Source organism: Paralichthys olivaceus, chromosome 20 (assembly GCF_024713975.1).
Source record: "Paralichthys olivaceus isolate ysfri-2021 chromosome 20, ASM2471397v2, whole genome shotgun sequence".
NCBI lineage: Eukaryota > Metazoa > Chordata > Actinopteri > Pleuronectiformes > Paralichthyidae > Paralichthys > Paralichthys olivaceus.
In genome coordinates this window covers 5,720,923-5,854,492 of record NC_091112.1, presented here as the reverse complement: position 1 = coordinate 5,854,492, position 133,570 = coordinate 5,720,923, and the positions used below count along the sequence as shown (strand labels likewise).

General features: G+C 42.4%; 4 protein-coding genes across 19 annotated transcripts in view; 2 read left to right on the top strand and 2 right to left on the bottom strand.

Moving 5' to 3' along the window:
• The first annotated feature begins 25,400 nt into the window (after nt 1-25,400).
• LOC109639116 (homocysteine-responsive endoplasmic reticulum-resident ubiquitin-like domain member 2 protein) lies at nt 25,401-31,074 on the top strand. Of its 2 annotated transcripts, none has more exons than XM_020102405.2 (9): nt 25,401-25,539; nt 25,807-26,074; nt 27,609-27,686; nt 28,214-28,324; nt 28,472-28,602; nt 28,960-29,049; nt 29,140-29,436; nt 29,556-29,670; nt 30,083-31,074. In XM_020102405.2, exons 2-9 carry the CDS (start codon nt 25,928-25,930, stop codon nt 30,248-30,250), a joined length of 1,137 nt encoding a protein of 378 aa, XP_019957964.1. In that variant the 5' UTR covers nt 25,401-25,539; nt 25,807-25,927; the 3' UTR covers nt 30,251-31,074. The 2 variants fall into 2 exon arrangements, with proteins under 2 accessions (XP_019957964.1, XP_019957963.1); XM_020102404.2 differs by having other exon boundaries at nt 28,211-28,324.
• A 727-nt stretch (nt 31,075-31,801) lies between these two features.
• LOC109639156 (sodium bicarbonate cotransporter 3-like) lies at nt 31,802-65,888 on the bottom strand. Of its 13 annotated transcripts, none has more exons than XM_069515948.1 (26): nt 65,704-65,885; nt 54,303-54,384; nt 53,398-53,547; nt 52,162-52,303; nt 51,578-51,738; nt 51,269-51,457; nt 49,908-50,291; nt 46,089-46,204; nt 45,174-45,331; nt 44,629-44,716; nt 44,347-44,493; nt 43,924-44,030; nt 42,258-42,432; nt 41,192-41,325; nt 40,805-41,050; nt 40,431-40,536; nt 40,088-40,249; nt 39,548-39,661; nt 39,159-39,320; nt 38,046-38,297; nt 37,409-37,477; nt 36,957-37,130; nt 36,191-36,328; nt 35,575-35,672; nt 35,263-35,311; nt 33,098-34,092 (listed from the first exon to the last, which is right to left on the bottom strand). In XM_069515948.1, the coding sequence occupies exons 1-26, from the start codon at nt 65,743-65,745 to the stop codon at nt 34,069-34,071; spliced, it is 3,669 nt and encodes a 1,222-aa protein (XP_069372049.1). In that variant the 5' UTR covers nt 65,746-65,885; the 3' UTR covers nt 33,098-34,068. The 13 variants fall into 13 exon arrangements, with proteins under 13 accessions (XP_019958023.1, XP_019958025.1, XP_019958026.1 ...); XM_069515951.1 differs by having other exon boundaries at nt 46,125-46,204; XM_020102464.2 differs by lacking the exon at nt 35,263-35,311 and having other exon boundaries at nt 31,802-34,092; nt 65,704-65,888.
• A 6,889-nt stretch (nt 65,889-72,777) lies between these two features.
• On the bottom strand, nt 72,778-77,251 carry eomesa (eomesodermin homolog a). 3 transcript variants are annotated; one of them, XM_020102517.2, is made up of 7 exons: nt 75,874-76,785; nt 75,354-75,508; nt 74,585-74,706; nt 74,237-74,395; nt 74,016-74,077; nt 73,186-73,904; nt 72,778-73,063 (listed from the first exon to the last, which is right to left on the bottom strand). In XM_020102517.2, the coding sequence occupies exons 1-7, from the start codon at nt 76,575-76,577 to the stop codon at nt 73,050-73,052; spliced, it is 1,935 nt and encodes a 644-aa protein (XP_019958076.2). In that variant the 5' UTR covers nt 76,578-76,785; the 3' UTR covers nt 72,778-73,049. The 3 variants fall into 3 exon arrangements, with proteins under 3 accessions (XP_019958076.2, XP_019958079.1, XP_019958075.1); XM_020102520.2 differs by adding an exon at nt 77,126-77,251 and having other exon boundaries at nt 73,016-73,904; nt 75,874-76,500; XM_020102516.2 differs by having other exon boundaries at nt 73,016-73,904; nt 75,874-76,724.
• Nucleotides 77,252-125,789: 48,538 nt separating this feature from the next.
• Nucleotides 125,790-133,570, top strand: part of rbms3 (RNA binding motif, single stranded interacting protein) — a 239,469-nt gene continuing 231,688 nt past the window's right edge. The window contains exons 1-2 of the mRNA XM_069516825.1: nt 125,790-126,008; nt 127,505-127,693. Coding sequence (XP_069372926.1) covers nt 127,520-127,693 — 174 coding nt within the window. The 5' untranslated portion in view covers nt 125,790-126,008; nt 127,505-127,519. The remainder of the gene's footprint in view (nt 126,009-127,504; nt 127,694-133,570) is intronic.

The following is a 133,570-nucleotide window of genomic DNA, read 5'->3' as shown; positions in this document are numbered from 1 at the left end:
GGTCGTAGAAGCTCGGGGGTGGTACCAATGGATCGGGCATAGCCACATTAGTGGAGATGGAACCGACTTCCAAGTCTCTATGACCTTCAGAAAAAAAGTTATTGAAGAATATCTGGATCTCCAATGGGTTTTCAGCCCTAACCCTAACCCTAATCACAACCCAAAAAACAAACACTCATCACAACCCTAACCCTAACCCTTCCAAAGGTCGCAGAAGCTCGGGGGTGGTACCAATGGATCGGGCATAGCCACATTAGTGGAGATGGAACCAACTTCCAAGTCTCTATGACCTTCAGAAAGAAAGTTATGGAAGAATATCTTGATCTCCAATGGGTATTCATCCCTAACCCTAATCACAACCCTAACCCTAACCCTAATCACAACCCTAACCCTAACCCTAATCACAACCCTAACCCTAACCCTAGTCACAACCCTAACCCTAACCCTCATTGCAACCCTAACCCTAATTCACATTAGGGTGAATAACTCTGCGCTGCTTGCTCGAAACGTGCTGAAATTCGGTGTGGTTGCGTGGCAGGTTGCCCTTTAATAACGCCGAAATGCCCAAGTCTCTATGACTTTCAGAAAAAAAGTTATTCAAAAATATCTTGTACTTTTTTTTTTAGATTTGGTGGTTTCACCATTTCCGAAGGTCGTAGAAGCTCGGGGGTGGTACCAATGGATCGGGCATAGCCACATTAGTGGAGATGGAACCGACTTCCAAGTCTCTATGACCTTCAGAAAAAAAGTTATTGAAGAATATCTGGATCTCCAATGGGTTTTCAGCCCTAACCCTAATCACAACCCTAACCCTAACCCTAACCCTAGTCACAACCCTAACCCTAACCCTCATTGCAACCCTAACCCTAATTCACATTAGGGTGAATAACTCTGCGCTGCTTGCTCGAAACGTGCTGAAATTCGGTGTGGTTGCGTGGCAGGTTGCCCTCTCTTAACCCCGAAATGCCCAAGTCTCTATGACTTTCAGAAAAAAAGTTATTCAAAAATATCTTGTACTTTTTTTTTTAGATTTGGTGGTTTCACCATTTCCGAAGGTCGTAGAAGCTCGGGGGTGGTACCAATGGATCGGGCATAGCCACATTAGTGGAGATGGAACTGACTTCCAAGTCTCTATGACCTTCAGAAAAAAAGTTATTGAAGAATATCTGGATCTCCAATGGGTTTTCAGCCCTAACCCTAACCCTAATCACAACCCAAAAAACAAACACTCATCACAACCCTAACCCTAACCCTTCCAAAGGTCGCAGAAGCTCGGGGGTGGTACCAATGGATCGGGCATAGCCACATTAGTGGAGATGGAACCAACTTCCAAGTCTCTATGACCTTCAGAAAGAAAGTTATGGAAGAATATCTTGATCTCCAATGGGTATTCATCCCTAACCCTAATCACAACCCTAACCCTAACCCTAACCCTAATCACAACCCTAACCCTAGTCACAACCCTAACCCTAACCCTCATTGCAACCCTAACCCTAATTCACATTAGGGTGAATAAGTCCGCGCTGCTTACTCGAAACGTGCTGAAATTCGGTGTGGTTGCGTGGCAGGTTGCCCTTTATTTACCCCGAAATGCCCAAGTTTCTATGACTTTCCGAAAAAAAGTTATTCAAAAATATCTTGTACTTTTTTTTTTAGATTTGGTGGTTTCACCATTTCCGAAGGTCGTAGAAGCTCGGGGGTGGTACCAATGGATCGGGCATAGCCACATTAGTGGAGATGGAACCGACTTCCAAGTCTCTATGACCTTCAGAAAAAAAGTTATTGAAGAATATCTGGATCTCCAATGGGTTTTCAGCCCTAACCCTAACCCTAATCACAACCCAAAAAACAAACACTCATCACAACCCTAACCCTAACCCTTCCAAAGGTCGCAGAAGCTCGGGGGTGGTACCAATGGATCGGGCATAGCCACATTAGTGGAGATGGAACCAACTTCCAAGTCTCTATGACCTTCAGAAAGAAAGTTATGGAAGAATATCTTGATCTCCAATGGGTATTCATCCCTAACCCTAATCACAACCCTAACCCTAACCCTAATCACAACCCTAACCCTAACCCTAATCACAACCCTAACCCTAACCCTAGTCACAACCCTAACCCTAACCCTCATTGCAACCCTAACCCTAATTCACATTAGGGTGAATAACTCTGCGCTGCTTGCTCGAAACGTGCTGAAATTCGGTGTGGTTGCGTGGCAGGTTGCCCTTTAATAACCCCGAAATGCCCAAGTCTCTATGACTTTCAGAAAAAAAGTTATTCAAAAATATCTTGTACTTTTTTTTTTAGATTTGGTGGTTTCACCATTTCCGAAGGTCGTAGAAGCTCGGGGGTGGTACCAATGGATCGGGCATAGCCACATTAGTGGAGATGGAACCGACTTCCAAGTCTCTATGACCTTCAGAAAAAAAGTTATTGAAGAATATCTGGATCTCCAATGGGTTTTCAGCCCTAACCCTAACCCTAATCACAACCCAAAAAACAAACACTCATCACAACCCTAACCCTAACCCTTCCAAAGGTCGCAGAAGCTCGGGGGTGGTACCGATGGATCGGGCATACCCACATTAGTGGAGATGGAACCAACTTCCAAGTCTCTATGACCTTCAGAAAGAAAGTTATGGAAGAATATCTTGATCTCCAATGGGTATTCATCCCTAACCCTAATCACAACCCTAACCCTAACCCTAACCCTAATCACAACCCTAACCCTAGTCACAACCCTAACCCTAACCCTCATTGCAACCCTAACCCTAATTCACATTAGGGTGAATAAGTCCGCGCTGCTTACTCGAAACGTGCTGAAATTCGGTGTGGTTGCGTGGCAGGTTGCCCTTTATTTACCCCGAAATGCCCAAGTTTCTATGACTTTCCGAAAAAAAGTTATTCAAAAATATCTTGTACTTTTTTTTTTAGATTTGGTGGTTTCACCATTTCCGAAGGTCGTAGAAGCTCGGGGGTGGTACCAATGGATCGGGCATAGCCACATTAGTGGAGATGGAACTGACTTCCAAGTCTCTATGACCTTCAGAAAAAAAGTTATTGAAGAATATCTGGATCTCCAATGGGTTTTCAGCCCTAACCCTAACCCTAATCACAACCCAAAAAACAAACACTCATCACAACCCTAACCCTAACCCTTCCAAAGGTCGCAGAAGCTCGGGGGTGGTACCAATGGATCGGGCATAGCCACATTAGTGGAGATGGAACCGACTTCCAAGTCTCTATGACCTTCAGAAAAAAAGTTATTGAAGAATATCTGGATCTCCAATGGGTTTTCAGCCCTAACCCTAACCCTAATCACAACCCAAAAAACAAACACTCATCACAACCCTAACCCTAACCCTTCCAAAGGTCGCAGAAGCTCGGGGGTGGTACCAATGGATCGGGCATAGCCACATTAGTGGAGATGGAACCAACTTCCAAGTCTCTATGACCTTCAGAAAGAAAGTTATGGAAGAATATCTTGATCTCCAATGGGTATTCATCCCTAACCCTAATCACAACCCTAACCCTAACCCTAATCACAACCCTAACCCTAACCCTAATCACAACCCTAACCCTAACCCTAGTCACAACCCTAACCCTAACCCTCATTGCAACCCTAACCCTAATTCACATTAGGGTGAATAACTCTGCGCTGCTTGCTCGAAACGTGCTGAAATTTGGTGTGGTTGCGTGGCAGGTTGCCCTTTATTAACCCCGAAATGCCCAAGTCTCTATGACTTTCAGAAAAAAAGTTATTCAAAAATATCTTGTACTTTTTTTTTTAGATTTGGTGGTTTCACCATTTCCGAAGGTCGTAGAAGCTCGGGGGTGGTACCAATGGATCGGGCATAGCCACATTAGTGGAGATGGAACTGACTTCCAAGTCTCTATGACCTTCAGAAAAAAAGTTATTGAAGAATATCTGGATCTCCAATGGGTTTTCAGCCCTAACCCTAACCCTAATCACAACCCAAAAAACAAACACTCATCACAACCCTAACCCTAACCCTTCCAAAGGTCGCAGAAGCTCGGGGGTGGTACCAATGGATCGGGCATAGCCACATTAGTGGAGATGGAACCAACTTCCAAGTCTCTATGACCTTCAGAAAGAAAGTTATGGAAGAATATCTTGATCTCCAATGGGTATTCATCCCTAACCCTAATCACAACCCTAACCCTAACCCTAATCACAACCCTAACCCTAACCCTAATCACAACCCTAACCCTAACCCTAGTCACAACCCTAACCCTAACCCTCATTGCAACCCTAACCCTAATTCACATTAGGGTGAATAACTCTGCGCTGCTTGCTCGAAACGTGCTGAAATTCGGTGTGGTTGCGTGGCAGGTTGCCCTTTAATAACCCCGAAATGCCCAAGTCTCTATGACTTTCAGAAAAAAAGTTATTCAAAAATATCTTGTACTTTTTTTTTTAGATTTGGTGGTTTCACCATTTCCGAAGGTCGTAGAAGCTCGGGGGTGGTACCAATGGATCGGGCATAGCCACATTAGTGGAGATGGAACCGACTTCCAAGTCTCTATGACCTTCAGAAAAAAAGTTATTGAAGAATATCTGGATCTCCAATGGGTTTTCAGCCCTAACCCTAACCCTAATCACAACCCAAAAAACAAACACTCATCACAACCCTAACCCTAACCCTTCCAAAGGTCGCAGAAGCTCGGGGGTGGTACCGATGGATCGGGCATACCCACATTAGTGGAGATGGAACCAACTTCCAAGTCTCTATGACCTTCAGAAAGAAAGTTATGGAAGAATATCTTGATCTCCAATGGGTATTCATCCCTAACCCTAATCACAACCCTAACCCTAACCCTAACCCTAATCACAACCCTAACCCTAGTCACAACCCTAACCCTAACCCTCATTGCAACCCTAACCCTAATTCACATTAGGGTGAATAAGTCCGCGCTGCTTACTCGAAACGTGCTGAAATTCGGTGTGGTTGCGTGGCAGGTTGCCCTTTATTTACCCCGAAATGCCCAAGTTTCTATGACTTTCCGAAAAAAAGTTATTCAAAAATATCTTGTACTTTTTTTTTTAGATTTGGTGGTTTCACCATTTCCGAAGGTCGTAGAAGCTCGGGGGTGGTACCAATGGATCGGGCATAGCCACATTAGTGGAGATGGAACTGACTTCCAAGTCTCTATGACCTTCAGAAAAAAAGTTATTGAAGAATATCTGGATCTCCAATGGGTTTTCAGCCCTAACCCTAACCCTAATCACAACCCAAAAAACAAACACTCATCACAACCCTAACCCTAACCCTTCCAAAGGTCGCAGAAGCTCGGGGGTGGTACCAATGGATCGGGCATAGCCACATTAGTGGAGATGGAACCGACTTCCAAGTCTCTATGACCTTCAGAAAAAAAGTTATTGAAGAATATCTGGATCTCCAATGGGTTTTCAGCCCTAACCCTAACCCTAATCACAACCCAAAAAACAAACACTCATCACAACCCTAACCCTAACCCTTCCAAAGGTCGCAGAAGCTCGGGGGTGGTACCAATGGATCGGGCATAGCCACATTAGTGGAGATGGAACCAACTTCCAAGTCTCTATGACCTTCAGAAAGAAAGTTATGGAAGAATATCTTGATCTCCAATGGGTATTCATCCCTAACCCTAATCACAACCCTAACCCTAACCCTAATCACAACCCTAACCCTAACCCTAATCACAACCCTAACCCTAACCCTAGTCACAACCCTAACCCTAACCCTCATTGCAACCCTAACCCTAATTCACATTAGGGTGAATAACTCTGCGCTGCTTGCTCGAAACGTGCTGAAATTTGGTGTGGTTGCGTGGCAGGTTGCCCTTTATTAACCCCGAAATGCCCAAGTCTCTATGACTTTCAGAAAAAAAGTTATTCAAAAATATCTTGTACTTTTTTTTTTAGATTTGGTGGTTTCACCATTTCCGAAGGTCGTAGAAGCTCGGGGGTGGTACCAATGGATCGGGCATAGCCACATTAGTGGAGATGGAACTGACTTCCAAGTCTCTATGACCTTCAGAAAAAAAGTTATTGAAGAATATCTGGATCTCCAATGGGTTTTCAGCCCTAACCCTAACCCTAATCACAACCCAAAAAACAAACACTCATCACAACCCTAACCCTAACCCTTCCAAAGGTCGCAGAAGCTCGGGGGTGGTACCAATGGATCGGGCATAGCCACATTAGTGGAGATGGAACCAACTTCCAAGTCTCTATGACCTTCAGAAAGAAAGTTATGGAAGAATATCTTGATCTCCAATGGGTATTCATCCCTAACCCTAATCACAACCCTAACCCTAACCCTAATCACAACCCTAACCCTAACCCTAATCACAACCCTAACCCTAACCCTAGTCACAACCCTAACCCTAACCCTCATTGCAACCCTAACCCTAATTCACATTAGGGTGAATAACTCTGCGCTGCTTGCTCGAAACGTGCTGAAATTTGGTGTGGTTGCGTGGCAGGTTGCCCTTTATTAACCCCGAAATGCCCAAGTCTCTATGACTTTCAGAAAAAAAGTTATTCAAAAATATCTTGTACTTTTTTTTTTAGATTTGGTGGTTTCACCATTTCCGAAGGTCGTAGAAGCTCGGGGGTGGTACCAATGGATCGGGCATAGCCACATTAGTGGAGATGGAACTGACTTCCAAGTCTCTATGACCTTCAGAAAAAAAGTTATTGAAGAATATCTGGATCTCCAATGGGTTTTCAGCCCTAACCCTAACCCTAATCACAACCCAAAAAACAAACACTCATCACAACCCTAACCCTAACCCTTCCAAAGGTCGCAGAAGCTCGGGGGTGGTACCAATGGATCGGGCATAGCCACATTAGTGGAGATGGAACCAACTTCCAAGTCTCTATGACCTTCAGAAAGAAAGTTATGGAAGAATATCTTGATCTCCAATGGGTATTCATCCCTAACCCTAATCACAACCCTAACCCTAACCCTAATCACAACCCTAACCCTAACCCTAATCACAACCCTAACCCTAACCCTAGTCACAACCCTAACCCTAACCCTCATTGCAACCCTAACCCTAATTCACATTAGGGTGAATAACTCTGCGCTGCTTGCTCGAAACGTGCTGAAATTTGGTGTGGTTGCGTGGCAGGTTGCCCTTTATTAACCCCGAAATGCCCAAGTCTCTATGACTTTCAGAAAAAAAGTTATTCAAAAATATCTTGTACTTTTTTTTTTAGATTTGGTGGTTTCACCATTTCCGAAGGTCGTAGAAGCTCGGGGGTGGTACCAATGGATCGGGCATAGCCACATTAGTGGAGATGGAACCGACTTCCAAGTCTCTATGACCTTCAGAAAAAAAGTTATTGAAGAATATCTGGATCTCCAATGGGTTTTCAGCCCTAACCCTAACCCTAATCACAACCCAAAAAACAAACACTCATCACAACCCTAACCCTAACCCTTCCAAAGGTCGCAGAAGCTCGGGGGTGGTACCAATGGATCGGGCATAGCCACATTAGTGGAGATGGAACCAACTTCCAAGTCTCTATGACCTTCAGAAAGAAAGTTATGGAAGAATATCTTGATCTCCAATGGGTATTCATCCCTAACCCTAATCACAACCCTAACCCTAACCCTAATCACAACCCTAACCCTAACCCTAGTCACAACCCTAACCCTAACCCTCATTGCAACCCTAACCCTAATTCACATTAGGGTGAATAACTCTGCGCTGCTTGCTCGAAACGTGCTGAAATTCGGTGTGGTTGCGTGGCAGGTTGCCCTTTAATAACCCCGAAATGCCCAAGTCTCTATGACTTTCAGAAAAAAAGTTATTCAAAAATATCTTGTACTTTTTTTTTTAGATTTGGTGGTTTCACCATTTCTGAAGGTCGTAGAAGCTCAGGGGTGGTACCAATGGATCGGGCATAGCCACATTAGTGGAGATGGAACCGACTTCCAAGTCTCTATGACCTTCAGAAAAAAAGTTATTGAAGAATATCTGGATCTCCAATGGGTTTTCAGCCCTAACCCTAATCACAACCCTAACCCTAACCCTAACCCTAGTCACAACCCTAACCCTAACCCTCATTGCAACCCTAACCCTAATTCACATTAGGGTGAATAACTCTGCGCTGCTTGCTCGAAACGTGCTGAAATTCGGTGTGGTTGCGTGGCAGGTTGCCCTCTCTTAACCCCGAAATGCCCAAGTCTCTATGACTTTCAGAAAAAAAGTTATTCAAAAATATCTTGTACTTTTTTTTTTAGATTTGGTGGTTTCACCATTTCCGAAGGTCGTAGAAGCTCGGGGGTGGTACCAATGGATCGGGCATAGCCACATTAGTGGAGATGGAACTGACTTCCAAGTCTCTATGACCTTCAGAAAAAAAGTTATTGAAGAATATCTGGATCTCCAATGGGTTTTCAGCCCTAACCCTAACCCTAATCACAACCCAAAAAACAAACACTCATCACAACCCTAACCCTAACCCTTCCAAAGGTCGCAGAAGCTCGGGGGTGGTACCAATGGATCGGGCATAGCCACATTAGTGGAGATGGAACCAACTTCCAAGTCTCTATGACCTTCAGAAAGAAAGTTATGGAAGAATATCTTGATCTCCAATGGGTATTCATCCCTAACCCTAATCACAACCCTAACCCTAACCCTAACCCTAGTCACAACCCTAACCCTAACCCTCATTGCAACCCTAACCCTAATTCACATTAGGGTGAATAACTCTGCGCTGCTTGCTCGAAACGTGCTGAAATTCGGTGTGGTTGCGTGGCAGGTTGCCCTCTCTTAACCCCGAAATGCCCAAGTCTCTATGACTTTCAGAAAAAAAGTTATTCAAAAATATCTTGTACTTTTTTTTTTAGATTTGGTGGTTTCACCATTTCCGAAGGTCGTAGAAGCTCGGGGGTGGTACCAATGGATCGGGCATAGCCACATTAGTGGAGATGGAACCGACTTCCAAGTCTCTATGACCTTCAGAAAAAAAGTTATTGAAGAATATTTGGATCTCCAATGGGTTTTCAGCCCTAACCCTAACCCTAATCACAACCCAAAAAACAAACACTCATCACAATCCTAACCCTAACCCTTCCAAAGGTCGCAGAAGCTCGGGGGTGGTACCAATGGATCGGGCATAGCCACATTAGTGGAGATGGAACCAACTTCCAAGTCTCTATGACCTTCAGAAAGAAAGTTATGGAAGAATATCTTGATCTCCAATGGGTATTCATCCCTAACCCTAATCACAACCCTAACCCTAACCCTAATCACAACCCTAACCCTAACCCTAATCACAACCCTAACCCTAACCCTAGTCACAACCCTAACCCTAACCCTCATTGCAACCCTAACCCTAATTCACATTAGGGTGAATAACTCTGCGCTGCTTGCTCGAAACGTGCTGAAATTTGGTGTGGTTGCGTGGCAGGTTGCCCTTTATTAACCCCGAAATGCCCAAGTCTCTATGACTTTCAGAAAAAAAGTTATTCAAAAATATCTTGTACTTTTTTTTTTAGATTTGGTGGTTTCACCATTTCCGAAGGTCGTAGAAGCTCGGGGGTGGTACCAATGGATCGGGCATAGCCACATTAGTGGAGATGGAACTGACTTCCAAGTCTCTATGACCTTCAGAAAAAAAGTTATTGAAGAATATCTGGATCTCCAATGGGTTTTCAGCCCTAACCCTAACCCTAATCACAACCCAAAAAACAAACACTCATCACAACCCTAACCCTAACCCTTCCAAAGGTCGCAGAAGCTCGGGGGTGGTACCAATGGATCGGGCATAGCCACATTAGTGGAGATGGAACCAACTTCCAAGTCTCTATGACCTTCAGAAAGAAAGTTATGGAAGAATATCTTGATCTCCAATGGGTATTCATCCCTAACCCTAATCACAACCCTAACCCTAACCCTAACCCTAATCACAACCCTAACCCTAACCCTTCCAAAGGTCGCAGTCTCATCAATCATCTTTGAGGTTCTGATCCTACAGTTTTAGTCACTAGGGATTTAATTGACTTGTTAAAATGTGGTTGAGACCCACTTCAGCAGGCTAAGTAAAGTGTCATCATTATGATTTTAAATAGTTTAACTTAACATGGTATTAACTGAAACTTCCTATAACCACCTCAGCACTGACAAGGCATGATCAGCACCCTGGAGAGCTCCACCTCAGAAATGTAATGGATTCAAATAAAAGATCGATCGAGTGTTTTATCATTTATCCAAACTGTCTGTGAAAGTCAAATAGATTAGATGGTAGTTCCTTCTCTTTTTCACCTTGATAGTCTATTGCATAATTATTAAAAACAGGTAAAAATACAAAATTAAATAATAAATAAATATCATATTAACTCAGATATAATGACCTATAGGGAGCTGTTTATTATGACACTGAGACGGCAATTTAGATCCAGTATGAGGCAGTGCTTCATGATCCAGTACAATGAGAATAAATATATCTTATTAATTAGTTTTGTTTTTGCTTGTGGTAACTTCCATTGATATAAAATGAGTCAGTATGTGTGTGTATGTGTTTGTGTGTATACAGCCATCAAGTGGGTGGTAGTGTCGCTGATCCAAACTGTACACAGCAAGTGGTTGCAACCTCACAAGTCCTCATTTTAACCCAAACAGAATGATGAAGATAATGACGCACAGGCCTTCCCCAGCACCACCTCCTCCATATTCATTCCTGGGTCCTAGTGATGCTTAATAACAGTTTTAATTAGTGCACACAAGGAGGCGAGCAGATTCATATTAACATGCAAATACAAAGCTGTCAGGTAGAATATCAAAATGGGTTTCCAGGTCCCCGGAGAAATTCTCCAGCATAAAGTGTAAAGGAACAGTTCAGTGTTGTTGGTGTAGTGTTTATTTGCTTCTTCCAAAAGAAAATTAAAATTAATAACATCCTGCCCCCCCACTGCAGTCAGGCCTCTGCTCAACAGGGATTTTGAACAGAGGGCCTCTGTCCTCCATCCTTCTGAAAACCTCAAATGTAACAGAGTTGTATGCTGTTCACAGTTCGAGCCAAGTAGAGTCTCAGATATTGTGAGCACAGATAAAATCTTTACGTCTTTCCTCTGTGCTATTTGGCTTGACCAAAGCGAGGCAGTAACTGAGTCAAGGTGAGTAACAGTTTGTTATTATTATTATAACTGGAGAATCATTAGTTTTCATTGTTACGAACAGGCCCATTTTACACCAAAATATGTGGGTATGTACAAGTTTTTAAAACATGAATAAACTTGCTAAAAAAGACAAATGACTCATTTCCCATTACCAGTAGGGGAGTTTTCATTTCTGTATTTCTTCCTGGTGTGTCATGTTCGACATCATGAAAGCACAGAACGTATATATATATGAAACTCAGGCGCTCACTAACCTCAATGTCTCACTGTCGATCAGAGCCAGAGGTGATAAAAGTCAGGAGGAGTCATTTTAACCGGGAGTGAATGCCGATTGTATCCATTCCCATTGCAGATAAAAGATGTTGAGGCTGTCAACTGTTTCTTTGACCAGCAGAAAACGGGCTTTTATCTTGTACAAGCTGCCACAGCTACAGAGCACTGGTCACCTGTTTATTCAAAGTTTATTAATATTGAACGTATCTCGCGCCAACGTCCTTGGGCCCTAATACAAAATAAAAAGGGCAAATGTGAAGCCGCTCAAATGATTTTCTATAAGGGAACGTACCAGATACAGACAGACAGAGATTTCTTTCTTTGTCAGGAAATCTGTATTTTAGCCGAGCAGCTTGTGCTACGTTTCAGTCACTTTTTCATACTCTGACATCAGAAACATGTAAAGGAGAATATCTTTACTCTGACTTCAGCTTTGTTGAAACAGTATATATGTGAGCACAGACAGTAGGAGTTGATACAGGGTTGAAACATGGTGACACAAGTCAGAGAAGCAAATACAATGTGATGACGTCGGTTGTTTACCCTGGTTCCAAAGCTAGGTCCTTAGTTTCACAATTTGAGCTGTAAGTTCTGACCTTGTCACGTTTCACAGGATGTGAGGGCAGACAGCGAAGGCAACGACTGGCAGTGATTCCAGACAGTCACTAAAACAACACACAATTCCACTAACAGTGCTGACGTCAGTGTCCGTGTTCAGACGGCAGATGTTTGAATCCGAGGTGTTGTTGTAAAATGAACCTGTGATATAGTAGGTCTGTTTAACTCTCTTGTTGTAATGACCCGCTTCAGTTCTCTGACACAGAGTTATTGAGAATTTGAATGAATCAAGCTGAGCGAGGAGTGATGGACATGTCCTCACAGCGAGACGTCCATTTGCTTTGGGATAACAGGAAACATGTGAGGAAATTTAACGACATTTTTAGATTAGATTAGATTCAACTTTAATTTCATTGCACATTTCACAAGTACACAGCAACGAAATGCAGTTTCAATTTGCCAGGAAATAACAATTTGAACCTGAGTAAATAACTGAGCTTCTTTGCATTGTGAGTTTTTTTATATTTTACAGGGACATTACTGTGTTAATGCAACATTTACTGAAACCAGCTACTGTTGATGTACATTTATATTTTCATGGGAGTTGAATTTGAGTAAATAATAACTGTGATTAGAACTTTGACTTCTGAAATGCAAATGCTGATAAAGATGCTGCACCAGTGTCCTCAACAGTGTTTTGTTGATTGATTTTTGCAGTGGTGGAGAAGCGGTTAGCACTCACAGCACAAAGGTCATCAGTTCAATTCCCAGTCCGATGTTTGCATGTTCTCTTCATGCCTGCAGGGCTTCTCTATGTTAATTGTCCTCTGGGGGATAATCCCTGACTTTTTAGTAACTTTCTTTTGCAACTCTATCTCCTGACATTCTTTTATTCTTATTTTTAATTTGTCCAAAATCTGTATTTATGAGCAAAAACATGCAAAACTAATGACACCAGCCCCAGGACCTTGCTCCGATCTCTCTATTACATTGTGCCATTGTCTCTGTTGTATTTGTTCACCACAAATCCAAGATAAAGGCAATTTGAAAATGTATTCTTTTAATGAAGCAATAAACATGTTCAATTTAGCTCAATGTTATTAGCACACAATAAAATTAATCTGTAAAATTACCTTTGAGATGGTGCAATTTAAAAAAAAAAAAAACAAGACTGGAAAAAAAGATGACGTCTCATTTGAATGAAAATATCAATGTTAAACTTAAATACTGACTTTACACAGTGGGAAATTGCTCAGGGCCGTTCTGCCAACAGGTTGATGCTTCACAGTTTGAAAGATTCAGTTGCTCATTGTGATTAATGTACAATCAGGTTTCCTTGATCTCTCCTCACCCTTCTGTTTGTGTAACAGACAGGAAGTGGCTGATGCTTTTAAACAGCGCGTCTGACTGAGCAGCTCCCCTGAACCTCTAATGGTCACTTCCGCTGAGGAGAACTGCCTTTGCATGATGATCAGCATGTGTCGCTGCTCTCACCTGGTGATAATGTCTCTGCCCATCAGAGACAGAAATCTATTAACCTCACATTTTTTCCTTCAAAGGTTGAGGCTTCAAAGTAATTACAGGCGGCATTAGAAAAAAGAATCTGGATTTTTGTGTTTGCCTGGTCTTCTAAAAAAGATATATAAAAGAAATCAATGGGCCTAAATGCAGCTTTTATTTTCCTATGAAGCCCGAGGCTCTCGCTTTTCAGCAACTGTGAAAAATTAGAATCATTCTGAGCCAAAAAAACAAGATGAATGACACATCTTCAATTCAGAGAAAAGCTCTGCCCATTTAGAAAACTGTAAAGCACATCAATGTTTATCTTGAAAACTATGCACAGGATGTACGTTCACACACTGTTTATTTATTTATTTTGAGAATTTAATGACGTTATCTTTGACAGAAAAAAAAAGTGAAGGAGGGACCAGAATCAGGGTTAGAGAGCAGTCGAGAGAGGCTCTCAGACATGAACTGACAACCTGCTGCTCAAGGTGTGTGCGCCCATTAAATATGAACTTGTACGTTTGGTCACTGGGTCACTATTATGGTGCAATTATCTGATTTCCACGAACATGCAACTGCAAGGTTTTTCCCTCATTTCCAATCTGCCCTGACCTTCATACCTGAGTTTCCTTTGTGTTTTTCTACATCTCGTAATCATTTCCTTTTTTCCGATATGAATTACTTTCAATGTGATAGGGAGCCCGGCTCAAGTGTCATGAGCCCACATGAGGTGAGCAGCTGTTAAAATGAGCAGGAGCAGGAATCTCAGTGGTGAAACAGCAGAAGGGAGAAAGAAACACTGGAGGACGTGTTTGTCAACTGTTGGGTTTCTCTATAATGTTAGAAGGTCTCAACCTTACTATGTAAATTGCCTTGATATTAATTCATGTTATGATTTAGCTCTTTTCATGAAAACATATCCTAGTTTTGATGTTTTACATTTTAATATACTGTAATAAGATTAAGTAGTTGCCTTTCTGGATTCAATTTCACCAGCACATCAGCCTCACAGTTTCCTGCTCACTGTCCTGCAGACTTTGGAGCTGAATTAAATTCCAATTGTTGCTGTTTTACATTAAAACTCTAGTCCATTGCCCGTTCTAAAACTGCCTGTTTGCTTTAGTGCTCTGAAGCTTTATTCCTTGTCATTAGCGAGTCCTCCTCAATATAAGTGTTTCACTTTTAAGTGTTGGCGAGCTGGACGCTGTGTGCAGAGCTTTTTATGAACGGTCTATGGTGCAGAGTGAAGTAAGAAAACGTTTTGTTCATCCTACCTGGTTTATCTGCACAAAATTCATAAAACTAAACTGAATGTGTGACTCAACTGACGGACGTCTGTGCAATTAGAGTGTAGATACAGGAAATGCAATGTATTTGTAGCCAAGGAAGGTACTGCTTAACGCCTATTGTTTTTTTGTTTTTTTAAATTATAAAGGGGTTATGAAATGCGAAGTGAGGAATGGAACAAGAGGAAGCTGACACTGTGAGGGAAGGTTATTAAATGCATTTGAACAAAACAGGAAGGAGTGAACAACAAGGCTCAGAAAGCAGAAAAGTCGGTCAAATGCTCGTCTCATAAAGCTGCATCACCGGATGTCTACAGGGAGCGACACCCTGCAGACACAAAGTCCTTTCTCGCCACTGGCAAATACATCAGGGGACGTTTCTGATGTCTGAAAAATCCCTCTGACAATTAAGGAAAATAAAAAAATGAAAAAAATATTTTTTTTCCACGAGTCCTGGCTGAGCACTCAGCACTCTAACTGCCTAAGAGTTGGTGCTTCCAAGTTAGTGATTGCTGTTGGTGTTAATTTTCTGTAGCTGCTGCCTCTCTTAAAATGTCATTGACGTCACCGGAGTAGCAGGAAAGAAGAAAACGGCTATCCTCAACAATTTCTCACAGACCTTGTTCACTCCATGTCAGACACAAATTAAACGGTCACACATGTGTGGCGCACGGAGAGAGAGAAAAAGATGGCAAAGTGAGGGGGCTGATTGCAGTTATTGAACACAATGACAATATGAATGGCAGCATCTCAACAGCTGAAAGACGTCATTGAGCGAAGATGGTGAAAAGAGCCAGAGAGCAAAAGATGAAGACGGTAAATCCAAGTGGAAAGATGAGAATTCAGGGTTAATTTAAAAACCACTGTAACAAACTCACACGGAGATGATCAACCAAACACTCAAAAAGACAGACTTCATTCATCTGAAGGAAACGTGCATCAAAAGCAAAGAAATGTATAATTTTTCTTCTTTAGTCTCCGTCTGTGATTTGATTTGATTTGCTCTTCAAAATAATTCACCTGAATTCAAAGAGCACACCAAAGAGGTCAAGTGTGTAAATTTTTGTTCGATGCCTCATTCTCACAATAAGTATATGTTTTAATATCTTTTAATACTTTCCAGTCTGGAAAACAAACAAAGAGTTGCTGTTTCACCTTCACCACAATACCACCGAGTACCCATCTTTGTCTCTGCAGTAAACTTCTGGTGGAGTTTTATTGACTTTCGAAAGACAACCTGGCAAAGAAAATTGTGTTTACACAGTGAGTTGGTCGGTGGAGATGAGGGAGAAAGTCTCCGGAGTGCGAGGATGTGTGTGCGTGCTTGGCCGGGTTGCGTAATGACCACATGGTTCAGGTCGATAGATTTTTCACTTTTCAGCTACAGGTATGGTACCTTTGCAAATAGTCACAATTTGGCTTCTGAGCATCGAGGAGGTTTATCCTCTCTGTGAAATCACCGTCATCACCCATTTTTTGAAATTGGGTTCAGAGCAACTGTTTCTGTGTGAAGAGTTTATACCTTAACCCACAAGAAAAGTAGAAACACAAACATGGCTGGAGTAGTTCAGGTTCATTATGTAGTAAACTATTACAAAAGGATCCATTTATTATCTACATCACTTATCTCCTTAAGTGCTGGAGCCAATCCCAGCTGACATAGAGCGAGAGGTGGGGTCCACCCTAGACAGGTGGTTAGTCCCTTCGCCCTTCAGTCAGTTTAGAGTGTCCAGTCAACCCTTAATCTGCATGTCTTTGGCCTGAGACGTCATGTTTCTGGTGACCTGATGAAATCCACTCGTTCTTATAAGTTTTTGTGATAAGCTTCATTAACATTTTTTTCTAACTCTCCAACATCTCTTGCACAAGCATATGTTTCCTCTTTGTGTTCTGTAAATAAGTTTATGCTGTGACAGATCCCTCTTACCACGGGAATACTTGAGCAGGTTGTAAGAGGAGACTGTTCTCACACAACCCAAACTCACCACACAGATGCTGCCCTCAACAGGAAAAAAACAGATATTATCCTCTTTGCTTATTGCTGTTCAAGTGGTAAATAAGATCATCAGTCATCTTTATTACTTTGATATATAAATGATCATTTGTTAAAACAAACATCCCTCACCTGTACATCGATATATTGCACATCACTCTGACTCAGTCATAAGAACCTGATGATTCTCCCTGACAGAGGCAAAGATGTAGCTGCAGAGAAATTTGCCTCACGCAGGTCAATGACGCACATCAACCATAAAAAAAAGAAAAAGAAGAAGGATACTCGATGAGGCAGGAACATGAAATCTATAATATGCAGGATCAGGGAAATTTAATTCATGTTTTTCTGCATGCAGGAGCACAGAGCTTGTTCTAGAAGCAGAATGGTGAATGGTATTTACAGATTTGTGATGCAGCAGATTTCTCCTACAAATATTCTTTGTGTGGCACAGCACAGGTATAAAAAGAAGTTTCTTAATGCTTCATAAAAACCCATTAAGGAAAAGGTCAAGAATAAACACAGGCTGCAAAGGATCATCTGTGTCCCTCAGGGGGCACCAAGACATTTTTTGAATGACCTCATAAACATGTGCTCATGCAAACACACGCTTTGCATGAGCAGGTGCATGCTGGGAGTGATACAGCAGGTCCCACCGGAAGTAAACACCAAACTTAGAATACAGTTTTTTTTTCTCTCACAAAAGATACAACTGCACTTTTATTTTAATTTTAATTTTCATGAATATTCTACATCAAGACGCAGGGAGCTCCTCTGTGCTGGAACTTCACCATGAATCATGTTGTCACGGTAACTAAACCCTTTCATATGGAGGAACCCTGAGCTTGTGATAGCCTTGTTGCTGTGGTGATGTCTTTTCTCCGAATACATTAATTGGAAGAGGAGAGTGTGAACCGTGACGGCAGCAGGACGTGCAAATGAACAACTACAGAATAAATTGCACAAATGCATAATGTCACTGCAAACAGGTTTATTAATGAGAGGTAAACAGAAATCAGAGAAGGAATAGAGTGAACTTGAAAATGATCGGATTTCACATTTCAGATGATATAGATGTGTCCTGCTGCACACACTGAATATTTCCTTGAGTGACAGCATTTTGCAAACATTCATTTTGTAGGAAGGATTTCTTTATGAGTGAGGACAAAGCTCAGAATGAAATAGGAAAAAGGAGCCGTGCACCCTTTGAAGAGAGAAGATTGGATAAGAGGTGGAGAAAACAAACTGAGCATCGTCAAAACAAAAGTTGCATGGGTGAAACTCAGACAAAGGTCGCACAGAGGGTCTGGTGTGGTTTTGTAATCACAACGGCTTGTACTGGCCATCGGTGTCTGGTGGAGGCTCAGCTTCCGGAAGCGGCTCAATGCAGAATACTAATGTTGCAATTAGTGTAACCCAGCAACACGAAGTTGGCTGCCCTTGAAGAGAGGCGAGAGAACGGGGCTGAATACATCGCTCTGATACTGGCAGGCTCTAGTGGCTGCTGTCATACTCTCTGCACAGACCCTGAGAGGGAAGCTGGATCAGTAGTGCACCACCGAGGGCCGCACCGACCCACACCAAAGCGGGAGGGGAGGTTACGAGGTCAAGTGGTGCAGGTCAGATAGCCACTTCCGAATGTTCCCATCTCTTTAGAAATGGCGCCCCAAGCAGGTTGTGACCCTGACGTTGATTTCAGAATATGTTATCTAGCAGGAAAAGTTGTGGAACGAGGCTGAGATGTTTTCTTTTGTTCAGCTGCATATGACAACGGTAAAAAAAAAAAAACTGCCACTGCTCCACATTAATATAGTGAAGCATTAGCTGAGGAGTCAGAATTTCCCTCAGGTGCTGCAAGAGACTGAGAGCAGAGCAAAAAGATCAAATTGAAAATCTATAAGAAAAACTAAAACTCTAAACTCTTTTTCAACTTTAAACAAATGAGTGTTTTTCAGTGAGTGCAGAATGTGTAACTAAAGCAACTGTTGGCTAAAACTTTTTCAATGTGAACTTGATTTTGTTTAAAACTTGTTTCTAATGACCTCAAGTGGCATCAAGTGGTTGTTGCACCCATGTTTTATTTCCTTTAGTATTTTATGGGTTTGGAACATTATAAACAAATTCATTTAACAATGTTTTGTTTTCTGAAACAGGCCTTCCCTGCTAAATCGACTGATTGAGACATGAGGAACCAAGCAACCCTCCAGGTATTAAACTACAGGTATGTGAGTTATAACCCACAGTCCTGAGGTATAAAACACCGTCAGGATCAAATCCACCCAACAGACGGAAGTTATCGGACAGACGTCTGCTAATTGAACTAAATGGCCCCATTTGAGACTCTGCGGAGTGCATCAATCCCACCTGCCTGTCCCCCTCTCTCACATCTCAAGTGGAGACATTTTGCACGTGTCCTGCATTCTGATGAACCCGTAGCTATGGAAACCCGTCCTCGAGCTCTCACTTGTTCAATACAACAGACTTGGAACGTTGCACAGCACTTTTACATAAGTGCAGTTTTCCCTTTGACTCACTTCTTACACAGGCCTTGTAAACCATCATCCCAATACTGATTGATAGACAGAGTCCATTTTCAACAGATTGCATATACAGGCGGGGAGATCTTCTTTTTTCTTTTTACTGAATGAGAAGTCAAACACATTGACAGTGCTGACATGCCTCAGTCTCTGCCTCCATTCAGGTTTTTGTTGTTTTGAATTGGGGACGAGAGGAGGACCGAGAAATGGGAGGTTTACTTGTTGTCATGTTTCATACTACCAACGCACAACAAGCTTTATGTTTACTTTTCAGTGGGATGACATTTATGCAGTATATTAATTATTAAATCAAACTGTAGGAGGGAGATAACACGAATGTCACAGAACAAGGTCGTTATAGAACTGGAACCCCGTGGTCTTGGAAAATCACATTTTTTTACACCTTTACATTCTGTCACTGGTCTTGTGATTTAATTTCATCTAAAAGTTTTAAATCCATTCTGAAGAAAGTTTGAATTTAATCAAAAAGTGAAAAAAAAAATAGAAACAGGTCTCAAGAAGATGTCTGGTTATGAGATCCATATCCATTTCCACCTTGTGCTTCCTGCTGAGGAGTGACGAGGACTGAGGAGAACCAGCTGTTACATACATACATATATGTAAAATGTATTAACTTAATAAATGCTCTACATCATAAACTAATATTTAAAGTTTTTACCAGTTACTTACACTTTGCTCTTCAGATAAAGCAAAGTTTTGTGTCATCATTAAATCTGTCTAAACTGGAGCTCTGCTGCTGGTTTTGTGCTAAAGTGGGTGGTAAACCAAAGGTGGGAAGACTTCAAATAGAACAGAACATTGTAGTTCAGTGGGCTGAGCTGTCGAACATTCCTCCTGTCAATATCTTTAAAATTGTGTCACCGATAATTATTTTGTGCTTAATTTTGGAAGGCCATCAAACCCATTCTTTAAATCCAAGCCTACAAAGCTCTTCACGACACGTTTATAGAAAATATATTAAAAAAGAGAATCAGTGATGATGAGCGAGGGAATAGATGCTTCGACAGGCAAACTTTCTCACAACAATAAAGAATAAGAAAAAAAAAATCTCCGTAAAGACATTTGGTCAGCAACAGCAAAAAGCTCAGCTGCTCTCCCATGTTGGGGCCAAGTCCTAAAGAATAATCAAAAAACAACACTGGATTAATACGACGTGTGCAGTCTTAGGTAATAATCGAGCTGTAGAATTTGTGGATTCTAAATATGGGATGACTCCATCTGTGAAAGTTAAAAACAGCTCAAACTAATAATTCTGAGCTGGAAGATCGTGGAAGAGCGACTGAATGAGGTTATTTTAAAAGGTTATCTTTGCCTACTTTCTAAGTATAAACTAAACTGTATGGTTTTTTCTTACAAAACGTCTTGTGAGGCTTCTTTTATTAACTGGCTTGATTTCAGGAAGTACTATTTCCATCTATAGCGGGCTCCTTTTTGGATGCCAATGTCCTATAAATACATGTCTTGACGATGAGCTATTGGTTACACATCACGAGTAATTATCTTTAATGCCTAAGAGTGAGTTCCGGGGACTATTTTGAGGTGGTGTAACGGATCATTACCTGGCATGGGGACCCATTTATGATCACAATGCCAAAAGAAGTCCCTGTCTGAACAGTGCACGCCCAACATCTGCTGATGCTCCAGGCCCCTTGTGGAGACATGGCACATGCAAACCCCCTCCCACGATACGGGTGACAAATACCACTAATGTGAATGAAACCGTGCGAGCACTTTACCCTCCAATCTTCTTCATTTATTGCAGCCATTTTCAGCCGCAGTGGGGAGGGGGGGGATCTCTTTGGCCAAATAGCAGGGAATTGACCTTGCCTAATTTGTACATCTTTCCTTCCTGCGGCAGAAATGGTTGAGTCACTCGCATTGTCTGATGGCTTCATTCATTCATTCTCTTTCAACTGGTGCTCAAGGAGAACTTAAGGCTAATGGTGTGAGCACAGAAAATACCTCAGTTGCGTCAAGGTAACAGGTGAGTCATGAGCACTTAAAGAAACACGGCCGGAACAAACTGATCTCTCCTCAAATGCAGATACTGTATTTCCTGCAGTAATCTGCCCTCAGACACCTGAAGTGCACTGTATGGATTTTGCAGAAGTCAGATATTGAGTATGTCCCCCTCTCTCTCTCTCTCTCTCTTTCCCTCCCTCTCTTTTCTTCTTGCAGGAAATCTGTTTATGGAGCTCCTGCAGACTGAAAACTTGTTTCCATGGGGACGCTGTCTTTTTAACTCACCAGATGTATGTGCATGTGAGACAGCCGTGCACTTTTAAAAGTTTTTGCTTCAATATACTCGTTGACGTACTATGAATCCCAAGAGCAATCGATTTCTCTCCAGCTAATCAATTTGGCCAATTTGAGCATGATAGCGTCATTTACCAGTAGAGCTGGTTACAAGAGGCTGCAAAGTGGACTCTAAGTGCACAAAGACAATAATCACTACCCCCCCCCCCCCCCCCATATATATATATATATAAATATATATGTATGCAGTTTTGGTTCTTGTGTACAAAGTGAGTAGACAACTTGTCACTTGTTTCTGAGTCTGCATGAAGCGTTACAGCAGTTTTCTCACTAACTTGTGATTACATTGCACATGCTGTTATCATGCAAACAGACGTGTTTACATTTTCAGATAGTCAAATCGAAGGTTTGGGTGCAGGAAATAAAGGGATGCTGCTCCTCACAGGTTTATCAGCCTCTTTGCTTTAGTGTAGAAAGTGAATGCATACTGCCACCCAGTGTGGACGACACGTCTGTGGAAAGGTGTCGACAGTAACTTGTTGAAGCTGCAGCAGCAACAACACTTAAAATCAAACAAATGTCAGTAAGATACCTGCCTGCCTACCTCTCTCTCTCTCTATATATATATATATATATATACATTTCCATATGTTTATCTCAATATCTCATACATAATGCAAAAGTACAGTTTACATCATCCTGTGCCACTGCACTTTACTGAAGGATGTTTTCTTTACAAATATTGTTTCTGACTATCTTGAATATATTTTCTCTGTATTTTTATTTAATTTATGTTTTTATTTTCAACTTTGTTGTCTATTTCATTCTTGTGCATGGGAACTTTATCTTTTCTTATCTTATACTATCTTATACTTATAGACCTATAACAATATGTGCAGCATGCAGATACAATATACAGTATATGTAAAACTTTAAATGACACACTGATTCATTCAGGCTGCAGAATATTGTGTAAATGAGCTCAAACAGTAGAATGAAGTCTACTTATTATTGTGGCACGCTGGTAATTTGGGCTGAAACTAACTTGACATGGCCTTTAACACAGTCAGACCTCGGTGCTCAGACATGCAGTTAAAACCTCCTCCTTCCTCAGCTTCTGACGTTCTCCACACCAGTGACTCACTAATTGTAGGCAACCGTCATGAATTAAACTGAGGGGGCACAAGGGCTTCATAATCCATTCAACAAGTGCTGTCTTTTGTTTGTTGTAATGGTGTTTTAAAATGTCAGGAAAGCAACAGCAACACTGTCTTCATAAGAAAAGGGTTTGTTTCCCAGAAGGTCACGGGTGGATGGATAAATAAATTAAACTCAGCTCATAAATCTTCATTAATAAAATCAACCACATGAACTTCACAGTCACACATTTGACAGTTTCATCTCGGATTCTCAGATGAGCTTTATCAGTCTTTGCACACACAGAAAACCTCCATGGCATTGTCTCCGTGCACTGACCTTTAAACACATATTGCAGATGTTAACTCTTTCTACACGTATTTGTAATTTAACAAAGAGGCTGACCCATGTGGGTTTTTGGGAGCTAATGCCGATATTAGGGAGTCAAACATTACAAATACATCTGTATAAACATCTATAAAACAACTGCAATGGTTCTCTTAGAAGTTTAAGCAAATGTTGGATCCTGAACAAAAGAGTTTAGTTGTAATTGCGTTATTATTCATCGTGTGGATCTGCTGGACAAACTATGACAAACATTTCCAACAGCCAAACGGTTTCTCTGCATGTTTATTCTGTAAAATAAAAGTTCTCATACTGGCAAAGATAAATGCTGACAGCACTATGTCCACAAAAGGCTCATATTGGCTGATTTTATTGGCCAACAAATGAATCAATACATTAACCATGTAGAATATTATGACGTATGTTATTTCAGATGCCTGAACTTAAATCATCTCACACCATGAAGCCCCTCAGGGCCAAAACCAGGATATTAGAAATACTGAGATCATAATATCAAGTCTCTTTGCTCTCAGCTTGTTTTGTTTGTTTGAATAAGTTAAGTGTTAAAGACAAGTCATAATAAAACAATTGAATTAATCTGTGATCCTCATCCCAGGCTAGTTGCAGAGACAGAAAGACAGAAAGACAGAGGGACATAGAAAGAAAGAAAGAAAGATAGATAGATAGATAGATAAATAGATAGATAGATAGATGTTTATTCCATTCACTCTCTTATGATTTCACCCATCCTGTTAGTGTGGCACTGAAATGATTCCATGCACAAGTCACTGCAGCTCCAAAGAGTGTTATCCTCCAGCAGCGGGAGAGGCCACAGGAAGCTCTCTGAGGGCTCTGAGAGCAGGGTGACATTTAACTGGATGCCAGAAATAGAAGAAAAAGATAAAGGAAAGGAGCTTTCATGTGAAGTTTGTGGCCGGGTCAAGAAAATGTGAAAAGCTAGAATCTCCACCTCGCTGAAATCAAAGCGAAGATACTGCCTCAACACTTGAATACGCAGGTGTTGCAGTTAACTTGATTTTTCTACTATTTTATCAATATGTGACGGAAGAATGAGATTAGATGTTTCAGTTTCAATTGTATGTTCATACTATAATAAAAACAAATATAGAAATACCATACTGTGGTTGTATGCCTCTGCCAACCAGTGTGACCAGTCTAAATAAAAAGTTATTTCCAGACTTACATCAGCTCATTGTGAACTTTGACCTTTGACCACTAAAATCTAATCAGTTGTAACAACGGTAAAACATAATGTCTCCTCATGCTGGCTGTTGCCGGCACAGAGACGAAAAAGAGAATGAATCCAATCAGTGGAGACAGAGTATAAACACGGTAACAACAGAAACACAATCAACAGCAGGAAGAAAATCTTTAAAACCACCTCAAAAAAACCCTCCTCATAGCTCAAAGGATGGACAATAGCTTTTTGATACCTATGTTATATAAATATCAAATATCATGTAGGGGATGTAAAAATACATCATGAATTTCGTTAATGGCGTCTTCATTTCAACCGCCGCCCGGTTCATAACCTCTCAAACTGTGAGGTCAGAGATGTATAATAACACAACCTCACCCGCTGCTAAAATGGGGCAGGGTGTGAAAAACAGTCCTTTTAGAAGTTGGGTAATAGACGGATAGACGCACAGGGAGCGGGGAATGAAAGAGAGGGGATATCTCTAATGCATTAAAGAGCCATGCAGTCCGCTGCTGAACTGTAAATCATCGGTGCTACAAACACAATGGACGTCACATTGAAAGTGCTTCTCCCTCCTTCTGAGAGCTTTTTTATTTTACTGCAGGAAATCCTTGTATGGATGAGTAAACCATCCAGTGGGAAATGATTCAATGAGTTTAATTTGAAAAACCAATCTGACATAACAGGCATTCAGGGTCATTTAATAAAGCTCGAGGTAATCACAGCACACAGCGGGCGAGACTACACACCAGAGAAGTTAGACGATCACATGACTGATACTGACTCACATTCATTGATTTTCCAGAGCAGGAAATACACAATTTAAATTAGTTTTTGTATGAAGGTCATGATTAATTTTTTCATGTAGCTCCTCATCTTATTCTAGGGCTTTATAATTTCATTGCATCCTATTTTCTGGGTGCACTGCATTGCAGCAAAGGTTTTTGTGGTCATCCGTCCATTTTCCAAACTACAAACCTATTTCAGCAGGCGTTTCAAACCTGCAAAGTATTTAATACATGTTTTTAATTCACTTTGGTTTTTAACATGTTTTTTTTTTTTTTTTTTACTAATGTCTCCACTGTCATGTTCACTTTCTCCAGTAGGTGGCGGTAGCAAACGGTAATGCAGCATGTAGACAACCACAGAACATCCAGCGAGGAAGTGCTCCACCCTGGTCCAGGGTTGTAGTTCGATCCCCAGACGTAAACAACGCAGACAAACCCGCCGAACCAGACCCACCGTGGGACCATCATCTTTACAAAACCAGGTCAGTGGTCCACTCGGTTCCGTTAGCATCCGAGCTAACGTTGTCTGCCGGACTCAACGCACAGCAGAGGCAGGAATCTGCAGAAGCTAACGTTAGCTTAGCCAGCTGTTAAATACCCCTGAGCAGCCAGTGAACGATTCACCACGTTATATTGTGAAGTTATCACTGATGCCAGATCAGTTTTTTTTAGTCACACAACATTCCTCCGTCACGGTTGAAGCTGTGCAGCTACAGGGCTCATGCTAACCTCATGTTGTGCGTCCTCAGCTGGAGATGATCAGAGCTGGAGCTGTGCACCGGTGGTTCCGGGAGAAGATCTAGAAAACGAGGACCTTCCAGATCCCCTCCCCCCCACCACCACCACCTTTATGTCCGATGCTCCTGAGTCATGGATCGAGCTGCTGTGGACGGTCCCGTCACCCTCGTCATCAGGGCTCCGAACCAGAACTACGACGACCAGACCATCAACTGCTGCCAGAACTGGACTGTGGAGAGACTGAAGGCTCACCTGTCTGACGTGTACCCGAGTAAACCCGTGAGTACTTATACTACTGACACTACCCGAGTAAACCCGTGAGTACTTATACTACTGACACTGCCCGAGTAAACCCGTGAGTACTTATACTACTGACACTACCCGAGTAAACCAGTGAGTACTTATACTACTGACACTACCCGAGTAAACCCGTGAGTACTTATACTACTGACACTACCCGAGTAGACCAGTGAGTACTTATACTACTGACACTACCCGAGTAGACCAGTGAGTACTTATACTACTGAAACTACCCGAGTAAACCAGTGAGTACTTATACTACTGACACTACCCAATAAAACAAGTGAGTACTTATACTACTGACACTATCCGAGTAAACCCGTGAGTACTTATACTACTGACACTACCCGAGTAAACCAGTGAGTACTTATACTACTGAAACTACCCGAGTAAACCCGTGAGTACTTATACTACTGACACTACCCGAGTAAACCCGTGAGTACTTATACTACTGACACTACCCGAGTAAACCCGTGAGTACTTATACTACTGACACTACCCGAGTAAACCAGTGAGTACTTATACTACTGAAACTACCCGAGTAAACCCTTGAGTACTTATACTACTAACACTACCCGAGTAAACCCGTGAGTACTTATACTACTAACACTACCCGAGTAAACCTGTGAGTACTTACTTGTGTGTGTGTGTGTGTGTGTGTGTGTGTGTGTGTGTGTGAGAACTGGGCAGTTTGCCAGTGCATTGCGACAGGAAACCATGTTCCCAGACTACATGCAGTCAGTCATTCAGTCAGTCGTCTGACACGTGTACGTGCATCTGACGTTTGAACTCATAGAAGTGTTGATGATAAGATCAGGTCAGATGTCATGTTTACATTTCCACACATGAAGAAGCGTGGAAGACCATTAACCTTGATCTGTTCTTTGAAGACACAGTGAGTCACAGCAGCTGAAGGAGCCTCAGAGTCTGGAGATTTGACGTCGCAGTAAAAGGAAGCTTTTCAGAATCCTGCTGTTTGGTGCTGCTGATCTAATCCCTCCTGATCGACCACTTGTTCTGATGCAATCATTGTAAACACACAGGGACAAACTGCTCCCTTGTAACGCTGCAGTGAATTCTCTGTGAAGGCTGCACTACTGTTTGGATTCTACTCATATCCAGCCCAGAATAATACATTCTCAGTTGGAAGTTGCCAAGATTTAAAATTGGCACTTTAAATTCCCAAACGGCGGCAGGCAGTGAATGTAGGCCTTAAGAGGACAGACTGTGACCTTGTTGTACCGCCAATTTAATCCACTGTTAAGACCTACTTATCCCAATTGAGGTTACAATGACTTCATCCTCATTACTTACTCACACAAAGTCTCCGCCTTTTGATGTTGTGACCTACATTAGTAAGTTAGCCATTATACTGATTTGAGTTTGACGTTAAATAAAAATCTAATCAAAGGTCAAAAACAAACGAAGCAAGCTGCATTTCATTTCCCTGAGTTGTTGCTAAGAAACAGATCCTCTCCTCTGACACTGCTATCATTGTCGTGAACACTTTCAGAGCTCCAAAGACCAGAGGCTGGTGTATTCTGGGAAACTGCTTTTGGATCACTTCACCTTAAAAGATGTGCTCAGAAAGGTAGGTTCCCTCTGTTGTTACAGGCCAGTTTAATTACTAGAAGGCCGATGGTCAGGGTTCAAAGGGGTAATCGGTTTTTCCTGTCAAAAAACAAAACAAAAATGTAATAAAATATGAAAACAGGCACATTTTCAGTTTTAAAAATGTCTTTAAACATTAAAAACTGTGGTTTGTGTTTTGTATGTGGACAGAAAGTTATTCTGTTCTTCATTCTCGTGCTCGGATTTAATTTGCTGCTTCTTTTGAACACAGCTAAATGAGCGTTCTTGAGAGGCTCAGAATTGTAAAACATAAACGTCCTTGTGATTGGGTGAAATTTTTACTGAGAAATTAAATGTGGATGATATAATACAACATGACACAGGTAATATGAATCTAATAGTTATTTGTAATGACCTTTAGAAGCAGTTTTCTGTGTTGGTTTAATGATGCAGCGTTCGCTCATAACAGTCAGAGGTTTATTTTAGTTTTCTTTGAACCTGTAGTCATTTGACTCTTGTAATGAGCTGTATTGGTTTCTGCAGCAGGACGAGTACCATATGCTCCATCTGGTGTGCGCCTCACGGACCCCTCCCAGCTCCCCAAAGCCCCCCCGAAGCCACAGTAACAAGCCTCAGGGGAACTTGGCCAGTCCCACGGTGGGTCAGCCACACACGCGTCACACCTTTCCATTCATTTCATCATCCCGCTCACTGCTGTGACCTGCACCTCCATGAGGACATGTTTTGCTCATCTTTGAACCATGAAGTGTTTTGCATATTCAGAACTTATTGTTCTACTTACAGCCCTTTACAAACTCAAACAGCCCCCCCGCTGGTCCACAACCCCAGTCATCTACAGGGGGGAGCAGCGATGGAGTCAGACAGAGAGCTGGACCGTTCCCTTACCACCAGATGTATTCACAGTTCATGCACAGGTGAGATTCTGAAAACAAACATCGGAGCAGAGTCAAGAGAATGACTCACTACAGCAGATTACAGACTTTTACTAGAAATACAGTTTTACCTTGAGGACGCATCACACAGATCAATATTATCTAAATAAACATCTCAGTAATTTTAAGTAAGTCTGGATTCTAATCTTGATTGGATCTCGTAATTTGTCCGTATCGCTTTTAGCTCGACGCGGCTGAATCCAATGTCATCAGATAAACGCAGCAGCGACACAAGTCAAAACATACGGATCTGTGCGAAACTAACCTATGAAACCCTGACCTGGAATCATGGGACAGGTGAAATGTTACGTCTCTGTAACGCAGTGTCTCTTGTTCCAGCTGGAATCAACACGACCCACAATCTTATTACAACCCCATGACACTAATGTGGTGGCAGCAGCTCTACGCCAGACAATACTTCATGCATTAGTAAGTTCCTTCCTGTTTGGTTTTTCTAATATTGGTCAAACCACACAGGCGGCTAAGCTCACATCCTGCCCCCCCCCTCTCCCCTTCCAGTCAGTTACTAGCCGCAGCCGCCGCCTCCTCTCAGACCCTGAGGCCCGACCAGCCCCCGCCTCAGTCCCACCAGCCCGACCCTCTGAGCCAGCGGCCGCAAGCAGACCGCCGAGGCAACCCAGAGATCCAGATGAACGCTCAGGGAGGAGAGATCCTGAATGAGGAGGATCTGAACTGGGACTGGCTGGACTGGGTGTACACATTCTTACGTGCTGCGATCCTACTCAGCATAGTCTACTTCTACTCCTCCTTCAGCCGCTTCGTCATGGTGATGATGGCCATGCTGGTGCTTTACCTGTGAGAGAGCCTTTTACTTGACATTTATCAAATGAGTTTTTTAAAACACATGGTTCAATGTTTTCTTTGGCATCTTGTTGTGAGAGCTTCATTCTGTGTGTGTGCGTGTGTGTGCGTAGGCACCAGGCCGGCTGGTTCCCTTTCAACCTGGAGAACGAACTGCTGCTCCCTGGAGACCGAGCCAATCAGGACGACATGGAGGGAGAGCTACAAAACCACGAGCTACAAGAGATGGTCAGTGCCTCTCTCAGCTTTACTGCAATCATTACCCCCGGGGCTGATGGGTATCTGTAATGACGACTATCTGTGGTACAAGGTTTTCACTTAAGTGCCAGGTTCAGGATCATTCAGTGATTTTCATAGATGGAAACAAAGAAGCGGTCGATTTAAACCTTTTAGACTCAAAAATAAAAAAATTAAAGCACAACCGACTTCTCAGTTTACAGGGAAACTTCATCAGTGACCAAAAGGACTTTGACTCCTTTAGAACTAGTTTCTTTGATATGACACATTTGAAATTCTTGAAGAAATAGAAATAACTTTGCACGAAGGGTCAATTGCTGAAGTTTTCTCAGTCAAACATGTTCAACCTGTGGTAGAGACACTGCAGGTTACTGTTCTTATATCATCACTTCATCCCGTATAGGAAGGACTGATGGATGACGGCTCGGACGATGACGGGGAAAGCGGCGAGGAAGGAGCGGATGACCCAAACAGCGGCCCCAACACGGGCTTCCTGGCCTCCACGTGGTCGTTCATCATCACCTTCTTCATGTCGCTCATCCCAGAGGGGCCGCCAAACGCTGCTAACTGAAAACACGGACGCCGAAACCTTTGCAATGCAGTGTTACGAGTTTCCCAGTGAAACAATTTACTCTGGAGCTTAAGACTTTAAGCAGAAACACAAATGACTGAAAACCAGTCACGTTATTCTGACTTTTTTTGTTTGTCTGCACAAAGACGAACATGTGAAACTGTCACATGACAAGAACATTAGTTAAACTTCCACAAAGGTTTGCTAGTGAGGCCTTGCAAATGTAGTAAAAATTGCAATGTTTCTGTGATTTATAAAATAGGACATCAGGCACCTTTATAAAGAAAACTAATCCCAACACTACTTGTGTTTAACAACTTAAATTGTTTTTTTTCTTTGTAAGAAGCTACAATATCTGTTGAAATAGTTTTGTTTGAATTGCAATGATTTTTTCAAATGTAATGGTGGGATTTCTCTGGGCCACAATCGTGCAAAAGCTGAACCACAGCAGGAAACCCTGACTCATGTAGCACTTGTGATAAATAACGAGTGATTTTTGACCTGAGAGTTCCTAAAATGTGTCTGAACACATTGTGCAGTGTGTGAAGTGTAACAGAGTGATGTCGGCTACTGAAAAGTGAATCAATGCGTCGTTCATTCTCTCAAACAGCCTGAGAGAACCGAGGGAGATGGAGGAATCGATCCTCCGCCGCTGACAGACCATGAGGAGGGTTCGGGTTCTGAGCGGTCAAATGTTCCTACTGTTCAAGAACTGCCACCATGCAGAGTCCACGTAGGACAAAGCACCAAACTTCTCCAGTTTGTGGAAATGCTGCTGTTACTTATGTTCTGTAAAATAATAATAATCGTGATTATTAAACCTACAGTCGAGTGTTTATCTTTTCTTCCAGAGTCTCACAGGACAAAAGCAACACACAATCAAAGTACAGATGTCCCGAGTCACAGAAAGACGAGTCGTTATTTTAGAAGCTGACTCTTCCCTTTACGTTAATAAGTGGGGTTTTAAGATGATGTCTGAAAGTACGATTTTGACCATGTAGAATATCCTCAGTGTTTTGGTGGAGACCTGGTCATCAGTGAGCAGAGGATGCAGAGATGATGTAGTTGTGCTGCTGAGCAGATGTTTTTAAAACAGATCTCTGCTGCCCCCAATCGTCTGCAACATAAAAAACAGCCCAGGCTTCTAATAAAGGGAACAGAACCTGTGCATCACTGTGGATCTGTTCCCTGATCTAGCTACATTTCCCTCTTTTATCCTCGAGGGGCCGTTTAGTTTAGACTTAAGCTCAACTGGACATTTATGAACAATACTGATATGAATATTTAAGATTTTTCAATAAGAATATATAGATGGAGTGTTCTCTTCATGGAAATTTGACTGTTGGGCCTTGGTAGTGGTTCTAGTTTTTTCTTTTACATCCTTTAAATGTAATTTGGAAATAACTGCCTCAAATTCAGGGTGCGGGAATTTAACAGTTAAACTTTGAATATAACGTATATATATATATATAGGAATTGGACATTTATATGAACAATAATGCGATTACAGTGAATTGAGGATGAACCAGAAGAAGACTCAGCGGCAAGTCACCATGTTTACACTTTTATTGCTTTGCATCAAACGGCCATGACACAAAAGTCATCATTCAAGCAAACAACATGTTGCAGTGTGCTTCACTGATGTTACGTCTGTTCATGTGCATTGAAGTTGTGATGATGGTTTGTTGCTGATATCGTTTGTCCACCTCTTTAAGTTGATAAATCTTAATGAGGTGGATGATGTAATAATTGGGCCTTTTAAAAATCTAAATAATGAATATTATTAAGAAATAATAAGTTAGTAGTCGGTGGACAAATTACATTTTTATGTAGAGAGCTATAACCAGGATTTCAAAGCATGATTGGACAAAACATCATGTCTGATGTTGCCAGTAAAGTAATTTGACATTCACTGATAATTAAAACAAAACAAAACACAGTACCTCAATACTGATTACAGATCGTTTGTGCTGTGGCAGTAGAAACACTGTGCACAGTTAGAGTTACATTTGTAAATGGAAGATAGCACAAGTCACATGGTGCGAGTCGGTGGCTCAGGCTACGACCTTCACACAGACGTGGAATCACATTTAGGCAAACATAACACTGAGCCACGTAAAGTGAAGATGGTCTGTCTTTGGCGTTTGTGTGCCACCTTGTTTTTGTGTGTGTGTGTGTGTGTGTGTTCTGAACACTTATATTAGACTTGTACATTAAGATCTCCAACAAGGCACGTAGATAAGCTATTGTTCGTATAGTCACTGTAGCTACACACAGACAGAGCGGATGAAACGCACACGAAAATCGTTTCACTAATTATCCTTTGCCTGAACATGAGCTCAGAGTCACGAGTCCATACGTTGCACGGTATGGAACACTTATTGCTAAAACAGGACTGCACTTAGCAAAATAAGAACAACTTCATAGAATAGAATATTTTTACACTTACTGTAGACTTGCATAAAATGATTTGCAACGCTAGACGTTTACTAGTCTTTACACCACACGTACACTATCACTAACATTATTACAGACAGTATAAAAACAGGTGCAACTAACCAGGGTCACAAATATACTGTTGTTTTTCTCCTGCACCTCACTAGATTTAATGATTTACAGCATTTATGAAAATAGTCGTGGTACCAGCGATGACAGGAATACAGTGGACAGTTAATTATCGCCGCCTTGTGAGAAAAATATCAAGTGACTACGGTCAGAAATCCTTCGAGATTCCTGAGTTGTTTGACATTTGAACAACAGCTCTGTAGATACTGTGGGAGAAGAATCCTTTTCATTAAACACACTATATAATCCATTTTTAGGTAAGAAACTATACTGGGAAAGTGCTTACTGTACAGTACAGACTTTATATGGCCTCAGAAGTAGGTTTTCTATAATGTTACAAATGAAAAGAACACAGTTTACATACATACATACATATAATGATATTTCTTTAACAGCACATATCATATAAACAGTGAGGTTTACAGTGAAAATAAACTGACCGACTTTTAAAGCAGCATTATCAACACTGAGTGCTCCCCCTGGAGGAAGGGGAAGGTATTTGTAAGTAAGTCTATAAAGACGTATGCAGTAGTCGTGTGGCGTCTGACTGAACGTACCTTGGTTTTGGTTTGTGTTGTTTACTGTAATGCGCCAGGCCAATTCTGAAATTAAATCCTCCGTCACTGACGGGGCCTGGCCTCATAATCGAACGAGTGTTAGAAGCTGGTGTCGTTTAGCGAAAGGTCTTAATCCGACCTGAAACACACAGAGACAAACGGGACAGGACCACTCACAGACATCTACAGTACTGCGACCAGCTAAAACAATGACAGTAAAGTTAAAATTAAAATACACAAGGGGTTAGAAATAAAATCAAATTCATACAGTCCAACAATCTCCACTAGGTAGGCCCCTTACTTTGGCATCTGTGGTTTGAACAGGTGATTTGCTAGAGAGAGTTCCTAAACAGTGAGCGTCGGTGGGCAGTTGACAGCAGAATTCCTCCGTTCCTCTGAGACGTGTGCTCTACAGTACATCATGGCAGCTATTTGTACATTATGTGCTGCACCCTTCAAGACTTGAGTGGAGAAGGACTCACAGCCCTGGGGTGTAGGGGAGGGAGCTCGTCCGCCGCCCTGGAGGTGGCAGCTCTGCAGGCAGGTTGTGCTGCTTCAGTTTTACGCCCCTCTTTCCCACTAAGATGGAGTGTTGGTGTGCGAGAAGGTAGCAGGAGGGAAGGAGGGCCTCCCTTTTATCACAGGAAGGTCTCTGCAGTGGAACCTCCTCCAGGCGATTCGGGGCTGACGTCCACTCTAACGCAGGCCACCTTCTCCTGGCTGAGACGGAGATTCAGAGACAAGATTAATGCTTCGGACGTTGCTGTGAGTGGAGAGCAGCCGAAAATGTCAGATTCTGTTAAGATGCAAACTCCTTTGATTTTACAACCCAAACTATGCCCGAGGGATGAGAGGGCGAGTGTGAGGACTGTGCTCTTCACTGCGATGAACATCGATCAAATACACGTTAAAATGTTTTCCTTATAAAATTATTTAAACACATTGAGAAATTTTAACTTTTGAGGGCTATACCAAATTTTTTTTTTAATATTCCTATAATAGGAAAAAGCCTTGGCGGACATATGCACAGTACTGGATGCCTTCTAGATCTATTTGTTTGTTTGTTAGTTAGCAGGTAATAAACAACTACTGGACAGGTTTCCATGAAACGAGAAGGAAAAAAGAACCTGTTAAAGTCTGGATTTTTTTTTTTTACTTTCTTTAACACTGACATTTTCATTTATTCTCAAGATTTGCAGATCTTGAAAAAAATAGACATGATTAGGGGACAGATATTTATTTGTGCAGTTTGGTGCAGATCCAAATAAAAATCCAGATCTTGTGAATTTAAATGTATTTTCATAAGTCGACTGTTGGTCGTTTGGTTTGTGCCATTCTAGTTTATGTTATCATATTAAAGTCGTGCAGCTGAGAGCAAGAAAACTTCTGATAGCCCTGACACCTTCCGCTGCACGTCTCTGGTCGGGCACACGAATTGAGTTCACATCTGTATTTGTGGATATTTTGTCCATTTCATCAGAGATGTTTAAAACCAAGAGGTCAGAATCAGGACTACATGCTAAAATGCAAACACAAAAATAAGGAGACAGGCATCTAGACATCAAATCAACAGACACAAACATGCAAAGGAATTACAAATGAATGCAAATTAAAAATCAGAGCTGACAAGACAGATAACACAGAAATGTCCCTTTGCATTAGAAGCACCAGGTATTAGTTGATTGTGTGAACTTCACTAGTTAATCACACAAGAATCAAATCGCTTAAACATTTCATCACAGGTCATTCATCCACAAAACAAAAAAAGCACACAACAACAAGAACACACAAAGCAGTGTGTTTTCCTCAGTTGTGGCCATGCGCTAAGTGTCTGAGTATCAGTGAGCGAGGTTAGAGAGCAGCCATGTGGGTCAGACACAGCCCTGCTACCTCTTCTTCCATTGGAAGGCTGTGGGTCACTAGTCCTATTCTGTATGATCTGTTCAAGATGGACATAACAACACACAGCTGACGACCACAGTCAGAGAAACCATTTCAGCTTGTATAAGACATGAAGCATCTGAAAATGCGTTCACAGCTTTAGATTCTGGACTGGTTTTCTGGATCAGACATGCAGAAAAGATTAAATTGCCTTACGCTACAAATAGAAATAGGATACTCTTAGTGAGTCATGAAGTATTTGAGCTGCTTTTCATTCTAGAATTGGGTGTCAGTGTGTGGTTTCTGTGCTGCACTGCTCACCTCCCTGAGAGTGATTTCACTGGGATGCTGAGGTGGTTCGAGCCTTCAAAGCCGACCTTCAGTCCCATCCCCTCCTCCTGCAGCCTGGACTCCGCCTCCTGGGTGAAAACAGCAGCGGAAGCATACATTTAAAAAACAGCTGTTACTGCGTCGAGGCTCGTGCATCGCCGTCTTTTTGGCTGGATATTATGACATAACACTGGTTTATGATCACACAGGGTCGAAAGTTGGATGTAAATAGAGTAATATGAGTTAATGGAATGTTTCACAATGTTTTGTTTGAAGCTTTGAATATTGAATGCTATGTTATGCTATGTTTAAGTTTGGACTTTAAGCTTCTTTAGTTCTGTGACTGAGGGCGAAGTCTGAATACGTTCAGTTTAGAATGTTCTAGATGGAGTCGAGGGTTGAAGCGGTGTCACTGTGATAACTGATAAGAAATTACCTCAAGCAGTTTTGAGATATCAAATCTCAAGAGGACAAAAACACGTTTTGAAGCCGCCGTTGACTTTGGCCACCAAATTCTATTCAGGTCATCTTTGAGTCTCTGTGACGTACAGCCTGAAAACATAATGTCTCCGGACACTGGCGTGAAGACATAAATATGAGTGTTTACCAGTTTTTCTCGAGCTTTCTTTTTCTTGTCATCCTCTTTCTTCTTCTTGCTTTCTGGCATCAAGTCGTCCAGCCAGCTCAGCTCTCTCTTGGTGAAGAAAAAGTCCAGAAGCTTTCGGATAAAGACCAGCGCCAGAACCTGGAGACACAGACAAGAGAACTATTATCACAGGCTTCATATCAAAAATATGATAAAACATATGTCTACTGATACTGGGAAAGTGTTTAAGGATTAAATGGTTAGTTTCTCATTTTAAACAAGTAAAAACCTAATTTCAAGTAAAACCGTCCTCAGACTAAACTTCCTGTTGTGAATTCACAGGTATCTGTTTAGACCCAGCTCTACTGAACACATCAAAGGAGTAGAAGTTTACAGAGGATGTGGGACCTTGTGGCAACGTAACCATGAAAACAAACATGAGCAGAGATGTGGTCACACGCATTATGCATCATGATTCCACTTCCACAAGCGACGGCACAACATTGTTGTCATCAGTCAAAGAAAAGAAATCCTGTGTCTTACTTTTCACCACAGTTGTTTCTAGTTTTATTTTATTTTTTACGACGAAGCCTCAAACTGTAGCCTACATGTGGTATAAGGATTATGGAGGAATATTTTTGGTTCTGTTCTGAGCTCTTATTTAGCAGGAAAACATTCCACACTCTAATCTGGAGGGGGGGGGGGTGACACTATCTGCATCTATGTCTTTGATAACTAATCGTATCCTGTTGTAGTGAAGTGATGAATAAATGAGAGACGTCTTTACCATCATGGGAAACACAACAGCTGCTGCAGAGGCCTTGATGACCCAGAGCAGCACCAGACAGGTGAGCTGCACCAGGGTGAAGATGTGGACCTTCCACAGCGGCACATAGCGGAGATAGATCAGATCCGGCTGGTGCTTGGCAGGCATACCAAACAACTTGATTCTGTCAAAGAACTACAGAGAAAATGAGAGGGAAGAGACTCAGCGAGGGAAATAAGATATGCAAATCACAAAAAGGCCGGAAAGATAAGGTCTGACGAGGATCGGGTAAAACTCAATACGTTATTCAGGAGCTGGAACACATTCAACAAAAGCTTTTAAGGATGCTGAATTACGATCAAAGGGCTGGAGCCACAGGGGCCAAACTTATCTTTACTAACAGCTCGTGACTGCTCTTCTGTTCAGAACTGAGGAGCTTATTATCTTCAAAGACCAGCAGAGGAGAGACTTACTTGAATTCCTTTGAGGGAGGAGACACCCATGTAGAGAAAGACTCCATACAACACTGGCATTGGAATGAACTGTAAAGAGCAGAAGTGAAATGACACAAAATAACTACATGATAAATAAAGATATTCAGCAAAACTGAAAAAAATAACAGGTATTCTGTTGAACGAGGAAAAACTGCATAGGTAGAAAAAGTGAGCGGCTTTGAATATCCGTGTCTAATGTAAGTCATATGGCTGTTGTTGCTTTGAGACATGCACTAAACTCCTGATATTTTCGTGAAATTCTGCTTATGGGCTGTATGTGAGACTACATATCAGTCAGTTACTCCCGGCATTTTCCAGAACCTTAAAAGTTCCAGGGATCCAATGTGAGAATGCAGGAGGAAAAACAGCGTGTTGATGAAATGGACTCAAAACTGAAAAATGTATGCTGCTTTACCCAGGCACCTCCCCTTGCATGAATGTTCTTGAAACTTCTGTTTGTGTGTCTGACCATACTTCTTCTTATGTGACAGTCAAAGTCTGGAAAATGCTCCGAAAACTGGGTCATTTTGATTTATAATAAGTGAAATCAGACAGAAGCCCAGGAGAGTGTAATTTATTTTTGCAAGGATTTTCTCCAGTGATAAAACCATCTCACCTTGAGCACTGACGTCATGAAAACGGAACAACCCATGAGGACAAAAATCATGAACCCAGTGACACGCTGCTCTCGAATGCCCAGAAACTTGGGCTGTTCTCCTGGAGCGGAGCAGCCAGACTCCACCTTCAGGCTGTTCACGTGGGAGATGGAGAGGACGGTTGCAGCCACGAACCACGGCAGGCCCATAATGGAGCACACACCCAGCATTACTGCCACGATCAGCAAGTCCAGGTGATAGCCACAGCCTTTCTGTAGGACACACAAGGAAACAAGTGACAGTTGAGAGATGTAAGACCAGCGATGAGTGTTTGTCCCTGTGGAGCAATTGTACAAAAATAACAGAATTACAAAGCACAAGGAGCATAATCAGAATTTAATTTGCCAAAGCATACTTGGAAACTTCAAGGTGGGTTGAGTTTATTTTTATAAGAGTACCAATGTAGAAATCTGAGAAGCAAAAAGACTACTACTACAACAGAGGAAGGGACAAGACGAGAGAATAGTTTGCCTTCAATCATAATTCAGGATGATAGAAAGAAGTGGTAAGAGATGAGCAAGGTACAGAGGATGAGAGAGGTGAAGAGATACCAAAGTACAGACTGAAAGAAAACAAGTTGGAGGCTGCACCATGTAAAAAGAACATGTGAAAAAAGCAGGTGAACAGACAGATTGGGTAGAAAATGGGTTTAGTTGGTAAAGTCTTCATTACAAAAGTATCTATGCACTTCAAATGTCCGGGCTTCAACAAACACAACAGCAGAATATACTTACATTGTCATTAAGTTAGTCAACAATGCAATTACATTCTTTGATTTGCATTGAAAAAACCAATATAGTTTTTAATTTATTTTGGGATAAAATAACTACCCAGAAAGCTTGTTATGACTCTGCAGTATCTTGGGGGAACCACTTGCTTTTGATATTTCTTATTCAGATATTTTATGACTGTTGTGATCCTTCAGTTTTATTTTTACATTTTAGATACAGCACAGTTTTACTTAGCACTATTTAAAAGGCAATATAAGAGCCTGGAACACTTGAGAAAACTTGACTGCGTGTGTCTTTAAGATGGAACACTGGCTAAAGTAAATCTCCGCAGGCAGGTCTGACCTTGAGTTTGTGCTCCTTGCGGTTTATGATGACTGCAGTGATCTGCTGGTCCATAAAGATGAGGATGGTGCAGAGCAGGGCAGGAAGTGCAGACACCAGCAGAGTCCACCAGGGATTTTCTCCTAGCGGGTCCATTAGCCAGCCTCGGTTCTTTGAAGTAGGCTGGAGGCAAAAGGCAGTGACGTGCTACTTTTAGTGTTGAAGCCATTAAGGATTTATTTGAGAATATGTGATAATGTAAACATTCATTAGGTTTAAGCAGTAAATGGAGAAATGTCCTTACAAAGGAATGAGGATATAGAGGGTACAGTTATTTTATTTAAATTCCACTTTTCTAATTTTGACATCCATGGATTGAGATAGAAATACAAACTGGAAGAGATGCCTACCTCAAAGCGGTCGGGAACATTCAGTTTCGGAGATGGGATGCCCATTAGATAGTCAACCAGCACCATGATCATGATGGTTATAAACACAGCAAAGTCGCTGATAGTGGAACGCACCTACAAACAAAAATATATTTATTCAGAGATGTGATATGAGCTTGTGTGTACTTTCTACTGTGTTTCAAATGTCATATTAATTACATGTGTGTCGACAGTAACAGCATAACAGTTCAGACAATACCAACACAGAACACCAAGTGATAACAGAGTAGCTGCGAATGTGTGGGAGGATGCAACATGATCTTTTCTTTTTGTGCATGAGACTGCTCCTGCATACTGATGAGTGATGCAATGTAAACATTTACACAGTGTGAGAGGGTTTTATCGAGACAAACACACACTTGCACTCACAGAAACATAGAAAACATCTTATTCAAATATTAACTTACTTAATTAAAAATCTTACTGTAAGTTTAAGTTTTTAAAATCCACTATCTGTTTTGTTGGCAGTAAAATAAAACAGATGCACATAAAAAATCTCACCTTGGTGGGAAAATATCTCTCCGTCTTGAATTGCTTGAGGAAGGAGGAGAGGAAGAAGGTGGTGAAGAAGAGGATGATCGACCAGAAGAGAACATCTGGGATGTAGGGACCATGGTGACCACAGGCCGGACCCACAAACTCCCCATGGAGCGTTTTACACATCTAGAGAAAAAGGCAAAATATTGTAAAGCTAATTCAGATGAGCAGTTAATGGCAGCTTAGTCGTGTAAATAGGAGCAGTACACGTATGTTCATGTGCCTGATTAAACCCATATGAATCAGTGAGTGAGTGTGGGTGTAATTACAGCCCGTCACACTGGAGGTCACTGTGTGCTTTCCTCACCGAAACATTGAGGCTGCCCCAGGGGACAGAGTCTGGGCTGTATCCCGACTGATTCCACTTCTGCTCCTGCTCATATGTGACATTGGCTGGAGGAGAGCACTGACACCTGAGGAGCAAACGCCAAGTCAATTCTGCACCTTGATCCTATGCAGAAACACTTCTAGGTTCATTTTGATTTTAAAAACAGAACATTACTTGGTTTAAAATGTATTATTTTGAAAGGGAGTCATTTTCAGTTAAGCTCTGTGGAAAAGCTTGAGCCAACACAATTACAGTGTTCAGCAACAAAAGCTTATTCCTGCTCCACATTTGACCTGAAATAGTATACTATACTGAGTGATTATAATAGTTAAAGGAGAAATCTCAGTACTTACGAATACAGAGTAAGATTGTCCAGGTCGTTGTGCATGTTGACAGGGTAGTGTTCCCCCAAGTGAAACAGCTTCTCTAGAGCCTCGTAGATGAAGATGATGCAGATGAGCGCGGCAAAGGCCTCCTCTGTGAATCTGGTGATGTAGCAGACCAAGGAGCTGGCATCTGTCGCCACCAGGACGAGACACATGAAGGCTGTCCACAGGCCGATGCTGGTTCGCAGTGACAGGTAGGAGAGGCCGTAGTCGCTAGGAGAGAAAGGCAAAGACGACATGCAGGAGAATGGATAGAGGTATACATGTGCAACACTACATTGCTATGACGACCATTATTATTATATTATACTATTATTTCATCTTGATGGGAAAAGTTAACTTGCTTGGACAAACCTGCAGAACTTGAAGAGGATCTTCTCAAACACTAAAACGGGCCCCGTGCTGCCAAGAATAGTGAGGGGCTGGCCTGCGAAGAGGGAGTACGCCACTCCTGTCAGCGACGCCCCAAATAGAGACTCTATAGCACTCTGTCGACGAAGAGGAGAGGGAGGGCGTGAGGGGATGAGAAATAGAGGATGGGGAGATGAAATCACACAAAGGAGAATCGACAGGGAAAGGCTGAAGGAGAAAAGAGAGGGATGATTTAAAGAGACGAGTTTTGATTAAACAGACACTGGCCTGCGACTGAGAAGCTCGACAAACTGTTTGAATGTTTCCACTCTGCTGACTTGTCCAAAGTCATATCTCTGTGGAGCGCTCGCCTGCTGAGTTTACTCGGACGCATCACACACACCAGCACACAGGCTGTGCCTATGCCAACAGGCCCCGGTCTAGTACGGACAGTAATAAAAAGACAGATACCCTATAGAATAGATTACAGAGTGATAACAGATTAGTCCATGGGAGGATGAATAATCATCACATCCTTTTTTTAGCCAGTGAATAAAGACCTCACAGTGAAAGACATGTGCTCAAATGAGTCTATAACAGAACGCTGATGTGGGTGAAAGATAATGGCTATTCTTCCTGACACACTAAATGAGCTGCTTTATTAAAAAAGTGACAAATAGGATAATCAGAAAAGGACAATGTGTGTCTTTGTTGTGAAACCGTAATGATGTTATTAACTAGGATGGACCATAGGCTTCATTTAGATGTGAAGGGCTCCACTGCCTCCCACTATACAGAAATAAAGCAAAAGTATCCTGGATGAGAATGCTGCTATCTTTTTCCAATTTTTATTTGGCAACTATTTAATAGCTATCAGAGGATCGAGCCATAAAAAAGATCAAATAAGTAATAAAACCAAATGACTAGGAAAAGGAACAGTTTGACATCCAGCAGTGGAATTACCCAAATTAACAGAATCCATCTTTGAGAAAAATGGTGTTGTTTGACTTTTTAGTTTGTGCCAATGTCTCATCATATTGAGACGCTCAAGCTAAGTATTCAGACTCACTATGTTGCCTTTTGTGGCCTCCCCCAGCAGACCTCCAAATGTGATGACGGGGGACATGCAGGCGCAATAGAGGAAGAGGACGGAGGCAAGACACTGCAGACTGAAGGAGTCCCTGATGTCACTCCAGTAGAACGGTGCTTTCCGCTTGATATCCCAGATCAGACCTCCAAATATCCTGAAGGGAGGACAGAGGTAGATCTTAAAGTTCACATAATATTGGCGGCAGGGAAAAATACACATCAGTGAGTTCATGGGAAGAATGGGAAGAGTCAAGTGGATGCGCCTGAGTGAGCATCACATAAAACAAAATGAAGCAGTTAAGTTTCAGAAATCAATGAGGTAAATGGTTAAAAACATTGAAGTAGTTGACTCTGTGAATTCTTACGATGTGTAAATTCATGTTGCTCTGTTAATAGTTGAAATCAATTCAATGCAGCGTGTTTGATAACATAAGGTGATTAAAAGTGTAATGTTGCTCAAAGTGCTAATTTACTTTTTTCACATGGTTAATTGGTAAGAAATGTTTTTGCATCTGGTCGTTTCCCTGAACAACAATTGTTTCCATTTGCTGGGAGTTAAGCCAATTAATAATGTTCAGCACCAAAATCCAGACACTGTTTGCCTTGAATTACTCCCTATCCACACTTCTTCTCTCTGGTTCTGCTTCTTTTTCTTTTTTTGACTTTGCCGTGGAGAGAATTTAAATTCATTTCTCACGTTGCATATCTTTTTTCCCCTCTTCTGTGACACCTGAACAATTGCTCGGCTGTGATGTCTTCTTTCATTTTCTTTTTCCAGAAACCTCTGGAATACCTCTATTGCCTGCTTCATCAACCTCCTCTGTTCTCTGTCCCTCTTTTTAATGTAAACCCTGATTTTCTTTGAGCTTTTCTTTAAATTGGCTTCTTCCAACTCCCTACACTCCTCTGTCCCAGAATAGCTCCTTCTCACAGTAGCAGTGAAAAGGAGAGTGAATCTGTAAATAATACAGTGCCTCTCGACTGGTGTGTTTGTGTGTGTGCAGAGTGCGTGAGTCTGTCTGAGGTTTAAAATAAACACATTGTCCTGGCTGTGTGGCCTGGACTCTAGAGACCCAGCAGGAGATATCCATAAATGTCAGCATCTGAGGTCCATACTGCACGGTAGAAAAACATCTGCACAAACACAGTAGCATTTAGCTCGTACGTCATAGATTTTCAGATTCCAGACTCGTGATATGTGAGGAATCCAAAAGCTCTGATTAAAAAAATGGTGCTAACAGATCAAGTATGACTGCTGTCTACTGTTTGGGTTAAACATATTGCAAAAATCCTTCAGCTAATGTCTCTGTGATTAATCTCATCATCTTCTTCATTATTCTTGCCAATAATAAGTCTCTGTAACTGAAGATGATAAGATGAGGTCTTTGGTCTCTCAAATGAGCTTTTTCCTGCGGCTCTTCTTATCATCAGTTACTTGTCTGAGTGTGATCATCATGATATATTACACATGCCTGCCTTCTGACTAATGAACTTGTTAATTCCACTAGGGTGAGCTTTAATGATCAAATATTTCTTTGTCAACACACTCAAGTGATATTATAAATTATTAGAGTGAGTGAGGTCCTTTTGCTTTGAGAAATGATCATTTAAAGTTGTTACTGTGCCAAGAAATGGACAATACTCACATCCCCGTCCTCTGCAGCTCAGGTCCTTCATGATGGTCCTCATCCTTTTCCAGCTCACCTGCTGGAGACGCACTCCCGTTGGGCTGGGACGGTCTCTTCCTCTTCATCTGTAGATCAAAAGATGTCTATATATAATACGGCTCCATGCATTGAAATCCCTTTGCTGTCATGATGCTTTTTATCCATAAGAGGGCACTCTGTGTGTGAATATAGTGGTTCGAATTAAAATGATAGGTACAGAAATAAACACACAGGAAAGTTTGGGAAGTCAACTTCTAGATTACAGTTTCTGGGACAAGACTTAAATACATCATTCAAGGTCAAGCAAGTGTCTATTTTGTTAGTGTGCAGCTAAGTAATGATCTCTGCACCAACACCACCCAGGCAAATCTAACACTATCTTGGACAAAGAGGTTCACTAACCTGAGATGGGACATTCTTGGGAGGCTCGATCCGAATCGTGGGATCCCATTCCCCAGGAGGCAGGACAGTCACTTGATCAAGGAACTCGTCAATCCCAGAGAGGAGATCCGTTCGGTCTTTGGCTTTGTACGCCACATCATGGAAAATCTACAAAATGTATATTATTAGCAGTTATTGAATAACTCTGTACTTACAAGTTAAAATTATTCACGACAAAAGCAAGAGTGAGGACAGTGTAGACATTTCTTTGACAGTTTAATTTAATTAGACTCTAGCTCTTACCTCATCTGTCATGAGTGTGGCCATTGATCTGCCAATTTCATGGTACTGCGGGCCTTTGCCGTGAGGACCCAAAAGCAGGAAAAGAAACCTTTGAACAAGACACACTGTCAAACTCTAATTCACCATAAACCACAGTAACTGCAATACTACTCACAACACAAGGCGCTGCATTCACTTAATGACACTGTGGAGTTATATCGGTTTCATAATTTCTCACTAAAATTGCCTTGTGTGTATCCATTCTTGCAAAACTTGTGCAAGGATTTATTTTTTTTATTGCTCTACATGCACTAGCTCCATGTGCTTTAGACTTGTTTAGATATGTTACTTTAAAGATTAAGATCTGAAAAAATGGTGTTGTGGACATCCAACCACTGTCAGAAACACGGTAAACCTCCATGTTTTTTTTAGCTCCATGCAAAAAGGACTTTCACAAATGTCTCTGATGCAGCCAAAGTTTAATAACCTCTAAAAAAAATGGTGACTGTTATGGAATATCTAATAATTCATTAAGTTTGGTATCATTCAATTCCTATTCAGTGTACCTCGTGGGAACAGGCACCTCTGTGAGGCCTGTGATAAGGACCGCAGGAGACAGTCGCACAAAGGCAATAATGGGCTTCTCCAGGAAGTCCACTTCTCCCACCAGCACGTTGGAAGCCTCAGCACCCGGAGGAATCTTTTTCATGAAATTCATGTCCACCTAAAACCGAAAGAACGAATTAAATTGAGGAATTAGATGACAAATACTCATAATAAAACAGAGCAAATACTGAGACCAAGGAGAGGAAGTTGTGCTAAACAATAACAGACTATACTGTAGGTCACAGGAAGTGTCACAGAAGTTTACACATGCAAAAAGAGAAGAAGAGGTGGGAATGGAAGGGATGGCAGCAGGTCGTTAGCTATGATAACAAATGAGGAAAGTTAGTAGCTATCCTAAGAACTACATAGTACTGAGCAAAGATGTCTGTTGCAGTGATGCATTTCTTATCATGTTCCCTGAATACATATCTCTTGGGTACAAGGGCTGAATACAGATTTGAGTAAGGCAACATATTTTTAAATCTGTGTAGCAAATACTGTGCCTTCATTCCTCTTTTGTGTCCTGTGGCTTATGTTAACACTGCGTCATATTTTCTGGCAGTCACAATGGATGCCATTATTTTATGGATTACAAACTGAAAAATGGTCGGATGGATGGCGGCCATGAGAGGGAGGAATTTTTTTAAAGCTAAACACAGTTACATAACCACTTTTATTTTGATTATCAATTCTTAGTTTGTTGGGAGGAGGGATGATGTGTAATGTCACATTGGCTCCCACAGAGGCAGTTTTCAACACAGGCCACTGAAATGTCTGTGAATGTCCAGAAACTGAAGAAAAACACAGATGGACTTGGTCATGGGCCCCTCCACCATGAGAGACAGTTTCTGTGCTCAGTACTGTGGTTAGGTTACCTTGCTGAAGTCGACACTGCTGCTTTCTCTACTGACCCCTACTTTGGATGGCCTCCTCTCCACAGCCTTATTGCCATCCAGGTTGTTTGGGACGGAGTTCGGAGATATCAATGGTCCTGGGAGGAACAGGGAGAGACAAAGCGATGATTGACAGTGTGTAAGGACTTCAGAGGAAATAACCGGCAGAGAAAAGCTGCGAGATTTACGATAAAAGTCTGAATGTGAAAGGCATTATTAAATGTCATTTGTCTTTCATTTTTCTCCCTAATCAGATTTTAATCAGGAAGAAATGAAAATAAAATGTCAAGGTGTGTTTATCTTGAAAAGATAAAGAAAGATTCAGAAATTAAAGATGTACAGTTAACTATACTCCTCAAATAACCAGTTTTATCAGCCCTGGATAGTGTTTCTGCCAACCAGGATATATCCAGTTCATTTCTCCACTATTCGCTTTGAGATAGAATCAAATGACAAAACTTTATCCTGCAAATTTCTTTACATCTCAATGGGATGAGAAACAGTTTCCTTTTGCACACGGTAGTGAACTGCATTTCAGAAGCTGACTGATATAAAATAAAGTTGTGATCAAACTGATAACATACAAAGATACGACTTGTTAAAACTAAATAATCCCTATTGAGGTAGTAGATTAAAATGTTTTCTTCCACCACTACCATTACAAGCTAGATGTGATGATTTCTCCGACACTGTAATGGCTCAGCTAAAGTGAGGATATTTTTGACTCAGCACCGTTGCCGTCAGATTTCTGTCTGTTAAGCTCATTACTCTGGTGCTTAAGTCCGTCCTGCTTAGCTTGAATTCATGTCAGCTTTGAGCTAAATCTGAGTGGAAGTGTTTGCCTGACAATTCACCTTCTTCTGACAACTGCGAAAATTGCAGAAATGCTTCAACACTGCTTAAGTGATTTGAGCCAACCAGACACAGGAAACGCTAGCACTTGAGTTGACATGAGAGGGGGAGATGAAATGAGGGCGTAATGTGTTGAATCAAAGAATAGCATATGAACACTATTCTCTGAAATTCTGAAGTAACACTTCTTTTACCAGGTTTTTCCACAAATTTCTCATTTTTGCCATAAAGGAAAAAAAAAACTAAATACATTTATAACATCTTAATTATTGTGCCACAATCTCATCAGCATATAATCCCAAATCCATTTAAATGTGCAGTTTCTCCCTGCATGCATTCTGGCCAGTAAGCCATACCTTTGAACTGTACCCCTGTGGATTCTGGGTAGCTGCGATTGCTGAACAGGAGCATGATTGCTCACATACCCGACAAAGCCTCTTGGAATAAGGGGGGGATTAGCTAAGGTTGTGTCCGTAAACAAACTTCATTCAGGAAGGCTAAGCCGTGGAATGCTCCCTCATACCAGCCCTTGAAACATTGGTGTCACACTTCTCATTCACATGCAACAGAAAAGAGGAAACCAAATAACAAATCGGAATCTATGTGGGTCTGGTTGCACTGGGACTGATACTCAGTTCTTAAAGTATATTGTCTAGTAGCTGCATGGATGTGTTTACTCAGTGAGCTGAGATCTACTGCTGGTGATCTACAGTTCTTAATTAGAAAATAAATTCTCCACGGTTTCTGTTTCACCCAGGACTTCATAGTCAGTGGGTTCAATGTAGGATTATGTATAAAGAAGCTATATGGACAACTCAGTCCTATTCAAGTGCATGTCAAATAACTTCTAAGAAGATCTACAGCACGTCGCTGCATAGCCGTCTGTTCGAAACCTGTAAGCCAGCTATTTCTGGCATCCAGACAAATTCCTCTTAGTGACACATTCAGGGCATTTTACTGTCAAACACTGTATCCCTATTTAACAAATGTTAGACACCATTGCTGTACAACAGTTCAATTTTTTACAACTTAGAGAGCACATTATTAAACTGTGACGATGAAGGCTAGAACCCCTCCCTCCAAATAACCCACACACTGATGTCATGATGCATGCCTCTTGGGAAATACTGTATATTTTCCTAGAAGGGGTACAATTACTGAAGCTCGTCAGCTATAATAAGACCACCCCAACCTTTCAGATTCAACTCTCGCCAAGTGATCACTGCTTTTAATGACCCACACTTTGAAATGGAGCCATTCCCAGAGTGAAGCAAACAGACGCACATGCACACGCACACAGTCTAATAATAAACGGACATGGCTTGGTTTGGGGAGAACAAAAAGTCACTGTTAGTTGCCGCTATGATAGCACTAACACACCCACCCTGGTCTGGGCTTTGATTTAGCCGGGCTGCTGCAACATTCGGGTAAAAGAATGTTTGTTCAGGAATTGATGAACACAAAGAGCAGGGGTGCCAAATGGTGCAATGCGAATGGAACAAGTTGCATGAATGTTATATTTGTGTGTACTTGAAATGAGGCAGTCACCTGAGGATAAAGGATGTTTTAGATCAGTCTCTATACATCGTAACTCAAGTTTAATGACTTACCAGCTAAGGATGTTATGAGCAGCTATCTGCAGGGGATGAAGGCATGTTGTCATTTACTGGTGCCTAATCCAATTATTTAAAAAAGGCCTCAATTAACATAATACAATGATGTGATTAAGCAGCAGACCAACACTAAAAATAAACTGCAGCCATGAGTTCAAATTAATGACATCTACAGTGAGAGAGAATGTCAACAAGTAAAGAGCAGCTTTGCATTACCTCCTGGAGTTCAAGCAAAATGTCGAGATTCAAGACTATTTTAATGATCTAAGCCAACGGTCTAAAATGCATTGGGGCAAGTTCATCAACGATGTATCCAAATCCATTCTACTTTAAAGGCAGAAAAAGGTTTTCACGGTACCTGGTGAATGCTTCAATTGTCAATTGTCATTGTCTTTTAATTATTCGTCACTGTGTTTTGTGCATAACATTAAATAAACCAATCAGACAACGTCTAATTTGATGAACCAACATGGAAGCTCGATGGCTTGAGCATTTTCTATTTGAAGGTCGTTTCTGAGCGGGAAAATGAAAACTAGCAGAGACACTTCTTGTGTCATGCTTGCTGCTGCCTTGCACTAAGTGTAAGATAGAGCCCTCTGTCTAAATCCTATACAAAAGCTCTCTATGGATATCAGGCATTTACATTTCATAACAAACTGTTTGAAAATTTGAGATTCAATTTACAGTTTCCTAATAATTCTGCTGCATAAACCCACTAAATTGGCTTGACTGATTTTCATATAAGTAAATGTTTCCTGAATAACCGAATTACGCAAATGCCTCAGACGGTCAAGTGGCAAAAAGGAACAATGTGATCAAGTGATTCCTACTCACAGATCTTACATGAAACAACCTGAATGAGAAGCTCAACAAAGTAAAACGTCACAGGACACATGATGAAGTGTGACACAGACAGAGCAGAATATTTTGAAGGCAACCATGCAATCACAATGAAGGAGGCTGGAACGGGGACAGGGCCCAGCAAGGCAAAGATGCTGAGGCATGTCTTAAGAATATGTAGAGAGACAGATTTTTGAATAGCAAAGCAAGCTATAAGGAGTTTTCAGGAAAGCAAGAGCAACAGTGGAATAGACAGAAAGAAACAGAGAAGGGAGAGAAGCAAGAATCATGAGGTGGAGGAGAGAAATGTTAAAAACTTAGTGGATAATATACAGTGGGGAGTGCGCCTTAGCAACAGAGCCTTGCTGTGGGTTATTGATGAGATGGCCCGCATGGTTGGAGCATTACAAGTTAACGGGGAGCAGAGCTTTCATGCTAGTGCTAGTGTTCTCTGTTCAAGCCGTGACTCACACTGGCAGGCTACACAGATATTTGCCTTCTAAGGGCAGCAGCTCGAGGCTCTGGGATGCCAAGGATGTTCGTCGGCTGAGCTGTGGCGATGTTGCCTCATCTTCTGTCGAGTTTGGTGGGTCGTCATCCTCTGGAGGAGATACCACCACCTCGGGGATGCCTTGAGGGCCAGGGCCTGTGCCACGGGTGCGTGGTGGGCTTTGGGAGGAGCGCCGGAAGAAAGCTGGGGTACTTTGTGGGGTGGTGAGGGGCGAGGGGCCTAGGGTGGACCCAGTGTTGGAGGAAGAAGAGGGCAGGAGGTGGTTGAGCAGGACGGAGACTCGGGATTCTCGTCTCTGGGACAGGTTGGAGACAGAGGAGGATGCCCCTGGCTTGTGGAGAGAAAGACGTGAAGAGGACAGGCCCTCTCCTAACAGAGGAGACAATGGCAAAAAAAGGAGAGGAGAGGGGAGAGAGAACAGGAGGGAAAGAAGGAAAAGGAATAAGGGATGGAGCCAAGAGAAAAAAACACATGAAGTAGGAACACATCACAAAAATGGAATCTTGGTTGGGGACACGGCCGGAAGGGGTGGGCAGCAAGAGCGTGGCAGAGTTGGAGAGATTTGTGCTTGCAGAAACGTGAGCAAAAAGCAAGGTTGAGAGCAGAAGACACTAAGGATAGTTTTGTGATGCGTGTAGGAGTGTCTGCAAGGGCCAAGCCACTTGTCTTATTCAACTCCAGACAAACCAATCACACGGCGGCGTGACTGAACTGAGGCACAGGCCTAACTTCAGCTTGCATGCAGGAGGGGATGACCTAGCACAACGTCAGTGCACTGTAAGCAAACATGTGCTCCGCTGCAGACAGTCATAAATCACGGTGCAGGTCACACAACTTTCACACTACGACTACAACCATCACCCACCATTAATGTAGACCTTTCACAACTGTATTTCAGGTTTAATGACGTGACAGTGGAAGCCCAGCAAGAACTACACACACAGAAGTGCAGAATGTGATATTTTCTTTCATTCTCTAAACTTCAGAATGGAGCCCAAGATCTTAAAATGCAGAGCATACATTAACAACACTGTGGCCATGCCCATCAAAAACACACAATGCAGGTTAAGCAATATTTCATGGTCACCTCAAGTAATGAAAACAATCATTATTTCAAATCCCAAAGCCAGGCCAGCAAAACAGGTTAGCACAATCATTAGCACCCAGATTTCTCTTTCACTAAGGGAACCGCTTCAGTACAGATCATTCTCCAGATTTTACTCACTTTTACCATCCACCTTCTATGCTGGCATTGAGGGATTTGAACAGTGAATTTTTAGCGACAGTTCCCGCGGTGGTGAAAAAAGTGGAGGAAAAAGAAATGTGAGTGCTTCAAAGGATCTCACCGTTTCTCTCAAGCAAGAGCGGGTCGGAATGTTTCTTGCCTATGTCAGCGATGGAGCGCACCAGAGGGATGCGATTGCTGAGCTTTCTCTCGTTCTGGTGGTGGTGCTTCTTCAGCATGGCTTCTCGCACCTGGCAGCAGAGGTCCTCCTTCAGCTGGCCCGAAGCCACCATGCTGTCTATCAACATGTCTGAGTCGGACAGAAGCAGGACCACAAATTCACACAAAGAAAATTGAAGTCATGAATGGGGCATTGAAAATTATATTATTAGACTAATGAATCATTTGATTATTCATCCATCAGATGTACCTGCGATTTCCTCGATAGTGTTGGCTCTCATATCCAGCATGACAGTGCCGTTGAGTATACAGCTACGTAGTTCAAATAAGCTGTGAAGCGACAATGTAGCCACGTAGGGCTTACTCCACCTCTCACCACCATCTTCCACATCCTCCTCAAACTTCAGCCATCTGTAGAGAACAGAGTGACAATTAACAATAGAGTTATAAATGTGTATCTTTCAAGAACATGTCGTTCCGGCTCATATCGCCCAGCTAATTCACAAATTCAAATCTCACTTTTCAGAGCACAGTGAAGAGCTGCAAACTGAGTGAGTCATCCTCCTAATCTGTCCCTTACTACACACACAAGTTTTAACAGGAAAGGAACAATCTCTGAAATGCCAGCCAAGTCACAACTACAATATAAAACTCAAAGTTCTTAATTTGATAATAAAATAATAATTCATGATTTATAAAAGCTCTGTTAAAGTTGAAGCTCTCCAGTGAAGAGTGGCTTGTGGGGAACTATTTCGGTATTCCTGAGTATTAAAGAGAAACATTAAACAGAACTACAAAACCAAACTAAATCTGGTTTGAAGTTTTTTTACTGACCTGGCAGTCTCTTTCCATTCCGTGGCATTGCTGCCGTCCCTGAAGGACAGCTCGTCCAGCTCAGTGAAGAGGTCATGGGGGACGTGCTCCAGGTCATCGTCCTCTGTACCCAAGATGAACTGGACCCTTTGGGAGGGTGTGTCTGGACACAGGGTGCGCAAAGGACAAAGATCATATTTGTGTACAGTGATAAAAAGCAAAAATAATCAAAGCAGCATGTGTTATTAAAGGTACCCTGAGGAGTCCTGGGGGAAATAATACACAGCCCATGGTTAAACACTATTTCACAGTCCAGAAATGCAGCAGAGTGCCAGTGAATGCAAGATAGGAGAAGTTAAGCTAGTACACATGGTTGAATTGAACACTGTTCTAAATATTTTCTAAGAGAGGAAGTGTTTATTTTTTGGTTGTGGAGAAAGATGGCAACATAGATGCTGCACAGGAACTTTCTTTTGATGGCTGACTGAATTAGATAGAAGAAGACGGAAATAGATAAGGCATATTACAAGGGAGGTAGTAATGGAAATGACTGGAAGAAATAAGGGAGTATCAATTTTTTTTAAATTTGAGATTCATATGAGTGCATGTCTCTGCTATGTGAACGAGCATTAGGTCCAACTGTGTGGATGGAACAAAATCTTCTTGCTGAATATTTATCATATAAATGATGATGCACTGTGCCCTCAGTGAGAGCTTAAAATTCTGTATGACTGCCGTTAACATTCAAGGCATCGTTTGGGTACCTGCAGCTGAAGTGATACAGTAACTTCTCACACAAACATGTTGACACGTCCCTGAAAATGTCACTCTTCAATCAGTGTCAGTGGCTGGCTCCCTGTGGCCTTAAATGCCTTTTAGAGCTGAATGTTTTATTTACGACTGTTTAAAAAGCAGAGAAACGCTACGTTTACGAAGAAGGGACTTAGTAGAGTGCCCAAACTTTGCTGCTGGGCTTGTATTTACTTCTAATTTAAAACTATTTGCAAGAGAACCACAACCTATAAAAAGATATTGAAAAGTATACAGAGCCTGAGATACTGGTCTATCTATTCTGGATTGCAAGGGGTACTGTTTATTGTCTGAGACGAGTCCAGAGTCCTGGCCAGTGTATGAACATAAACAGTTGAAGGCCAAAAGCACTAAATCGAAAATAAGACTTGAGAGTAGAGCTGAAGAAGGGAAATACTAATTTAGAGGATTGTCTCTGTGTGCTTGGTGTTAAGAACAGCGTCTAACCATAAGATGGGGATTCCCGGCCATCTTCCTTCCCCTCCTCAGCATCTCTCTCTCTTTTCTTTCGGTGGTGTTTGTGTCCTCGGTGGCGATGCCTCCGCTTGGTCTCTCTTCCAAGAGGAACGTGGACACCTACGTATACTGCTCTGTGGCCTGGGGACAAGAAAGACACAAATCAGACGGCCTTCCTTTGAGACCATCTTTCACACAAACCGAAAAATGTAAATGGTAAGGAGAAAAAGAAAAGCAGGAACAGTATTTTTGCAAGAAAATTAAGCCTAAAGGAAGGAATACAGTTTACAATTTCAGACTCACTACCATTTGAGATAAAATACAAAGAACTTTTTTTCATTCCTTTTTAGTGCTCTTCATAATCTACTTGAAGGAAACCAGAGAACAGCATTTAACTTTTTCAACCCTTCTGTTTTCCTGCAAATGTTTTATCTACTTCCCCTCATTACTTTCACTCCATCACAGGAACTCTAAGATGCAAACGGCCTATTTTTGCTCTATATAACACTGCCAATTTTTCACAGATGAGTTTCTCTCTCTATGATTTGAGGGGAAGCCCAGGAGAAATAAAACCAGGATGCAGCACTCGGAGGACACAGTAAGAGACATGAGCTGAAGAGATGAAGGAAAACAGAGATGGAGGGGAGGGAAGAGGAAGAGAGGGGGAGAAAAGATACAAGAGATGAAAGAAGATGGAGGGAAGAAAACTGACAGTTTAGCTGGACAGAAAGCAGAGTTCTCCACAGGTGTCACACAAGGAAAGAATGGGATAAATGGAGATATTATTGAAGGGAGTGAGGAAGACACGAGGAGTGGTGGACTCAAATAAAGAGAGTTTTTACATATAATACACAAACTTCAAAAAAAAGAACATGGAAAAATGGCTTTAAACTTACTTTCCAACTCTTCCTTCTCATAGTTTGAGTGAGTGGTGAAGCTGGTCTTTCCATGGTCAACTATGGCCTCTTCATCTAGACCCTGAGAATGATGAAGAGAGACCAAAAAATCAGGAAAGAAAACACTTTAACGTCACTGTAATAGAACACAATGTTGATGAAACATTTAAATCAAGCTTTGATTCAACTTTTACAAACTCTACCCGTCAAAACAGAAATCACATATGTGGGATCCGTCAGTGAGAGATGTGTGGAATATAATAATATAGAGGAAATTTGCTTGGTCGTGACTCATGATCAAGTCGAAAGGGAAATTCCACCTGGCTACAGACAGTAGACATCACAATCATCAAGTACTGAGCCCTGTTTGTTTTAATTTGTATATTACGACCATATCAGATGTCAACAGAATAAGCTTAGACCGTGGTCTGGAGAAAGATGCAGTTAAGTGTACTTAATGATTACTGATAAAATTCTCTTCTTATTTGATACAGAGCACCAAACAAGCTGACACGTAGGTTCAATTTGGCAGAAGATGTGATAACTGAATAAATTATCTACAACCTCAAGTGCTTGTACAATGTGACAGGAAGGTTTATCTATGAGCTGGTTTCCACAAACTAATTAGTCTGTACTGGAAACTATATCCACTGTAAAGGTTCAGACAACAAAGGTCGAGTTTCATGGCAACGTCAAGAGGTTTGCTATGCTCATTAAAAAAGAGGTTATGACCTTTGTTAAAAAATATTTTGCTTAGTATCAATGTGATGGAAACAAGACAGAAAGGTCCAATTAGATGAGACAGGATGCCCGCCAGCAAAGGTAGACAACATTATTAATATTCCATCCTATATTATAATGCCCTGACACAATAATTACAAGACCCAAACACACGTGTACACACCTAACCCTGTGTGCTGGACTCACACATCAGCGTTAACGCTTGATGGTGGGTTTGCTCGTCCCATGGCGTTGGACTGATAAACGCAAATGAAATGGTAAAGGGAAATGAAATCCAAAACCAGATACAAAAACAGCACAGTATAATTGTTCTCTGTTGCTGCACGAAAAGTTGAGTTACGCCACAGAACCACAACGCAGTTTGGCAATGACGTCAGCTCATTACAAGTGAATGAGCAGCGTTTCGGTTGAAGCCTTCAACACATACATTTGAAAACATTAGCCTAACCTTAAGCATCTCAAATAAATGCCTAAGTCCAAACCCTAAAGGTATGCCAGACAGTGAGGACTGCTCCCACTTTCCCAAAATGTCCTCACTCCATCAGATTCTAACAAAGATAGAAGTGTAAGTGTACACACACACAACACTAATTCTAACCCTAAAACCAGGTCTTCACAGCCCATTAAAAGTGGGTCAGACAGTGAGGACCGGCCAACAAGTCCTCCCTTTCCCAAAATGTCCTCACTGTAGGTTGTTGGTCATCACAAAGATATATCTATACAAGAATACACACACATACAAGAATACACACAAACATACACACACGTGTGTGATAATCTGTAACCTTGAGTGTAAACAGTAACCTTGACCCTTAGACCATTACCAGTACATGCTTAACCTACACCATTAACCTGAAGTAATCCAAATCTCTAATCTTTAAACTAAACCGACCACTGAAAAAAGCTTCCAGTTTGAAACACGTACAGGTTCAAACACACACACCACACACACACACACACTCCCTGCCCATGACAATTACTGCTGCATGCGTGGCCAACACAGAAGTAAACATGCCGGGAGAAGTCCCTGTAGGTCTACCACCAAAATACAGCAATTCATTTGGATGTTACTCCAGCCAGTGTTCCTCATCAAAACACTGCCCTCCTTCACTCACTCCCTCCACCGCCCACAACCACCAGCAGTCCCCCGTAAACCAACAACTAAAATTCAACAAATGAAGAAAATCAGGCTAGCTTGTGAAACCATGTTAAACCACTACAACAAATTGAGACATACAGCAGGTTTAAATATATTGATAGCTTTAACAACCCTTATACCACAAAGAAAAAAGTCTGATAAGCTTTCTTTTAGTCCTGTATTTCATGCTTCAATAACAGGTTGCAGACAACTGTACATAAAAATTGTAATCTGTTTACAGTACTCCTTTTTCTCTTGAGCCCAAATTTCTGTTTTTTTAAATATGTGACATTGAGTCTCTTGTATATGTCATGTCACATTCTGAAAACATTTCAAAAAATACATATCTGCTCTTCTCCTGCCTTGTGAACAAACACATTAAGGCAAGCATATCCCCCCAATTGGAGGATCCTTTCAGTCCCTTCCACCAATCACAGAGGGACACTGCTGCCAAGCAGGAGAGACCGTAAACAAAAGGTGATGATGTTCGCCACATGATGAAAGGATACATGATACGTGGATAATATCACAGCCTTCAGTCGTGTCTCCGGCTCAGCCACAACATGCCGTCCCCTCCACTGACCACACTGATAATTCATTGTGATGGAAAGCACGTTCTCTATGTCCATCTCCTCCTCTCCCTGTTTCATTAGTGACTCACAACTCTGAGTAGGTCTTCAATGACATATAGATTTCCACACATATATTTGCATAATCATTCTCTCGTCAGAAGTACGTTGAATGAAGCCATCTGCGATTGCGTATGTGTGTGTGCACATGTCGTAGCCTGTAACCTATGTGTGTGTGTGTGTACGTTCTTCAGATGCTTGTGGATTTGCATGATAATGAGCAGTGTTGTGCTGTGACAGTGCCTTGATGAGGAGCGGTAATAATTTAGCTGCAGAGCAGAGAGGAGCAGTGAGAAATTAATCCGACTGGTAACTGGAGCTCTTCCTCCCGCAGCATACAGAGGGTGAGTAAACCTGATCAAGGGGTGACTTAAACTGGACTGGTGGTCATTTGTAGCCGAGGAGCACAGAAAACTGTCAACAAATTTTGGCTGCAATCACGTCAAAGAGAGGAAATCAACACTGCTTTCAGACTGAGGGCCTGGATGTGAGGATGCTAATGTCCAGAGAATTCACCACGAGCGAGTGGGCGTGCTGCTGCTATTTTTAAAGTGTGATGGATGCAAATACTGAAAAAAAAACGAAGAGAAATATTTTAGGAGGAAAAAGGGATTCCATACATGGAAGGAAAACAAGATTTGAGAGCTTTCTGTGATTTCTGCAGGGGAATTTATGTGTTGTGTTCTGCCTCATTTTCCTGTTGTTGTTGAAGCCTCTGACTCGGACAATCTCCTGCAAAAACATTTTGGTCCATCAGTCATACTCAGCAGTCTCCAAGAATCACATGAACCAATGTTTACAAGCAGGGCACACAAAGCTGGTGTGAAACTATTACTGCTTCATGAGTATCGTCTTATTCCTAAGCTCCTTAAAATACCACAACACAAATCTGTGAATTTTACTGTATAAACACCTGTTTACATGCAAACATCCATCATCATGTAGTCATGACTAACTCTGTTGTGCCCTCAACCCTGCATTGCTTGGTACAATTTAAGGACACATGATTCAACCTGTCAAATCGTTCCGAAAATAAAAAAACCCGGTCTGTCACTCCCAAGTCCTCAGGCTAGGGAGGCAATCTGCCATTATACCCACAAAGCACAGCTGTGGTTGCTGCACAGGGGCACTGCCAGTGGGGAGGGATTGAAGAGCAGAAGCTGAAAGAGAAAAGTCACCATACATCAATGGAGGGCTGTTGACAGAAGGCAGATGTGTCTCTGGCTGCATCTGGTTAAGAGTCTGGATATTCTCAAGGGTACATTAACAAATTTGGAGAAAGATTTGAGCATGAGTGTGTTAGATAGAATGTGAAATGATTGAACGTCACCTCTGGTGTGAGGTTAGAATAACAGAAGGCTTGAGTAATGTCTGGTCGAGGAACCTCTGCTTGGATTGGGGTCGGATCGATGAATGGCGCCATCGTCTGTCACCAATTGATCAGCAGTCATGATCAAAAGTAAGTATTGTGTAATATACAGCTCGCCCTTATTTTTAACAGAATAACATTTTGTGATTAACATGCTGTGATGTTAAATTCACCTTCTAACATTCTGTTATTCATACACTTTGGGGTTGGGATATTGGGGTTCAGTCATCCTGGACGAGATTATGGACATTTGTGGTCTCTTGATTGCAGAATCATTTCTGTCATAGTTATTAATTATTATTTTTTTTTTTTTTTATTATGACAAGAAATTTTACAACTTAAGGTCATAATTTAACGATACTGAGTCTTTAATCTTCAATTATTTATATCCCGTTTCCAGAATGCCATCCCTGACAGTGATATGTCGCAAAACACTAAGATGTCTCACTCTGTGGTTTTTTTCACATCTATCTTTGACAGCACAGAGGTGTGCAGGAACTGACAGACAACTTAAATTTAGGCCCGTTATCAATGTAATTAGTTAAAGCTGATTTGATGTTCCACCGGCATGTTTGGTATTTTAACAGTGAGAGCACCAGCTAATACATTGGAAGCTGCAGCTGTAGGTTTTCTACACTGTTTTGCAAATGAATTAGCGCCTGACCTTTGGTTGATGAAAAAGCATTTCTATGAGCATTCATCTGAGAAAAAGCCTTGCTCAATAATTAATAAAGCTGCCAATAAAAACATACAGGCCTATTGTGCACTTCACAGATAACATGAAAGGGGAACACACTATGAACACATCAATTAAAAATACAGAATGTTCCACAATATACTGGCTGCATCTGTGAAGGATAAAAGTAAAAAAGTACAATCGTCACTGCAAGTGTTTCTGCATTTCAGGATTTGCTTTGGTTTTTACAGCAGCTTAGGTGGTCAAATCAGTTGTGTTGGGTTTAATGCATGGGCGGGGATTTACAGTTCACATGGACTTTTAAGAGTAAACACAAGGCTTACCATGGGTCCATTCTCTAATCTATTGTGGAGAGGTCACACAGGAAAACTCTGTGTGAACTCACTTTTGAACTTTGTACAAGTATTTCAGAGGTTAGATAGTCCTGTCGGAAAATTCTGTTCACGTACGTATCCTGAGCCGTCGTGTTATGAGAAGATGGCCTTTGAAATCGATGCTTGAGAATGTCTTGGATTTATGTACACCTTAACTGTGACCATTTGTCAAGGTAAACGTTTGTGGTCCAGCAATGTATCCTGCTGGGTTAAGAAAAGTTTGATTCTACAATACATAACACAATAAACAATAGGAAAGAAATTGTGCAAGTTCGATATATTTGGTTGTATTTGTTTTCTTTTTATTTATAGTTATTTACAATAACTATAAAAATGAACGTTAAGCTATAAAATATCAAGCCTCAATTACATTCCCTCATCATAAGGGTCATCTTGTGAATCACTGCCAATTCTAAAGTATTTATTGGTCAATATATTGGTATTAGAAATTATTTACTCCCCAATGTTAGTATCAGATTCCGAAGGTCCATATCGGTGGGGCTCTATTTCTATGTTAGTGCGTATCACTTGAGTAAAATGTGTTTGCGTGGGAGTGCTTTAGCCACACAGCAGTCAAACACCTCTTCAGCTGGCACCCAACCAGCCAACAGGCCTGGTTCTCTCTGATCTCACTTCCTTGCTTTGCTGGGAACTGTTCCAATGGAGACTGACGTAACAGAAGTGTTATATAGTGAGGGACCTGTCCCTTCAGATTGCTGAATATCTGTCTCACATTGCCAAATGCACTATTAAGGACACAGCACAGATGAGAATATTGACATTAATATTCAATTAATGTTAAATTATGCCACTAGATTAAATTAATTACATGATTATTAGGAATAAATTGTCTCAAAACGTAGAGATAACAGAAAGAATTGAGACTACTGAGATTATCAGTGACTGCTGACATTCTACGTACTATACTATATGTAGTATAAGCATTGGATATGTTGGTCAAAGTCTTTTTTAGGATGAGACGGACATCCGCTGGTGCTCAGCAGGTGCTTGAAGACAGAGATAATTATATAATCTTATCAGGCAGTTCTATTTTGCTGACTTTTGCTTGCTAGCAATTCAATTACTTACATCCCTGGAGTCACAGCATGTTTGAACAGGGCAATACTGAGACAGCAGTCAGAAGATTATTTCCTGTGTCTAACGCCTCCGAACTGAAGGTGTAGTAAGATGTTTGAGCAAAAACAACTGGGACGATATTTCACTTGGCAGAAACACTGAAAAGCAAACAGACACCCATCATAGTCTCCGCTGATGGTAATCGATATTCCCACACACGCACAGACATAAACACAAAGATGGAAACCATGCCCTCTATCTGCCCCCTCTGTATTTGTGTACCTGATTTTAACATTGCCTTCGTCCTTGCTGCTCCCACTGTGGGCACACTGTGCATTTGTTGTGTTGCGTGCTTTTAGCTAGACTGAAAGGCAACAAGCATTTGATTCAATTCCCCTTCAGTCAATAAAAGCTTGTTTGAATTCAGCTGCCTTGGCAGACCTATTTTTCACCCTCCTGTCTCCGACACTCCGCATCTCTCTCCTCTTCTCCTTGTCCCGCTCCTTCAAGCAGCCATAACTGTCGCTGTTGGTTTCCTCTCATTCCTGCTCCTTGAGGCAATTCAAGAGTGGAGATGATGTGTTTCCATTTCAAGAAGCACGTCCGATGAGGCAACAGCTTCGGACTCTTTCACACCTCTTTTCCTTTTTGGTCAAATGTACTGACCACCTGCCCCATTCATTAGCACAGACCACTACTCCACTCTCCAGTAAATGATCACACCAGTAACAGCACACACAGAGACACTGGATCCCGTTCAACTGCACGCCACGACAGTTAGGAAAACATGAAGACACACACAGGACCAGACTTACCGTGAGCACAGTCTCCTCTTCGCTCTGTTCGTCCATTTAGATTAAAACATCCGCAAAAGCAATGGCAGCTAGGACGTGAGCCACTTCCCTCTTTCTGACGGTTGTCTCTCTTGTAAAAGGTGTGTGTGAGCTAAGCACTAACAGAGATGCTGTCGCACTCGTCTGTAACCTCTTCCTCTTGCTCATCTCTTTATACAGAGAGAGAGGGGGGGAGCGAGCCGCTTCAGAACACACAGCGCCCTGCTCTTCCCTGTCAGCCCGCTCTTTGCTCGGCAGCCAATCCCACCATGCCACCATGAATATTTGATTCACCCGGCCAAGAGCTTAAAAACACACACATACACAGCACCACACGGGAGGACATGCATACATATTTGGAGGACACACAAGTGCTTGCCCGCCGAGGTATTCAGGTCACAAACGTTGAGCCTCCCCCAGCACAGAAAAATAGAAACAAGCACACGTGTGGGCTCGGCATTCTTCAGATGGTGCAATGAATTGAAGAAGGACAGAGTGCTTTTTATTAATGAAGAATCCAAATGACTTTCACTTTGACATTCACAACTGTTACCATATTCTCAAGGTTGGACACGTCTTTCAACAAGCTGTAATTACTGCGGTTCATTTGTTCCCTTTCCATAACAAGAGATGTCACATGAGTAGGGCAAAGAGAACATATTTCTGAAACCTAAGTAGTAAATTAAGAGTATTTTTTTTATTCAAGAAAACACTGGGGACCCAAGTCCAGCTCCAGCTAGACTAAGCACAAAGGCAAAGGTCAAACAATACCTAAAATTAGGGTACTTCTCCTAACAAGGTATATAAAACGAGCAAAATAAATAGAGAGAGTGATATCTAAAGGCAAAACCTTACACCGAGCTTGGACATCAGACAGTTCTGTGATAACTGAGATTATTATCAGACTGAACTAAATGCAACCAAAAGCTTTCTCATATCCAGGGCCAGTTCCATTTTTAAAACATCCTTATACAAATAAACCCTGAAATTTCTGCAATGCCCTCAAATAAAAACGGACACTTCAAATTTTACTCTGGTGCAAGCAGCGCCGCAGCATGTACAGTGCTGTGCAACTCTTAAATCTAAGCAATCAACAACAATCCCCCTCTCCCCATGCTAGTGATTGGATGTTAAATAGCAAAGCGGAAGGTAGAGCAGATGTCATGTCGAAAAACCAGCTCAGTTTGTCAGTATTCTCTGTCTAGAAAATGAGAATAAGCTTGTAAGTGGGCCAGGGCTGTACCAGTATAAGGATCTTGCATGCTAACTACACAAATGATGGATTGGAAATTTGTTCAACAAAAGCAAGAGACTATATCATATTAAGTTGCTTTCTCAGACTCACCCTGAGTCAGCAGCTGCCAGACATCTTCACCAAGCAGACAGGTTAACTTGGAACTGGTGGATTGATTTCACTCAAGGCATGAAAGCGAGGAGCACTCACCCCAGAAATAATTTCACCACTGACTGACAAAAAAAACTCGGCCCCTAACCCTTAAGGCTATGTCAGAATAAACTATGCAACAACTCGACCGGAAGAATGCATGACCACAATCAGCAGACATGTGGACGTTAACCTGCGAGAGCCTGCTGGTGCTAGCATTGCTAATCTTGAATAATCAATGGTATTGTTTACACTGTGAACCTCATTAAACTGTGCTCAGTTTTGTGTGTTTTATAATTATTTTCAGATTTTCAGACTTGTCCACTTTAAATTTCTGGTTAATCGACAGGGAAATTTGTTGTTGGGAACATCCTTTGTTAATTCCTGCAAAAAAAAAGTTTAAACGTGGTACTGTTTAATCGCATCATACTTCCTAAAAGTACATTTAATTCCTACAGAAAGTAACAATCAGGCTCTGTGTTGTGTGAACCAATTAGCCTATAGCTGGGTACCGTAGAAATTCATTCTTTTCATCGTATTATTATAATAGTATATAGTTGAACAGATCAGAGCACCGTCAGACTGGTACAAAGGCTCATTCTGTGTAATTATCCATTCAAAGCAGTGCCATACAGTGATGAAGTAAACTTCATAAAACACTCACTAACTCTGGCAGCAAGGGCTTAGCCAATAATAGTCTAGGTCAGAGGGCCAACACAGACAGGAGTCAAGCACTCTTTCAGTAGTGGGGCAGCAGGAGGCACAAAAGTTCTTTCTCCTGGAAAGTTGGCAATGACCTCATGTCAAATTTGATAAGAGCTCATATGCGGTAGTGCCCGGATAGTATAACTGATAGATCAGTGACACAAAGTATGAGTGTACTCAAGAAAATATGACACATGGACCAAATGCAACAACAGGAAATCCTGTTGGCAGTCTGTATTAAAGCCATTCCAATGAGTTGTGGTCTACTAGACAACAATTCAATGTGGTTTATGAATAAAATACACATGCTTTTTAACTTCCAGACACCTCTTCTTCACAGTACAGGTTGAATATGTAAAAATGAATTCCTCATTAAAATCAACACAAAGACTAACACACGTCAGTCAAATGTAAAGTGAAAACCATGCAGATAGCCTTTCCTAAATGCTAAAAACAGCCTGAGATGACCTTTCGTGGCCTAAAGGCATCGGAACAACGACTCAGTCACATTACCCGACACACGAGGTAATTTTTGGTTCTCTAAAGGTCCTGTGTCTTAAATAAACAGCAATGTTGCACTTTCAAAGTGACATTTATACACAGGTGACAACACCACTGGTCAACCAGCTAACACCTGAAAATAACAACCATTTATTTTTAAAACCAGATTCCTGTTTCTAAAAAAATGAAATATTCAACTCAAAGCTTAAGCCGAACGTCGTGCATTTTGATGGATAAAGAATTAATAAGCACAGAGACTTAATCTGGCATTAGGCAGTTTCCTTACTGCCTGGAGGGTCCTGCGTCACACTGACTTCAATGCTTGGGGCTGAGGTGGGCAGCCATCCAACAGCTCCTTTTCATTGAGCAGCGTGGGGTCGAGTTTCCTCTGACACATGCACATGTTGCATGCACACACATACAGCACATACCTAGGCATACAAACACAGTAGTAGACAACCTTACACCAGCATTGATGTCAGAAAGTCTGTCTGCCTTTTTAAACTTAGCTCAGCCACCAGTTTCTTTTTTGGGGTTGTACACACGCCTGAGTGTTTGATGCTCACCATCATCCCATCTGTGACTGTAAAGTAACACCCAGACCCAGCAGACAGGAAGTGGGTTTCTCATAAACGACTCACACACCAGAGTCTGGTAGACGTCACTGCACCTCACGGCTCCTGTACTGAGAGAATGTTTTCTCTCTCATTTACTTAAAGCGTATTTCACCTCTGAGTTTGAGCTGAGGGGCCTCGCCTGTGTTATCGAGGTGGTCCTGCTATGAGCGACAACTCCAGAAACAGCACAGCCAAGACCATGGCCGTCCACAGGAGTTTGAACCGCCGACACAGGCAGCTGTGTCAGCCAGCAGTTCAAATGATGTGTGTGAGAGACCACAGGAGAGGATGGGAAACGGCATTAAATTAAATGTAACTTAGGAACTAATAGAGGGACGTGAGGGGCTGTGTTGGCCTGCAGCTACTTTTGATGTTATTTGTTAGTTTATTAACGTCTTGTGAAAGAGCGGCACATTATCTATAATTCTTCTTCTCTCTGCTCCTTTTCATTCAAGATTTTGCTTTTAAATTGTTTTGTTTGGTTGATGATTTAAATAAATGGTCCAAGACGATTTGAAACACAAGGTGGCGTTCTGAGCCATGTTCAACACATAAATGCATCTATTTATTTTTTTTATTTAGTACTTTATCAAAACTAGAATTCAAGTATTTCATGAAAGAGCATTCACACAATATAACTTAAAGCTTAAAAAACACATTTACTTGTGCAGCATATCCTTCATGCGCTTGTTTCCTCTGCAGCTTTCACAGTCACATCAGCTGCATTTTCCTCAAATGTCAGACATGGAAGAGGAGCTATTCTGGGAACACTTGATATTGAAATGAGACTTTTTTATTATTGTGAGTAAACGTGTCTGCAGATCTCATCGTGTGAGCAGCTCGGACACACTGTGGAGGGGCTGAACCTGTTGATGAAAACACATTCAAGTAACGGTCCCGTTAATCAATAGCACACAGACGTATTCAAACTACTTGGAAGTGTATTTAAGTGCTTGGACGAACCCTGTAGGGAACGTTTGTTTAAGTCAACGTCGGTAAATAGGGTTTCAAACTTCAGGGAACAGGCTCGCGAGCGGCTAATTCATCAACTATTACTTCCTCGAAAAACCACCCGAGCTAACGAGCAGACTGAGGACTGAGCGAACAGACGCTGTGAGTCAACCCCGTCACCGACTTCAACAAGAGACCCGAACGCAACTTTGTGTCCCTGCCACGTGTCGGAGGGAGAAAGCCGGCTAACAATAGCAGCCACACCGGGGCTCTGCCTCCCCGGCATCCCTCGCACTTCAGCGGCTGCTTGCGGCAAACAAGGGACAAAGAGCCGTGCTAGCGTGACGGTGGACCAGCGGTTGTGCCGTGCTGGGCGGGGACTTACTGTTCTCAGGAGGGGTCTCATTTGTTCCGAGGGTTCGTCCATTTCACCCGCCGCCCGTCCGCTTCCTGCCGTCGGCTCTGTTTTCTCCTTCTTCACCGGTGGATGAGCGTGTGTGAGCCCCGGGGCCGGTGACACTTGTCCGGGCTGAGGCGACTGGCTGCTTCCCGGCGCTGAGGACACGCCTCCACAGAGATTGACAGCGACGGAGAGTCAATACGCTTTCAGTACCCGGCGTTCTCAGCCAATCAAATGACACTACGTAGTGTTGGAGGCGGGACATGTGCCTTCATCGCCTCAAAGTCCGAGCGGGTCTTTTGTGTTGTGATTTTTTTTAAAGAAACATTTCAGTCAAGATGAGGCTCATTTATTATTATTACATTTATTATCATCACATTTAATATGATCACATTTATTATGATTACATTTATTATTAAAACTTAACTGTGCAACATTCATTCTGTCTGTGCAATACATCCACTGTACATATTCTCACACTGCACATATGTTTCTTCTTTTTACACTGCATATATAATTTTTCCATGTTTCCTTACACTGAAGTATTATTATCCTTACACCTAAGTATGTCATGTTACTTATTATTACTGATGGTTATTTTTGACTCTTGCTGCTGTGATATTGCAAAGCCCCCCATTGTGGGACCAATAAAGGATTATCCTATTTTATCTTATCTTTTCTTATTGTATCTAGTCTCATCTTATCTTATGAACACAGAGGTCACTCAGTGTGCTTTTTAAAGAAATAGAAGAATCATAATACTACATATCAGAAGCATTAACAAACATTAAAGTGCGCAGACATTTATTTTAAAGTACAGAGACAGTGTAAATTTAACTTAAATTATAAAACAGCAAATGTTTGATCAATTATCTTTAACATGCTTCAACCAACGTTTAAAAGAGATCCCCATTGATGCCACGATAAATCCCAAGATGTGTAAATAATCAATGCTGCCATATATTATATGGTGCTACAGAATATACATTATAGCCCCATAAAGTCTGTGATGGAAATATGAACCATATATTCACCATTATTATTCAATAACACTGGATCTGAATCCGCCCCGTTCCCAAAGGAATTGGCAGTTAATTAACAAACTAAATGTAAGCTATCTTAATTTGTTTATAGGGACACAATTCTCCTCATTCTTATCATTTGTAAGGAACACACATGATTTCCTATATGTTTTATTGTATATATACAATAAAACACTGACTCAAACTTTGGTTTTGAAATCATCACTACTGTTTCATTCACGATATATCATGTGGGTTTATGAGCCACATAAAGATAACAGCAAGAAAGAATATTTGCACAAACCTGAAATTACCATCCTGTTACCACAGGTGCATCACCCATCTTCTTCTGTTCTGCCTCAGGAAGCTGGTCCTTCTTCCATATTGGAAAAACCATGATGACTTTATTTTATTATGGATGACACCACAGGAGCAGTATGAAGGCATTTTATTTTATTTTTTAAGTTGTTTGTATACGTTTGAAGAACTGGTCACCAGTTACTTCACTTCACGCTGTTTACCCTTGAAACTCAAACGCTTCACCCACCCCTCCAATGAGTGAATTTTCATTTTTGTGTGAACTATAAAAGCACTACAGGAAAAGCTTTGTTCCAGCTGCAGTTGTCTATCTCAATAAGTCCTGGCAACTTACAGCTCATGGAAAGTCTAATGATTTGCCTTGTATCTCTTGTTTTTGTTTTGCAGAGTCCTGACTATAGTTTAGCCCTTGAAGTGCTTGTTGTCTGTCATGTCTCTGGTGTTGGTGTGATGCCCTTCCTCTATTGTTACTACACCACAGTTACCTGCAGATACTAATAAAGTCCCCTGAACTCGAACCTTCCATAAAACCATCTCTCCTCACCCCCAATTCCATGACCACTGTGCAATGTTCAATTTACACCAGCAGATGGCAGTGCTGTACTAACCAATTCTCTCCACTCATGGAAGTTGGCTTTAACAAATCAACATGCTGTAATTAATTCACTTTTTTAGAAGCAATACTTCCTCTTTTATACGTAATTACATGTTATTAATCAAATGAAGTCAGCTTTAAACCATTAAAATTATATGTGGTGGATGGAACCTTATAGATTAATATGAGTTTTAGCAATTACCTGAAATGAGGCAGGCCAAGAAGCCATTTGAGCCATCACCTCTGTTCCATAAATGTTCATGGACAATAAGAAGCTAACGTATGCCACAGTTTTAGACATCGCCCTCCATCATGTGAATTCATGCATCATCAAAAGTCCCAAACTTAACTGCAGCAGAAAACAATACAGTCGGAATAGAAATCAGACAGGTGTAAACTGCAGAAGAAGTCTGTTTCTTGCAGAGGTGTGTCTTCCTTTAAATAGAGCCTGTTCCTCACCCCCCCTAGCAACCTCCGGCATAATCACACGGCGGCTCAGAAATAGAACTGCGAGGTGGGAGATCAAACTATCACCTCTTAATTGTACCCTGAGTCTTAAAGATGCTGAGAGCCCATTAGCGCACAAAGACGTGTGCTGTGTATCGCTCCTTAAACATGCATCTACATAATGCAGCTGGGAGATGAGTCAGAAGTTAGACAAGTGGAAAAAGCACCACACTGGCATCCGCCTGTGCTGGGATTCACATAAAGAGACTCCAAGGTGTGGTGGTGATGAGAAAAAAGTTTTCTCTTTCGAAGGTTCAGAGAGGGGAATTGGTGGCGGAGTAATTGCACTAAACTTGCTGTGGTAGGATTACTTGTCTCTTAATGTCAAATGGACATCCAGTCAAAAAAGCAGATTTTTATTCAGCCATGAGCAGCAAGAAGCGACAAATTGGAGAGTTTAACATGTTAGACACAAGCCACCAAATGAATATTGACTTGTGGGGTTTTGTCCCAGAAGCCGTCCAAGTTGAGAGTTCCCTTTTCCCAGAGGATTTAGTGGATGTTGTTTTTTCTCCAGTGGTGAGGCCTTCTGACAGTACCAGGAGAGAATGAGGAGAATGTGAAATTCCCAAATCTGTTGCAGTGCTCCCTCAAAGTGCCAATGCATTGATTTTGACCACAGATCTTTTCCACCTGGCTGCCTCTGCATGCCCTACCCCAAACATCGCTCTCAAGACCAGGGTCTTGTGGGAGCCTTAGTGCCCCTGAATCCTGTTCAACTCCTCTGGGACGCTCCGAGGAAGGGGGAGAGGAGGCCAGTGACCAGCATGGTGTACCCAAATCGACGCAGGGGTGGGCAGATAGTGGGAGGGGGAAGCTTGTAGAGATGGTAAATGGTGGCGGTGGTCAGAAGGGGTGAGTGGGAAAGGGGGAAGTAAGAGGGAGGGGTCCGGCCTGTTGAGGTACGACCCACTGCCCTCCAGAGGGAACACGGGGGTTTGAAATCAATGTGCTGTTAAGTGCAGCTTAGCCGCGGGATACTCTCTTCAGCGTTAACCATGCACCAGTGAGTCAGGGCCCTGCCTCCGCACCGCACACACTGTCTGGGGGCACCAGCACGAGGCCCCTTCCCCTTCCGCGCCTCTGGATCCTCTCACCTCGGTGCTCTCTGCCAACACTCAACGCCCTTCTCCAAACTGTTGTGGCCCTGCTAACTTGAGACTCATCTCACACCGGGGTCTTGCTCCAACAGGCCTGTGAGCATGACACCCATATACAGCAGTCGGCCCATCCCCGGCTCATTGCTGACGAACCAGTTAAAGGAGGCTAAATAAAGCATTATGCAGCGTAAACACCTGGGGTGAGCTAAAAGCAGCGACCTCGTCAGCATCATTAGGACTGTCAATGGTTGACCTCCACTTATTAATGCAAAAAACATATGCTCAAAATACATACAACAAGATACACCATGCCAGAAAGTACATGTTTTATTGTGTTGGACTAATCAGGTGTATGATTACGAGTACGGTAAGATTACAAACATCTGACTTATCGACACTGATGTCGTTAACCTAAAGCTACCGAAACTGAAATCCTTTGCAAAATAAAAGCGAATGACTATCAGGAGCGAATGCATCACAAAACGGCAGAGTGGCCGTAAGAGACTCAAACTGTCCCCAGGGAAGACTTTATATATCAACACATCAGAAAAGGGGAAATACAGTGTGAAGAGGAAACATAATCACCACTGCCTCCATCTTGCCTGTGTGTTGGACACTTTTCTTTTTTTTTAAAAGAGACGTCTAAAAAATCTTGACCCAGACACACATCTGCCCGTGGCTGCATTTAGCCAGTGAGAGCAGTAATAGTGTGTGACTGAAGGTGAGGAAACAGCCTCAGGCCTTCATCTGTGTTTAGATGTCAGCCCTCCTTGGGTACAATGTCTCCGTAGCCTCCTTGGCCTTTCCTACATGAACTCTCTACATGGTTACCAATGATCAGCCTGGGGGAAGGGCACAGACACACAACAAGAAGGAGGAAGAGAGCAGTGAAGTTTTACTAATATACTATGAACTGTATAAACCACTTGTTGGTCCTTGTAGTCGTTGTATTACAGTAGCCAGTTTTTCAGATCTTATCCCAATGCGCATATCTCCCGTAAGTAAACATGGTCTGAATTTGTGGAAGCATGCTCTAGAGGTGTCTATTGATTGCTGTACTTCTTGCATGAATGCTTGAGAAAGACACAATTTATCGACTTGTTGCTGGATTTCTCTTCCTGGGTTGCCTAAGAATCATCTGTCATAAAGGCGTGGAGTATCCATCAAATACATGATCGGAGAGTGCTGGAGACTTGTCCTCGTTCCGGTGAACATGTTGTACATGTTATTTCATGAAGAGGAGATTTTATTCCAGTCAGAAGGGATGACTGAGATTTCTGTCATTGTCCAGGGTCAATGCTAACATGCATTTGAGAAGAAATGTACACAACTGCCATCTTCCTACCTGGTGTGTTTGTTGGAAGTTAAACTGCATCTCTACATGGAAGATGTGAAATAAATATAATCGAACCAAATGCTTCTATAAATTAAAAACACAAAATGTGTTGTAATGAAAAGACTCAAAAAGTTAAATCGGGGATTCTGACAGAGAAAGAGATGCGTTTGTTAGTTGTTTGGTTTTTATGTTTGTTTGTGAGCGAGATTACACAAAAATGAGTTCACTCAACTTGGTGGAAGGATGTGTTATGGGTTAGCAAAGAACAAATTACATTTTAGTGCAGATCCAGATCATGGGGCAGATCTAATAAAATAAAAAATTGAGAGTGTTTCAACAATTTAACAATTTTCCCAGAGAATAGATCTTGTTGAAAGAAGATCTGACACATTTAAGGAACTGATATCTATGCGTGTGTGCAATGTGGTGCTGCTTTAAGGGGCCTGTTGAGCCTTGGCAGAGGTATGCGCTCCTCTGAGTGCCACTCTAGCAGTATTGCATGGAAGTACTACAAATACTCCTACAATTCCAAAATGCCAATATTTGTTGGCATGAGAAGACTCAAACGTTATTTAGGAGATTCTGACATAGAGTAATGGGCTGCAGCAACGAGTATTTCCATTGAACAGAAGTTGGTTATGAGTGTGTAAAATTCCAACTGGTTTTCTTTCTGATTTTCAGAAGATCAATTATCATCATATGTCTGCTGTCGCTGTCCAACATCCATTTCTAATCTCAGCAAACACACAGCCCACCTCTCAAGCTCCGCCGAGCAGAGGTCAACACAACAGAGTTGGATAAAAACATCATCAGATGCCCTGAAATACAATTTGCTGACACGCGCAAGTGCAAACATTTTTATTCTCTCAGCTCGAATCCCCTGAAGAGCCTTTTTCTTGCAGCCTTCCTGAGAGGCCGGGGCAATCAAGCACTCTACCTTGTTAGGAGGTGTTAATTGGAGTTAGTCAGACTCCTCACTTTGTCAAGGAGTCTGACAACAGAATTAATTAGAATTTGAGTATGTAAATCAATTCAAATTGGGGTCCTTACGGAAGGGGGGGGGGGTTGGATTTGAAGTATTTTCACCGAGGAAAAACAGGTGCTGAGAACACGAGCCAAGTAGAGTCTCTGTGTGAATCTTATGACTTCTCTTTTTGTGGATTTCATCTTCACTAATCCACATTCGCAGAGGCCAAAGATCTGCTGAATAAATAGAAGTGTTGAGCTGTACATCGGCCTTAGTTGGATGGATGACGGATCACTTCTGTTTACCCTGCTTTGGTATTTTCTCAGTACACGTGCCTCACATGTAGTTAGGTAAATTATAAAATGTGTGAAAACGCCATGGCAACAACAGAAGGAATAGTAGCTCCGTGTTCTTTTGTGCGCTTGTCACCTAACTGGGTCTATGTTGTGAGTCGTGCAAGACATGCACATCTCGTGCTTGAATTTATGTTATACCTTGTAACACTTACAGTATTTGTAGCCTGAAAGATTGCTCAGCTTTTTTAATCACATGGATTCTGAGAATTTCTGTCCACCAACTGCCACAAAGCTACAGAAATGAATGTTCCCCCTTACGCCATTCCATATCTTCATCACTTCCTGGCCTACACATGCTTGTGTTTGTATGTGGATATCTTTCAAGAAATGGCACCGAACATACTTTATTGGTTGAGAGGGATATATTTAAAGTGGCCAGAGCTTATGAAATGTTAATTTTAATGTAATATTGAAAGAAATGGCTTCATAAAGTCACATGGCTCCCTCTGAGAAATATTGATAACCTCCCTCATCGTGTTAAACTAAGTAAAAATATTGAACTGGCTCTTTACTTGCGACCCCTCCCTTTCTTAAGACCTTTTTCAGTTTCATGGTTTTACTTTTTATTCTGCTCATTGCAGTGTCAGCTGGATGGCAGCAACCACTTAGGGGCTTCCGTTTTAGAGGCCCAAATTCCTGGCCTCCTTAACAAGCCATAAAATACAGTAGCTTTACAAGTCAACACTACTCTGGTACACACACTGCTTAACAAGACATGCACAATTTCCATTTAAAGGTGTCAAAGCCTAATGTTCCACTTCCTGCTACAACTAGCGCACATTTATAAATACTTTTCGATTTTTTTATTTACAGCTGTAAACTCTCTGCCACCTCACTATGTGAATAAAACATCCAGAGAAAGACATTTTATTATCCATTTAATAACACCTCCATGAAGACACTTTGTACAAGATACATCACATTCTAAAGTGCACGAATACTGTACAACGAAAATGACTTAAATACGCAAGGAAAAAAAAAAGTATCACATTTGTGAAAAAAAAATATTTGTAAAAATAAATGAATAAGGGACATGCTTTTTCAAAAACAACAATCACTATGCATGTTCAGGTATGTGAGAGGGGCTGGCCTGGGAAAATAACCGTGTGCAGCTTGCTTGGGGGAGAACACTAAGCTTTGGCACCTTTAGAGAAAAGAGAAAAAAGACATTATCAAGGAATGGAGAGCACTTAATAAGCAAAAGAATTTTATATAGTTTTAATAAATAGTCTTAGGGGCTTGTGTAGAATGCATAATAACCCATGCCTTTTGGGTTGTCCTTGTTGTAGTCCTCCGTGGTCAAGTCCTCACACTTGATGGTGGGGGAGTTCTCTGTGCTTGAGCCCCCAGGAGACATCCTGCGCCTCTTGCACACCATGGAGTACACACCAGAATCAGTAGAGTCCACAGATTTCAGTGAGTGGGACGTCTCGATCCAGGTTGAGGCTGGAGGAGCGCTCTCGTCCGGCAGCTTGTCTTTAGTGGCCCCCAGCTGGTCCTCAGGGAAGGCCGGGGGGCTCGGACGAGGGGACCAGGGCAGGCCCGTGGTCATCTTGCGCTGGTAAGTGCTTCTGGTGCCCCAACCAGCAGCCATGGAGGCGAAGGCTGAGTCTGGGTAGTAACTGAGGGCATGGGAGGTCTGAAGGGACAGGGGCTTTATGCCGTAGGAGAGGAGGCTACTGGTGGAATAGTCATTGTCATAGGACAGATCCAGCTTGTTGGAGCCTGGCTGCTGAACTGGTGGGACGAACCAGCGCTGGGCAGAGGCGGCGGCGCTGGCATCCTCACTCTGTGGGGAAAGAAGGCTGTTGGTTTGGGGAACGGCCCGTTCACCAGTGTAGAAGCGGTTCTGAGGCAGGTTGTTGACAAACTGGTCCTGAAAGAAAGGCTGCATGGCGTAGCGGGCCCCAGGCACAATCTGGGTGGAGCGAGGGGAATCTGTAGGGGATGGAGTCAACCTGTCACTCTCTGGGGCTGTGTACATCCTGTCCAACAGAAAGAATGAACATGCATAAGAAAAAAATATTGAAAAAGCAAATTCAGCATCTAAGACATACATTAAAAAAAAAGAAGTGCTTGAAGTATAAGACACGTACGAGTCATAATTGTCCCGGAAGCCTTTTGCAAATGGGTTGTGATCTATCTTCAGCTGTGTGATCTGAAACAAACAAGCAGAAGAAAAGAACACGTTATAATCCTATTTGATTATTGTAAATAATCAACATAATACATGAAATTCAAGACATTTCCTTTTGTTGAATCTAAATATCAAACCTATTTTCTATTGAATTCTTCTAAACCAAATGCTGAATCTTACGTCTGTGTTCTGGTAAGCAGTGACGGCTATAAACTGGTTCTCTGGGAAAGTGAAGGTTTGAGTCCTGGCCTCGTTGCTCATGTCCTCCACGCCGTCCTCCGTCACCTCCACAATGTGCAGTCGCGGTTGGTATTTATGAAGCGACTGCAGGACTATCATCTGCAAAGGGCAAACATGGGAACACTTCAGCTGCATATCTTAGTTTTGATCAAAGTGGTAACTTGTTGATATGGCAGGAGTTATTGTAGTGCCATTGCATGAATATTATTTTTCTTAAAAATGAACTAAAATGAATAAAAGTGAATTTTTTTTTTTTAACTTTGAGCAGGTCAGACATCAATATCTAACCTGTGTGTTGTTGTTGTTGGCTCCTTTATTGTTGGTCAGCTTCAATTTGCCAAATGAGATTTCTTGCCTCATCCAGTGAGCACCAGTGTTTGGAGATTCAGGATGAACATACATCTTGTTACCTAAAAAAAATTTAAATAACAGTTAGTGAGGTGACAGATAAAAAACCAGCATCTGACTAAAGATGGAATAAAACACTTTGACGCTTGTTTACAGAATTATTTTTAACTCATTCTCTTGGACAATTTACAGACAAACAGCTTGGTTTTGAAAATATAGTGTAAGTGGCTGAAAATAAAATAAAACACATTCCTGTAATTTAAATATAGATAATAGATGTAAGTGATAAAAAAGCATCTACCCTGATATAATAAAAATATTAATTATTAATTTCCCTTATAATTCCCCCTTATATTTTTCTATCAAGATTTTAAAAAATCAGGAGATTCAAATTACTTATTTAGAATTATAAAAAACAATGTCACACTTAAGTTGGTTCATTTTAATTGTATGACACTTACAAATTAAATTATATTTTTTGCAATAAAACCCTTAAAATTCCAACCTGTCAAAAGTTGAATGCGATTTTTAAAAAATGTCTTTATTTTTGAAATTAATTAAAGCAACCACAACATTTCACTACCAGATTTTCATATCCTCTTCTGACTAAATTCAACATCTGCTGCATCAATATTTCTGAAGCATTTATATAAACTCAAAAATACGAATGCTCCAGCGCTAAATACTTCACTGAGATGCTGCAGCTCACCTTGCATATTGTTGTCTGCTTTCCCACAGGTGACCCACTTTCCTCCCTGAAAGCGCCAGTGATTCGGATCAGCCAAAATGACTTCTACAAAGACGTTGTAATGTGCCGTGAGGTTGAGTCCGGTGATGTTGAAACTGAGGAATGGAAACATCCGTCTGGAAGAAGAAGAAGGAGACAGGAATAATTAGCAGCTGTTCTTACATGAAGCAGGAACGATGGAGATTATTCTATTTGGCATATTGTTTTATGAGAGTTTCAATTTGAAATACAATTAAATTGTACCGGTGCAATGACCAAAGTTGTGAGAAAATGTGCACTTTCAATTTACCAGAAACGAAATCTTAAAATTCAAAGCACTTAAACGCATAATAAATGTGTAAATGGAAGATATCGACCGTGTTTGTAACTTTTACGCGTGCGTAAAAAGGAAAAGAAAGAAAGAAAGAAAATATTAGACCTCATGATCGGTTTTTTTATTTTTAATTAGGCCTTTAAATCCTCCGGCAGCGCATCTGCTTACCTGCCCTGCTTGGTGATGATCATCTCGGTCTGGTGCCGGTGGAATTTCAGCCACAGAGGCCGGTTGCACAGATACACCTGCGCCCTGGCTCCGGCGGCAGACCCTGGCAGAGACATGGAGCCGATGCCCGTCCCCGTCCCGGGATAGGAGGGGTACAAACAGCCCGGACCCTGGCTGAACTGGTACCCTCCGCTGCTAAACTGGCTCCGGCCGGTGCACACGGACGAGGAGGAGAAGCCCGTGGGCGGCAGCACGGATCCGTAGTGAAGCGACGCCGGGTACCTGGAGCTGCTGGACCCCGTGTACACCGAGCCGGTCTGTCCTGCATAGGGAAAGAGGGAACAGGGGCTTGCCATGTCGGTACTCGCCTGGGACGACGAGATGAAGTATCTGTCAGAGCCAAGTTCGTCTATGTTGTACCGACGAGCGCTCGTCAGCTCGTCCTCGAGCACCGGGGAGCCTTTCCTCCCATCGGGCCCGGATTTAGTGAAAGTGTCCCCCGCCTCGCCCAGCATCCCGTTCCCCACCCCGCTCAGATATTTCTTGGGCGCGCTGCTGGACTCCGACTCCGTCCGGTCGACGTCTTGATACTCGAGCTGGGACGACGGCCTCGGGCTGTTGTTGACACTGTCCGACGAGGAGAGGTTGTAAAAGGTTTTGGGTAAATTGATGCTCGCGCTGGGAAGGATGTTCTCTAACTGCATCGTTGCAAATAAATAAGAAAAGAGTTGTTCTCAAAAAGGCTCCAAAGGTTGAAAATCTCGGCCGTGGAGGCGACACAACCACCGTGCGCCCTGGTTGTCTCTGTGTCTACACGCCTCCCTCCCTGAACGAATGATGGAAGGAGGTTCAACCTTCTCCTCACCTACGGATTTTCAGATCAGATTATGGGCTGGACGTGGGATGTTGAGCGGCTCTTATAAGACTCCACTACACACACTGTTGAGGGGAGGAGCTTTTTGGAGAAGCATGCAGGACCACCGTTCCTGTTTAATTCAATTAGAAAGTGTCTGGTAGAAATAAACAAACTGATGAGGACCATCGATGTATTTATTGATTTGTTTAGGCCTGTTTCTAATTTTAAAGGAATTACAAACAGGCCCAGACACGTCTCCACGCGCAACCTCTCCAAATATATATATCGTTGGGAAAAATGGCATAAAAATTCAAGTGGAAATTACATTCGATTTGTTGCAAAATTTAAGTGAAACATAAAATATTAATGATAAGTTGTTTTTTTTTACATTTTTACCTCAATGACCAAACACAGAAAAGCAAAAAAAAAAAAAAAAGAAGTCAGTCCTGGATTCCACTTTTACGCACAAGGTTTCCTCTCCAAACTTTCAGCTTCGGGCTTCAAGTCACCAGCTCGTCCAACAAAGCAGCAGCAAAACACACACTCAGATCTTCCTGTAACTTCTACTCACACACACACACACTCAAACTGAGAAACACGAAGACCACCCCCCACCTGCAACACAAAAATCCTCACATGTGCACCTTATTTCCTATAATTGGACCCCGACGCCTCCTCCTCGTCCAGGTTTTCAGCCCCTGGCTCCAATAAAACTATCGACAGCCTGTACACATCTGAATATACATTTAAAATAAACTGTGTGTTTACTAATAATGATATGCATTCTTCTGTTTTTAGGAAAACAAGTAAGAATAAAGGCTCTTCTTCGGTTTTTTTTAAAATAAAAAAAATAAAAAACATTAATGTTCCTTTTCTGTATTTTCGATGTTTCTGTTTAAATTATTATCACATTTAAATGATCATTGAATTATTCTCGGACTAACACAATAATCATTTATCCATCATTGTAATAGATTCGATTAAAAGTAACTAAAATATATTTATTCTCTGATTTAATTTAACTCTAATTTTACGACTAAATATAATGAAAATGTTTAAATTAGACTGAAGCTCTAAATTATTTGAATGCAATTTCTGAAGTGAGAAAAGAAGGGGAGAACGACCGTGATTAATTGGAGGCACACACACACATACACACACACACACACACACACTCACACACACACACACTCACACTCACACTCAAAACACACGTCAGTAAGTTAACAAATCAAAGAAATCAACATGAAAATGAAAACTAAATGAATATAACTACACATGCAACATATGTAAGTTAATGAATAAAAAATGACTGAACAAAGACACAACATTTTAATAATAATAAATAAAATTATAATTATGAATGTGGGAGGTATGCACACACACACACACACACTCACACACACACACACACACACACACACACACACACACAAACACACACACACAAACACACTGGGAGAAACACGATCAAACAAAACAAGTCGTTCATTCTGTCTTAATGATAAAGGAATTTCTCAACAGTGAAACTGGGACAGCGCCCTCTAGTGACCCACCAAGCAACGTTCCCGTCCCTGTTTACAGTCACCTCACACTGTCCAGCAGCTGCATGAGGCCCTCAGCTCTCACTTCTTCCACTTGTATCTCACTTTACATCATCTTCAACTGCAGTGAACTCAGCCTCTGTGTGTGTGTGTGTGTGTGTGTGTGTGTGTGTGTGTGTGTGTGTGTGTGTGTGTGTGTCTGCCTGTGTGTGGGCAGCCTGTGCATGTGTGAGTCCTAACATGAGCTGGAGGGGGAGTAGGGGGTGAGATGAATTTGGGGAAAATGGGGATACAAATCTGTGAAAAGCTGAGGGAGAGTCTCGGCTGGAGGCAGATTGGCTGGTGTCATAAATGGGACAGTAAAGCTGGCAATTGGGCCATCAGGGGACCACGGGCTACATGCGCACGGCACATGAGCTGTCAATCAAGCCTCAGACCCTTCCCAGGTTACCGTGCACGCATGGAAACACCAGACACGACATCAGGCATCCTTCATTTGATTTAGAGTCAGCTCCATTATTTATTCTGACCCGTCTCACAACAGAGGATCTCACTTATCCGAGGCATAACCAAATCTTGATTTTCACCAATCACTTACTTTTTTTTCTGCTCCGTGCAGAAAATGCAGAATCCCTCAGGAGAAACTTGTAAAATGACGCATTCGGAGCGGCTTTGGTGTTTTTGTGAGATAACTCAGTGATTCCTCTCCAAGCTAAATCAACTTGGGTGAATCAAGTGAGTCAGTAGAGGCAAATGTACAATCACTGAAAGTACGAGTAGTAAGGATCGTGATACACACTCACACACACACACACACACACACACACACACACACATCAGGAGAGGTGCTGCTCTCTTGACTCAGTGTTGCTACAGACTGTCACTCTATAGATAGAGGATGTATCTATAGTTCCAAGGAAGCTGCATCTGTTTTAAAAAACAATATCTCACCTCTGCTGTCATCGCTTCATTAGTACAATGCTGCCGTGTACGTTTTCTTATTTAATGGGCCCTTGCATGATCAGCAACTTCCTGATTAATGAAGTATTGTTATAACCAAAATGTGGCTTTGATGCCACCTGCACAGCCGCAGCCGGTTGGATTCTGTACAGTCTGTCATTTAAATATGTGATTTCTCCTTTGCACAAATGATTTCACAGCTGATCTGGTGCTTTACAGCTCTGCTGCAGAGGATTACAAGCCCACAGAGAGAAAGAATCCCTGTGAAACAACTTTAACATTATTGTTTTAAGGGCCACGGTTTGAAGTATGTTGGTTTTCCAAAGTGACCCCGAAGACTCGGTCGCCATTTTAAAGCTAGAAAACAAAATAAAATGTGATTTACAGGCCACATATAAATAAACTAATTCCAAAAGAGGTGGATGTTTCGGTCCGATTCGTAAAGGAGCATGCACTGGTGACCTGTCAGCATGTTTCTTGACCACCTATAAAAGTCCAAGTGTGTCTGAGATGACCCTCTTTGGCCCCGGGCCAGGGCCCGCACGACAGGGGGAAGGGAAGTCTTAACCATATTGTTGTCAGAGTAGATCATCAACAGTGCACATGAAAGGAATACATTCCAGGTTTTATGGGCCAAGGTGGCTGCTGAAGCCTTTGCTCCGGAGTGAATTCATGTACCCCATTGCAAGGATTAATAACGCAGGTCTCATTAGAGATCCTCGCCACTGAGACCCCTGGAGGGAGGGGTGCTGGGAAAAGAACTGAGTGCAATGTGCACCGTGCCAGCGCCGCGCTCCTCCGCAAATCATCATCCTCAAGAACACTTTTATTGGAAAGAATTTATTTGGCGAGTTTATCAAAGATGTCCCCCAGTATATTTTCCAGTGTAGTGGGAATTGCTAACATTTAATCAAAGCCGGAGTCTTTACGTAAGAGGAGCTTATGTTACAGACATGCTGCTGTCTTCAAAGATGTGAAGGTGACAGCTTTCATGAATTTCCATTGGGGTCCATATTGCTCTCTTAAATTACTTTCTCCTTTTCCTTTCCTTATTTCCTTGTCTTCAACCGGTTTCTTCATGATTTAAGCAGCGTAACGTCGTTTTCCCTTCAGCCCGGACAAAATGTGTTTGCATAAAATAAGAGCCTCTTGCCTTTTTCTTTCTTTTATTCTCCTACTCAAACAACATTAGAATATGTAAAGTACATTCATGATTGATGTCATGGAGGCTATTTCAGATGTCATTCCAGCAGAGCAAATTATCATGAGATGAGAATCTTCCCCATCTGCAACCAGTCAGTGAGTGAGACCTGCGGGAATTCTCTGTCTATATGCAGCACGTTTGAATTCCTCAAAAATACATTAAAATAAACCAGGACAAATAAAAAAATATCATCAAATGCTACTTTGCGTCATATCAACAGATAAGTCTCGATGTCAGCATGTTGCTGCATGCATGCACGTGTGTGGGGTTTTTTCTGTCTGCGTTGCGGAAGGAGCGGTGGATTACTGGAGATGTATCTGGGGGATATGTGAGCCCAATACGATTGTTATGCGCAGGTTTTTCAGGGGGCAATGATAATCCACTGTGTTAAGACAAATCTTAGAAAAATAAGGTGTACCGGATGTATTCAGGGAAATGGGATTGAAGCTGCACTCACTGCATTTGATTCCCCAATGCATGATAACATGATTTTTGGATTACTGCATTACAGAAAGTGTCACCCAGGGCCGCTGGGAAAAGCAGCGGGAACACAGTGTGGAAGTATGGAGCTTCAGGATCTCCTCTTCTTCTCTGATTTCTATCCTCTTCCACATATACATTTACTGAATCTATTTTCATGCTCATAGCAGCGTTGAAACAGTTTTATCCCCAAATAGTAATGTTTTCCAGATGTTGAAAAAACTTTAAATAAATGCACATAGTCACTGTCAACCTCCCAGTAAAGTAATTTCCTCCACCAGGGAGTTAACGACAGTTTGTTTTTCTCTAGGAATTGGGTAAGCAGATCACTGAACTGATTTTGACACATCCACCCTTTTACTTTCACTCACTGTGTCGTCATGGGCAGAACACGAAGCCGACAACGCCGAAAGTGGATGGTTGTCCGATGGCCCGAGTCTCACCCTCGTCCCCATTTTAGCATCAACCTTTGTTGACCCACTTACTCCCGGCCCATCCTCTGGGAACCCCCGGAGGAATTGACATAAGGGACCAAAGCAAAATAGCAGGTGCTAAAAGTTTGACAGCGTAGACTGGATATATGTGCTCCATGGAACGTGAGGTGTAAGGGAGGGTGGCGGAGTTGTATCGACTCGGCCTTAAGCCTCCGAGATAACACGCCGCCCTCTCTAACAGGCAAATACTCTCCTGGCTGAGAGAGAGAGTCGGGGTGAGCTGGGGTGGGGGGAGTGGGAGATGGTCCCACGCTGGAGCTTGTCGACCAACCAGCCGCGGCCACCAAGACGCAGCGGCCCGACCCAAACACACCCCTGGTTCTCTGTCCTTTCCCATAGCACTATTACTGCCAAACAAGCTGGGCTTTTATCACATTGCTAACCCTAACTCAGAAACTGCATTTCAGAAGGACCCTTTATGTTTTTTTACTCCACTTTCTTTTTTTCCTTTTTTTTTTTTTTTTTGGACAGGGGACTCAAACAGATTTACACCACAGGAGTATTCTGCTGCTGCTCCTGCCTCAATGTGGTTAAATCAGTGAGTCAGAAGTGAGAATGTAGAGTTTTAACACTTCTCTCTCCTGGTATGAAAGCTTCTAGAGCGACAGGGAGGAAAGCCCTAACTGACTTACTGTCTACCAACCAGAGGCATATGCTATCGGGGGGGAGGTTATGTAGACATGATTAATGGTTTAAGGTTGACCCCCCCCCCCACCTTTAGTGAAACAGGGATGTTGCCTTGGCATCTTCAGTCTCCTCTGGGGAGTAAGGAAGACATTCACTGTGCTAGAAGACCCTCACATGTCCCCTTCAGTCCAATAAAAAACATCATCACGGCCAGTTAAAGGCCTCAATTGTGTGAATATTGGACACAACTGAGTCGATATTATCATTTCTTTTTAATGGTTTGTGCAATTCTATATTGGGTTGATAAAATGCCAAATGATTCACTGAAAGGGCTGATATATTTGCTCTGGAGAAATGCATCCAGCAGCCATTAGATATAATTAGAGACCACAGAATGCTTTTGTATTAAAACATTTGCAGCAATTTGGCAGCTGTATAATTTAGATGCACTGGGTCATGCCATGCACATACACGATAACACACAAACGTGCACACATATGCTCACACACAATCCTATACACGTGCCGCCATGTATGCACACACGCTCATATATGCACACACATGAGGGACCTCAGTGCAGCGGACACCTTCAATATTGAACCCAGACCTAGGCCTGGTCTCTGTATTTACATGTAAATGGTCTACAACAATCTGCGGCCCCTTTCGTCTGCTCCGTCCCTGCAGCCGTCTGGGCCCGGGGAAGAGAGCTGCTAGTCAGATGGGGGGGACCACATCAGATGGGCTCCCGCCGTTATGGAGCCAAACGCTTCGGAGGGAGAGGGAAGAGGCTGCCTGCCTGGCAGCCACTGAAACAGCAGGGACTCCCACATAGCATGGAAGTGGTCCATGGTTTGGTCTCCATCTCTGACAGGAGAGCAGGGGAGAGATGGAGAGGACCGATCAGAAGGCCTTCACGTCCGAGGACAAAAACAACGAAGATGACAAGGATCCTTCAAGGGGAAGCCCAGCTCGTGTGCGGCTTCCGATAAACTTGGTGGGGCCACTCATACAGGTTTCCTTAACAAGGGCTAAGAACCTGGTCTCCTCCTTGTGGGTAGAGGTGTTATATTTGACAAGTGTATATGTGGATGTGGAGGGGTGGGTGTCAATGATAAAAAATTACGAACAGCAGTGAGCAGGCATATCCAAGTCACATGGCGGAGGGAAGGAGCCGGCCTGTATTTGTTCCTTATGATCATCTGTCAAGTGTTTGTGTGTCCTTCTGTGCTGGCGGGTCAGATATGGTGGAGGTCTAGACACATGGACCAAACATTCTGTCGGAAGGGGGGAGCGCTTGTTTCGAGGTTCATCTGATGGTTGTAGACCTTGATAGAACAGACCAGCCGAGACCCGGTGATAATGGTCCAGACTTCACTTTAAAAAATCTGGTGCATGATGAGAGATTGAAGCCACAGGAAAACTCAGACTGAAGTACTTGGTGAATAGTCTGAAAGTGTCTGAAGGAGTCAGATAAACTGTCATGTGCATTATTGCGTTATTTATTTAATTGGCGTTAGAGACGCTCATATAAAACAGCATATTTACCCCACAGGCCTGGAAGAGGAAACTATCTCATCTGACTCTCGGCAAGAACAAGCAATATTCTCAAAATGTGGAACTATATGATCATGAATCATCGCAACATGTTTTTTTACTGAGTGACACTCAAACAGAAACTGTCCATCGTGTCATCTCGATATATGCATCATGGGGATCCCCATCTTTCAATTAAAAAAAAATTATTGGGCAGGAGGACATCTTCTACCCCTGGTTGTCCCCCACCTCCTCACTGGCAAAACGAACAATCACACCTTCAGTGCAGAGGCAGACAAGAGGGGAGCTGCAGGCTGATGTGGTCTTCTTGCATACACATATATGTTTGTTTGTGCGCGTGGGATCTCATGCGCTTTTCTACCTCGTGCCTCTGTGTGTGTGTGTGTGTGTGTGTGTTTGCAATTTGCTGTGTGGGGGACAATGCAACACGTTAAACCAGTGTGGGAGGTGTGAAGACAGGGGATCTGCTGCAGTCAAAATGAACAAAGACGAAAAACTGCTTTTGCTTTGTTTTCAGGTCTTGTGAAATTACAGTTAATTATGTTCATTATTAGGCTTTTCTGATTCTGCTGTTTCCCTATAGACTTGACAAGTTGTTGGAAATAGAAATAACCATAAATACAATAATCTCACTATAAAAACATGATTTGAGACTATACACCACACAGAAAAGATCGAAATATAAAACCTGCATGGAAACTTTTTTAATTGTGGTATCAGAGGGATTCATGTAGGTGTAGGTTGAGACTATGGTTGATTTCACCTGTGTGGTGAGCTGTAGCAGGCAGTGACTCACCCAGCGCTGCAGAAGACTGTGAGTAGGTGGTCTCACACAGAACCTACAGTGATTTTCATTTTATCCACTGACTCTTGTTTATTCACTTACAGGGAGTTGTGTTCTTTAAGTCAGGTTTGTAGATGCTTTATTTCAGACATGTCATAATTAGATATTACGACTAAGGCCACTGCTCCACTGCACATGAGGTCCCGGCAGTATGGACACATTAACATCCAACCCCCTGAACCACACCATTCGGATTTGCATCTTAATTGCAAATGATTCAATGTCACAAATACTGTCAGAAAATGTGAAAAGTGTCGTCCACTATCCTTTATGCCTCAGCCTCGTGTGGACTGCGTGGGCTTATTCTTCGCTTGATAACCTTTGCGTCTTGTTCCACGGGACGAGGAGGGACTAAGCGCACGAGCGTGTGAAGGCACCTTTTTTTCCACAAAGTTTCTTGCATGTATGTTTGCGGCAGAGGAGCAATTATATCTGTTGTATCAATTCTTTAGTTCTTGTGTTGAAGTCAGGTGACGTCATGTGATATGGTAATAATCTAAAATAAGGTCTATAGCTGGTTTCAGTCTGAATAAACACCTTGGCCTCTGTAACACCTTTGTGAGGGTCATGTACCTAAAGGACACACATCCTGATTTTTACATTTTTCGTGGCCTCACTGTTGAACTCTCATGTGAAAGAGTGTGACAGGTATAAGGTTTGTGTCACAACAATCCTGCATCTAAAGTGAATAAAAAGAGCACAAGAAGCTGAGGGTGAGAGAAAGAGAGCAACAAAGAAGACACTCACAGCTTGGCTATCCATAGCTACCCCTCATTTTTCTATGGTGTCACCTTCTATTTTTCAGATGAGATACACGGATCAGATTTGTGTTATCGTTTAAAAAACCTGAGCTGAATTTCCTCCCAGTTTCTTCTGCCAGTCCAGGCAGGGCCTCCAAGGGTCGTCCAGCATCAACCAGCTCGTGCCCGTTACCAACGTTCTTCTCTCTACTTTTATAGCGTTGTGATTTTTTTTATCATAACCAGGGTCTCCAGTTGCTGCCTTCCTCCTCTAGCTAACTTAACTGTGACTCCCACGGCGGGACGAGACACGTGTGTGTGTGTGTGCATGTGCACTGTACGCATGCGACACTGCAGCCTGCTGGCCTCCCTCCCTGCCGAGGCCAGAAGGCACGCTCCCTGAGTCCTGCCAGCCCCTCCGCAGCCTGGGGCCACTGATGTCAGAATGGCAGGAGCCTGTAGGCGGCTGCTATTAGTGAGTCCTCTTTGCACCGGATACTGGAGTTCCATCAGCTGGTTGTGTAACTTGTTGTTTGTGAGTTGGGGCGGGGGATACATAACATTTGGCTGTGAGCAGGGCTGCATGAGTGGACCATCATCCACAGCAATGACAAGACAATAAGCTAATATCAATCTGTAATATTTGCGATGTCTGACTGAGACATTTCACTCCAATTAACATTTCCAAATAAAACAAAGAGCTAATTTTTGATAAACGCACCTCTGAAGAGCCGTCCTCCCCACTTCTGAGTTTGTGGTTCGGTCCTGCCTCCCGTATAGAGCAGCAGCAGGGGCGAACCATCACATTTGGTGCCCAGCGTGGGGGCGGTTGGTGAGCTGTCGAGCTCCAACTATCCCATGGTGCTTTTCTTCTGTCTTTCCAGTACAATTTTGACTAACCTCATTTGCATCTGCTAATTAGATCCTGTTAGCATAATTCATACACATGACACCCTTTTGAAGCTAATGAATAGATACATCTTGAGACAACTCGCAAAGAGCATTTAATGAGACTCAAGTTAGTCGAGAACGGCTGCTGCACTGAGGAAGTTGAGGAGGAAAATCGGAGGCATTATATTTTCTGTACCTATAAGGTCAGATGGGACTCAGATATTAGAACTTGATAATGCTGAAATATTTGCAACATAACAGATAATAATTATCCGTAAAGCGGTTGATTTACATATTCAATGCTGCTTGCACGCTTCGTGATAATGTGTTTTTCTTTTCACGCTGAATAAAAAGTTTTCAAAAAAAATCCTCCGTCCGTTTCTTATGATATGAGAAGACGCTGCAGATGGCAGGGCACGGATCATAACTGCGATTATGAAATCCTCAACCATTTCTATTTAGATAATCTACATGCAAAATGGTAACCTATGAATATTCATCGGGGTAAACGGTAAATATGAATCATCTTATACAGCTGGGTATTATTCACGGAGGCAATGTGTAGAATAGAGCAGAGGCTTCCTGCCAGCTTGTCAAAAGAGAGCGCGTGAGACTGAAAGGAAAAAAAAACTCACCATGTACTTACATATTTGAGCTGCTGATCTCTCCATTATCAGGATGTGTTCCTGATGAGAGTTCACAGCTTCCGCAGTGATCCCCTTTAGAGCTCGGTCACCGCAGGAAGTGAGGGAGCTGCTTAACACGTGCTTCTCAGGGCTGTTTATTTTCAGAAGATTTAAATTGGTCATATGTGAAAGCTCACAGCTCTAATTCCTTATACGTCTTGATTTTAAAACGCTCAATGGACTGGTCGACTTTGATGGTTACAATAACCACAAGAGATTAATGAGGGTGGGTTGAAGTCGCGCACGTCTAAACTGGATGTGAGTGAAAGAAGAGAAAAAGAGGTGGAGAAAAAAACAATACTATATATGAAATGGAGATAGATAGATAAACTCCCCCTTCTTCTTCGCGAAAAAGGAATCATGTTTGGTTTTACATTACATGTTCTTGTGAAAACCTTCCTGCAGCATCATAAACTGTCAGACTTCTTTTTCAAAATGCAGAATATATTCAACTAAAGAGTTCTAAATGTGGAGATTAAAGATCTTCAATGTTTGTGGAGGAGACGGCACCTGTATTTTTACGGGTCACCAAACCTAATTAAGTTAAAACTTTATGTGTTAATGTGTTTCCTTATTTCATTTTGAATATTTTTATGTTTGGCTTGTGGGTAAAGTGAAAGTATTCTAATGGGTTACTTTTAATTGAGAGTAATTTGGTAAAGGATGAAATGTTTTTTTATCTTTATCAGTTTTTAGGGCCAGAAAAAAAATAAAAAAATTGTTAAATATAAACTATCTCCAGCACACATACAAACACGTCTTCTTATTATAACTTTAAATTACATATTCCTCATATAACTGCTTACTTTGATTAGCATGAATTCATTTCCACATTTGGAGGCTACAGCATGGAGTGTTGGAGTTGTGCTGTCATTCTGGTGTGGAGCTCCACCTGGCTGATTGAGTGACGACCCAGCGGGGAGCCTTGAATCATCTCAGCTGAGGCCTCATGGCTTGGCCTGGCTGGAGCCCTCATGATGTGATAGTGGAACGAGCCAGGCCTGAGTGTGTTTGTGAGTCTTGTGCATGCATAGTGATGTGTGTACTTGGGCGCTCATGCAGGCTTGTGTGTGCAAGTAAGTGTATGAGTGTGTGTGTGTGTGTGTGTGTGTGTGTGTGTGTGTGTGTTTGCTCCCGTCTGCTCCCTCCAACCGGTTGATCTTTCACATTTCGCACGGGCAGGAGGGACAGGAGGCTGCCAGGCTGCGCCCGGAGCCTGGGTACAGTGCGGTTAGCAATGCCCGGCATTCATTAGCACCTCCCAAGCTGTCTGCACTTTTACCAAACGCTCTAGCTAGCTAACATGCACTGGCTCCGTGCTCCCTGCTCTCGTCACCCCAGTAAAGGCCTTCACCATGCGTTGGCTCCACTCAGCCACAGCTGAGGCCTCCACTCTTGGCTTGGGCCGTTTCAACTTTGTTACAGTTCAGCACAGTGACACGATGAGAAGCCAGGCGGCTTTGCCAGAGTTCACAGAACTTTATGGAGGAGGTTGTCATTTCCTGTTGTATTATCTTACACTGAGTTTGAAATGGATGCATCAGTGGGAAAAGTTGTCACCAACCGTTGCAAAGGCCTCAGTGACACCAGCGTGCACACAGAAGAATTGTGTTCCTGTGCTTGAAATTTACTACAATAACAAAAGTCCTGTCATCAAACTGCACATAATTTAAAGAACCAACAATCGACCCATGTTTATGTACAAGCATGAAAATTACAATGGCTCGATGCAGGTACCTCAGCCAAAGCCCAACAAGCCCCTTGAATTCAGTCAAGCTGCACCAAATTGGACATCACAATAGATATCAGTCCCCTATATATGTCTTGCAATGTTAATTAAAGTGATTAGAATATTTGCAGGGGCCGTCAAAAATGTTTGTTAATTTACTCTCTAAAATTAAATCCTTCCACCAAGTTTCGTGGAAATCAATTCTGTAGTTTTTTCTTTGTTTTTCTTGCTGCCAAAAGTAAACAACAACGGAGACGAATGAAAACACAACCTCCTTGGCAGTGGTAAGTATATATTTGTGAGTGTGTGACCAGAGGACACACACACACACACACACACACACACACACACAGTTGGCATCATTCTGCTGAGTGGGTCACTTGTTTTTTTTACACTTAACACGATCATATGACTTAATGACAGCTCTCACTGAAGGAGAGAAAGAGCAGGAAGGGGGGAGCTGACACGAATCCTGCCTTAAGACTGAAGCTGTGATTCTGTGACAGGCAACATTACACAAGGTGTGTCTCACCTCATCACCCTCATATTTGACATACACTTCCATACCTCCCCCCCTCCCTCCGTTACCCATCCTCTCTCCCGTCTCATATGCTCTCCCCCCGTCCCCCTCTCCTCTCGTCTCATCCCTCACAGACTCAACAGGCTGGGAATACCTCCGAGAGCTGCGACCGGGGTGCAAAGAACCCAGCAGGAGTGGTCCTGGCACGTCCCCAGCCAAACTCCATTCAAGCTTTAACATACTTCTTCTGAAGTGTTTCTCAAAACCCCTTCATACCAAACTTTTAAATCTTTTTCAGGGAGTTGAGCTGACATGAGACAATTTCATAGACATGAATGAAATACCAGAGGATGCAGAGGCAGTCAATTATTTCTTATTCGGATGTTTTAAGCGACACAACATAATTTTAAAGAAGAAACCATTACTGCTAATAAAGATGTTATACACCTCTGATTAGAAAACTACTGAGGGGTTTCATGGGAAAATGTTCTTAAACTACTAATAAACAGTTTTATTTGATGCCATTTGATTGTGTAGGAACAAATCCACCATTGTCTCAGGCTCTGGAGTGTTAGTCTGTGGATATCTGTTGTGTGCATGTGGGAACACGTCACCTGTTTGATTTCATGTTTGGAAGAAGCTCTATAGGTTTTACAGAACAAGGTTTGAAATGATATAATGAATAGGGCTTATGGTGTATTTACGATATTGAGAACTTCTGTTTCCTTTAAAAAACAGACGCGGTTGCATTTTGGCGGATTGCTCTTGTTATGTCAGATTTCTCAGGCAGAATCAGAAAACACTTACCTGCAGAGGAAATGGATCTGTTCATGTGCTGAGTGAACGTGAGGAGCAGATCACTGGTGTGCGTGAGATGCACACTGACTCCTTTATGCATATTACTGTCTTGTTTTTACGACAAACACGGATACGAGTCTTTGAATGGGTGCAAGTAAATTTATTTATTTAAACATTGTGGGAGCTGGACAGGAAAAGGACAACTGCATCAGTTATGAAAAGACACTTAAGGGCCCTTAGAGTCTGAGGGGCTTGACGGCTTAGTGAAGTACTTGTTTGTGTGGATATTTATTGAGCTGTTTGTTGCAATTGAAATAGTGTTTTGTTCTTTTTCAACTGGCCTGAAATTGGGATTTGATTTTTGTTCCAACGGGAGCAGCAATTTTCTTCAGCGCTAACAAGCTTCATCTGAGCTCTAAACAACCCACCAGCCTTGAAAAGCAGCAACGAGTCACTTAAAATGACTTTGAGTTATCCGATCAATGTTTGCTCAGCCGTAACTGTTGTAATTCACTCTCACTGCTACTTGTCAGTCTCATTTTCTCCAGTGCCAGACAGGGGCACCATGATGGGAGCCTGCAGGCTAATATAAATGTTGTGGGGGTTTAAAGAGCACGGTAATACGGACTGAAGGTTTGAGCCGTGGCTTCATGGTGCTTGTTTAAGGCACAGTCTGTTCCTCCACGAGCAAATCCATCTGTTACCCAGATTCACTGTAGCATGCCACGCGCCCTGACAAACACTTTTGAAATGTAGTTTCAGGCTAATCATCTCAATGGAAGACAACCCGAGAAAAGCAGTTCCGCCACATCCTGCTGCTGCTTGGGGGGATGTGAGGGGGAATGTATTAAACTACTGAGCCACGTCATTCTCAATACACTCATGATAGAAAGATAGATGGGGAGGGAGCAGAGAATCTGAAAACTAATTAACACTTTACAGCATGACAGGGCCGTCATGTCTGTTATGTTGAGGAGTTTAAAAATTCACCTCTGTAGATGTGATTTTCCTAATTTGTAATTTCTATATCTCATATGTTTTGCATATGTTGATTGGCGTTTTCATATTTCGATTTGTTTGCAATCGAGCAAATTTTTTATACATTGTCAAACTTAAGACAAAGCACAAATGTATGTTGTAAGGAAAACAGAAAAAACTGAGAATGCAAGGATTGTCACAAACATGAAAAGAGAGTGAGACAACACAGTTTTTTTGGATCCGCAAACATCCGCAGTGGCAAAGCTGCAAAAAGGCCACCGCTGACTGGAACTAATTTTAGGTGATGCCATGCGCACAGGACAACCTGCTGGGCCCAAAACGGGCCTTCGCCATGCCATGACAAACAGGCAAGTGGGCGAAAAGAGAAAGGGAAAATTGATAAATGCAGCAGCCCACGCCAGTTTTCTTTTCCAAGTGAACAATACCATCATTGTTCAGCAGGGGCTCTGGCACGGCTCGCACGGTAGCAGTTGATTGTTTTGTAAAATCAACAACTTAGAAAATAGATTCATGAGATTTCTGGCTCCGGTTTCCAATGTGGGTAGACTATGTATATCTTTATGAAAAAATGTCACCTTACCACGCAGGCAGGAAGCAAATTCTTGTTTAAACATAAAAAATAAAAGTGAAAAATATTTGTTTTTATAAATTATTACATATATTATGTATTATTTAGTTTATGTTTCTATGGAGCACTATATTCTTTTTCGCTCTGGATGGTTTTTTTCATCCAGCTCACCGTGAGCTGTTTGGGCAGATGCTCACAGCGAACCCCATCCCGACTCCCTGGATCCACCCCTCACTCCACATTCAGCATGTTGGCCTTTGTCTGCTTCAATTGAGCACCCCCCTCCCTCTCCCCACTCCATTTAATGGCCTGTTTAATACTTATTGAAACAGAGCTAGTGCTGGAGGTTAAATACATCTTAATGCACTGCGGTAATCCTTTCATTAAAAGAAATGTAAGGCCGCTTGAAAGCTGCTAGATTGCCACCATTAATTAGGGGGTCTCTCTGCCCCATCGCTCTCTCGGCCAGGCTGTGTGACACCACTTTAAATGGTGGGAGAGGGCGGCTGAAAGAGAGGCCACCGGCCGCATAAACTGCTAATGCAACTGGCAGAAAGGGACAAAAAAAGGAGTTTTATTTAGTGACGCAATCAAAGAAACCCTGGTTGTTCAAGCTCCTGTGCACTGGTCTTTGGTAAAACTACAGTTGGAAGGAATACAGATGGAGTTTTTTGATTTCTAAAAAGAGAAATGAATTAAGTAGTAGCTGAAAATATTTATTGTAAGTAAGTCTGAACTTGATATTAAATAATAAACTTGATCCCTAACTTGCACGATTTGAGCCATTCTCCTATTTTTCAGTTTTACTCATGACATCTTAATTTGCGCTGGTTTTACATTCTGCAACTTGAAACTCATTGATGCGAATGTCCATCAGAGGAATTCACCAGCTAGGATCATTTGTTTGTTTTTTCACAGGGTGGAGAGTTGGCACAGCAGCATTTCGATTCTCGTGCTCCTCTGCAGAGTGGCCCCTCTCTCCACAGAGAGGCAGACAGGGCCAACGTAGTCTCGCCTGCACGGGCTCCGAGCCACGTTCCCTGAGTGAGGGCGTGTGGTCACAACACTCCTGCATCCTGCCTCTGCCACCCCCACTCCCTTGCCCCCAACCCAGCTCCTTCAACCTGCCATCCTCCTCCCATCAGGCTGACTTAAGTCTCGAGAGTTTGCTTTATTTCTGGAGGTAGGAGGGTGCAGGGTCAATCACAAAAACAGGAAGACTTACTTTAAAAAACTCCCAGATTTTGCCAGATTCACTACATGCACATCCCAGAAGCTCGGGAACAATCATTAACCTGCATGTTATCGTTCAGCAGACATGATGTCACACAGGAGAAGTCTGAGGCCGCTGAGGACAAGTCCTCTCTGGAGTCAGATAAGCAGATTGCCGTCATCTTGAACACTGCTCCACCACCGGCACCCGACAAACAACCCCCCACCCGCGTCCCCCGCCCTGCTGCTGCACCCTGCTTTAATTTCCCGACACTTTGAAAGCTTTTCTCACTGTATATTTTATCACTTTTTCTTAAGACTTGCGCTCAGCTCCGCCTCAGCTCCTCTTGAAATACAGAGCCAAAAAAAACAAGACAACTCGTTTCTTGGATTCTCTCTCTCCCTCTCTCTCCCTCTCCCTCATCCCATTGTGAACAGGCTTATTGGAAAGAGCGACTTTAACAGAAGAATTTCACACTGTATTAGAAAAATGCATCTTTTCACACCTGTAAATATCTCGTCTAATCTGCTTGGTAACCAGCCCCTCTGACGGAGGGCCACATGCTGTACAGCAGAGGGGCGATGGTGGAATTTGCTTCCATTGCCAGGATGAGCAACAGAATGAGACTAAATGAAATAATGTGACATGATAATCCTGTAAATTATAGAAAAGAAATGTGGGTGAGCGTTCATTGCTGTGTCTTTGTCTTCCAGTTGTGTGTGTGTGTGTGTGTCCATTCATCCTCTACCGAAACAGAAAAAGTTGAATAAATAGCAGCAAACACCGTCTATTAATTCCAAACATGCGGTCGGTTAATTTTATGTGATTGAAGTGTGACAAAAAGTTGTGAAGTTTATTTATTAATTCATTTTTTTTTTCGGTTGCTGTTGTGATGGAGCTGGTGGATCTGTGGGCGTGCAATCGCACCGAGGTAGAGACACTTAGAGAGAGAGAACGACACACATTACATCTCGGCGTGCCAACAAGTTCAGGAGTGAAATCCCGTGGATGCGAGCACATGTAAAGTCATCATAACATTGGAACAAGGTTATCTGAGAAATGGCAGTTTTTGTGGCAGTTTATGTTTTACCTTCATGAATAGAAAATATGCTGACGGATTGGGAGGCTTTTGCACATGCGCAGATGCACACACACACACACACACCGACACACAAGTACACATGTGCAAGTGCACAATAAGCCCATCCTAACACATCCTAACACGTCCCCATTCCAAACACACTCCAGATAACCTTGAAATTAATACAAATATCACACTCTTGTTTTTCTTTTTTTAACAAACGGCTGCAACATCCTTTTCGTCCAGATTGCTGGTGAGTGCGGTGCTTCTCTTTTGTCAGACCACACAAGTCCTGACGCGATGTCGCCATCGATCCTCCGTCCAATCACTTCATCAATTGACATGTTGTTGATGAACAGGTGAGCTTCAAGTGGACAAGTGTGAGCAAGCCCCGAGCAGAACACTCGAGCTGTGGTTCTCTGATGTCTCTAATTGCCTATAGACTACACATACACCCCCCCCTACCCCCCACCACCATCCACATCCTTCCACCTTGCCCCCGGCCAGAGCGGGGCCAGAATGGCGGTCGGTGGACCTTGAGAGAGTGGTCTCATCTGGGGCCCCCTCACTAACACTCAGCCCAAAGTGTTAATAGATCCAATGCCATCTTATTTTCGCACTTCTGTGAGACGGCAAGGGGCGGCCAGGCGGGATCGGCAGTCTGCCGCGCTGAGAGGGCTGGAACAAGGAGGAGGAGGAGGAGGAGGAGGTGGAGGAGGATGAGCAGGACGAGTGGATGGAAGGAGGGGGCAGCGGTGGGTTCACGGCACTCCACTGAGGAGGTCAACGAGAAGGCAGGGGCCACTAGTTCAAGTGTGCACAAACACAAAATGATGTGGGAAGGAAGGGAGGGGTTCATGTAGCGTATGAATGAATGCAACAACATGTGGATGGATGGAGGATGAAACTAGATGTGCTGCATCTTTATGGTGATGATCAATTCTGCTACAATTATTGATGTTTATGCATTACTCAAGAAATAACATCATCAGTCATGTCCCAAAGCCCTCTACTGCTCAAAGCAGTACAAGCTTCTAAATAAACACTAAATATCGAGCTTTGTTGCTGATAAACAGCCGAGAACATTGGTTCCATTGCTGTGGGTTTTAATTAATGTGATTATGTGTGTTTGATTTAGATAATTAAAGTCGGCTAACCTTGATATTTAACCAAAGCTACGATTATAAAGGTTTCAGACCTAAAGTGACAGATCAGAAAAGATTTGTATTCATGAAACAGTAATTTCTCCATTAAGGTTCTGCAAAACTCCCCAGATTGGAAGCTGTGGTGTTGAACATATAGTGTGATACTCTGCAAATCAGAGTTCGTGTCTTTTAGCAACAGAAAGCTTTGAATTTGTTCAATCAGAATTAACCAGTGACGCTTATGTAACTTAATGACCCCGCTGAGGTGACACAGTACTATGAGTCATTCTGGAACCGTCTTACTGGCTTGTGTAACCTGCAGATCAACAGATACAGGCTGGCAGAAGCTGATCTGGCTCAGCTGAGGACTCGTTGAGGGAAGCTCACAGATCTCTGCTGATTCTCCCAAAATGTGAAATGAAATCTCCAGTAGATTCGTACCTGCATCAATTCAAACATCACGCCAGACGCAGCTAAAACAGATATTATCACAAATTCTCCCCATTTTGTGCCATCAAATTTTGCAAAAACATGTAAACAGGAATTTGACAGTGGCTCAAATGTTCTATTTCCAACTGATATAAACATCATAATGGAAGTAATGTCTAATTCAGAATAAGGTCAATTAACAGATCATTTTATTTAAAATTTAAAACAAGAAGCTTCTTACAGCAAATATAAAACAGCTGGACTAATTTCTCCTTTTCTCAATAGACGAAACATCTGGATTAATTTTAAACTGAAAATGAAAGCTTATTAGAGAGAAGAAGATCGGCCTCCCTCGTCTGAGCACTGATGTTATATATGGTATCAGTGTATCACAGTGTTGATTTTCACTTTAAGTTTCCAGATCTCCAGAGGCGCTTTACTGCAGCGGCAGCAGTCACACTTTTTTCTGCTGCCATTAATTTTGTTCACAGATGAGTGAGTCTCAGGCAGGAAACCAGATGCTGTTGACAGAAAAAAATGCTTTTTGATGGGCAACAGTCTCAACTTTTAGTTTTAGAATCGAACTTAGCAAAAATAACACAATGAAAAATATTGAGAAATGATTCACGGATCTGAAGACTTTGTTTTCCTCGATATTTCTATTCTTACCAGATGTATTTTTGTGAGATAATTATGGTATTTTCTTTTTCCTGCAACCATTATATTCCAAGGCTTAAAATATTTTCTAACATCCATCGTTATTATATTCACAACATACGATATTATGACTGAACAATTCTTCAGCTGCAAAGATCAGGAAGAAAAATATCTCATGAGAAACAAGACGACGCCTGAAACTGTTTTCTGTTGCGCCCACATACGTTGTGGTGGTTTTGGTGTTCACTTTGCAAGGCCCACACATTAAAACATTTGTCTTCAGCATCACATCTGTGTCAGTGTTGAGGTGTTGCCCCAAAGTCACAAGTGTTTACTTTGTGTCTCACTGCAGTGTAACGCACATTGTTTCTATTCTCATGTTACATATCGAGTACTTTTATTGTGCTGATTACGGATTATTTTTAATGGCACCTGAAAGTACTTTCTCTCACTGACAGAAAAGCCTGATTGGCTTTCAGGAGAGAAACGAATCGGTCTTTCAGATCCTCTCAAATGTTCTTCTGGAGATGTAAAGGTTAGAAAGATCATTAAGTATAAAAGTTTACATGGACGCTGCGTAAGTGTCAGGGGGACGGGGGGAAGGAAGCAAAAAAAAAAGAAAGAAGAGGAGCAGGGTTTAGCTCTGAGCCAAGTGTGTCTCAAGCATTTTGGGTCCTCACCTTCCTCCGCCCCTGTCAGGCTGCTCATGGTCTCCCTCTCTAGGCGTCAGAGATGCAAAGTGACAGCCAGGGTGGCTTCCATGTCACTGAGGTGAGACTAGGCTCTCCGGCTAGATGCCCCGACCAGGACCACCCCTTTGGGTCCGTCGCGTGTGAAAAAAAAAAAAAAAAAAAAAAAGCTCTTGCTGCAGTGTCTCACTATGATTATACTGTCAGTGCGCCCTCCTAACCTGTAAGATATACCCCCCTCCTCCTCCTCCTCCTCCTCTTCCCTTCCTTCAGCTGCTCTAGCGGTGGCAGATCAGGACGCCGTGATCAAAGTGGCAGAGCGCTAAAACATCCATTAAGCTTTTAATTGAAGAGACGGTCGGACGGGGAGGGGAGGGGAGAGGAGCATGTGATGTTGTGCGTGTTGGTATGACAGGGCTCGTCTTGCAGAGGTGAGAAGTGACAGAGACTTGTCAAAGGTCACAGTCGGCCAGGGGCCCCGGCACTCTGTCAGTCCACGCTGCTCTTTTGTGGCGACACTCATTCAACACACAGATAAAATGCACTCACGCTTGTGTTTACTGAAACCTATTTATGCTCCACCTTTTATTTGCACCTCATACCATATGCATAGATTAATATAATCTGCGATTTTCATAGATAATTTGGTGAAAGGACGCGGTTTCAGAAATAAGAGAAGTGATTAAACATTGTTTCAGATAAAGGGTTTGTCTCTGTCCCTGTTATGTCGGATCTCAGTGCACTATTTTGAGTCCATAGATCATTACATCCTGCAGAGACTAGAACACTGAACCAGCATTAAACTGGTTTAGATCTTATTTATAAGATCAATTCCAATTTTTACAATTTTTAATCTGTGCGTGCCACAATTAATTATGGAGTTCCTCAGGGTTCTGTGCCTGGTCCAATTGTATTTACCTTGTATATGCTTTCATTAAGAATCAATCTTGTGTATCATGTTTACAGCTTGAATTGTGCACTGAGAGGATTCATCATCATGCACTGTAGTGACTACTGGCTCACTACATTCATTCTGATGACTGAATGTCCATCCTTATCACTGGGAACAGTTTTTTTCTCGAGCCCCTGCATGCCTTGTTCAGTATGAATCCATTATGTGTTGGTTTACATGATTTTATTCCCCATGTGGATCAGTTCAACGCACTTAAAACACAAGAATCTGAATATATCAAATGGTTATCACAGTGTTGGGGGTATCAAGGTCTGGCAGAGGATACATTGACTTCCTGATGCGTCCTTTACTTTCTGAACACACATATGCATGCATGAGTCACATGAGCTGCCCTTCAGAGTTGTTGCCTCCCCGCTGAGAGGCAGTAATGTCAATGTTTGTGTTGGTCAGCAGGGTCTCTGTCCACACAGTCAGCGGGGTCAGCGGCCGCACAGCAGGACCTGGACACCGGGAGAATGACGAGGAGGAGGCAGCGTGCGGGTACCAGCTCAGGTTCTGAGGGGTCTACGCTCATCTTCAAAACCAAGCCAAGCCTCTGATGCCAAACCAGTCTGTCGGCCCCCCCGCCCCTCCACGTGCTGTGGTTCTGGCCTCGACACCCTGCGGTTACGGAGGCAGAAACTGGCATAGGCCAACATAAGCTTCCTCATGGCACTGCATATGATTAACTGGACCATTGGGCAGCTTGGCCTGGGAGAGGCCCGGGTCCTGGGCATGAGTCCACAGGGCACGGACAAGGACAAGGGAGGCTTTGCCAGGGTGGAGGCACTTCTCTCCTCTTGTTTACGTTTCGTGAAAAAAAAAATTTGTGCTGAATTTGAGTAAAAAAGCTGTTTATTCTCAATTACATCAGATGGATCCCTCTGCCAACATCAGTGTCTCACACTTTCTGAGGCTTATGTATGTATGTGTAAAATTCTTCAGATGCTAGCTAGTCAGGTTTTTACAAGTGGAGAAGGTGCCAGTGAGTCAGAATAATGTGTCTGGGATGATTGTTGAGAAGTGAATACACATTATTAACGTTTGTTAAAATATTAAGAGCGGGCCATCGAGAACAATAAATAAACATTTAAATTTTGATATTATTCCTGACCTAAATGACTAAAAAAGTCTTTACACATCGGTTTGAATTTAATTTAAAGCAACGCCACAAGCGTGCAACATTTTATTTTTTTTTGCACTGAAGTTTGTTGGCAGAGAAAGAAGAGAAGAGAGAGTTGAGCATCACGTTGACGCGTTTTAAAACAGCAGTCCAAAAAGCTGCCTTTAATCATGATCAAGTCTTTTTCCTTCACACCTCCAACTTCACAAGTGTGACTTCCGTCTGTTGCGTCTCTCTCTCTCTCTCCATCTCCATCTTTTTTTTTCTCCCTCCCTCCTCCGTCTCATCTTCCCTTTTTCTTTATGTGTTTCACTTGCAAATCCCAGTATTACACTGAGGTAAAACTGGGTCCTCTTCACTCTACCTTCCTGCGGAACACCTTAGAGATCTCCGTTACAGGCCATGTTTTCATTACACACCAAGACAGTTTTAGGATCCTCCATTTCGAGAAATTTTAAATGCAGAAAGGTTAAATGTAAAAAAATACGGATCTCATGTTGTGGTGTAAAGTGAGGTTTTTGAAAATGCTGACATACAGTAAGTTTTTGAACCATCAGCTCTTCAGCTCTTCTGCAAAACTTAAATTTCTGTGTAATCATCCATGTTGAACATCAATATAGCTGATCAGGCTCAAAGGCCTTTGCACACAAGATGCTTTTCTCACTATTTTGCACTTTCAGCTGTGGTTTTCTGCTCTTTTTTTCAGTGGACAGCAAACTTGAAATCTTGAAGTGGACCAAGATCACCTTAACCCGCACTAATACCCCTACGCCCCTCACCCCTCTCCCCCATGCTACAAACCCCTGCAGCACCTTACCACTCTCTCTCGCCCCTCCACCACCACCACCTCCTGTTCTTCCTCTCCCTGAGGGCGATGTGGCATTTTCTTCCCTCAGCTGCCTGGCCGCCTCCCTGGCCCTGTGCTGTCACTCTGGATGGCTCCTTGCACGCAGTGCCCCCGCTGTGATTGAGCATTACGAGGTGTTTCACGCCTCCGTGCATTAGGCGAGACGGCAGGGAGGGCGTCGGGTAAATGATACGTATGGATCGCGAGGGCAACAGGGTTCACGGCTGGGTCAGGTCAGAGGGAAGAAGGTGGCAGTCCTGCAGGATCCTGTGACAATCCAAGCATGTGCACATGCATCTGCACACCTGCATTCACCCGCATGCTCAATATATACACAAGTACAAACTCTATTGGCATGTACAGGACATACACAGGTGCACGCACCAGCATGTGTGCATACATGTGTGCAGAGGGACATCATGGATGGACAGACATTATTATTTCACTCATCACAGCCACAACACTGGTCTCTACACAGTTAATAAAAAATGGCAAATGCAACCAGACTGTACGCTGTCTCCAGCCCACTCATCGAGAATCATCACAGGGTCCACTGAAGTTGATGCAGATCTTTTTCACATTTTAAAATAGTGACTGCTCACTTCCCTTTATTATCATCATCACTGCATGTTCGCTGCCAAAATGTGGCTGCAGCAACAAGAAAGAGAGCAGGAGTAAATTCAGGATTTAGAAAAACACAAACACACACACACACTTCACTCTGATCTTAATCCATCTCCATGCATGAACAGACAAGGCTTGTTTGAGCTGGTGAGAGTGTGTAATTAATGTGCTGTGACGAGGGGCTTCTGCCGAGTGACAGTGAAAGACCACCTACTGGCTTTTAATACTGCCTGTCAATGTGGCCGCAGGACACGGACTACAGGCCTGTTTCAACTCAGGGGGCTGAATGGGTGAGAGCTATGCAGAGAGACAGGCACAGAAAAAGGAAAAACAAAAAAATATTTCAATGTCAAACAGGGATTACATAATCATCTGACAAAAAAAAAGATTTTAAGTGAAGAGCGTTTTCTTTTTAATTCTTTAATTTCTATAAAATAAACTTCAAAGTGCAAAAAAAACCTTAATAAAATGAAAAATAAAGGAACATTTTTCATCCAATCCAAATCTTTCAAATCAGTTTTGATATTTGTTGGGTTTGCTCAAAAAGAAACCTGGTATGTGAACTCACGAACACACGAAAATATATTCTCAAACACTTACACACTTAAACGCACACAGTCACACACACTCACACGGCTGCAAAATGACATTTCATTCACAGCTATTGTACATAATGCAGGGTCATGACCCTAATACAAAATGTGTTCTGCTAACAGACATTGGAAGTGACGTAAAGGATCAGTCGCAATGTACACATGGAGAACAGAGATGACAGATCAGTTCATGTTTATCATCATAAAGCAAAATGTTATAACAAGATCATTTTCTCTTTGTTTTGACAATCAGTCTTATATATATATAACTTCACATTGGAGCAATAGAAGTTATCACGTTATAACATGCGACCCTTCTCGTTATAGTGTGATTCTTTTGTTACAAAATAAGGTGAAAATATCTTCGTTATAATGTGACACATAAATTAACCTTTCATAAAAAGGTGAAGCAATTTGCTGTGTGTCTGTTTATTTACAGGCTTGTAGGAATCTTCCCATAGTCGTAATATATTTGAAATCATTCATTTAATTCTTATTCATATAAATTATCATACGTGTCTTTATCAGGCACTTTACTGCTGTTGTATGCACCATTGTTACCTTTATGTTGCTTATATCTTATTAAAGAACTATATTTTATACTCATTTGCTTGCTTATTACCCTACATTTGTATATTTCCCTTGAAACTGATTTTTTTAATTCCGTGCTTGCTCATTGATAATAAAGATCTTGAATCTTGTATAACACAAAATTCCCAGATTTCCCGTGTAGAGTGTTTCTGTGTTATCTGCTCTCACTCCATGCTTGTTGTCGTCTTCCATTGACATGCTCTTCACCAGCTTTGCTTTTTGTTTTTTATGTCTCTACATACTTCGAACATGGCTATTTCAGCCTGAGTAAGCAAACATGTGAGTGCACACACACACACATGCACACGGCTCCAGGTTACGCGCGACCACTCCACCTGTGGTACGAAGGACCCAGAGTAGCAGTGTAGACGCTGGAGTTAAGTATAGGCCCTTGTATCCAGGCACCTTGTACAGCTGTAGAGAGAAATGATTCCTCCTCCTGTGAGTGAGTGCACGTGCCACATGAACTCTGCAGATCAATACGACCATGCAGCAGCTCACCCCCGACTGCCTGTCACTCAACCTGATGGTTTACCACGGTCTCTGGAGTGTCTGGTTGTCATGAGTAACTCCTCTTTTCTTTTTCTTTCCCTTTCTTGTCACTTACCTGCTCCGTCTTTGCACACTATCTCCTCGCCATATTCTTGCTTTCTCTCCTCCTCCTTCCTCTCCTCCCTTCCTCTGTCTCTCCGTCCCTCTCTCCCCGGCCGCCCGCAACCCCGGGGCTTGACAAGCTGGCCGGGCCGCCGCATCTGCCAGCACATCTTTAGCGGCTTGGCAGTGAGGAGCGTCCGTCACAGGTTGTAATCAAACCTGCCTGGAAACTGAGCAGGAGGAGGGAGAGGAGGAGGTGGACGGAGTGCAAGTGAGGGGGAGGGCCCCTCCTTCTGCCTGATTAATCATAATGTAATTTTAATTAAAAAGCACAGTGTCAAAGGGTTTAGCTGCCTGAGAAGTGAGCCCAGATTGCCACGCAGCAGCAGCCCCCTCAGTCTGCGGGCAGGAAATGCGTCCTGACAAATCCAGGCGCCCGGGCCAAGAAAAACAAAGGCCACCATTACCAGGATATTGTCATTGAGGGAAGAGCGGGGGTGTGGGGTGACACAGATGATGAGGGGACGAGGAAAGGAAGGAGTGCGGAGATGGGAGGGGATGCGATGTGGGGACAAGCAGAAAAAAGGTTGGGGGTCACACTGTCATGCCAATTGGTGCTCGGTGCAAACGTCCGTGTCACGCAAGGAAAGAGAAGAGGCAAAAGTGTGGAGTGAGAGATTCTGCCATCGTCTTTCGTCAAGGGTGGATATCGTAAGCTTTTGTGAGCGATGCAGTTGGCTGCGGGGGCCTTGTCTTTTTTTTCATTATTTGATGCTTAAGTTTGTTTACATCTCAGGTGCATGTGGCGTCCACTCCGTGTCAGGCCGAGCTATATTTACGCCACCTGATTCAGGGTTTGCTGCGTGCCGCGGTGTCGGCTCCGGGCCAAGCTGTGGCTGAGACGATGGCGGCTGCTCGAGACAGGGCAGAAGGAGCGCGCCGTGTCACCGGAGGGAGGCCAGAGGGCTGCAGCCAGGGTCAGGGAGAGTTTCTGAGGAGACGTGGGGTGTCAACATGGCTGAGCTGAACGCAAAGCCAAACACTTGTGGTGACGTGACGTTACCCTGGCTCCTGGTGACAGATTAAGAAAGATTACAGACATGGGCGAATTGTGTCCGTGCATGGGGGGGACCATATTGTTCTGGATGCATGTGAATGTGTGTGTGTATGTGCAGTGGTGGAGGAAGAAGCACTCTGAGGGAGGGTCTTAAGACAGATGAAATATTTACTGTGGGTCATTGTGGTGCAGTTAAGATACGTGCAACAATTTTTCATTAAAATGTCTCAACACAACTAGAACTATATATTTGATTGACTTCAGAATTTTTCATTTTGATCATCTTTTAATTGCGTCGTATCCGCTTTATTTGTGTCTTTGCCCGTCAGACATATGAAGAAGAAAAAACACAATGTTGGCAAGTTTTTATTGTTGTTTTTGTTGTCGTCTGCTGCGTAACGTGAATAAAACATATATTATAGTCATCAAACTATGTTTTAAATGAGGGACCACGAATGGCCAAAGTTACATATTGTTTATTTCAATACAGTAATACAGTAATACAGTGTGGGTTTCTCTGCAGATGGATGAACAACATGCTATCGTGCTATAAAAGCGTTAAATATAGAGCGATTTACTTTATATTTCCATAAAAGATGGATGAGGAGTGAAGGTGTGGGATACATTTCTTGAGTGGGACAACAAAGGCAACTGATTCACCCCCTGAGAGAAAAAGAAAGAGGCTAAAAGCTTGGTGTTCATACCCTTCATTCACTTCCTCCCTCTCTCTCCCCGCGTTAGAGGGGTGAAGTGAGGCGGCGGCCCGGACCGGGTGACCTTTTATAAAGTGGGGGTTGGAGTGGTGGGAGCGTTCTGGGCTACGGTTTTGGAGGTGAGAGACCGTGAAGGGTCTCTTCACCAGGCCCCCAACAAGTATTTGATTTCTCCCTTCAGGTGTTGTGTGCCTTACACTCCTCAGATGAGTGGTCTCTCAGCGCCATGATATCCTCGGAGGCGATTTCCCCCGTGTGTCGCTGAGCAATAGAATCCACTCGACTGCTGAGGGTGTGAGTATGATTCTGTCTTTTAATAACAAAGAACTACATTAAAACACTGAGCTTTACGTCCATGGTCATTTCCAGCGTCAAATGGTTGCACATTTCCGATCCATTGTTAGCATGCATTAGCTCAGGGGAATGATTTCACTCGTTTGTTACATCATGTGAACGTTTCACTCATCCTGAACTTCCAGCAGAGCCGCATTAAAAAATAAAACAGTTCTATGTAGTCTTATAAGAAATAACAAATCCTGAAATATTCAGGTGACAAAATTCCCAGTGAACGATTACAAAAAATACAATATTTGCACAATGCTTTGTGATTAAAAAGCAGAAACGATTCTCACGACACAGAGTCGCTCATAAAAGTGAGTGAACGTGAAATGACTACAACAAAGACCACTTTGTTGCAGGATGTTAAGTGGCGTGCAGCTGCATGTGAGAACAAAAGTATATGCTGGAGACAGACAGTGCTTGAAACACAATCAAGTACCTGAAAAGTCTTGTGTATGAGACTAAACTCAACGGCCGCCAGTGCAAAGAGCAAAGAGCTTTTTATTCCAGAGCCTGACTGCACCAGCTTGTATCGGCTAAAGTGTGTGTGATCTGCCACTCAGTCAGTTAAACAGAGACATTCGTTCAATAAACACTGAGAGCCCCATTTAACCCCATCTAATTGTTTGATAAATGATCGACTCAACTCATTAGATATAAGTCATATGTCATACTTATTTATGTGCTTTAACACTCATTCCTCCCTTGTTTTGTTTTTTTCTACGTGATCAATTTGTTTGTATTAAAATACAATTTCACGGATTTTTAAATAGAAAATGCAGCCTTTAATCTAACTATCAATAACTATTAAACACCGTCCAGACAAAGAAAACCTCTGATCTTCTTTCGATTTGGTAATTACAGGCTAATTGACTAATTTCCTTCCCATTGATCGCCGGAGCTCGTCCATATGCCGGAGTTAATGTTTTTGCCTTTATTTGTTAAATCAACTCCATTGAGCTCTATTGACCAGACAAAGCTAACAAGTGTAGGAGAGAGCTGAGGGAATAATGAGGCTCTGTATGATCTGATGTGGCCCATATTGTCCTGTGATGTGAGGCCTGCTCCAACAGAGCACTCACACTCACACTCAAACACACACACACACACTCACACACACACTCACATACACACACACACACACTCTCTCTAGGACACTAACGAGGGTTTGAAGAACCTCCTTTGACACCTGGGGCTGCAGATACAAAGCCCCCCCCCCCTCACCCCACTGAATGGGGGAGGCAGAAAGAGACAGATGACATCTTAAACTAGTGTTAACACACAGGTAGCTAACAAAGCCGGCTCCGTCTCATTTGCATGTCAAAAGTGACGCACATGCTCCGGGGGCCGGCATATGTACCGAAATGTACAAATGCAAAGCGTGGACGCATTACATAAGCACGAGTGCACATATGTGTGGGTGTGACACAAAACAACACACACACACACACACACACTACTGCACACAAGCCTTACGAGCCGTGTTCGTTACGAGGAGGAGATTCAGCCTATTGGATCAACAACTGAAGACAGAGTCAGAGTCACTGCACTTCCTGTCAGTCTCCTTTTCACCCAGAGCTCCTGGCGCTGCAGCTCCTGACTCCCCCTGAACGAGCCACCCGCTGGCTGCCTTAACCACCCTCTAATAAACCCATCTGTTGGGTCATTATTGCATCCACAGCCATCTGAAGAGGGGAGCAACCCTGCGAAGCAGAAAAGAGAGAAGGCTCAGTGTGTGGAGAGCAGGGAAGAGGAAAGAGAAAATAGTCTGGGAGGGGGTTTTTTTTAAATTCTTTTTACTGTAAGGTCAGTAAAAAGAGTCAACCAGGAAAGGAAGTGATGTCTCCTCATCAATCTTACAAATTAAAATGTGACGTGCAGTTTAAATTAAAGAAAAGAAACAAGAAGTGATAGTTTATGCGGTGGACACTTCTATAATCTAAATATAAGTTAACGTACAAAATACATAATACTGTTTATTCATTTGCGTCTTTAACACTTAACTTACTTCCGTTGTTATACTATATACAGTTCCTGCTAATCTGTTGGATGTTTTTATTATAACATGAAGTTTAAAAAATGTAAATCAGAACTTGTGTGATTCAGAACATTTTGCTTGACATTATTCCTTCTTCTTGACAAATTGCAAGTTTCATAGAAAAACTTTAGTTTTTGCATAACACTGAAAACTAAAAGACAAACAAATAAGAACGCACAAAACACTTTTAAGATGTTTAGTTTCATTTCAGTTATCTTGGATCATTGTTATTTTGTAACTAACACCCCCGGCTCTGATGATAAATCATTATCTTATGTATCTCAGGCTGGCAGCAAGTTTAAATGCACAAATTAACACAAAGTAGAAAACCTGAGTGAACCAATGGCTCCCATGGCAAATAGGTGGGCTGTCAGTGTGTGGACAAGTGTGTGAGGCTTGTTCGCCCATATGCACTGTACATGTGTGTTGTTCCATCGGCATGGGCAGCCAGGAAGGGCTGGTGAGGCTTTAACTTTGCTAAGCTTTTTCCTGCCAGGTCCCTGGGAGATCCCACTGTTCGTTTATATTGAACTTTGTAGGCCGGGGCCTCTGCCAGGCTCCCCTGCCTACTGCTGTAATATAGGAGCTGCTGGGGACCTGCACAGCCAGCAAGACCTAGGGAGAGAGACACAGATCACACCAGCCCTGTGGTTATTACATTTAGCCACGTGTGTGTGTGTGTGTGTGGTTGTGTGTGTGTGTGGGTGTGTGTGTAGATGGGAGCATTTTACCATAGTTTTTACAGCCTAGGTGTGATGTCTGGCCATTTAGACGTGTTTGCTTGTGTGAATTTTGTGTTTGTACGTTCTGAATTATTACAGTGGAAATCACACAAATTGTACGTTTGCTCAGTGTGTGTGTATGTGTGTGTGCGTGCGTGTGTGTGTGTGTGAACTGGCGATTGGCGACGCTCCACCGTGTCCTCTCCAACTCACACAGCCTCTGTCATAAACAGCCACAGCCTCTGGCAGGTGTTGCTGCCGTGCACAGATTTGTGTTTCCCAAAGTGACACACACATGCGCGCTCGTAGGGCAAAGCACATACACACACACACGAGCGTGCAGGAACACACGAACAAACACACACACCATTGGGAATCCCCACAGGTGAGCCTTAAAGGGCAGAGTCAACACCTTATTATTAAAATGCAGAGACACCCACATGTGCACACACACACATACATGCACAGTGACAGCTGTTTAGGGCGTCTCACACACTCCTCTCATAGGTTACAAGTCCAAACCCAAAAATGAATTTATGTTTAGATTAAATATCTGCAGGAACTGATTTAATTTATTTATTTTCAAAATGAAATTTTAAATTGTTCTCTTTTTATTTTCATGTATATCCTCTGTATATTATGTCTTCGTGTACTTTTTTTTTTCCTTATAAAATGAATTCCAAATGTTGAATAATGATGTTTTATTAGCTTTCCTGCTAAAAGCTTTTTTATCGACTGCAAAAGCTCAGAACATTGTTTTGGCAATTTGGATTAAAACTGGTTCACAGCATCTAGAATGAGCAGAAGTGGCAGTTTATAAAATCTGTGTGAGAATGTACAGTGGACATAATGTATTATGTGAATGGTTTAATTTATTTATTTGTTATATGGCCTGCTTGGGTTTTTTTGTATTTGCAGAGCACCATTGAGAATGAGAGTTCTCTGTATTCTCTCGTTTTAAGCTCCCCATCATCAAATCAACAGATTCAATGACAATGATACATTCAAATAATCAACTGACACAATAAACATGGCCTTTACATGCTGCGTCTTTCACACAGACACAAAAATGATATTGGTTTTAACATTATTTGCATTGAAACGCAGAAAAAGATTCGGACTCTCCTGACAGAAGATAAAAATCTCAGCCCTGCCGGCACAGATTGGAGATATAATCCGTACAAAGCAGTGTGTTTATCCCTTGTCCAGAAATAGCAATTCATCTGTGACCCTATAGTGCTATTCTCTGTCCGGACCCAGCAAGACAGCACTAAATGTTCAAGTGGAGGTAAGTGCCGGCAAGTCCTCTGACAATACAAGCATGGTTTCAAGCTCCCGCTCAATACGGCTCCTCTCCTCGGAGAAGGTGGAGGGGGAGCAGGGAGGACAGGGAGCAGGGAGCAGGGGTGGAGGGGTCATGCAGTGTGTGGCTGGGGACTGTGAATGTGTGTGTGTGTGTGTGTCTGCACTGTGTCTCCTCCGCACGGCATTGCAGAGACACACACGGCGCTCTCTGTGGACAGGGAAGACGTGGTCTCTTTGCTTCAGTGAACCCTGCAGCTCCGCAGAGCAAAGGGCCGACAGAGGCAGAGTGAAGGCAGGTCTGCTGGAAGCGTGAGACAAACCAAATCCCCCTGACACCTGCAGAGACAATAAGTCCCAGCTTTAAGACCAGTGGTAAGAACTAAACAGGAATAAAAGAGATACACACAAATACAACTTAAACTGAAGCAAACATGAAGAAATGAACAGAAGAGAGAAGATAATGAGGCTTTGAGCAGACGATGCACTGTGTGAACTGGACAAGATCAAATTCAAGAATTGAATAAAGTAAAAATAGATGAAATTCAACAGAGAAAAACACAAGAACACTTAAAACAACTGCATGTAAAGTAATGTATGTAAAGTCATGACAGATATGAAGGAATATCAGAGTCTGAGAATGACTTCCTCTGCTCCATAAATCCCTGAGAAGAGAATAAACCTTGAGTTGTCGTGTTCTCTTTAACTACAGACAGAGGGAGTTGGTATCATTGAGAGAGAACGACAACACATGGAGACATTACAAACTCTGCCTGATGCCAAACCATTTCTCTTATTTCTAATAACAAAGTGATATTAAGATGATATGATAATAACAAAATATGAATTTATGTATTTTTAGTTCTATTTCAGATTATCAAATTTTTTATATTTTTGACCAATGCACTGCACATCTCACATCACATCTGGACGTGGGTGCAAGAACACAGATTTCTTAATTATTCAATTTTTTTTCAGATGAAACAGAAGCCGTATTAACTGTCGGATCAGTTACTTTAAAGTTTTTACACACGAATAAGTAATACAGGAAACATGTTGAACTCCAGCTTCACTTCCTCCCGTTGTTCAGTTTCCTGCCACGGCGCTCACCACACCCGCACCCCAGTTGATTGGTTAGTTGGTACCAGCCCGAGAAACAAATACAACTGTGACTGTGAATGTCTGTGACGGAGAAAGGTCGCGCTCAGTGACCTCAGTGCTGGAGTCATGAGACAACGACAGTGTGAGAGGTTCAGGAAGCTGCATGTGTGAGTGGGTTTCTCACATAGAGGAGGTGTGTGTGTGTCCCAGTGTGTCATGACATGCAGATAATCATGATGGAGAAATTACTGTTATGAGAAATTAAGAATGTGACAAAATGTGCATGTGTGTGTGTGTGTGTGGTCAGTTTAATGATGATGGCATGACTGTGCTTCCCTCTTCACAACAAAAAGCTTCATGTTTTCACTTTGCACTGCAGCATTTGAGACAATGGCACATAACTTACCAAAGTACATTAACAGTTATAATATTTTCATTGACGTATTTAAAATGGTAGTGATCCTTGATATATATAAATATATGTACATATATAAATGTACTATGTTAACACTCAAGATGGATCTTTAAAAACAGGATATAAGTATTTGTTATAAACCTGCCATATGCAGAAGTTGTAGAAAGGCATGTCATATCGTTGAGACAAGATTTAAATGTGCAGTTCTTCCACCACGAGTTCTCCGAGTACAACTCTCAGCTGTGACAGTGTGGACATCGAGATGAGACACAGACAGGTAGCTGAGCAGCCTCCTCGCTGACAGAAACAGATTCTTCCACACCTCTCCCTGTTCTGCCTGAGGGCTTCTCACAGGTACGATTTCTTGCCCTCAGTTCAGGAACTGAAAATGAGAATCTCTAAATTAGGAGTCAGGGAGTCGTGTCGGAGCCTGACCCTGGATTCTCACCTCTTACCCAGCTGGACCTGTGAATACTGGATCAGATCTATATGACGCTGCCACGATTCTCCTCTCTATTATTGTACTTGTATTCGTCTGCAGTGTCCTTTCTCTCTATTCCCCATTTTGTCTCAGCAGTGAGAACACAAACGCATCCTGGGCCACATGTGACGCCCACACGTTCATTTAATTGTCACAATATTTACACTGAAGGCGATGTAATGATTTTTTATATTTCTTTTCAAATGAGTAAAATCTTGTTGTCTCGTTGATTCGCTCAGTCCCACATGATCTGGTCTTTGTGGACACAAATGATACCATTCAATGTTAGATCGTACAACGTTATACACACATGGCAATACCAGAAATACACACAGCCGTCTCATTGTTCAGGCTACATCTGCACTACGAAGTTTTAGTTTTAAAATCATCAGTTAATTCATGCTGTCTCCAATATTCCAAAGTTTTCGAGTGTCCAAACCAGAGAGGCTCAGAAACGTCACTGGTTTTGTTTTAGGTTGAAAACTTCCGGACAACTTGACAACCACTTTTTTTTAGCAAACATGCGATGTGAGGTGTAGATGCAAACACTTCAACCCCCTCGTCTGTAAACAACCACTTGCAGAGCACCCTGCAGGTCTGGGACTTCGAACTATTGACAGTTTTCCATCCTGAGTGGAGAGAACGGTTGCTCGGGCAAAAGAAGACATGTCTTCTCTCCGTCAGTTCTTGGGGGTGAGCTCCATCCACAGGGGACTCGGGTGGAGGGGGACACCGACATTGCCCGACCCCGTCGAGGAGAGAAGGGGTGAGTAAAGCATTAGTGGGCCCTGCTGGTGTGCGGATCCCCATGAACCCCCATGAGTGATTGAGTAGTAGAGCCTGGGGCTAAACGTGGCACCTTTGACAGTGTCGGGGTGGCACTATGGCGGCGGCCAGCTAGATGCTTCTGCTACATTACACACCAAACGGTTGTTGGTGTCTGCATTCATGCTGACTTGAATTAGAGGATTACAATGGTAGACAGCCGCAGCATATGGAGGAAGAGAGAGAGAGAAAAAAACCGCAGACGAGCAAACACACGGTGCAATATAATTATTTTTCATTCGCTGAATATCCTTTAACACTTTACCGTCACTTGATCATTTGCGATCGAGGTGATAGCCATTAGCGTAATTTCTTTATTATTGTCAAGAATGACATGACTGAAAACTGTTAAAGAAGGAAAAAAAAAAGAGGAGGAGAAAAGGTGTTTTGAATTTCGCTGCATGTAAAATATTCGAATGTCTCCCAACAACCGCAGCAGAGGAGGAGCTCTCCTCGTAGAAGATTGAGAAATGTGTGATAGACACCTTGATCCCAGGGTGAGACGCAGCTCTCGATTAATCAACGCCTGAAAAAGAAAACCGAGCAAGAGCAAGGTTAGGTCCTTTACACTTACTTGTCTCTTCACATAACAAATTCATTACATGGTTAGACATGATTGTGGACGATCTACAGACTCACTGATGTCCTCGAAGCCCAAACAGACAGGATCAGAATCTTCCAGCCTCTGCTTTGCAAAACGCTTTGTCTCACAATGTCAAATCCACCAATGATGGGGTGTCGAACATAAAAGCTGCAAAGATCCAGGTGGGGTTTTTTTGTGTCACGCGTCATCGTGAGCGCAGCAGCGTGAGGAAGACGTGTCACATGTGTTACTACGACAACATTCCTTCATTCTGTTATTCACCTACAGGCCTCAATGATATAATGACAGCAAAACACAGGTTTGCATTATCTCCGCAGGTTTAACTCGTTTATCTGTCAGTACTTGTCGGTGGGCTGCAGCCTCACATTCACTGTATCTGATTAACATGTGCCCACTTCAGTACATTCACCGAGCTGTCCATTATATTCTAAGTAAACTGGCGCTCTCTCTCTCTCTCTCTCCGCCTCACAAACACACACGATGACCACAGACAGCCTTCCCTCGTCACATTTGAAAAACACGCCGCTAATGGGGGAGCGAGGGACATGAAATCACTTTCAGTGGGACATAAAGGCGGCTTTGTGGAGCGGCCTGCTGGTGATTACACCACACAGACCTGGCCTGAACGAAGCTATTTAGCAATATGGCCCTGGCCTGGGCCTCCGCCGCCGATCTCATTTGGCTGCATTAATTAGCATTTCTCCGAGCTCGGTGTTAACGCGGCAGCCCACCGCTTGGCTGGTTTGGTTGGGTTAGTTAGGATGACTAAGGCGACAGTCTGTTCAGTTCTGTTGTAAACCTACAGGCCTCCGTGAACTTCCTTACACCTCCCAGCGCCCCCCCCCCCCCTCCTCTGTCCTATCAGTCAAAGACAGCTGGGGCTCCACAGAGGGCACGGCGGCTCCCCATTCACCGCATTCAGCGCGGTGGCAGCCGCTGCGGCACAATGAGCCGCGCCGCCTGTCCCGTTTTGTGGAGGCAAGAAAACGACCTCATTTTGTTTGTGTTTTAAATGAGTTCTCGATCAGATAGCTGCTGCCCAGCGAGGGAGGCTGTGACATTTGAATTTCTGATCAGGAACACGACTAAATATCAGGAGGAGATTTTATAATGCAACTGGTGACCGCATAAAAATTGTTTAGTTTGTAAAAAGAAGACAAAAGTTCGACCTTTATTTATTTGTTAATAGCTTGTGAAAATGAAATGTTGCTAACGTCTCTGTGTCTGTGGTGAAGTATGAGTATATCTAAAGTTCTCCTTTTCAGCCCGGCTTCGTTTGACACCTCCAGAAATTATTATTACACATAAGTCACAAAGCCATGTACGTTCACCACACTGATCAGAAAGGGAAACACTCATATAGATGTTAGTTTGATAAGTAAATAATATTTCTGGCCCAAACATTTAATCCTTCTACAGCACCTCATTCCTGATTTTACTTTATTTCGAATTTTCACTTTTAACTACATTCTCAATATGACGGTTTTATGCCTTTTTGTATTAATTGTTGTCTTGTGAAACACTTTGCCCGACAGTTTAATGATGTATTTAAAAAAGCTGCATTTACATCTTTTAAAACTGCTGCTAATGTTTTACAACTCTGAACTTTTTTACTCTTGGAAATACTCTGCTCTTTTTTTTCACACTAGAGTTTTTTTGAAGAGGGTGTTAGCTGCTCTAGCACAGGATGTCTTATTTTTAAATTTCATCTCCACATTTTCACTTGCTCGTTTCTGGGTTCACTGTGAAATAGCACAGCAGTCACATGCAGGACTGTGCCGCACTGACCGATGATCTCAACTCTGCTCGCATGTGTAAAATGAGAGTCATCAAGGACGTGCAGGGAACCCCCCCCCCCCCCCCCCCCCCCCCCCCCCCCCCCCCCCCCTGCAGTGTATACTGTACATGCATGCACCACAAACAGTGATATCTCAGGAAATAAACAAGTGACAAGACATTTCTCTTGTTTTACTGAAGTGTAAGGCTGATGTGTCTCACTTACCTCACGTCACCCTTTTACTTTCTACTGCCTTAAAATAGCAAATATCTTTATTGTGCAGGGCATGAGGAGTTGAGCAACAGAAGACTTGATCTTGCATCAGCCATTCATAAATCCTGGAACAGAAGACACAGGGGCCATGATGGCATATGCTGAAGGTGAGCCATGCGTGTCAGCTAGGTCAGGCAGCAGTAGGTCATTTCCATAAGGTGCCGATGGAGCAGGTGATAGGAGGGTGCTGGCATGAGCGGGGCAGAGGTAGTGGGGCAGATGGACCTGTCTTGCACTGACCGTGTATCCCTGCACCCCGCCGGGGCCCCAGGAGGGGGCTGAGCAGGCTCCCAGAAAGGAGGGTGTCTCACTGAGACCCTGGCTTTGAGCCCTGCCCAGCCTTGGCCTGCACCCATCTCCATAGCCCCCCCAACAAACCCTTCCCTCCCCACCCCACCCTGTAAAACACCCTAAACGCTGACCAAGCCCTCAGGGCTCAGGCCAGCCTCCTGGGCTAACAATGGCCCAGACAACAAGCTGGTCCATGGGAAGGCCGTGCCAAGTGAATGTGCCATGGATGGATTCTTGCAGGCAGTGTAACAGTAATGCATTAATGCAAGCAAGCAGTCGAGATCTACCTGCTCAATGACCATATTTCCACCTCAGGGAAATATTTCTGCACTGCCTCGTCAAACTCTGGCACGTTTCACATGTCTGCAAATATACTTGTTCATCAGGTGAAAGTGTAAATGTCAATGCAGATGGAACTTCTCATCTTTTTATATGCTTCTTTGGAGGTCCAGTCATTTTCTGTTATGTGGTAAACACACACAGCTTGAGCTGTGAATTTTCTTTGCAAGGTGACATTTCTTTGCTACGTGCAAATAAAGTACAAAGAAAAGGAAACGCTGCCACTGACAAAGACTGAGGTGGAACTGTGCAAGAGATCATTTTCAATTCAATTCTGTATCTTATAAAGACACTAAGGAGGAGAGTGGATTTACTTGTGCATAAAAAGTGTCAAGAAAATATAATTAAAGGACACTACTGCTCTTTTCTTTGAGCATTTTTGATAAACGTGTGAGCTGCAGACACAGGGCTGACATCTCTTTTTTTCTCCAAAGGAAACTCAATTTGCACCACACTGGATTACAACTTGTATTTATCGACCCGACGCTGCCTCTCAGCTGCAGGAAGCTCAGTTAAATCATGAGGCAGGAGGTTGGCAGGGAGCTGCAGAGCAGTAGATTGGCGATAATTGGTTGAAGGACAGTATACAGTAATAAAGGGTCTAAATAGCCGAGCTTAAGTCGTTTCTGTCATGTTTCACCACTTCTATTTCCATACCAATTAAACCCTGTTGAAGCTGCCATGATGAGAAAATGGAGGTGCAAAGGATGTGGAATAGCTGAACACGCTCTGCTCTTATTTATGTGACTCCTTTTCAAGCATATTTATGGGAGCATCACATTTTTTGCAGATAGTTTTCCAACATGTCATGATGGGTTTTTAACACTCGATTCAGCAACACAGTTAGGGAGACATGTGCGTCTGTACCCCCGAGGAAACATCATTTCCCTTTTCTGCCTCACAGGATGTTAGGAATTAATGCAAAGACCTTGAGGTTTCATTTGAGATGATGCTTCTGATTAAAAAGTGAATTATCTTACCTCATTCCAGGCCCCTGGATCTCATCCAAATACAGAGGAAGAGAGGAAGGGATGGATAGGGGGGACGGAGAGATTGAGTGTTGGACTAGATGGAGATCAGGAAGGTGGGATGGAGATGAATCTCCAGAGATATCCACCACTGCTGTCGTAACGCCATCAGCCACCTATAATCCACTATAGGACGAGTACATCTCATTTCAAAGTAAGATGGAGGGTGGCAGCGATTCCACTCGACTGAGAGGAGATCTGATTTAAGTTTTGAATGTGAGAGGCGTAAGCCAGCCCATCACCAATTTCAGCTCAGATGAAATTGGCTCCGGTGCATTAGATATTCTCGTGCTGCCCACTGGACCATGCTGGCTGCAGTGTTTTGTCACATTGCGAGGAGAAAGGAATACAGCGTGGGTGTTACACACACTTGCACAGCTGGAGGGCATGCCCATACATGATGCCACGACAGACCTTGGCCTGGTTTAAGCCCCCCCTCGACCCACCTCCATGACTTTGTAGTGCAGCTCCATCTGCAGCAGATAGGCCTGGAGTTACTTTTTCACATTTTCACAGTTATCCAGGGAATAATTTATGGATCTTGATGAATACAAATCAGACACATGTAAGGAACTGATATCTATGAGCATGTGTGAGATTTGATGCAGCTTGATTGAATTTAAAGGGACTCTTGGGCCTTGGCGGAGGTATGCGCCCTTCTAGTTTTAGATATATTCCTTTGGTCAGAGCCAGGCTAGCAGTTTCCCCCTGCTTCCAGTCTTTATGCCAAGCTAAGCTAGCAATCCCCTGACTGTAGCTTCATATGTTTCACACTAACAGGAAGCGCGTTCCCCAAATTTCAAACTGTTGATTTTAGTGGATGAATATTAATTATTAATTAATATTTTGATCTAAGGGATTTTAAATGAAGGAAATAGTAGAAAAACTGGTCAAGCAAGTACATTTACTTTATAATCACGATACTGTTACTACTGTGACTCAGATACAGTTAAAAGGACACAGCTGTTAATGACGTAAGCAGTGAAAGTACATTGTTTATACTCGACTTTTTTTTAATCACACGTCACAGCTGTAAACATGAAAAATTTAAAATATATAAAGCAGTTGATGGAAGTGAACTGATGTGGATGTCGTACGAGTGCGTCAGGACGCAGACTGATGACAAGAAGCCAAGGGGCCACAGCTGAGGAGTGCGGTCCCCCTCATGTTGACGAAGCAGGAGTCTTGTACCGCAGGCCCGTGTTTACGTTTCCCTCCGAGTGTTTCCCCCCACGGCGCTCCATCCAATTCTCCTCAACAAGGGAACATGAGGGAGCTGGGTAAAATGAGAGTGGGCCCATGAATGGAAGGGGACAAATTGACATGTGGCGTTTTGTGAGGTGAGTGCCCAACCTCTCGACCGCTGATTACCATTCGCTAATGAGCGCCCCGGCTGGTGTGTCTCCCTGCTTTCTCTGTCGCTGCCTCTCCGCAGAATGTTCTTTCTCCTCTGCAGCTTTGTGCGAGCCCCAGAGTGGCCAGTGGACCATAGGTGTGCTGTTAATAGGGAGACGCACACATCAGTAATTAAAGCAGTAGGGGGCCTTGTACTATACCACCTCCCTCCAATCCCCCTTCTTTAAAGCCTGCCCAGCCTCCCCCCTATAATTCAATCCTGTCTGCCGAATTGATCATTGTGCGCGGCCAGTTTTGCCCCTGGCAGTTTTGTCACTTTCTAATGATGCCTTTCAGAGAGGCAGGGACTGTGTCCTACCAGCACCAGGACAAGTTGGGGCCAATTGTTGTCTTCACGCCAGCGTCACTCCTTCTGACATAAAAAGCCTTTAATTTAACTCCCTCACATGCACTGTAGACATACACACCAATTACAAAAAATGCATTTTTATGTTTGTGACACTCAAATACGTGTGGTCCCTAATCCCAATGATTTACTTCACTTGTCTGTAATGAAAACGTATTCTCATTATTTCACCAATAGACAATCACAGGGTATTGAACATTTCCACAAAACCTGGGTGAAGGTTCAGAGAAGAACCCTTAAAATGTATGTGCGGATCCAGAAATGTTTTTTTTCTCTCGATATTTTGCATTTTTGTGGGAATTTATTCATGAATGTTGATTATTTTGAAATCAGGCACATTTAGGGAACCGATGTCAATGAGTGTGTGAAATTATGGAATGTAGAAAAGAGCACGACAAGAAAACTATAATCTCTTATCAAATATAAACTGTAATTTGTTTGGCAAGCCGTCCGACGATCCAGTGGGAACGTCTCTCACTTCTGATGGTCGTACATATTCAAACTGAGCAGGGAATCAGGAGGAAAGAGCTTCATCTTGTAAGCACAACGGCATCGTGCTAAGTCAGCGGCAGTTGTGGAGTTCAAATCGTACGTTTTAATAAAGCGTTCTGAGTGGAATGGATCAGAGATGAATATAGTATCCGTGCTTCTACCCTTCTCCTTACACTTCTTACACTTACACATCTGTTTTGCACAGGCAACGAAATGGAAATCCCAGGGGTATCGAGCAGCAGCTTCCTCTTCATGCGCTCACACCATTTGTGGCTAAGATATACCCGCCGTAATTAAAATAACCCAGTTGAGGTGTTTTTAACGCGGCTCTCTCTGTCTCTGGGCCCTGTTTATTCTGTTTCCTGCCCTGTTCAGCTCCCCTCCACCACCAGCAGCATTACCCCCCGCCCTTATCTCTTAGACCCCCTTGAGTATGGCGTTTTACATTTCTGTTTGTAAAACTGTCAACACATCCACTGGCTGTACTAATGTGTGATTTAGCGCCAGCAGAGAGGAGGGATGGAAAGTGAGAGAGAGGCAACTGCATGAGATCTTGCACATTCGGAAAGTGGATATTTTTTTTTTCCAGTGTTACCCCCTAACCCCCGACTCTCCACCCCCCCCAAAAGATGCCTTGATGTTTATTTTACCCTTAAAACAACCACAATGCATCTTCTGCTTTCGTTTCATTATTTCGAATTATCTCTAAAATATCAGAATGGGAACATAGATTCTGAACCTGTCTTTAGGCGCAAATTGAATGTTTGTCTCAGATTAGAATAATTTTGCCCCGTGAAACACAAGCCACCACATGAAGGCCTCAGTGCAGCTGGCAGAGAGTGAGAGAGGTGAGCATGATCAAAATTAATTGGATCAATGTGCGGAGTTGAATTGTGTGTGTGTGTGAAATTTACACCTGTCACACTCGTATCGAATCAGACATCCCCTGTCATTGCTAATAAGTACCTGGGGGGGGGGCAGTGGCACCTCAGGATTGGAAAAATAAATAACAGCTATAAATGATCCTTTTGCTCGTTGAAACTGATCAGCCATACTTATAGACTTACACAACAACACACAGACACACGCTGCTCCTTCCATAACACAAGATCGCTGACTGAAAACTGCAAAAATAAAGAAATAACACACAGAAAGAAGCGTCAAGACAAACTAATTACATTTTTAAGTGTTGAAGTGGAAATGTTGTGTCTTAGAAACCGTGTCCGCTGCACAAATACACACAACCGAAGCCGCACAAGCATCATCTGTCATACATAACACAATAAGAAAATCCTAACACCCACATCACTTTCCGACAGAAACAGAGGAAATCCCACATTTAAATCACAGAAATACTTGGATTTTAGAGTTGTTGTTGGTTTTTTTTTACTTTGCTTGGCTTTAATTTACACGTCTGTTTTGCAGCTGTGAGCTGGGAATTCAGCTTCTGTCCCTTTGGAAACAGCACTGGCAACAGAACATTAGCTCATTTTAATGGCCAGTGTAATAATCTGTGCACCGGAGGGCCTCTGTTGGAAGCTCTGCTCTGCACTAAAGCATCGGAGGCTCCCCTGTCAATAGCGAGACATTCACTTCATTACAGCTTCACAAGTCACCCGTTTAATATCTATCGGAGTCGTCAGAGAAAGACGGAGTCGCATGTTACGATTTATTAATCAGAGATGCACCGGTGGGTCAAAATGTAATTTTGTGCTACGGGGGCCGGAGATGCAATTCTTTGATTTGATAACAGAAGTAGTTAATTGGCCCGGGGATGGAGCAGCACGCGTTCTCAGACTCATATACAAATAAATGAACTATAATGTTTAAACTGAAGACAATTGATTAAATAAGGGAAGTAAGACTATGATTGGGAAGTTAAAGGTGCCAAAACACACTCATTACCAAATGTACATGTAATAAAAGTAGAAAAGATTTGTTTAAAGAATTGAAAAAAAGTGAATTTTGTAATCAGCTTTTTATTTCTTCCTTTTTATTTCTTCTTGTGGACGTTTAGACGTTAAATTAAAGTTTATGTGATTGGGAGAATATAAAACCTACATTATCAACCCTCAAAAAGATATTTCAGGAACATAGAAGAACTATTTGGGAAAATAAAAACAATGAATATTCACGCACATTGCTCTTCAATTAACACTTCTGAGTTATCGTTCGCATCTACTTTATTTTGATTTTAATGAAATGTTCTCTAATCCATTGACCGTGCCCGCTCTAAGAATTCCTTTATTCAACTTTCAACATTTCTTTAGTGGCTACTTGGACGTAAATAAATAAATAAGCGGCGATAACGCAACACTTCTGAAGGCCCGAATGTGTGAATCCACAGACACGTCTGCATGAGCGTAGTGGCTTAGTGCCGATTATAGTTGCACCAAATGTTGAATAGGACTTTCAAAAAACACATTCACGAGAAGCTGTGAGAAATTCACTCACACCAGCAAATGCAAAAAAGCTGACCACAGCCAACAGAAGGGGCAGAGCAGAGAAAGCCACAGTAGAGAGCCGGCAACTGAAAGCGAAGAAGAGGAAGGGGAGATGCTGAGCACACAAACGCAGCGAGACAAATATAAAGATGGAAGGCAGTTTATGATTATGATTTTTTTTTTTTTTTTTTACATATTCATTAGGTTTTTGCTGACAAAGGGAAGTGTTGTTATTTAATCTTTGAAATAATTTGACATATTTCTCCTTTTTAGCAAATAAAAACCACCAGCAAACCAAACAAATCAGCAAACGAGTGCAATTAACCCTGTGGAGACAAAAGTTTTCCTTCACGCTCACAACAAGCAAACAGAGAACGACAACACAAGACCCCGACAAAACCAAACCCCTTCCACATGTAATGATTATTCCCCCCTTCATTAAAACTGCTAGTAACCCTGTTAGGCTGGAATAGACTCACTACGGGTAATCGTGAAAACACTTTTAATCAACGCACAGCAACAGTAGAGACCTTGCTAGGATGCATTCACTCCAAATAAAGCAGGCTCTTTATAAACAGGCGCAGCAAAACAGCTAAGACCCTGATAAGACTCCTCACACTCTCCATGGCGAAACCTGCCTGTGAATGTCTCCTGACAGCTTCTTAGCCCTTGTTAGAGAGAATCACTTCCTAATGATACAACCCAGCTTGGAAACATCAACACACACACACAAAGCAACACTTGGGCACGCAGTTTCTGCATGAAGTAACGTTCGAGGACACACACACGTGCAGTTGCTGCGGTTGACTGGATTCACTGATGTGCAGCCGAGATGAGAACTGAGCGATCAGCCACGAGAAAATTAAAGTCTGTTTAAATTCAAGGTTAAATTCGGGAACATGATGGGATTTATTTTATCAGCACACTATTGTGAAGCTTATAGATAAAACATTGAACTAGAATTTAAGAGAACTTTTAAAACAGAATATGACATTTTCCCAAGAAGCATTGAGGTAATTTATATTGAAGTTTTTTTTATATTTTATTGATGATTCCACTTCGATTCAATTTAAATCTATAACCCAAACTAATTTAGTACTCAATCTCGTTTACATTTCATGCATTCATAATAAAATTAAATGTTCTGTTATTCTGTGGTGGCTCACACCCGTGGACTGAAAAAGAAAAAAACGCCACCTCAATGCACAATGTGGCTAACACAAATGTATGCATGTGCTTGCTCATAGGCACCCACACACACACACACACACACACACACAAACATACACACACACACACACACACACACACACACGTACACACACACAGACACACAAACAGGGCAGTTGACACATGGTATATCAGCAGGCGCAGTTCTTTTGTTCTCTTGCTAGTTTTAGCAACACCACCACTCTTGGAACACGTTGTGCTTTTGTCCTGAATATTGATGAAGAGAAAGAGAACTAGATATGAAGCTCATTTTAAACTAAGAGGAACTTGTTATTGCTGCAATTAAAATACCAGAACAAAAAGCTTTTTTCTTTTTCTATCTATTAAATTTTATTCTTCTCTATTTTTCTCTTCAGTCATCCAATGCATTTTTTATTCACTGTTCTTGGATAACATGGGGATTGGGAATTTTAGAGGCCTACACTGCGCTTTATCATTGCCCAGTAACCAATGATAACAAAAAAATGTGTGTGTGTGTGTGTGTGACTAAAATTCTGTCGAGGTCATGTTCTGTGACTCTGACGTGTGTACTCTCTCTCGCGGCGGCAGCAGCTGTATTTTGGTGATGCTCTGGCGCGTGGTGTTAGAACTTTCCCTGAGCTGTCAGTCACACCGTCAGTGGGCGGAGTTTGAGTCATGGCTGATGTGATTTTGACAAGTATGATTCAGAGGCGAGGAGCCGACACGCATTTGCATTAACGAGCAACACACTGATTAAAATGTGGACACAGATAATTAGAATAAATGATATATACGTCCATCAAGGAGGATCTGTTGTCCTGCAGACATCTTTCATCTTATCATTCTAGACTTCTTTTTAAATTTCCAACTTTCTCTCACTGCAGAAACATTCCTCTCTGTTCAGGTATGCTACCCACTCCCTCTTGTGTAAATCCATCTCATCCGACACAGGCTTATCCCACAGATGCTGTCACTCCTTCATCCCGGGTGTGAGAAATATGGAGGCCTAAGGTGCTACTCTGTAAACAGGCTGGACTGTTATGGCTCGTCCTGCCAGCGTATACACGGGCGAGACGTGCCGGTAAGTGCCACAACTTCACAAAGCTCCTGCGTGACCCCGGTAGCCGCGGGGGCCTCAGACGCCTCTTCATTTGTGAGACGTCTCAGAGGTGTGGTGCTGTGGCGAGAGCAAGGCCCAACAAACACCGAGCGAACAGGATCACACGCTAACTCACACAGAGAGGGAAAGCAACAAGGTCTAAACACTCTGACTGTGACATTCACAATGGTTTTACACAGATCAACCACACACACGAGCAAAAATAGTGAAAAGGTAGATGTGACACTGGTTCTGTTTTCACTTGCTTCTACTGGCGGTGAAGACAGATTATAAAATGTAGTCTTCGTCCAATGCTCCGTGTGTGAACAGCAGATTTCGTGGCTGAAGCTTTTCTGTCTGCTATCCCCACGTGTTCTTAGCAACGCACTTAACACCTACGATTATATTTTTATATATACGTATATGAAAAAAGGACTAAAAACCAGATTGGACCAAATTACTTACATCTTGCGTCAGTCTGCAAAAAGCTTGACACTGGCTTTTAGTGGAGCTTCCCAGGAGTTAGCAGATACCTCAAGATCCCTCTCGGAGTTGGTGCTCCTCCTGGAGAATGAACATTGAACGCTGCAAAGGCAGAGTTGAAATGATGGATTGAGCCATGAAGTTTAAAAAGTGTTGAAATAAGAAAAAAAAAACATCCATGAAACCTAATTTGTACAAGACTGACGGGAGAGCAGCGTGTAAATATGGTCACAAACATTTTTATTTTATAATGAATAAACTCCCAAAGACTCTTGTGCCTTTGATTCAAAGTCTCAAAGTGCCCCCTAGTGGGTATTTTCTGCCTCTGTCTCTTAACGAGATCCGGTAAAAAAATGGACCCTGTAATAAGGTCTCAGTAGTTCACTGTGCTAATTAAGAGGACATTTTCAGCGTGGGATCACAGGATAACACTCAGTGTCTCACACAGTTGGAGTGCATTAGCTGTTTTCTGTACCATAACAAACTGCTAAGTGTCTGTGAGGTTAAACTGTCTTCACAATACAAGAAACACTCACTATTTTACAGATACGGTAAAAACCCAGGCAGTTAAAATGATGCTCGGGAAAATTGCATATTATTTAAAGGTTTGAATTACAAGTTATTGATTTCCCAAGTCAAGTAAAAGTTTATTTATATTGCTAAACAAGCTTAAGATATGAAAATAAAATGATATAAACATTTCTATAAAAACAGAGAATGAATGGAAAATACAAAATAAATATTTGAGATTTAAATATTTGCAATAGCAGATGAAATCAAGGTCTTTAAAATCAATTGAAAACCAGTAAGAAGGAGTCTTTAGAAATCAATTCAATGTTTCTGAGGTTCTGATATGAATAGTTAATTTGTTCTAGAGACTAGGAGCCAATTTTTTAGTCTTTAGATCCTGGGACATTCAAGAAGTATCATTTTTTTTAACGACTGTGCTACACCAGCACACAGAGAATTACAACAATCTAACCAAGAGGAAATAAAAGCTTGTAATTGCTCAAAAACATTTCATCACCCTGCTGCAGTCACTGAATACCTTTACAGCACTGACATGATTCATGAAACCCTCAGTTAATTCACGCTCTCCCCTTCTCCATTCGAATTGTTAGTATTCAAGCCACATGGAGCACAAGGAAAATTCTGGACAGGCTGTGTGAAGCAGCCTCCAAAGCCATCGCTGATTGATAATACACTCTGTCGCTCCATCTCTCCATAACTCCTTCCCACAACACAACCTGGCACCTTGTCCCACCGGCTGGCCCTGACAGAAAACAATTACCAGAAAGGCGGAACAACAATACCCAGAAAACATCTGCTTGTGCCGGCTGGGGCCACTGACGTGCCTGACTGTGTGTCCCTGCTGGCTTCCATGGAGGACACATGCCTGCCTGGTTATGCTGAGGGTCCTGAGCATATACAGGGCCCAGGCTCCTGCTCCTTGCGGTGCCGTACCCTCCGCCTGTCGGTCCACCTGCCTCCCTGACCGCCTGTCTGCCTTCCTCAGAACAGACGAGAGCCCGCCTGTCGGAGCAGTTGCTCGTTTGGGCGAATTCCCTCCTGCTTGGACGAGACGGAGCACCAGGATGGCTCCTAAGCTGAGGCAGACAGGAAGGCAGTGAAGATGGCAGGTTGGGCCAACACCCGTATTATGGCTCCCTCATGTTAGAGCTCGACTCAGCAGATGGAAGGCCCCATCTTCAGGGTAAACACAGAGCTGAACAATAATCAACAGCATTAATAAAGAAAGAGAATAAATGTAGTCTAGTACTTTGTGGTACCTGCTGGAATCTTCCCGTCACTCTATACGTACTTCCACAGACAGGACAAACAAGCAGATATAAGGCAGAGTCACTGGTTCTTTTAATTGTATCAATTAAGAAAGTGTGATGTAATTTGCAGTATTAATAATTCTATTACAATCCAAACACAACCTTTCAAACAGGCCTAGTTTGAGTTTATTAAGTTTATATCGCCACCTTGTGGTCATTATTGAGGCTTACTTATCAATTCCCTAATTCTATCATTTGTTTTACTTCACTGTAATTTTTCTTTTCTCTGAACAATTGAGAAGCTTTTAAAAAAATTTTAAATGAAAGAAATTTATCTGCTAAAAATTCTTTTGATCATAGTGAGTCAATGGAAGGATAAAACCTCCCAATTAACAGTGAGGTAATGCGAGAAAAATACATAGACAAAATAAATGTAAACTGTTGTTAAGTCTAAGTATTAGATTTGTTTTATTGAATTTCAGATTTGAATTGAATGACACTGGATTTAATCAGGTTTTATTAAGAAATGTATGTTGGCAGAAAATAAATGGCATGAACAGGATCTCAACACTAAAATAACTACAGACACATACAAATAAAAGTGGTGTGCTTCAGCCAAAATAAGATCTATGATGTTATATTATCATCAACATGACTATCTGATACTGATGACGATAACAATAATGACGATAACAATGTATGTATATTGTATATTTGTATACTTATATTTGGATATATGCTTTATCTATTCTTTGTTGTATATTTATATTATGATATATCGTTTATCAATAAGTGGTATATTTATATTTGCATTTATGGTTTATGGATTATTTTGTGTTTACTTCTATTTAGATATATGGTTCATCGATTATTTTCTATGTATTAATTTTTGGGTATATGGTTTACAGTGTTTTTTGTGTATTTATATTTGAATATAATGTGTAGAAGTTCCTGTAGTTGAATAGTTTACACAGTTCACTTTATATAAGTTTTTTTGACTTGTTTCTGTCCTGGCCCCTCCCACTGTAGTTGAGCTTCTGCTGCTTTCAAAGACTGTAGTAAATCCTGACACATGTTAAGGTGCCACAATGCTACTGTAAACATTAAACGTTTATTTTACATAAACTGTCCAGAATTTAGTTTCTGTTTCGTCTTCATCATTTAAAAGTTTGTTCTGACTCAACACAGACACCTTTTATATGTTTTTGAGGAGGGAAGGCAGTACTGAAAACACGTCCGGCAGCCGGTTCCCCACTTGGTTCCCTCCCAGCGGCCCCTGAAGGCCTCACGTGTGACCGGGAGGAGGAGGCTGGACCGGCGGAGGCTCCCGGGGACACGCCCGCTGTGACGGCGGCAGCGGCGTCGGTCTGCGGCGGCTGTGACACCGAGCTGCTCACCGGTCCTCGACTTCTCCCTCCGCCGGGATGAGTGAACTTCTCTCCCGGAGGAACTAGACGCCGCTCCCGCTCCGACCACAGCGATGTGAAGCAAGTTGCGCATCTTTCCTCTCGAAATGATTCCGACATAACGACGACAGTTCTCACAGGTAATTCAGCTTCGATGTGACACCTGCTCGTTCCCCCGACTCTGAAGCCCTGTCAGCGGCCACACGAGCCGCTCGCTGCGCCTCCCAGTGCCCGGCACACGGGACGATGGATGAATCATGTTGTTTTATCTGTTCTCATGTGAAAGTCGCAGCTTATTTCTTCTTTCAGCGCAAACCGGTGGATGCAGAATATCAACTCAGGAAGGAGCCAACTTTCAAGTTTCTTATTTCAAGCGTTAAACGTTCCTGCACCTCAGCTGCAGACTGGATTCATACCAAACTTATTTATTACAGCTATCACAGGCTGTCAAACATTCTGTTCCACGATGATCGAAACCAAAATCATTTTATATATATTATATATTATTTATAAAAAGTTTTGTAAAATGTGTAAATTACAGAGACACAAAATATAGAATTTCTCCAGGTTTTATATTGACGTAATATATGTGATCTGTAAAAACGGCGATAGTATTTTGTTTATTCATGGACGACAACTTGTTACATTAAAGGTTCAGTGTGTAGAATTAAGTGACATCTAGTGGTGAAGTTGCATGTTGCAGCTGAATACCCCTCACCCCGCCATTTTCTTGCAACCACCAAAAAAACACTCGTCCAACAACCACAATCTCCAAAATACTACAGACCACACAGCTGAGTGTCACATCCTGCCCTCTTGGAACGTCAAGCAATGTTGTGTAGTTAGTCCTGGCTGGTGATTATGATCGGCCTGCATTAGCGTATATGTGAACGCAGAAGGGACCTTCTCAAAATGTTCAATCATAATTTATGTTTTTCAAATATAATGAAACAAAAGCCTCTGATTTGGCTCAACGAGCTGCAGTGTTACCATGTTTAGTAAAAAGCTCCTTCAGGACATGCATTTATGAGGCAGCTCATCTCATCCGAGGAAACAAGCAGCCGACCCCATAACTTATTGATGGCCCCAGAATGCAGAATGAAGCGACCTGGTGCTAAACATCACCTGGCTGGTGATTTCACATGGCTGTGCTCTGATGTGTCCTTCACACAGGGTCACTCCTTCCTTTACTTTTCTCCTCTCTGCTTTATTGTTCGGGGACCTGGATACACTACGCACCTGCTGCTGGTGTAACACAACAAATCTTTCTTAATAAACACAGTCCACCAGTCTGTCTGCTGCAACTGAGTGAATTGACCCCAACGTATGTGCTATAGGCGCTGACCACTGGGTTTAATAGATATTTTAATGACTTTTCATTGCAGGAGGAAAAACAGACACATGTTTTAATGATGGCTCAGTTCCATCCCAGGAAGCCATTTTGGCAATGTACTTAGACTTAGTCCAGAAAAACAAATGTGCATATAACTATTTGTTCTATATACGCTTAATAGATATTAAACGTATAATATTCTCCTGCAGTTATCAGCATCTCTGTAGAAACCAGCAGTGAAGGGAGTTTTTAATTCAGTTCTTTTTCGGTGCATTATTATCCATCTCACTCCACCTTTTCCAGGCACTGCAGCGGAAGATGGAGGTCCAAAGTGGCATTCAGCCGGCAGAGCCCCACCCTCTGGGCTCTCCTCGGTCAGGGGCCAATCAGCAGAATGCACTGGATGACAGACAGACGGATGCCGGTGGCGGGCCGTCCTCTGACAATCCAAGTACAGATGTGCAGCCAGCAGGCCAGAGAGATGACAAAAAGGTAAGTGACGGACTCCCCGCTGTGTGGGTGTGGGTGTGTCTGTACATGTGTGATGAGTGACAGGATCCTGTCCGCTTGTTGAACTACACTGGTGTCCTGTATTTTCACATAGAGAGACTCTTACCTATCCACTGTGTGTCTTCCAATGCTGAAAATCCAAGTTGCAATTCGCATGTTTTGTGGTGTTAAATGTTCCTCGTATACCTGCAGAGACTTGTGGGTTATCTATCTCTGGAAGGACCTGTTTGCTCGTCAGTGTCGTTGCAAGCCAAAGTGTCAAAGTGTGAAAGTGAAACTTTCGGTCTTTTCAGGCTTCTGCGGTTTTAAAGGAAGTTGGAAATGTTTTGTGCTGTTGCCATGAGAACCTTGTGCACATACTGTAAACCACAGGTAGGATGTGTATGTTAAGAACTGATTATAAATACATGCAGACCTAAGTGGCTTGTGCAGCCTCCATCTGTGAACGCTGCTGCTTTCTCAAACATTATCACCCCTCCGCCATCTTGGAGCCCTCTGCACGTCCAAGAGTGACAGTAAAAATCTTGCTGGCTCTCTTCCATCTCAGGGATGTCAATCATTGCTCTGCGGCGGGGAGCCAGAAACGCTCGCTGTCAATCAGCCCGGGAGGCTCCGTAGGCCTCGGAGCAGAGAAGAGATGGAGTCAGAATAAACACAACAGATATACGAAAACATTCAATAGATGACAGGACTGACTGCTAGTGGCAGCTGTGAATGGGATGCTTGTCATTGCTTGCTGTATCAATTTTGAGTCTTTTGAGCAAACAGTAACTGACATAATCCTTTAGGGTGTTCACCCAGTGATGGACAATTGCTTCAGAGGCATTTGGAAAACATTAAAAACTACTGAAAAATTAAAGCTAATATAATTGTTTTTGGCTTGTCAACACTGGAAGCCTTTCACCAGTAAAGAATGTACTGTGGCTGAATCTTTTTTTTTCTTTTATCCATTTCTTGTAGCTGGTTTTACTGAAGTGAGTAATTGAAAGTGTGATTAAAACATTTGCGTTAGTAATTCAATTCCGCATCTATGTGCAATCATATAGAAATAAAATACTTCCATAATTAGATGATATATAGGATGAAAGTGCAGGATGCATCTTCTTCCTGTGGGAAGCTGTAGAGACACACACACCCCCAATCAAGTAGGACTTCCTGTAGGACTTCCTCAGTTAGATTTTGAGCTTTTTAAATGTCAGGATGTGCAACAATATTTCCAACTTTGTAAACCTGCAACTTGTTCCATTAGATTCAGGTGTAAAAACAGATATCATCAGAGTTACTGATTTTTATCTTTACACAGATGTTCACAAAAATACTTCCTCTTCACACTTTTGTGTTAACTCAACACAGAAATCCGGCTTTTAGTCTAATAAAAATCTTTTCTACTCATGCACAACCTTGGAATTCTCATATATATTTTACAGGTTCATAAAGGTTGATTTACAACAAGTGCAGTGTGAACTATTAGTAATATGAAACCTGAAAGTCTTTAATGAACAATAAAACGTGTAATGATGTTGTCGCCACCAGAGAACAGAGCACATGTTGAACACAAGCTCTTGTGTTGATGCATTGTGAAGATTATTGTTTTCTCACTAACTTATTGTTGCAACACAAAAACAACAAATTAGTTTTTCTCGATTCAACAGTGCATGTCCCTTCAGTGGCAGACCTTACCCTGCCTGCCCCTGTCATAAAGATCTGTGTGTGTGTCTGTGTGTGTGTTTGTGTGTGAGTTTAGTTTCATTTTCCATTTTTGTGTTGTTTGTTGGTTAATTATCATTTTAGTCAACACCTGCTGCAATTTACTAGAGGTGGCCCTGGGAGTGTGTTTTCCTCTGACACCGCCTGACCAACCGGCTGACAGTTCGGCGACTGCAGCCGCGGTGTCATCGATTAGCGCGGACAGTTTATTCATCAAGGTGTCATCAGTGGAAGTGGACCAGTGTTCTTGTCCTTGTTAAAGGGTGCCTGCCTGTGGCTTGCCCTGTTGTTTATTAGCGATACATCACGGAGAATGAAGTGCCACTGTCTGACCCGCGGTCTCCAGCTCAGAGCGGCTGTGGCATCTGAGGTCGTCCACAGTGCAGTCAGTTGTTGCGTAAAGGTTAAGGAAGTCAGCTGGTTAAAGTAAATTTGCCTGTTTTAATCCTCAGACTGTATCCAGAATCTGAATACCCCGGGGTGGAAAAAAAGTCAAGGTTTAAAATTCATTTCACCCTCAGTAATGTACTGATGAAGTACCCTTCAGCGAGCACTTAATCCCCAAGTGCTCCAGCTTGTGATGTTATCTGCTAATTGTGGTTGTGCTGTGGGGTTTTCATGTCTTTTGAAGCGGGCCAGTGGTGAAAGACAGCGTGTAAAATTGGTCACTGAATCTTTGGTGTGATTTTTTTTGTCAGTGTCAGAATGAGTGCATGCACTTTTCACATGAAAAGTTCATTCTTGCCGACACCCTGGTGTCACTCAACCAATCAGAGCAGTGTGCATAACTGGACACAATTGAGCATCCTGGATTATCATGAGATCGACATCACGCGACTCATTGAGTGAGGCAGCAACATTTAGATCGAAGATTTTTTACACTTTGAGCTTAATTTATGTCGACCAACATAGTCCTGTCTATAAATATTGTTTGTCTTGGTTCTATCAAGCCGATAAGTCTGTCTTTTTACAACACTGTGGACGACTCAGCGTGCTCTTACATTTGTGTTCAGTTTGGAAAATTGAATTAAGCAAGCCAGGCAAGTTAGCATCCCCCTCAGGAAGTTCACACTATTTCCTCTAGATGGCACTGGCAGCTCCTGCACATATTGAGCGTGTCGTACACCGAGGAAGGAGGTGCAAGTTTTAAAATTTGTTTTCTGTTATTTAAGGTAGATATCGTGTTAAGTTTTGTTTTGATTAGTTGAGCGAGTTGAAACGTGATATTTTGGCTTTGTTTTTGTACAACAGGAGGAAGTGGATACAGGTTGTCCATCATTTTAAACAGGCTGTGGTCGTAACTGTAACGTACTGCTACTTACTCCTTGATTTGACGGACAACGTAGATTCACCGAGTTACATAGCAAGTGGTCAAATGACAGATTGGACTAACCAACAGTTAACAACTAAGGCCCATTTAAAATGAACTGATATCACAATCTATTTTCTGTGTCCATCCACACAGAGATTGCACCGATCCACAATCCCAATTCAATACTAACAAGAAAACACCAAGAGATTGTATATTGATTTCTTAGCAGGATTATTTATTATCATTTTGACAAATAATGTTTAAAATATTTTGTGCAAAGTTGGAGAAAAAGGCTCAACTTTTCTTTCCTCTGTGGGCGTATGTTTCATAGAGGAATCATCAAGGAAGAATCGGGTCAAGTTTTCCTTTCAAGGTTTGATCCGGGGGTCATAAAGCTGTCGCTGCACTTTGACCTTAACACGGCCCCCCGGCCACTTCGCTGTAACCTGACCCCTGCGTTGACCCGTGACTTTAACTGAAGCGCACCACACGACCTCTAAACCAACCTGAATGATTACCTCACTTGCAACCCTGTGTTGGGTTGCACTCATTATTCTGCAATTAGCTTTGATGAAATCGCAAGCATCGACCGGGCCACCGATGATGGTGACTTACATCGCTAATCTGAAATATCGCTGTAATTGGTGTCATAACAAGCTGCTGACCTTTGACCTCATTAACTGGGAGCAAAAATACGTCAGCGAGCACAAAGCCCGTGGCTGCAGGTAGGACTTAACTCGCTGATGCTGCAGTGTTTATAATTGTTCTGTATTTGAAGTGTCTTAAAGTGCAAGAGCTTCACCTCTCATACGTATGTAAAATAGACCCTTCTATTGCTAGCTGTGGTAATTTGGGTTTTTCTATCGATTAAGAGTGAGTCATCAGGGATTGAGCTTTTAAGCGTGGAGTGGAGACGCTGGCCCGGTGATTATTTCTGTTACTTTGATGACACATATGAGAGACATTCAGGAACAGAGGAAGCAAATTATATTAAATTGCTCTGACGGAAGATATACTCCGCACTTCTAAATGAGCGATCAGGAAATTAAAATCCGTGCAGATGTTCAGAATTTGAATGAATTTCATGTTTGTTAACTGGCAAAGTCGTCTTGCGTATGCTGAAGTCAGATAAGTGGAGCTCAGTTGACTTTGTGAGGACTTGTCGTCCAGATGCTCTCGGAGCGCTCGCCTTACGACTCCTCTTGACTTTAAAGTTAACCTGAGAAGCAGGTGGATTCTCACCTCGCGATGCAATTTGGCTTCAGCAGTCCCGTGTCAGGTTGGGAGGGTGTTCACTTGATTATTTTTTTGGTAAACTCTGAAATTGAGTGATCAGCAGTTGAGTGATCGGCAGTTCAGCTACATGCACACAAGCTGAGCGAAGGTCAAACATACAGAAACGGGAACGTTTTTGTCTTCTCCATCAGTGCTGCCGGAGTGAGTGAGGTGCAGCGAGTTGAGGTAAATGTGGACAGACATCCTGAACACCACCTCCACAGCTCCCCTTCGTCCTCCCCTCTGCAGATTGCCTCGGTGGTAGCTAGCGGGGCCCAGATAATTACCTTGTGTTATTTCTCCTCCCACACTTTGCTTTTGAAGTCCAGGCTGCCTGACTGCCGAGCTGCCTCGGCTTTAATAGCGTCCCAGTTCGCCATTGATCTTGCACCCGTCCTCCGGATATGAACGAGTGAACGAGTAGTGGAGGGAGCTGCTCAGGAGTCTTCCCCGAGCCTCTGCAGGTTTCCTAAAGTGCAGGTTAATCAATATGCCAGTATCGCTGATATGGAAACGACGGAATGCACAAATGACTGTAATATGCACATTAAACAAATTTCAATTGGCTCTTTGTAAGCAGGCAAATTGAAAACTGGTACCTTGTCAAATGCTGTACAGTTACACACACAAATGGCAGTTTTTTTTTTCTTTCACTGACACAAATTGAACCTGTTACAACCAAATTATTTCGTCCGTGTGGAGCGAGCAGCGCTGCAGCCCCACAATAGTCGGGACCTTTTGAGAAGTCCTGCTCCATTTTGTTGAGAAAATTAATGGCTTCTTTGCTGAGCTGTGTCAGGAAAGTAAAATAAATTGCAGCTCTAATAGTTCTGGATATGCTGCGATGTCTTAATCCTTTGACAGCACAAATATTCACTGCCATGCACTTCATGAGAAATACCTTTAGAGACGGCGGCTGTGCAGGGAAGTGAGATGTGACCTGGCTGTGATGGCAGAGAACAGCAGGCAGATACAGTGCAACTGCATATGTGTAGATTATGTGATAATCCCATTAGTGAAATGCTAATCTGAGTTTTATTGGAAGCTCATTTTTTTAGGCTGACATGTTGTGAATTTGTACATATACATTTACGTTAATGAAAGCAGTCCAATTCACTGCTATTAACTAAATGACTTTTGAGATGTAGGGATATTTTTCATTCATTTCATTATAAGGTTTTGATTATGATATTTTAGGAATCCTGTGTTTATCAGCATCAGAATATTTTACCCAATATCCATATTGGCATCTATAGCAACCAGGCTTTGAACGTGCCTCATGTAACATCCCATCTTTTCCCGCAATGACAAGTCAAAACGTCTGATGTACGATATTTCTTTTCTTGCAGCAGTGCATCATGTACAAATTATGCAGACTCCGGTTTAACTCTATTGATTTGCTAACGGACGTAATTGCACCTACTTGCTCAGCATTAATTGACAGTGATGCACTTTGAGCCACATTTCAACTGACAGCTTGATGAAGGTGCTGCTTTCGCAGAAGTGTAATGAAGCGCCGCAGGAACACCTGAAATATCCAGTCACAAGTGGAGGTGATGCAGCGT

Coding starts and splice junctions, on each gene's coding strand:
- LOC109639116 (XM_020102404.2), top strand. CDS start 25,928: ATGGATCGAGCTGCTGTGGACGGTCCCGTCACCCTCGTCATCAGGGCT. Junction 26,075..27,608: donor ACGTGTACCCGAGTAAACCC/GTGAGTACTTAT, acceptor GAACACTTTCAG/AGCTCCAAAGACCAGAGGCT. Junction 29,437..29,555: donor GCCATGCTGGTGCTTTACCT/GTGAGAGAGCCT, acceptor GTGTGTGCGTAG/GCACCAGGCCGGCTGGTTCC.
- LOC109639156 (XM_020102464.2), bottom strand. CDS start 65,745: ATGGACGAACCCTCGGAACAAATGAGACCCCTCCTGAGAACA. Junction 52,304..53,397: donor CCGGGAATCCCCATCTTATG/GTTAGACGCTGT, acceptor CCCTGTGTCCAG/ACACACCCTCCCAAAGGGTC. Junction 42,433..43,923: donor GAGCTGCAGAGGACGGGGAT/GTGAGTATTGTC, acceptor TCCTCCCTTCAG/GATATTTGGAGGTCTGATCT.
- eomesa (XM_020102516.2), bottom strand. CDS start 76,577: ATGCAGTTAGAGAACATCCTTCCCAGCGCGAGCATCAATTTACCCAAA. Junction 74,707..75,353: donor AGCAGACAACAATATGCAAG/GTGAGCTGCAGC, acceptor AATTTTTTTTAG/GTAACAAGATGTATGTTCAT. Junction 74,396..74,584: donor CCAACAACAACAACACACAG/GTTAGATATTGA, acceptor TGCCCTTTGCAG/ATGATAGTCCTGCAGTCGCT.